The following is a 144,179-nucleotide window of genomic DNA, read 5'->3' as shown; positions in this document are numbered from 1 at the left end:
ATACTTCAGGTCGAACTCCAAGCCTGTGACCATGCCTTTCAGCCGTTTTATGCATCCAGTGGACAGATGCGCCAATCGTCGATGCCACAACTCGTATCTATCTTCCTGGACCAAATTCACTACGGGCTTCTTCTTTTCAGATAACTTGTAGAGACCATCTACTTCACGACCAACAGCAATTACTTCATTTTTAGGATTGAAAACTTTGCATTCCTCCTTCGAGAAAACAACCCGGAAACCTTTCTGGCGCACCTTACTAACGGATATTAGATTTATCGCTAGTTCAGGCGCGCACATCACGTCGCTCATGGTAAAGTCGCAAGTCGCTCCACCGCAATCAGCTTCCAGTTTCGTTGATCCTTTCGCCACAACGGCCGCCTTCGCATTGTTGGCCACGTTGATGTTCTATGTAACTTCTTGTGGATTCTCTAGTACAGCTTTGTTTTGACACAAGTGAGTGGTTGCGCCAGAATCGAAGAACCAATCACTGTCACCTCGCTCAGAAGATCGCACAGCATTGACAGCAAAGAAAGCTGCATTTCCTTTCTGGTTGTTCCGCTTCTCTGTCTTCCTTTCGCATGGCTCTTTCTGGCACTCCGACGCAAAATGTCCCAACTTTTTGCAACGGAAACATTTAACGTTTGAATAGTCTATCTGCTTTCTTGGCGCATTCTGCTTGCTTAAAAATGCACTCTCGTTTTCCAATGATTTGGAACCGCATACCACCTTGACCTGCATGATCTTCGCTTTGACCTTGTCAGCCGTCAGAGCCACATCAGACGACTCAAGACTCAGGATCATTGGATCATACCTTTTAGGCAAACCTTTGAGCAGCCAACTACACAACCAGGTGTCGTCAACCTGGAATCCAACTTCCGCCAACTGGTTACACGTGAGTAAAATCTCGTTGACATACTCCTGGGGGGACTGGCAGATCACATCGTCGTCTCTTTCTGCTCCTACCCGTCGAATGCTCGTCAGCTTCCGTAACAGGCCGATCTTCCTTGTTGAGCCGCTGTCCTCAAACGTGTTTCGCAACGTGTCTCACGCTTCTCTGGCAGATTTAGCATTCTGCACCAAGCCGTATATGCTCCGATCGATGTTTAAGCATATGGTCGCCAGAGCCTGTTCGGAGACTTCCTCGTTCATTTCCGGATCATCTTCATTTCGTTCCTTCACGGCACACCAGGTCCGCTACTTGATGAGCACCATCTTGGTGGAAGACGCCCACGAATTGTAATTTTCGGATCCTCGAAGAACCTCTCTCGCCTGAACCGAAACAACACCTCCAGATGATATAGGTGCATCGATTCTACCAGCTCGCGCTCCAACTCTTCTACCATCGCCACCATTCGGATTGGGCATCTTCAAGAACTTCTTCAAAAATTTCCACGCTTGAAAAATTTTCTCTCACCAAACAAAGTCGTTACTAAGTGACCGTGTCTGGGCCCATAACCTAATGAGAAAAGTAGGTCTAACTCAGGTGAGGTTTGGGTAACGAATGAACAAAGAATGTTTTATTGAATCCATGGCTAACTATGCTTTATATAATTCAATGATTACTATCTAACAGTTACATTTTTTTTTTGCTGTATCCAGATATCGATGGCTGCTTTGCAATTTGTTGGACGCTCTACATCGTTCTGGACAGTTCTACCCCAAAATTATCACTCGAGCCATTGACCCGGCTTGGTAGAAATTTTAATTTGTACAGTGTGTAGATTAGAAATGAACATGAACCAACGAATTAGAGAAAGTTTATCACATGATCAAACCATGACATCAGATACTGAAGATGATTTTGAATTTAAAATCAATACTTCAAATACCTTTGCCTAGCAAATCCGTTAATTCCTTGTCGATCGTCATAAATCTGAATCTTTTACATTACAATTCATTCTACAGATCCCTTTGAGACGCAAAACCGTGAATCATCCCTCACAGCCGAGGAAAAGTTGGTGCTTCACGAAACGCTCGAATACATGAAGAGTTGCCGTGGCAAGGGCTGCTCGTTACCACGCCATCATCAAGCAACGGCTTCTACATCCCTGACGGATAGCTCTATGACGGCAGGTAACGGCCACGGGTTACTGGCAGGCTCTGCTGTTGCTGCCGCTGCTGCTGGAGGACGACAAACCGGTGGTGGTGCTCTAGTGGGACCCGGCGGGAACGGAAATGGCAAAAGGAAACACCACCGGGAACAGGGAAGAGGTGAGGTTCTAATGTGGAGAAGTAAAAATAAAGATTTTTAACGTTTTTTTTGTTATATTTTAGCAGCCGCCGGACATTTTCAAGATTTCGATTTGCAAAATGTCAACGGAACACCCAAAAAGAAAACTAAGTGAGTTGCGAAGCTGCACAGCAAAAAAATTTGGTGATATTACATCAAAATCATGCACATAGTTTGAGTTTCAAAAGGCATCTAATATTACATTTTGTCGATGTACCCAGCTACATACATTTGATGTAAAAATGTTACACTTGGTATTTGTATCACAGTAGCCGAATTCAAGCACGCAAATTGTAGAGCTTCTGCTTCTAATGGTATGGCAAGCCGTCATTTATTTCAATATTTTAGAATCTTCCTGACAATTCAATAATAACGTACGATTTTATTCGTAACAGGGGGCATGGGTCTACCTTACGACTAAGATTTCAAAGATTGAATTAGATAAGAAATTTCAATCACAATTAAAAAGCGAAACGGTTTGAAGCGTGATTTTTTTTTATTTATTAGTCGAGAAGACTGTTTACTCCCTTCAGTGAAAAAATGATTTCACTCATTAATCCTGCCCGTTTCGCTGGAAATATCGGAATCAAGTTGGTGTGAAGTATTATTTGCATTCTGAAAACAGCTTTCCGATCACAGATTTCACGAATCATCGATCCCCGATTTCACAATGGAAGGTTTATTGCATCAGATCCAATCCAGATCCACTTATTGTTGAGGTTCCATACCCTCCAGGTTTGTCCTTTGAATGACCACTGCATGTTCACAAGACTTTCTAAAAAAAATATTTGAAAAAACAATTGAGGGCTTACAAATTTTTGAACAACATACTAACCTTCCGGTTGTTTTGAAATCCGTGAATACTTTTTCATTCAGACGTCTCGAAGTAAATGAACCTTAAAACGAAAAAGAATTGAAAAAAAAACTTAGAGCGATGATTTGCTTAGACTTTTTATTCACATTGATAGCACTTACCGGCAAAACACACATCCTTAAAGTTTACAACCGGTCCCCAACTTTTTAATGCGAGAAATTTCAAAACGTCAATTTAGATAAACATTGACTACTTGATGTAATACTACAGAACAGGTTGTGATATTACACTAAACGACATGTTCGCAGTGTGTACATTGGTTTGATGTAATATAACAACGAATATTACAAATAATACATAGAACGTCTAACATCTCCTCAAATTACATCTGCCGTCGTTACATTATTTTTTGCTGTGTGATTTGAACATTCTTTTAGAAATGTTAACTTTATTTATTAAATTTTCCAGATGGGGAAAACGGAAGCAACAGCTCTGGCTGCAAAATCAACAGCGTGGTAACACCGCGCAGCAGCAACACCAGCAGCAGCAAAACTACCATCAGCAGCCGTTTCGAGCCACTTCCGATGCTGATACGGCAGGGATCCTAAACATCGATCAACAGTTTCCTAGTCAGAGTAATGAATTCGTTTCTGGTGGATCGAACGGTGTCAAGAGAAATCGTACCAGTCGAAGACCGATTTGGAGGAGTACAATCTATACCGCCTAAAAGGTATTCCTGATACCGATCGATTCTGTATCGCACACCCTAGCCAATCAGAATCGCTTTTAGTGGCGACATTTTACCAATTAAAAAAAAATGTTTTCATCACACTTGGTAAAGTTCAGTTAGTTTTATTAAAGTAATGTTAAAATTTTGTACAGTATTCGAGGGCAGTTTTCGGTTTATTTTAATTTTATAATCTGAAAATGACTGATGTAAATGTTCGATTATTTAAATCCTAAGTTTTGTGTAGTTGTTCAATTGAGAGCTAGGTTTTTAATTTAGATCGTTTTTAAACCAATTTTTCCGCCACCCTGTTACTACTACAAATTCTTCCTCAAAGCTTGTCAGAAGCCTATGGAATCTTCCGAAACGTACTAAAAACCAACAATGCAATAAAGTTGTTTGCTATAGAGATTAGGACACTGCCATTCCAAACTTGCTGTAACTGATCGCGAGTAAGCGTAAAACAAACAAGAGTCACACACAAGAGAAAAAAAAAGATGTCGAATAAAATATGGATTTTTCACTCCATCGGAGGCTGTTAAATGCCAAAAATCTTGAGCAAAAAAACCCGCATCAGTGTATCGCTTTTCCCGATTTTTGCAAGTTTATTGCACAAATTTAGCCGTACCCTGTAAACTAAAAAAACATTTACGAACGTTGGAGTTCTAGCAAACCTTTACCCTATGTTTGTGGTAGCCGACGTTAACAACATAACTATTTATTATAATTAAACTTACCAGTTTTAAAAGAGACGTGACTCGTAGATGAACGAGGTACATTTTGAGAGATCTGAAAAACCAAAACACATAACAATGCGACGAAACCATTCTCTACGTTATAGGCTGCGTTTGAGTAGTATTGTTTTGCTCGTCCCAAATAAAAATGAGGGAAAAAAAGTTAGTGAAACACGTGTTTGGTTTAAAACTGAAGTTTGTAATGTGGAAGTGATTTATCCAAGCACAGAAAACCATAACAGAAACGAAAAAAGCGTTTGAAATGTATATTACTACTTTATAATCACAATAATAAGGAATTTTGGTACAGCCCAAAGCATATTATTGAATATGATCATAAAACTGTAGATGAAAAAATTATAATGTTTCTCAGTTTTTATATCCGAAAGCCTTGAAACTGTCCTGTTGCAGAAATTTACTGGTCCTTCTATATAAACAGGGGGAGCCACCACGAGATCCAACGGCCGATATGTCCACTGCAGTTGAACCGTGCAATATCGAGCCCTGTCATGTTGTCAATCAGTGATGTCAACCTTCCAATTTTTTTCTGGATCTTCCAGACTTTTAGACTTTGGTCAGACAATTTTTTAAGTTTCCAGACTTCCAGACTCTTGACATCTCTTCCAGACATTTCCAGACTTTTGAGCTTGGACATGATTTTTTTACAAAATGAGTCAAAATTCTAAATTTTTTGTGAGAAAATGGCTGGAAATGATTCTAACTAGTATTTGAAAAAGGTACACACAAAACTTTCGAGGCCGGAAATTAGCAAAAATTTGCTCAAATTTGACCAGCTAGAAACTTAGCAATCAATTTAGCAAATTTTTCGAACTAAAATTTTAGCAAACGAGAGAAAAATTAAGCCGCCGCAACTTTTGCTCACTATTTAGCAAAACCGGTGGAAAAAAGCCCCGGATCTGAAATTTCAAAATTTATTGTTTTTTCTCTGCAAATTCCGAGGGAATGTTCGATTAATAAATAGAATATACGAATAACTCAACTTTCAATTTATTTTTCACGTTTTTCGGAACATCATTTACCACTTTTCTTTAAATTGCCAAAGGTCGACCCTCATCAATGAATGCACCTGAGTTGTGCCGGATGCAGCGCGTTGACATGCCAGTAGTGGTTCCTCTTTTTTTCGAACTGTTGCAAAAAAAACCGTCGTGTTTGCCGGCAGTTGCAACCTGGTAGGAAAAACAAACAATTTTGAATTTAAAAATCGGAAAATCTGTTCACTCCAAGTTCGGCCCTTACCTGCAGCATTCGGTGTCGATTTGGCCACCGTTTCGCCGTAGAATCAGCCACCAAACGAACCGAAGGCATCGAATTACCGGAACCGCACAGGATCACTTTGGTTTGTTGTTTTCCCCCAACTGGCGCGGCTGCTGTCTGCACACAAAGCGGCTAGAAAACTTTCATTTTACTAAAATCAAGCAAAATGAACTTTCTTTTTGCTAGAATCAAGTAAATTTAGCTTTTTGCTAACTCAACAGTAAAAAATTATTTTTGCTAACGGAAAGTAACAGCAAATTTTTGCTAAGTGGAGCCCCGAAAGTTTTGTGTGTAGATGGATAAAAAACAGAGAATTAAACGTAGATCTTAGTACTGCCTGTAGAGATAGGCGATTAATAATATAGAAAATAAAACTGAAATTAAACATAGCACAATAAGACTATAAAGTAGAAGTCATTCGAAAACCCACTAAAATAACACAGATTTATGGCTATATCTCCTTCGTTTGCTTGAATAACTATGTAAATGTTCGTAATTTACAACCCTGTTAATATGGGATTTAACTAAATGAACAATTCATCACAAAACAAACATTGATCTAAGAAAAGTTTAATTTTGGGTATAAAATTCTTCAAAAGTTGGTTGGTTTCGCAAGAGCTCTGAGATGGTGTTCACTATCACGGACATCTCTTCGATAGTTCATGTCAGAGCACACCTTGGAAGATATTCTTGTGACGGTTGTTTATAACCAGTGATAAATTGATTAAAGATGGAGACGCAGACGAAGGAGGAAGCCCCGGGTCCCTCTGCCAAAAGGGATAATCCAACCACCATCACCACAACCAAGAAGAAGGAAGCGCCGGGTCGAAGCAGCGGTTCGAAAATCGAACCAAAACCGACAGCTTTGAAGACGGTGGTCGCCCGCAAGCTGGTCGAGGTCACCTTATTCGGACACCAGGACGACGCAGAACGTTGCGATAATGGTTCAGCAGTTTGCACTGCTGCCATTAAATCAAACAAAGAGATTTATCTTGAATTGGCTAAGTAATTGTTACTTAAACGAAATCACCAGGTTACGACACTGCCGATAATATCTCAATGGTCTCAGGCATTGATAGTAAACCCAAGTAACCAAAAGTTCCATAAAACAGGCTCTTAAAAGCTTATTCAGCTTCGTTTAACGAATGGATAGCATTCTGCTCAGCCTTAAATTTCTGTTCTTATCGATACTTCTAAAGTCCATAGTTGAATTTGAAGAGAAGGCTATTTAGCCTCCACATGAGACCTCGAATAAAAAAGATTTATGTAAAAAGAATCATACTATTCCTGGATTTAGATTTTATACCTATTTCAGGGTGGCCAGCGATCCGGGAAAAAAACCGGGAATTTAAAATAGCACCAGGAAAACCGGGAAATAAACGGGACTGACATCAAAACCGGGAAAAACCTTATGCAGTGAAAATCATTTTTCTATTTAAATTCTACGTATAGAAAAGGTTGAGGTTAATCAAGAGTAAATTTTTATTAACAATTCTCGCAAAAAGAATATGTTGTTCAGGCTACAAATATTCTAAATGGAAAGAAGTTGCGACTAGTTTATGTTAGTATTTGCATTTTGTCGTAATAAAACTATTTGTTTACATTTTGTTTCATACAACGTAATGAAAGCTTACGCGAGAATTTGACATAGACGTTAATAGTATTTCTTTGATGCAAATATGAAATAGGAAAATTTTATGCGTGTTTTCATTCTTTAATTTTCGCTTCAATGTTAGACCGTAATGTTAGCCAGAACTGTTCGAAATTCTAATTTCAGAATCCAAATTTTGGATTCAGAATTGATATAGAAAAATTTGATTGAAAATTCAGGCTCAGTATAATATTTCAAATTAAGATTCTGAATACAGATTTAATTCAGAACTTAGAATTAGGAGGGTCGAATTTATTTCTATGTGGTAAGACTTTAAACATGCATTCAGAAATGGACTGAAAATGCAGATGAATTTTTAAAAAGATTTTGCTTTTAGTTTGACGTTTCAAGTTTTGAAACTGGATTCAAAATTAAATTTCAAATCTTAAAAATAAAACTAGAGAATTGAATGAAGGCAAAATATCATTTTTTTTGTAGTTAAAATTTAAGCCCCTCAATTTATGCAACATCATTGTCCACCTTTCGATTTTGATTGTTGCTCGGCCTTATCACACGAACTTAGTTTATCAATTAGTTTATCAATTACTAGTATTTGTAAATATTATTAAGGTGTTTTGTATTCTCTATGATCAAGAAAACTATTCTATTCTATTTTATTTATTTATAGAGGATTTTAACCAGCTTGGTCATTCTTCCTCTAAGATCAAGAAATCTCGTTAAAACCGTCAAAATAGAAACTGATCAATGTCACCCCAAAGCGTCAAATTCTGTACAGAGACAAAATCGATTTTTGAGTCAAATTTAAAGTAGTCTAATAAATTTCTGCAACCATGTTTTACATTCTTAGGAGTCCAGTACTGGTTTTAAAAATATGAAACATGCCACATTCCTCTTAACAGAAAATATAATAAAAAATATTGAAAAAAAAATTATAAATCTTACCCCGTTTTACGGTACTTATTTAAGAACAGATATAAAACCAAAACTAAGAAACTTGTAATTTAAATCCATAATTTACTAACCAGTACATAGTATTTCAGATTGATTTCAGAAATAATTATTCAAATAACATTCAAAAATCATACATCCGTATTCAGAATAAAAAAACAAAACAATGGTAATGCTATTTATGCAATCAAAATAAATCTCAACTTCTAAGTTTAAATCTAGGGTTAAAATTCAAAATTTAAACTCTTATTTGAATAGGCAATTGAATTTTGAAACTAATACATATCCACATTTGTGGATCAGAGTTTCAATATCAAGTTGGCATTTCAGAATTTGAGTTCAGCTTTTCGAGTCCGAGTATATACTGATTATACTGATTTATGCACATTTTGAACATTATAACTTTGCAAGTGAAATCAAATAATAGCATTGAAATTTTACCAGGTTTTGTATTAAAATATCATAAACTTCTACATGAGAAATCATCAAAAAGTATCACCTCTATCATTAAATATTCGGCAAAAAATATCATTTTCCAGCCTTTTGATGTTGCAGCTTTTATTTTAAGACATCATTATTGGCTTTTCGAAAATAATGACAATAAATCTCTATTTTTGCGTCCAATTCTAATAAATCTAACATAATTTTTCAAAGAATTCATAAAAATTTTCACCTTAAACTTTATCAATACCCCCCGCAGTTTAAATATGACAAAACAATTGCATTTCAAATATTGTTTAATTATTTTCACGAAAATATCTAACCTTAAATGTCTCGGAAAATATATTTTCCTCAAGATAAATTTAAAGATTTAAGAATCCTTTGAACCCCGAAATTGGTTTATTGACAAATGGAAGTTCCGGTCTGATTAGTTGAAATCTCCCAGAGAATTTGAGACCCAGAAGGTCAATTTAGATTTACCTCAATCTAAGCAATGCGGTATCAAGATTCCAAGATGACGTCCAATAAATTCAAATTATAAAAATTAAGAAGTTTTCCTAAAAACAGTTGTCAAAGTTGGAAAAAAAGGTTGTCAAAGACTAAGAAAAAGCTGACAAGTTTTGTTGAACAAATGGAATCGGACTCGATTATCCGGAGACTCGATTATCCGGAGACTCGATTATCCGGGGTTCGATTATCCGGAATTTAAGACTCGATTATCCGGAGTATTTTTTAAATTTTTATTTTGATTTTTTAAATAATTTAGTACTATAATTCACAAAATAATATTTTTATCAGCTTTGGACGGAGTTAGGGGGGTAAGGGGCTAGTATAGTAGTTGTACTTTATATTAAAACTCGGTTATCCACAGTGTATTGTTCAAGATCAAACTCATTAACTCTATAATACATAATATAAATATGTGGTCAAGGAAGAACGTATCTAGGAACAGGAGAGGTAACAATAAGAGTTGTCAATGTGTTTAACCCTCTAAATGCCATGGTAGCACAAGTGATCCACAACATTTGCGTCTTTATCAAGTTTGTAAATCTACTTTGATTCAGTCAATAATTGTATAAACTTCCTTGTGTATTCATTGTGCTTGTCTATAAGCCTTCTTGAAATTTAGATATAATAACTATTGAAAAACTATCTACCAACTATTGAAACAATCAAAAACTTTTTTCAACGAATTACAACTTTTGAGGCCATGGGGAACAACTTTTGTTCAAGCTCTTTCCTTACAAAAGCTTTTTTGTTGTTCAAATATTTAAAAAAAAATCGTGGGAAGTAACGGGTTAATTATTTATTATCTAGTTTAATTTATTATCGATTGTTTTCGGTTGAATGAGTGGATTTTGAAATGTATTTTAGTTTATTTACAAAGTATGATCAAATGTACAAACGTGACAAAGTAAGAAAAAGAGGGACTTAAGCTAGGGTGTCATTTCACGGAAACACTACTTGCACACAGACGAAATTGCACATGCAGAATGAAATCACCAACTTCAACTGTCAAAACAAGAGTCAGAATGAAGCCCGTCACACAATAGCGCGTGATAGCGTGTTTATCCGTCAAATGACAGGAATTAAGATGGAGCTTGGAGCGTTACATTTTGACGTAGAACTACGCTGGCGTCATATCGATATTGAATAGGACAATCAGGACAAATTTTGTCCCATGTTCTGCTTACTTACGTTATAATGTCAAATGTCAAGCCTTGTTGAAACGCAAAATTTGACCAATCAGATCTGAGAAAAATGTAATAAACAGTTGTAGTTCAACGTCAACCCTGCGGTCGTGGTTTTGTACTCAACCCTTCTGATTTTTAATCACTTCCGAGATGTATCAGGTCAAGGTAAAGTGAAACCAGTAATTGTTTAATATTACATGATTGTTTTTTTTTCTTATCACGACTTTACCCCTTTTTCCTATAAAAATGATTTTTGGCAACGCCACTGCATTTTAGAAAAATAATGCACAAAAAAATTACAATTTAACGTCCTCAGACTAAGAAAAAAAAAATTTTCATGATTCGATTATCCGGAGAATTCGATTATCCGAAGTGAAAAAAAATCGATACTCCGGATAATCGAGTCCGACCTGTACTGGAGTTATTTTCTTACCCTTTTACATTTCAACATTTAAATACTTTATTATCGGTACGAAATCCAACAAATCTCACCGCAATTTATGCAGTTATGAATAACTTTCGAATTACAAAATTGGTTCACTGAAAATTTTTGGTTTTCACACACTTTCACTTACAAATAGCATAAAATGTCTATTTGTTCGGTCAATAAATCTTGTAAAAGGTGTTAAGCACTGTATTTTAAAACCGTAAAAAACATGAAATATCACACCGGGAATTTTAAAATGGAAACCCGCTGGCCACCCTGTTATTTATTCTGATTTAATGTTGCTCTATGAATAAGTTTTATATTTACTTGAAAAATTTGCATGCTTGAAGATTCGAACCTGAACCAACGAGGTGAGAACTGAACACTGCTGTTATTTTAAATCAATATACAGTCCCCCCACAATCATGGGTCACACACAATTATTAGTCACCGATCATTAGAACTGCTGATATCTACTAAACTAAAAGAAATGATTTCATATACCTAATTATTTTTAGTTAATCGACAATATCATCAAAATGCATTAAAAACATTATTTGTGCGTTTGATAACAGTAAAATTGGTGTTTAAAAACTTTTTTATCATAGGTGAACTATAAGCTGTCGAACTATCGCATAAAATTCCAACGTTATAAGGTTGACATCTTAAACCGATAAGCCCCTTATGCGGGTATTTCAAAGATTCCAACCAAATGAATTGGTCCCATTTAAGCACAAAGGACGAGTTTACATTTTCCAAGTGAAACTGAGCGATTGAAATGCGGAAATTTATTAATATTTGGCAAAAGAAATGCGCCCCATAATTTTTACAGAATTCATCAAGTTCCACACAATCATGGGCATGGGTCATATTTTTGCAAGCAAAACAAAACATTTCTTGGTTGCTAGCTCAAATCAATTGCCCCTTGAATGTATACTAGCAAAGAATGCCCCTGAATGTTTGCCAGAAACTTGTTGATTTTCATGTTGATATTCGGGTGTTGCCATGGACTTCTTTGTGACTAATAATTGTGGGCAATTTGACTAAAAATTGTTACAAGCTACAATTTTAACTCATAATTGTGGTTTAGAAAAACGTTGATTATTTCGGTAAATTATGTTATTTTTAACAAAATTGAAAATAAAAACATATTTGGGGCCGTTCACATACCACGTGGACAACTTAGGGGGAGGAGGGGGGTATGGAAATGTCCACGCTTGTCCACGGAGAGGGGGGGTAGGAGTTTTGGTCATGTCCACGTGGACAAATTTACTTTCAAAATATTTTCTAAAGGTGAATTCAGATGTTTACATCAAAATCTTAAAATGGCATACCTTTCCAGTTTAAGTTTAAACAAAAAGTATAGCTACTTAAAAGCAAGTGATAAATATGATAACTAACAAGTTTAAATTTTTATTATATCAGTAAATTCTTATTCGGTTTTACAAAATCAGCCATATTTATAACAAAAAGGCAAAAAGTGGTGTTTTCTAACTGTCAAATTAGGCTGGAACAAATATCAATTTCTTCTTTTGTCACCCCTCCCTTCGAAATTTCCAAAATCCCGAAGGGGAGCATAAATAAAGTTTGAAATATTTTAAGTAAATTTCAAATAAAAATTCAAATATCCGAACGATTACAAGACAAAGAACCAACTTTTGGAAGATGCAAGTTAATTCACGTTTTGTATTCTTGATTTTATTGAATTTTTCGATAAAAAAAAACTTGATTAATAAGTTTTATGCAACAATATAGTATGGAATTTGGTTGCATACAAGCTTTCGTGCAATTTATTCCAATTTATTTGTTTTTCGCATTATTTTTTATTGTCCCCCCACCCCTCCCTCGCGATGTTCCAACTCCGAGTGACAAAAGAAGGATTTGAAATTTGTTCCGGCCTTATAAGTATTTAAAATAAAAACTTTTCCAAATCTGTCCACGTGGACATCCGGGGAGGGGGTAGGGGTTTGCACAATGTCCACGCTTGTCCACGGAGGGGAAGGAGGGGGTCAAAAATCTAATTTTTCTGTCCACGTGGTATCTGAACGGCCCCTGAAATCAAAGAGGAAGTATTGATTGACTGAAATTTATGCAAAGTTTGATATTTGGCTAACTATGTATGTGTATGTATGTGTATGTATAATCCATCCAACGACCCCCTGAGCTGGCAGGTATGTTATGCAAAAGAGCCAATGTTATTCCACTTGATTAACATGGGTTATGGGATTATGATTAGACTTTCACTCTTTTATTTCAGTACACATCCAGATACTTAATAAATTTAAGCGTGCGCTTATATTAAGTTAGTATCCTAATTTGTACAATAAAAGATTGACTCGTATTTATTAAATTTTTTCTTCTTTGTTTTTTATGAATGAATCAGACGTATCTTACCATTGATTTTCTTACTTTTCCTTCTATATAGGATATATATAGGATTTAGGCACTCCTCAAGCGGCTTGACCAATGGAGTGTTAAAGAAATCATGTAAATAGTACACTTATAAATAAATAAACCATTCAATTCAATTCAATTCTTTGTTCCTTTGGCGGCATCCATAAATTACGTAACGCAAAAATTACACTTTTTTGACCCCCTCCCCCCCGTATGTCACAAATTGTAATGATTCGACGTACCCCCCTATGAAAATTACGTAACGCTGATAATTACCCCCCCCCCCCATCTTCTCATGGTTTTGAATACTGAATTTCGAAGGTAAAAAAATATTTCAACATAAATTTTTTAACGTTCTTCAAAACGGAATTAATATATCTATTAATAAATATCTATCCAAATCGCTTCTTAGTGATGATAACTCTCTCATAAAATAAATTGATAGTCTTGTTATGAGTTGCGCTTTGCTTATAAACTGATGATCTACCTTGTTTACTTTAATTTGTTCAAGAAGTCTAACTTGCTATGCGAAATATATTCCACTAAGTATTGTTCGTCGCAAGAATCAAAATTGCATTTTTTTTTGAATAAATTGGGAAAAAATAGTAAAATTTACGTCTTAAGGTTGAATTGAGTTCTAGGGGGTAAATGTACCCAAATGTATATAGGGGTTTTTTTCAACGGTTATTTCACGGATATTTAATACATCTTTCAAGAAATCTTTTTCAGAATCTTTAAAGAGAAAAGATTACAAACCAGTTTAAACCATAATGAAGCTTACAAATTTTAAACTGATTTTGGTTTGCATATCATTCTGCCAAAATTGCATGACATAAAAAAAGCTGCGATTTAACTGAAATTTTTAAGGAAAAAAACGTTACGTAACGATGAGCATACCTCCCCCCTCCCCTATGTCACAATTCGTAACGTTCGAGCTAACCCCCTCCCCCCCTAGGAGCGTTACGTAATTTATGGATGCCCCCTTTGTTATCATGATATTCGGTTAACTAACACCCGAATAAACGAACATTTTGTGGCGGAAGGATATGTTAATTGACTTATAATTGTGGGGGGACTGCAAATAAAATAAACTTGAAAATTTCTTTTCAAAGCAGGCGATGTGAAGAACATTTGCACTTTTTCACCAAAGGATGTATAAATTTTTTTCAAAACAAACTAGAAGGAATTGAAATTCAACGTGAATGATTATATGTTTTAAAATGTTTTTTGGTGATTCATATTTTCTGTTTCCAATTTTAGTTTTAAAAATGGAGAGCGTTTCTATGTGGTTGTACATCAAGGTTTATCCCAATCCAGGCGCGGTCCTATGGGGGGGGTGATCGGGGTGATCACCCCCCCCCCAAGCGGCAAAAAACCGTTATAAAATAACCGTAAATGCTCGAATTTCTATAAAAACTTTGAACTTCCCTTAGTAGATGTGCCTTTGAATTTTCCAAAATTTTTCACTCCGTGGGGGTGTTTAATCAACGAAAAAGTTTGTTTATCACTTAAAGGCTCAAGATTGAAGAAAAGTCGGTTTATCAAACTCAAGCAGCTGTAACTCGCAATGCTCTGGACCGAATTCTACCAATCAACTTCTGTTGAATTACCTTTACCATGCAGTTTCTTTCTTTTTCGGTCAGATAGAACAGAACAAAAAAAAATTACTCGAAAAATACCCTTGGCTTTAAGTGTTAAATTGCCTTATTAGTAAGATCATCTGTATCCGTGGTCCAAACAGCCGGTTTAGACCCAAATTCCGACCCGAGCAACCGCATTTGTGATCCATTATACCAGTTTCAACTCAACTTTTTTTAGAGCTGGTATAAGGATTGATCCAAAACTTTGCTGGTATAAGATTTGGATCCAATTTGACGCAGTTCTAAACCGTTTGACAGTTAATGGAACACGAGTGCAGTTGCCAGTTTTTTCATTGGATCGGATCTAATTTCTTTGGTTCAATTCTTGTATAAATTAGACCCAAGAATAGACCACGAATACAGATGCCCTAAGAAATTTAAATTGTAGTCAACTTCTCCATTGGAGTGATCAGTTTTCCAGTAGGCGCTTAAGAAACGTGTGACTTTAATTGACAGTCTTGGGTACCTTCTAATCTTTCTCTTTGACACCAATATTTCACCAAATAAATTCAATCGTAATATACAACATGTTGATACCGCATGAAATCCATTTTGAAGAATGATTTGGCAACAGAAAGTTCCTCATTAGGATTTTTCTTTGTAGTTCAAAATATCTTAAAAACCTAAGGAATCTGGACAAAATGTTACAATAAAACTTAACTTCAAGAATAAAAAGCTAAGACGAATCTAAAGTTCAAATATTTATAAATTAGAACTTCCAATTCTGTATTTTGTCTTTTATTTACAGTTGGTTTATTGACAATTTTAAATTTTTACAAAGTTATGTCTAACATAGGGTTACCAGATCCCGCAACACCAAAAAGAGTACATCCAGATCATTTACCCGAAAAGTCAGGAGAAACGATATAACAACGGTTTTTGAAGCTTCCAGCCATCAGGTTGATACCAGATTCATTTTTATATCGATCTTTGCTCCCGGATGGTATGCAAAACAGAAGAAAATGATATACACATTCAGTATTATCTGAGGAGGCCCCAACTACCTCGAGTAAGCGGGGTTCAACTGTAATTGGAAACCGAGATATTTCCATTCAATCGAATCCTGTTAATTTGTCGAGGTAATTCCAAAGTAGGATTATTCGAAAATATAGAAGTACACACAAAATTTCTGAGGCCGGAATTTGGCAAAATTTTGCTCAAATTTGACCAGCTAGAAACTTAGCAATCAATTTAGCAATTTTTTTTTACTAAAATTTCAGCAAACGAGAGGAAAAGTTAGCCGCCGCAATTTTTACTCAAATTTTTAGCAAAAACCGGAGAAAAAGATGGCTGGGACCCGTAATTTCATGTTTTGTTATTTTTTCTTTGGAAAATCAGGGGAATATTTGATTATTGAATAGAATACACAAATTACATTCACTTATAATTTAATTTTCACATTTTTTAATTTTTTTTCACACTTTTCGTTAAACGGAAGGTTCGATCCTGGGAACGCACCTACTGGCGAGCAAAATGCCATGCCATCTTCATCAAAGAAAGCACCGGGGTGTTTTCCGGATGCAGCTCGTTGAAATTCCAGTTGTGGTCCTTCTTCATTGCCGGACTGTTGCGGGTTTCGTGTTGCACTTTCAACCTGGTAGGAAAAAAACAAACACACAAATTTCAAATTAAAATATTGGAGAATCAAAACACTTTAAGATTGGACCTTACCTGTAAGCATCCGGTGTCGATTTAGCTACCGTTTCTTCGTGAAGTTGCCCACCAACAAGAACCACCAGCAACGAACATCCGGAACCGCACTTAATCGCGACAGCTTTTTAATTTTCTCCCAACTGGCGCGGCGGCTGGAGTCTGTGAACATAGCGGCTGAAAAACCTTCGTTTTACTAAAATCAAGTAAAATGACCTTTTTCATTACTAAAATCAAGTAAATTTAGCTTTTTGCTAACTCAAAAGTAAAAAAATATTTTTGCTAACGGAAAGTAACAGTGAAATTTTGCTAAGTGGAGCCCCGAAAGTTTTGTGTGTATTTAGGTGTAATGCTGACAAACCACAAAAAAACATTATAAAACAATTCAATTCAAAAAGAGCTTTTTTTTTATTGACGCTTTACTTAACAATCATTATTTGAGATTAGACACGGTGGTAAAGAGTCAAACAAAAAAATATTTGAGATTTGTGCGCATTTTAGCATATTACTTAAATTGTGTATGTATTGACTACTGTTTGCATACTCAAAGGCGCTTATCGAGCTGGCTTTATTACGACTAAAAATGCATGTTAATGAAAACAAGATGTTAAAGTAATTTGTTGTAAGTCGTATTCCTTTCGTTGTTTTAGCATAAGAAATAATCTCATAAAATGGAGGAAATACGTAGATTTTTCAGATCAAATCTCTTTTAACAAAAAAAAAAAGAGTACATTTGATGAAATTTCACAAAAAGAAGAGTACGCCCATTTCTCGACCGAAAAAGAGTACATGTACTCTTAAAAGAGTACGTATGGTAACCCTAGCTAACACATTCCAAATTCCAATGCAGTACACTCAGAGGAAATCTTATTATAAATTTCATAAGATACATCTTATGAACCACTTTTTTGCGTCCAAACTAATTTTTCATAATAGTCTTATGAAATTCTTTCAATTTTCCTACGATGTTCTTATGAAAAATAGAAGAAACGGCATTGTGAAAAAATGATGAACACATTCATTCATAGCATTAGTTTTTTTTCATCATCTAACAGTACGAAGCAATGACCAGTTCACAGTTATTATAGTTTTCCTTCAATGTTAAATGTTATTGTTATCTCCGGAATGGTAAGTTCGATTTGATGTTTTTGGTGTGAACGTTGAATATATTAGTAAACTAAAATACATTATTTGTTTACTTTTCAGCAAGCTGATCGGCAAAAAACGAAAGGTCGAAGATTAAGATGCGGCAAAAAAAACTTTGATGGAGCCGTCTGTTGATGTACTGCTGATGGTGACCATGGAGGATTTAATTTTAAACAAATTTGGCAAACAATAAAGTGAATGTTTTCAGCATGAAATATCGAGAATTTTTCTTATTAGAAAGTGATTTACTTTTTCCATAAGAATCTCTTATGAAAAACAACAACCTCTCATTGAAGTAGGCGTTCATCTTCAGAATTCATTCGCGTCATAAGACAATCTTATGAATTTCATTAATTTTTCTTATGGCGCCACTTTATAAGAGAATCTTATGGCATACATAATAGTATTTTTCTGAGTGTACTATTCTCACTTGCGTTTATAAGGAATTCATAATTAGATTGCAAAATAACAATTGAGTTTTTGAATCACAGTAATGATTCTCTTGCATAAATTCATCTCTCCCTCGATTTTACATCATTCAAATATGAACTATGAAACTTAAAACTAACCTATATTAAGAAATTTCGAAAAAAAAATAGATCCAATTTAATTTAATTTGGTTTGATATCTGTCACATCAAGCATTCTTATAAAGAATGACTAAAAAGATTCAAGAAGATACTACCAAACAGAAACTGAATATGAAAATTTTAAATGTTAACAGTTAGAGTGTAAGTTTTTAAAACCTTTTAAAGATTTCAAAATTCAAGTTTACCCTTCATTTCTTGATTTTTTATTTTTCCTTAAAAATCATTTTAAACAGTTGGAAATAATGAGTACATAAAAAAAAATTGAAATAAAATACGATTTTTCCCTTTTTCCACACATTAATTGTTGCAAATTTGTTACTTTATGGAACGAAGTCCCCTATAAGTTTTAAGAGACAAAAATGAATTTAAACTATTTATAAAAGCTTATTTAGGGATACTGAATGCAAATTTCTATTTTTTCATCTGCTTTGTTTTCCGGTATAACTTTTGAAAATACAATGTTAAAATTCATTGAAAAAATTTGTGCACTTTTAACCAAAAGTGTACAGTATCAAGAGTGTTCCAGTATCTTGGTAACCAGATAGCACCTGTTGATGGTACCAAGAAAAACATCGAAACCCGGATCAGAAAAGACCGATTTGCATTTGCGATTCTCCGGAACATCTGGCGGTCACGCCAGATCTCTCTACGAACAAAAATCTGAAACGTCAAACGTCAAATCCGTATTGCTTCAGGGGCCCGAAACTTGATGTACATATGCGGTAACGACGCGGAAACTACAATTATTTGTAAATCGCTGCCTACGGAATATCATCGGCGCTTGGTGGTCTGGCAACCGGATCTCAAACGTGGAACTTCATCGCCGATGTCATCAAAATGCGCTAAAAATCGAGATTCGGAAACCTAAGTAGAGATGGATTGCTGCTGCGAAGAGATGAGTACGAGATTTGCTGAGAGACGCTTGACTGGAATACAGATGGGCATCGAAGAGGCAGGCCCAAAAGCTCGTGGCGTAGTAGTCTACCCGTTGAAAATACGAAAAGTTCGAGAAATATTGGAGCATTTCTAAAAACACACAAAATATTGCAAATTTTTTAGAACTAACGCTACGAGAACTTATGAGCGTTTGCTTTCCAGATGTCCTACTTTTCGACCTTTTGTCCTATTGTCCAACTTTTGACAGTACTATCAAAATTCATTGGTCAATTGGGGATTGGGGATTGGGGACGTCTTTACGTTCTGGAAGAAAAGCGTCAGGAATGAGCAGTAAATTTATCGTACGCATGATCGACTGTAATTCTGACCTTGGTAAATTTCGGTCACGTGTTGATTTGCTCGACTCCTGTTATGGCAAAAAGCGGGAAATTAACAAAATTAGAAATCCAATAATCTTGAGCACGAGTCTTTGATTAGCTCGGAAAACAACAACAATCAGTAATCCACCATAAGCCTCAGCACCTATGTATGTCAGTAACAGTAATTGGTTGCGGTTGATTCCTTGATCGTCTCCATTCCGTGTCCCATCATTCGTAGAGTATATTTTTTAGATTAAATCGGCATTAGAATAGGACACTATAGCAATGGTCAACGGCTTGGGAACATGGGATGCAAGATGAACAGAAATGTATGATAAACGGTGCCCGTGACACTTGACTCGGAATTGAAATCAATTAACGAGGGAACGATCTAAAGTTCGACGTTTCCCCTTGTTCGGCGAACGGAATGAGAAAGATTGATTAAACCTACTAACATACAGAATTTGATTGTTCTAAGAATTTTATATCCAAATGGAAATAAATCATAGAGAGTTAAATTACTCTATTTTCAAGGTTGCATATTCACAGCAGAACACGCCATACACCCTCATCAGTTTATTGACCGTGGTTTTGCTCTATTAATAGTGACCTTGGGGTTTTCCAGCGTAAAAAGGAAACATTCGACATTATCTAAAGCTCGTGGGACGGACGCACCTCCGGAAATATCGACTGGGCACTGAGCGCTCTGAAATGGAGAAATTAGGAAAAAATCTTCCATTTTCGACTTTCAACAGTCAATCAGCATGCACGCTGGAGGATTAGATGGATATTATTTACCATCAGCAGGTACCGTAAACTGGGGGATCACTTTTTTTTATTCATTTTTGAATATTTTGAAAGAGGTTTCTTTTTCTTAATATCTAAAAGCTTTAAACCCTTACTGAGGTGAGGAGTATTAAACATGATCATTGATTGCAGTAAATTCAATCGACATTGGTGATTATAGTTAAATGTTTGTTACAAAACCAGATCTCGAGTTTCGGGGTAACTTTGATCACCAAGGTTTTTACGTATCTCAACATCTTCAAATTTATTGTTTTGAAGCCATTCAGCACAGAAGTCTCAAAACATCGATAACAGTAATTTATTGTTTGGACGCAATTGAAGGATTCAATTTTTTTTTCAAAAACAAAAATGCTCAAAAGATGGACAATGTTGTTGCATACATTTAGGGGCAAAAATTATAAACATTTCCCAATATTTTTTGGCCTTAAAAACAAGCAAATTTTTTCTGTCATGCAACTCCCTACGTCCTCGTACTGTTCTCATGTTCTTTTTTTTCTTCAAACTGAACCATTTCAAAGGGTTTTTAGCTATTTTTTCTATACGGGCTTTTTCGTGGGAAATGACCGTTTTTTTAATATCCAGAAATTATCATCAAATTACCATAAAAATAACACTTAAACTGAAACTAAAGAAATAAAAAAGTTGAACTTTCGCATAAAACAACCCATTTGCTCCTAAATGCTCAAATTTGATCAGGAAAGATGTGTGTTAGTGAGTCATCAAAAAACCAGATATTTTATGATTTTAAAATTATATTTTGAGTATTGTTAAAAATATCCTAGTAAAAACGAAATTTAGCTCATTTGTAACTCAATTTACAGACTTTCAAACGTAGTCATCAGTTTTCAGATATTTCAACTTTATACATAGAAAATGATGATTATCTGATGAAAATCATGTTGATCAAAGTTACCCCGCTGATCAAAGTTCCCCCAGTTTACGGTACTACATATTTTAGTCTTGACTTGGACTTGAACTTGGACTTGAACTTGGACTTGGACTTGGGACTTGGGACTTGGGACTTGGGACTTGGGACTTGGGACTTGGGACTTGGGACTTGGGACTTGGGACTTGGGACTTGGGACTTGGGACTTGGGACTTGGGACTTGGGACTTGGGACTTGGGACTTGGGACTTGGGACTTGGGACTTGGGACTTGGGACTTGGGACTTGGGACTTGGGACTTGACACTTGGGACTTGGGACTTGGGACTTGGGACTTGGGACTTGGGACTTGGGACTTGGGACTTGGGACTTGGGACTTGGGACTTGGGACTTGGGACTTGGGACTTGGGACTTGGGACTTGGGACTTGGGACTTGGGACTTGGGACTTGGGACTTGGGACTTGGGACTTGGGACTTGGGACTTGGACTTGGACTTGGACTTGGACTTGGGACTTGGGACTTGGGACTTGGGACTTGGGACTTGGGACTTGGGACTTGGGACTTGGGACTTGGGACTTGGGACTTGGGACTTGGGACTTGGGACTTGGGACTTGGGACTTGGGACTTGGGACTTGGGACTTGGGACTTGGGACTTGGGACATGGGACTTGGGACTTGGGACTTGGGACTTGGGACTTGGGACTTGGGACTTGGGACTTGGGACTTGGGACTTGGGACTTGGGACTTGGGACTTGGGACTTGGGACTTGGGACTTGGGACTTGGACTTGGACTTGGACTTGGACTTGGACTTGGACTTGGACTTGGACTTGGACTTGGACTTGGACTTGGACTTGGACTTGGACTTGGACTTGGACTTGGACTTGGACTTGGACTTGGACTTGGACTTGGACTTGGACTTGGACTTGGACTTGGACTTGGACTTGGACTTGGACTTGGACTTGGACTTGGACTTGGACTTGGACTTGGACTTGGACTTGGACTTGGACTTGGACTTGGACTGGGACTTGGACTTGGACTTGGACTTGGACTTGGACTTGGACTTGGACTTGGACTTGGACTTGGACTTGGACTTGGACTTGGACTTGGACTTGGACTTGGACTTGGACTTGGACTTGGACTTGGACTTGGACTTGGACTTGGACTTGGACTTGGACTTGGATTTGGACTTGGACTTGGACTTGGACTTGGACTTGGACTTGGACTTGGACTTGGACTTGGACTTGGACTTGGACTTGGACTTGGACTTGGACTTGGACTTGGACTTGACATGACATGATTTTTTGCATCTAAAAAAATGGAATATTCGGTTACTCTCTGTTATTAAAAACTCGATTAAAAAAAAAAATTTTAGGAATCTATTTTGGGTTGTTTTTGACGATTTTTGCAGCTCCAATGCTCTCCGTGCATTTAAGATTTTTGTTTTCATTTTGCATCGAACCTACCCAGAAGCGTGGGTTTTGGGTATCATATTACATCATTTTCTGGGGCTAGTGTCTACGAATGCTTCCCATTACTTATAGGTTGCTCGTCTAGCTGGCCACACAAATCCTGTTAATGTTTGGCCTCCCCCTTGGGTGGGTTTTAATATGTAAGGAATTTTTGTCACTGTGCAATGCTTCCTGTCTCTGACTCTGGACTGCGGAAGGTCGCGAAGCTAAATCAGTCCAAAGGGACTAAGTCCAAACTACCCTAAGAATGGATACGCAAGGAAGTCCCACAACTATTTGTCGTTTTGTGGCTGGGCTGGACATTCCCCCAGACTTTGGTTGTTTACGAAGGCACGAGAAACTGATGCAATACTGCCACCCTGTTGCTGTCGAATGGGCTGATGTGGCATGCGAGTTATGCTACGTAGATTACCTTCTGCCGGAATTCGGTTTTGGGACTTGGTTAACATAAAACACGTGGTTCGGTTTGGATCTTCAGCACGTGTGGCACATGGAGCTCTTTCTTGGATTAGTTTTTATTTTTGATCATTTTAATTCAATTACTACTTCTTGGTATTCCCAGATTGAGGAGCACGTGTTTCAATCAAAAAGCTTTCAGAGCAAATGTCATTAAAAGTTCCAAGATAACACACACTAGGTAATTAAGAAACAATTGTACAATATCTTTCAATCAACCAAACGATTCAATCCAAAAGCAAAACGAAAAAAGAAATTAGTCAATCATTTGCGGGATGCTAATTACTGGAAGCGCCTGGGAGCTACATAGTTAACTACCCCGCAGAAAAATGTTTGATATTCGTACCCATACTTATTACCCGCTTAGTGAGATGACGGGAGCTGAGAGCCGTTTGACCTTCGTTATCAGCAGTTCAACAGGGGATTGATTCCATGAAAACCGAAAAGTTAATGTTTTGTGAAATTCGAAATTAATGGCTGACCTCCGAATGTGAACCAATTATTGCAATGTTAAGTGGGAGCATGGTTCAAGGCTAGAGTGTATTACTAGAAAATTATTTTATACTAGCTGATCCCATACGAACTCCGTTTCGCTTTCAACTTGGAATATGTCATGAACAGTTTGTATGAAAGCCAATTGCCAAGCATTTTCCAGATGCACTTCTGAATTCATTGTTAAGTAATAATTGCAAAAATATTGGTCGATCACTTTGTCTGTCGTCTGCTACTAAATTTGAAATTAGAAATCCTTTGACCGTGCTTAAAAACCACGTGTATACATTTCGATTCGATCATTGCATAACTATTCAATTATTGCCAAAAAGCTCAACTCCTTTCGGGGGCTCTAATGCAATGTTTGATGACTGACATCGATTGCCCTTCCCTCAAAACTCCCGTGTGCAAATTTTCAAAGCAATCCATTGTATAATAACGTAAATATTGCTAAAAACAGTGAAAAATTAATTAATATGGACGACCTCTTTCGCCGACCCCTGGCAAAACATTTGACATCTGAAATCGGTTGCTCGTCCCTGAAAACTACCGTGTGCAAATTTTCATCTCAATCCGATGTAAAATAACGACGATATTGCAAAAATATTGAAAGGTTTATATGGACGACCCCCTTTGCCGGCCCCTTACACTGAATTTAATACCTGAAATCCATTGCTCATCTCTCAAAACTCTCGTGTACCAATTTTCGCCTGAATCCGATGTATAATAACGACAATATCGCATCAACAGTGAATAGTTTATATGGACGACCCCTTCGGCCGACCCCTGATTTTAGTTTGGATAAGTGAAATCAGTTGTTTGTCGCTAATAACCCCTATGTGCAAATTTTCATCCCAATCCGATGTATAAAAACGTCAATATCACTAAGATATAGAAAAGTTAATATGGACGACCCCTTTAGCCGACCCCTTATACTGAATTTGATACCTCAAATCGATTGCACGTCACTCAAAACTATCGTGTACCAATTTTCATCTGAATACGATGTATAATAACGTCAATATCGCAAAAACAGCGAACAGTTAATATGGACGACCCCTTTGGCTGACCCCCTACACAAAATTTGACACCTGAAATCGATTGCTTGTCTTCCAAAACACTCATGTGCAATTTTTCAACACGATCCGACGAAAAGTAACGTCAATATCGCGAAAACAATATTTGTCTTCTATGGACGACCCCCTTCAGAAGGGGTCATCCGAAAATCTAAAAACATTTTTCATCCTTCCTGGTCCTAATGAGCATCCATGCCAAATTTCAGCTCTCTAGCCCTTAAGACGGCTGAGTCTATAGAGGACAAACAAACAAACAAACAAACAAACAAACATACAGATAATTGCTTTTTATATATATAGATTTCATGAAGTTGATGACTGTTAGAAAATATGACAGTCCCAGACTATTTACATTGTAATCGATGATGAGCCTCTAAATATTTATTGATATTCTCAAATTCTTATTTAATACAAACATTTAGAAAGAAAGAAACAATACACAATTTCACAAGAATCGTGCTAGTTAGTGCAGGGCATTCATCACAGGATGATACTGACAGAGTTTGTAAATAATTTTACAGCAAATAATGACTTATCGTATTCCTTGAATGCTGGAAGTCCATGTGACAATATAAATGATGTCAAAAAAGTGTATTTTTTTAGATTTAGAATTTAATAGACTCTGTTTCATAAATTAAACTCTAATCCTCAAGCAAAGTGCTATGATTTCGCATATATCAATCTCACACGGATAGTAAAAAAAGTTAAATTTACCAAGACGCAGATGTGGTTTTTCCACTTGTCTTTCCCTTTTTTATTCATCTAGCAAAAAGGTAAAATTAACCATTGTTTTCATTCACCTAGCAATAAGGTAAATTTTAAGTTTTAGATGTTCACTGACAAAAGGTAGATGGTATCCTTATTTCTGATTCATGTATAAATATAAACAAAAACAAAATGTATTCAAAATTTTGTATTTTTTTACAGAAACACGGGGACTTTTGGGTCTATGAGCATGTTTTGAGACAAAAATTCAATGTTGGAGCAAGACCAGTGCGACTTCCTTCCTCCACGCTCGTGGTAATCCGGTTTAGCTCCTTCACCGTATAGATACTTCTGCTTCCTTCCGGCCACCTTCTCCGCGTTCTTCCACTCCATCATGGGCGCTGGATCCTGCACATTCATGCCCTTCTCCGCTCGACTCATCCGGTCAGCTGGCGGCTGGAACAATGGAAAACATCTTCAAGCTCACTTCGGCTTTCTGTAACATAAACAAAACATTTTGAATAGAAACTATCACTACTAATCAAAGTTTGAAGTTAGATTTGCGCACGATTGTAAAAATTCTTCCAGGGTGGAAAAACTGTCTAACTTCATTAAACGGCTCCGCGAACAGATGGAGGCACATGCTCTTTTTCTATTCAGCTCAATTCAGGTAAATTTTAATTTGTAACAAGATAGAAGTTACCATTTTTGTATTTTTATTTTTGCTAAGTGAATTGTACCTTTTCAGTCAGCTCTATTCATGTACATTTTACCTCGCTACGAGGTAGGAAGTACTTTTTTGTGTTTACCTTTTTATAGGTGAATCGTACCTTTTTTCGGCTCGATCCAGGTAAACTTTACCTCGCTACGAGGTAAGTTTCATCTCGAAGAAGTAGAAGTTGTCTTCTTGGTTTTCACGATAGTTACCCTTGCTATCTCGGTAAATTTTACCTTCTATTATTTTCCGTGTTGATAAACCCATCCATTTTTTCTAACGGCTAAATTTTTTTTGGAGCCAGGATTTCGTTTTCTTAACCATTTGGTTACAACCAGAGTTGAGAAAATTCGCCCGTCAGAGTTGACTGGACTAGCTATTTTTCTTTAACATCATGGCTCCGTACTCAATTGACGGAACCTTACTACTCACATGGCGGAAAACGTACATATATGACTATAGGCAGACAAGATAGAGAAAGGTTCTCCGACTGATTTAATACGCAAACATTTCCTTCTTTCATACAAATCTTCATACAAAATTGAAACGCGTTGCGCTAATTCAGGATTCAATCAAATTATCTTAAATTGTACACTGATGCTTAGACACCCACAAGACATCGAAAAAACATATGACAGCATAAAGTCATTTTTTTTTTGCAGCGGTCTAATGGGTATACAATAGAATCACCAATAAATGGCTTTTTTTATTCAGACTACTGGGTTTCAATCACAAACAATACGTTTAGGAGACATTTGCTAAGCAGTTTGCGTTGAATCAGCCAGGATCAAAATTTGTTGTACGGTTAGTTGAAACTCTTACACCATATTTTAAAATTTAGTCATATTGCTTCTTGAAGAACAGCTTATCAGAGTTTATAAAAGAGGAGTTTAAAAGTTAGGTTGCTATTACAAGGTCCCAGCTGATAGTTAAAGTTTTATTTTTTTGGGTATAAACTTTAAAGAATTTTTTTTTACGACCAAATGAAAATTTAAAGAAATATTAATTAATGTGTGCTCTAGGTACAATAATCTCGAATCATTTGCGAGAAAATCACATTTCTTTGAAATTGATTAGCGGTTTATAAAGTTTCCCTAGATTGTTTTTTTCCTATTGCGGTAGACCACTTATTCATCTATTTAGGTTCAATTTTAAGTCCTCGAAAGGTGAATAGGCTTTATCAAAACCGTTTCTTGAATTCTTTTTTAATTCCATCTCGCATCGCATTTAGGATACTTTTTGGGTTACTAATGAATGTTGTTGAGAGTCATTTTGAAGTACATTGAATATTGTGTATTTTTCGTTGCCAACTGCAAAATAAGAAAGGCCGATGAAGATATTCTTTCTGAAACAAATAAAATGATTATTTATGTTAATGTTTTTTTAAACATTTATCATAGGAGAAAGGTTTCCTTAATGGGCCTATCGGGTTAAATGCGCTTATGGCCGTTTGACGAAATGTCTGACAAGACAACACATCTAATCAATGCATTTTGAGGGTGATACGCTTTGAACATAAGGCAAGAAATAATTTTATGAATAAACCAACTACAAAAAATTTAAAAATTCATACAAGGTTTTGATACCTTTTGATGTAATGTTTTGACTTTTAAAAATTATACATAAAGAAGCTCAAAACAAAAAGTTGGGTGGTTTTTTTTCTTATTCAAATGAACCTTGAAAGTAAAACAAATTTGTTAAATAGAATAAATATATAACTTTTATCAATAAACCTTCCAGCTCTAGTTAATATCTTAAGAGCAAATTGAAGATCTCAAAACAGATTTGATAAAATTTATCTTAGGAATGAAACTACTCCATATGATGGCAACCCAAAATTTTGTTTATTCCATAAAGTTATAAAAGACATAGATTTTTATAAAACTTCAGCTTTGTCGTATGAAAATTATCAGCTTCTAGCATTTCCAATGAAATTATACGAAAGTATTGCCAAAAAACAGAAATTTTACCTGAAACATAAATAGACGCTTTTAGCCCACACGGTTTGAGGTTCGGTAATTTTGACAACAGTTATAATAAAATCAATATTTTGCTCAAAAACGGAAAGGGATTTCAACAAAAAAAAAATTTCTCCAATGTATAAAAAACAGATGTCTGCTCATGTGTTCATAGTTTTTGTACACATATTCGATGTAATAGGTATTTGATTAAATCAGTATTCTGCTTAATAGCCGCATATAGCCTGCTCCTCCCCTAGTTTTGAAGATCATCGTTTCGCTAATATATCTACTTAACTACACCCACAAATCACATTTTATCAAATAGTGAACTTACTTAGAGATGGAATTATCGGTATAAGATTCTATGCCAGACCGGCGTTAGCAAGCTTTCTAATATTTTGAATTTTGATTAAATTTTCATAAACGTCGCTGGTAAACTGGGAACAAAACACACACTAGTACTTCACTTTTCTTTGTCGGAAGTCTTTCCGGACTTCCGAAGTAAAATTTAGTGCTGGCGCGTTAATATGTATGAGAGAAACCAAATAAAAAATATCCCATATCCTATCACAAGACAAAGCAGGATGGAAACAATCAGCCAGCAAGGATATTGTCGAATAATGTACCGAACGCTATGTAGGTATGTATCTAAACAGGCATTAAAAAAAGTACTTTGTTTCCAACTGACGGCAAAAATACACCAGCCAAGATGTGCCGTGCGTGTGTAAACCGGCCGGCAATAGAAAACAGTTTCTAGGTTCCCATTTCACCCCCTTTCCCTCTCATTCTCATCTTTACCCCATCAATCAGTAATCGGCGGTGGCAGAAAGACTATGAAAATGAACTTGCGTTTGCTAACCGACTCAGATGATGTAATGGTAATTGGACTGGCAAGCCGGGATGAGATGTTACAGTGAGTTCGATTCTCACTACATTTGTTATTTTAGATGAATTATCGAATAAGATGAAAATATCACAGAATGTTTTTCTTGTTTCGCTTGAATGTAGTGGTCATGCATCATTTTGCTTGGGACTTGAGAGTTTAAATGTTTATGCCAGTAGTGCTTCCCTAATCATATCATCTTTGGTACAGTCTGTTTTCAGCGCATTTTCGGCACAGAGATTTGCTAAAAAGGCATTGGATTTTTGCAACCTCTTTTTTGGGTGTAAAAGAAGAATAAAATTTACTTTCTAATGAATATACTTTGATGGCAAAAACCATACGTTAATGTACCCAAGATCCAGTTAATGGTTGAATTTACGTGTTGACAGAATCTGAGAAAAATAAGGTTCTCGAAAAGTTTAAACAACACCTAAATTTTATAAATTCTGTGTTTCTTGTTTTAATCACGCTAGAAGGTTGAAAATCATCAAGAAACGCAATCATCATCGAGACTAACAACAGCTGATAGTCTGCGTCCATCTTCACCACATCATGTTTCGCATGAATGTTTCAAAAACAGAAGCGTCGTTGTCATGCATGATTGTTTATATGATTTGGTTGAAGAAGGAAAATTTGACTGCTTCGATTTTTTTTTTGGCTCTGAATGTATAAAACATGGCTCAGTGAAAATGAGTGATTTTTTTAACATTGCTTGAAAATAGAATGGAATATGAATTTGAAAACAATTGTGTTAGTCAGTACTTTTACCGACAAAATTGACTTCTTTAAACTTCAATTTTTTAAGTAATTGAGCAAGATTTTTCACTGTCGTAAGAAGCAGGCATGTTAAAATTGCGAGTCTACATACTCGCACATTGCCATATTTGCAAATCGATTCTATTTCGTTAAAATCAAACTGCAATAATGCTATCGGTATGTTCAACTCGGAAAGCATCAGTAAAGCGGGCTATAGACTACACAAATGGCTTGTGCAAATTCGACTATTCCACGACGATTGTTTGATTCTGTGCTCGCCCACACACAATACAAACATATTTCACGCAAACACAAACGACGATTGCTGGCCAAAACAGCAACAGCAACAATTAAAAAGCACCTCCACCCCAGATGGGGCTGATTAAATGGTCTGAAGTTCGTACAAACAGCACCATGCACTATGCCACAAAGGGTTGTTTGTACAAAAAATTTGGATCCTGAGCGATTTTACTCAAACCGTTTGCGCACTCATTCAAGCAGCGCCGATGCAAATCGTATTCACAGCGACAATATTTCATCGAATATCATCGCATTTGTACAAATGTGGTGTAGTCTATGTACCGTTTAGTGAGCTTCGGATAAACGCAGTCGAGTTTACTGCAAGCATAGGAAACATCAGCAAAACGAACGGACAGTTTTGCGAATTCAAAATTCAAACTCGTGTTCCTGCGGCAGCTGAACACATCAATCGGACAATGCATCGGGGCGTGGCTTAAAGTGGTAGGCATCAAGGTTGCCGAAAAAAATTCTGTGTTTTTGAGAGAAAAAAAATGACTTTTTGTGATTTTACTCAAAATTTCTGTGATAGTTTTCTATGAGGCTTTTTCTTTTATTTCCATTGAAATTCATGAAAAATTGTTTCTTTTTTACATTGTAGTTGGGGAAAATCAATCAACATTAGAAATCTTATCATACCTTTCAAAAAAAAGTAAAAAATATAAATTTTATATTAGTCAAAAAAAAAATTATAATTTTGAAAATCCATTCAAAATTTCTGAATATCTGTAAATATTTCGAAATTCTGTGCTCTGTGATAACAATTTGCTAAAAGATCTAGGAAATAACAGATTTTTTCTGCGATTTCGGCAACCTTGCCCTGAATGCAGGATTGTTTTCTTCGTTTTGTGCGCATTGGCGTAATGATTGGAACGAAAATCAAATCAATCTGCACATAACGCGTTAAACACACAATAATCAGCAGAATCATTTTTTCTGAAGCGAGTTTTCGCATGTCTGGTTAGAAGTTGATTTATTTGACTTCAGGTTATTCGTCAAATCCCGTGAATTTTCAAATAACTAACCAACAGATAACTACGGACAATAGTTTGTGTTGCGCGCAATTAGCAACACTGGTCTTTGCTATAAACTCAGCGATCTCCAAACTGCCACCGTGACCGATAAAAATTAAGTCTCTCGTGTCGATCATTACTCATCATATTTAGAAGCAGGATTTCTACACGTTGTGTAAAACACTTAAAAGTAATTTGTAAAATATATATTCCATTTCCACTTGCCAACTAATGAATTTATAGTTTTAGAGAAATTTGCTTACTAATATTGTATTCTGTTCGTGAATTAAATAAAATCAGAAAGGATATTATGTAAGTTAGAATCGAAATATTCAGATAACCTATATTTATAACAATAAAAAATAATTACAGCTTTGAGCTTAATTCTACCGGAAAAAACGGAGTAATTTGCTGAAGGATTCCGAAACTGATCTCACGAACAGAAACTCAAAGATATTTAGTCGCCGATCCCATAATGAATCCCAAATCGGATGCTGTGCTGACTCGGTCTAAAACAAAAGCTGTTCAGGAAGCTAACCTCCGAAGTGATGTGAGTTTAGCAGATCCGTCAACTTTACGTGAGGAACCTTTTGAACCCAGCTTCATTGAACTCGACCGAGGTGGTGAACATGATTGCGTCGCTTGTGACCGTCGGAATGATGCGGAAAAATATATGATCCAGTGTTTGGACTGTACGCGTTGGGAGCACTTTACGTGTGCCAAAGTCACGACCGCTAATGCAAACACAGTAGTTCATCGTTGTGTTATGTGTCTCCCTCGAATACCCGCCAAGCCGCTTAGCTCTATAACCAAACAATCGACGGCCAGTAGCGCCCGGCGTAAACGTATTGCTAGGGATCTCGAGAAGCTCGAGGAAGAGCATAAACTCCAGGAGCAAGATGCTCAAGAACGGTTGAAGAGAGACAAGGAATACATGGACCGAAAATATGAGCTACTAAAACAAAAGGATGAAGAAGATGATCGAAGTTCCCATCGTAGTCATCAGTCGAATCCAAGTAGAGTCGCAGAATGGGTCGATTCCCAAATTGATTCGGCTGGGGCATATGGCAATGAAGAAGTGATCGGAAGTGACAACAAACGCGCTGAAATATCTCCCCTATGCTCCGGTTTGACATCTACTCCGCTGGATATTAAAATGTACAGAGATAACAAACGACTTGACTGCAGTTCATTGCAGAGAACTACAGGGAGTATATCAATTGTCGAGCAGGTTGACAACAAATCAGATAGAACCACGGAAACCCCAGTTCATCCTTCCTTGTTCATTCCACCGGTAAATATTCAACCATATGTCTCGCTTTTGAAAGATGCCGCCCGAGATGGATTTAGACCTACCGGTACTATACCTAAAGTAACCCGGCCAACATTCGACCAATGGCGTACTGAAACTGAAGGTCTACGTAAAATCCACAATCTCGAAGAGCTTCATAAGGAGGAAAATAATGTACGTCGGAAACGAGAAATCGAGTTAGCAAAAGAGATTAAACGGATGGAAGAAGTTGTGTTGGAAGATAGGCGCCAAATGCAGTTAGTAGAATCCAGTCTACGCGAACAACTTGATATGTACAAGCGTGAACGAGAGGTACATTATCTTCAGCAACAATCAGCAGTCAGACAACGGGAGGAGGAACAGCAACGATTTCATTTGATGGAGATGCAGCTAAGGAGCCAGTTGAACGATGCACTCAAGCATCGCCTTATAGAAACACAGGATGGGATTCCCCAGAAATGTAATGGAAGTTCCAACGGAGAGTATGCAGCAGGTAACCCAAAAAACCCCGTACACGTTCAACCACCGGTAAGTTCTGATAAACCAAACGCCTTTGAACCAATTAATTATGAACCATCCACTTTATATAATGATCCAATGCCTTACACTCCCGTGGGTGGTCGTTCTGAAAACTTTATACCTGCTTCTCCCCACCCATCGTCTCTTGGTATGCCCAACTGTAGTCCACCAATGCCTCTGTTTACACCGATTCCTCCCGTTGCCCCCTGGAGCTACCACAACGTCTACAACAATACTCAGCCGTCCCAGTTTGCCACAACCACTCATCAGCTTGTTGCTCGCCAAGCCGTTACGAAAGAACTGCCCATATTCTCCGGAGACCCTACGGACTGGCCGGCATTCATCAGCAGTTATCGTAACTCGACAGATCTTTGTGGGTACTCAGACTCTGAGAACCTGCTTAGATTGCAACGATGTTTACAAGGACAGGCGAAAGAAGCAGTGAGCAGTTTTCTTCTCCACCCATCAACTGTACCCAAAGTTATAACAACTTTAGAAACGCTGTTCGGTCGCCCGGAACAAATAGTTCATCAAATGGTCAAGAAGGTGAGATCGACTCCCGCTCCCAAAGATGATCGTTTTGATTCTCTCGTCCACTTTGGGCTAGTAGTTCAAAATATGTGTAGCCACTTACAAGCAGTCGGATTAGCGCAACATCTCTCGGACCCAACACTTCTCAATGAACTCGTCGAAAAGTTACCACCAACTGTAAAATTTAATTGGGGACTCTACCTGGAGCAAATTCCCTGCCCAGACTTGAGTGTCTTTGCCCAATACATGGAACGAGTTGTCAAAGCAGCCAGTCGCGTTACCCTCAATAATGGTACTACGAGCAGGATTTCCAAGGACGAACGATCGAGAAAGGAGAAGGGGTTCATTAATACACATTCCATAACTCTTGAGACACCAGAAGATACGACCGAGGTTGATGACTACCCAACAAACACATCGAATGTGAAAAATGCTGTAGTATGTGTTGCTTGTAATGACACTAATCATCACATTACGAACTGCTCTGTATTCAAAGAGTTTACTTTAGATGATCGGTGGAACCTAGTAAAAAGAGATAAACTATGCCGAAACTGTTTGAGTCAACATCGCCGCTGGCCATGTAGAGGAAGAACATGTGGAATTAACAATTGCCAAAAACGCCATCATCGACTTTTGCATTTCGAGCCGCAGGTGAACCAATCAACTGCCAGTGTCAACGTACATCGGGAAATATCCTCTTCTACGCTTTTTCGAATGCTTCCAGTGTTGCTAATTGGGCCTAAGGCAAAAGTCGAGACTTATGCCTTTCTTGACGACGGTTCGTCAGTCACTCTTCTGGAACGTGCAATTGCTGATAAGATTGGAGCTGAAGGTCCTTCAACGTCCTTGTGTATTCAATGGACAGGCGGGGTGAATAAAACAATATCAGACACTAAAATTTTGGAGCTACAAATATCTGGAATTGATGCTGAAAAATGTCTACCAGTTTCGGAAGTATACACCGTCGACTCTTTAGGATTGCCCGAACAAAACTTAGATTTCAATAAATTGAAAAATCGTTTCGAACACTTGGATGGTATCCCAGTAAAAAGTTTTAAATCTGCTGTCCCAGGAATCCTAATAGGTCTTAGCAACGCTCATCTACTTACTACATTCAAGAAGCGAGAAGGTCGAGTAAACGAACCTATAGCTTCTAAAACGCGAATCGGATGGTCAGTCTACGGTCGCTTACCAGGGGGAGCCAGCCAGCAACCACATCGACAAATGCACATATGTGGACAGCCACACCATGATGATTTGCACGAACTAGTTATAGGTTTTTTCGATATTGACAGTCTTGGAATCGCTTTGGCACCGACAGTACAAAGTTTTGATGACGAAAGGGCCTACAGAATTTTGAGGGAAACCACAAGAAGAACAACTAGCGGGAGATTCGAAGTAGGCCTCCTATGGCGATTCGATTATATCGAGCTGCCCGATAGCAAACCAATGGCAGAGAAACGCCTCAAGTGTCTGGAAACCCGTTTAAAGAAGAACCCAGATCTATATGACAAAGTTCGACAGCAAATAAAAGACTACCAACTTAAAGGTTATGCCCACAAAGCCACCAAGGAAGAGCTGGAGAAATTCGACTTGCGACGGACATGGTTCTGCCCCCTTGGAGTTGTTATAAATGAGCGGAAACCTGGTAAAATTCGCCTCATTTGGGACGCAGCCGCAAGAGTCGAAGGCGTGTCCCTTAATTCTGTTCTTATGAAAGGTCCGGATTTAATATCTTCTCTTTTAAGCATTCTCTTCCAATATCGAGAACGTAAGGTTGCCATCTCAGCGGATATCAAAGAGATGTTCCACCAGATACTCATTCGCGAACAAGACCGTAGTGCGCAACTTTTCCTATGGAGAGACTCCCCCGAACACCCGCTTGATATTATGGTGACTGATGTAGCTATTTTCGGAGCCACTTGTTCGCCAGTGCAATCGCAGTTCGTCAAAAATCTGAACGCGACTGAATACTCGTCCAGATTCCCTAAGGCTTGCAATGATATAATGCATTTGCATTACATGGACGATTACCTTAGAAGCGCAGACACAGTAGATGAAGCAATCGAGTTGGCTCTTCAAGTAACCAAGGTTCACGAAAAAGGAGGCTTTCAAATTGTGAATTGGCTATCAAATGAGTCCATGGTGCTAGATGCCATAGGACAAGCCGATCCAACTGCTGTTAAAAACTTGCAACTCGATAAAACGAACCGAGCAGAACGATTATTGGGAATCCTTTGGCACCCAAAGGAAGACGTCTTTACCTTTTCGCTAAATTTACGCGAGGATGTGGCTAAGATTCTTGTTGATGATAAAATCCCTACGAAACGGGAACTGCTTAAAGTGGTCATGAGTATCTACGACCCACTTGGTTTAATATCTCTGTTTGTAGTCCAGGGGAAAATTATCGTTCAAGATGTATGGCGTTCTAAAATCGACTGGGACGAAGAAATTTCAACGGAGATGACCGCGCGCTGGAAAGTATGGTTGAATACACTGCAGCAAATAAAGGAGTTTCAGATCCCGCGATGTTATTTTCCTAACTATAACGAGAAAAGCTATGATAACTTACAGCTCCACATATTCACAGACGCAAGCGAACAAGCTTGCGCGGCTGTTGCGTACTTTCGCATCGTCGAAAAGGGAAATGTTCGTTGCGCATTGGTTACCTCGAAAACAAAGGTGGCTCCTCTTCAATTCCTGTTAATACCGCGCTTAGAACTTCTTGCAGCAGTTTTGGGAGTGCGTTTGAAGAAAATCGTAGAACAAGAGCATACTTTGGTTATCAAGCGCACGGTTCTATGGAGTGATTCTACAACTGTTCTAGCCTGGATTCGATCCGATACGCGACGCTATACACAATACGTAGGTCATCGGGTCAATGAAATCCTCCATTCTTCGCAGATTCAACAATGGAGATGGGTACCAACTAGTTTGAATGTAGCGGATGAAGCTACTAAATGGGGCAAAGGTCTTTCGATTCAACCAGATAGTCGATGGCTAAAAGCACCCGAGTTTTTGTATGACAATGAAGAAGAATGGCCTCATGATCACCCTATTTCCGCTCAAGAAACGAACGAAGAACTGCGACCTGCCATGATATGTGTACACGTGGCTGTCGAACCTTTAATCGATGTAACACGTTTTTCGAAGTGGGAACGCTTGTTAAGGTGCGTTGGATACGTGTTTCTTTTCATTGAGAAACGTCTCCGGAAACCAGGTGAAGTGACCGCGGTAAGATTATCCCGAGAACACCTTAGAAGAGCTGAAAATGTTCTTTGGAGAATGGCACAGCATGGTCCTTTTTTTGATGAGCTAAGTATTTTGAAGCATAATTCCAAATTAAATTGTACGACGAAGCGTAAACTGCAAAAATCCAGTCCTTTAGTACATGTGAATCCTTTTATTGACGAGAATGATGTGATCCGAATGAGTGGTAGACTTGAGGCAGCAGAGTGGCTCTCGTATGATGCGAGAAACCCTGTGATACTCCCAAGAGATAGTAGGATAACTTACTTAATATTGGACTGGTACCATCGACAACATCGTCATGCTAACAATGAGACTGTAGTCAATGAAGTGCGCCAAAGATTTTATGTGGCAAGACTAAGAGTTCAAATACAGACCCTCTCGAGAAAAACATGCATGTGGTGTAAGGTTTACAAAGCTCGTCCGGTCGCTCCTCAGATGGCCCCTCTGCCTAAAGTTCGAGTAACTCCAAACGTTCGCCCATTTTCATTCACTGGTATCGACTACTTTGGGCCGTACTATATAAAAATTGGCAGGGCTGTTGCCAAACGATGGGTTGTCCTTTTCACCTGCCTCACCGTAAGGGCCATTCACCTAGAGATCGCTGCCTCTCTCTCGACTGACTCCTGCAAAAAGGCTATCCGACGTTTCATCGCACGTAGAGGCGCTCCAGAAGAAATTTACACGGATCATGGAACGAACTTCAAAGGAGCTAGCCGCGAACTTAAAGCAGAACTTTCTAAGTTAAATGGTGAGTTGGGAACTTCATTCACTGATGCAGTGACTCAATGGTATTTTAACCCCCCAGCAGCACCTCACATGGGTGGTTGCTGGGAGAGAATGGTCAGATCTGTTAAGACGGCTCTTGAGACCATCCCAATTGCTGACAAATTAGACGAGGAATCGTTGGCGACTGTTCTTGCAGAAGCAGAACATATGATAAATTCGCGACCACTCACTTTCATTCCATTAAGATCCACCGAAGAAGAATCATTAACGCCAAATCATTTTTTGATGCTAAGTTCGAAAGGGGTGCATCAAGGCACAAAGATAACAAATCCGGGTAATTCACTCAGAACCAGTTGGGAATATATTCAAAGGGTCCTACAAGAATTTTGGAGACGATGGGTGGTTGCTTATCTTCCTACAATTGCAAGACGAACTAAATGGTTCGATGATATTCGTCCTATACAAAACGGTGAACTTGTGATCATTGTGGATGAGCGTATTCGAAACCGGTGGTTGAGGGGGCGTGTATTGAAAACATATCCGGGTAAAGATGGTGTAACAAGACGTGCAGATGTGCAAACAGCGGATGGTATCTTCAGCAGACCAGTCACCAAATTAGCGCTTCTGGACGTAGGAACCGAGCATGACGCCGAACCGGAAATTCTAGCGACATGAGGGGGAGGATGTTGCGCGCAATTAGCAACACTGGTCTTTGCTATAAACTCAGCGATCTCCAAACTGCCACCGTGGCCGATAAAAATTAAGTCTCTCGTGTCGATCATTACTCATCATATTTAGAAGCAGGATTTCTACACGTTGTGTAAAACACTTAAAAGTAATCTGTAAAATATATATTCCATTTCCACTTGCCAACTAATGAATTTATAGTTTTAGAGAAATTTGCTTACTAATATTGTATTCTGTTCGTGAATTAAATAAAATCAGAAAGGATATTATGTAAGTTAGAATCGAAATATTCAGATAACCTATATTTATAACAATAAAAAATAATTACAGCTTTGAGCTTAATTCTACCGGAAAAAACGGAGTAATTTGCTGAAGGATTCCGAAACTGATCTCACGAACAGTTTGCATAACGGAAGTTCTAAATGATGAGTGTTGCAAATAAGAACATTCCAATTAATCTCATTAGCGTTTCTTTATTGAAATGGTTGGATTTTAAAGATTCTTTGTCGTTTTTGACTTTCACACTAAGTTTTAAAATGATATTTTGTAAATAAAATGACAGAAAAGACAGAAAAAAATACAGAAGATAAAAACAAAAAAAGTGTAAAAAGACAAAAATGACAAATTTTACAAAACAATAAACAAAATAAATAAAATAAAGAATGTTTAATGTGGCTTAAAAATTATACAAAACAATAAAATTGTCGAAAATTGACGAAAAATTACACTTGACACTATGTCAACTATTTATTTTTAGTCAGAGGTAAAAAAATTTTTTAAAAAATCTTTCGTTTTTGCCAACATAAAGTGTCCAGGCATGTTGCTAAAATCATTCATTTCTGTTGGTATTGGTCAATTCTTATACTTATATTTTTTGACTTTGTAGCAGTTTTATGTTATTCTGATAAGTTTTGTAAGCCATTTTTTTTGTTTTAAAAAAAATAATTTAAAACAAAAATAAAATGCTCATACCAGAATATTTTTTTAAAAACGTTCTTCAAATAACGAATTGTACTAAACAAGTCATAATTCAATTAATTCTTCTAGGCAACACTAGCGCCATCACAACGCTTTTTGAATGTCCTAACGTGCGACCACATTCTCACTTTAAAACAAATCTCTCGTCCGTGATCTGTGCTTTGCTACAGCGATGACAAACCTAACCGGCAAACTACGGCACAGCCAATAAAGATGACATGCATTTATGATTCGCACATGACGCGCCGCGCGTTGTAGGTATGTCGCGGTATGTCCAACTGAAAATAAATGTTAAAAAAAAAACAAAAAAAAAAAACACTCAACACATCCAACAGCTAGCCGGTCATCTCCGCACCGACATTCAACAAAGCTAGTAAAACCGACTGATTGTTTGATGGTGGTGTTAAATATATTTAAAAATAAAACCAGTACAACTTCCGAAAATCCAAACCGGCACATCGTGTGTTGTTGTAAAGCCTGTTCAACAGGCAATTGCAATTGGTTTCAATCGATTTCGATTGGTAAATGGATGTTCACTCAGCCAATGTTTTGGTCGAAACTAATCCAATTGACGTTCAATGAAGCCAATCGAAATCGATCGAAACCAGTCAAAACCGATCAAGCTAGGAAGCAGGATTCGTTTCGATCGATTTCCATCGCACTAACACATATGTATTTGTTTGCTGTCAAAAACAGCAGATTGGGTTTGTTGTGAAAAAATTATTAGAAGAAATGAAAGCGGTGTCATTCGGTGCGGTGTTTCCTGTCGTGTGCTGAGTCGGTGGTGCAGTGCTAGTCGTGCGGAGTCAGTGGTGCTGATCGGTGGTGCTATGTCAGCCATGCTGGATCGGTGGTGTTGTGCCAGTCATTCTGAGTCGGTATGGCTGTGCCAGGTATTCTGGATTGGTGATGCTGTGCTAGACGCGCTGGTCTGGTGGTGTCAGACATGCTGGGTCTGTGGGGCTGTGCCAGGTATCCTGAGTCGGTGGTGCTGTGCTAGTCGTGCTGGTCCGTGGTGCTCAAAGAGATGTCGGTCAATGTGGCGACGCTGTTCTGTGCTGTTCTGTTAGGACTCCATTTTCACAATACATCTGTCTGTCGGTCTTGGATTATTATAATAATCAAATAGGAAGTGACCAACTATGTGACTACTATGTAAATAAATAGGAAGTGAAATTTGGTCTATGTTGTGAAATACGATAAAATGTCAAATAAAATATAAAATTTATCGATCCTCTGTATTTTATTTCATAATATCATGATTGTATGTTTTAAAAATAATAATTATTTTCCTATAGCAGCAATTTTTCGCTTTTGTGCTTTTCTTTTCCCTCAAAATTGCTCATTATTCTAAACAAACTCCTTTTTAGTATTCTAATATAGTTCGAATCGAACAACAAACTTTTTTATCTGAAATTTTTCGGACAGCTTGTATACGGGAAAGAATTGCTATTGAGATATGGCCAAAATGATGGATTCATTACAATTTGCCTTGAGTAAACCGCCTTTTCGAATTCTGAACGAAGCTGATAAAGAAAATTACATCTGAAAACACTGCGCCAGTGCGTTAGTATTAGTGAATGGCTGTTCAATCAACAGCCTAATAGAAATCGATCGAAGTCAATTGGAAAAACAGCTGATCAACTGTCAATTCATTTCAATTGATTTCGATTGGGTTTCGTTGAACACACCTGTATTGTATGGTATTTAGACGTAGAACATCCTCGCGGTAACACAACACAATTCACAACGAATCATTCATAGTTGAGGCGTCGCGACGGTCCGCAATCAGTCAGTCAGTTTGAGAAGGAACGCCGCCGCGAGCAGATGTGCGCGCAAAAAGTTGGAAACCTTTGTCGACGTCCTTTTTCGTACAGGTCCAATATCTAAGGATTATAAATACAGGAACAGAACTGCCAGATTGCGCTCAATTGGGGAGTGTTTTTTTTCTGAAGAAGGGTTTTGCAAAATAAAAACAGCTCCATTGTGATCCAGCATATTCGAGCATACGTTTTTATGCGTAATTGAAAACTAGGGAACGGGAAGAGCGTGGCGCCTAGGTCTGGCCATCATTAGAAACGCGAAATTGTCGTCGCGCGGAAGGAAAAAGAATTGCGCATATCGTCCGGCCCGCCAGAATCGAATCGGCGTAACATCAAAGACGTAGCGAAATTGCGTGCAATGTTGATTGTTGATTTTTGTGACGAAAATTGCGTCAAGTGGTTGGGGAAAATTGTGTGTAATTTCTCACAACCGTAAAGTTTCAATAAACCCTCTAGCTCAAGATTAAAAGCACGGGACGCGTGAACAATAATAATGTGGAGAGATTGGAGCAATTTGTAGAGCGTGTCACTTGCATCGGGAGATTCCTTGGCCTGTTGCTTGCTACTACTGCTCCTAGGCGAAGAAAAAATGGTGCCAATTCAGACGTTGCCAGTCTAGAACGAACTCAACACCCGGAAGATTCAGTGAGGAGAACATTGTTTACTCATAAACGGGTGAAATTTGGTGAGTACATATTCTTTACAGTTAGGGGGAGAAATGAAAAAAAGTGCGATATGCACATAAAAATGTGCGAAAATCACATGCTTTTGTGTTGACCTACCCAAAACTTCTAGTTCTTATCGTTTACTAACCACAGCTTCGAACAAAAGTAGAGTTATCAAATTCTACAGATATATTTTTTTTCTAAAGGTGACACCAACATGTTGCAACAAATATTACATCACCTGCCAAAGATATAAAAAAAAACAATAGATAACCGCCGAAAAAAAAATCATTACATGTGTTATCCGCAAATTGTACTTGCGGAGATACGTTATCTGCGGGAAACAAGAAACAGAAGGTGAAAATTAAATTATTGTAGTATCATCATAGGGCATGTTTTTTATGGTGTTTTAATTTTTTATCAAGAATAAATAATTAAGAGCTATTTAAATAAGTCCAAATCTAAAAATAGGTTTTAAAAGTGGTTTTCGTTTTTGAAAAAATATTGGGCTAAAATCTGTAAAAAATATTTGGAGTTATGAACGGTAAACAACAAGTTCGGTAGCAATTTTTCGTACTTGTTATATGAGTCACTTCAGTTAAACCAAAGAAGAAATACGTGATTTCATCTTCTTCTTTTTCTTCTAACATCAACGTGACTAAAACGTGTATGCATCCTTGAAAATTAGAAACTTATTTTTCTTTTGAACATAGTATTTAACACATAGAACATGCATTTCAGATACTACTACGGCCAGGCCAACCATGTGATGAAATCCACAAAAGATATCGGAACAAGGGAGGAATGAAGAGTGGATTTTCCTCCCAAACGCTTCACATGGTTATGTCTCGCGTGAGCTTTCATTATTTCAAACATCTTAAGAATTCACAGAAAACTGCTGCAAAAGCTATCAAAACAACTTTAAAATTTTTATTTCGCATATAGAATATGCTGTCCAGGCTACAAACATTATAAATGGAAAAAAGCTGCCATTAGTTTATGCCAGTTTTTGTGTTTTTTTTTGTAATGAAACTGTTTGCTTACATTTTGTTTCATACTGAAAGCTTACGCCAGATATAGAGATTTGTTATAAAGAGGAAAGATTTAGTTGATTATGGATTTGTTTAAACAATGCTCACATTACTTAGTATTTTTCAAAGCATTTAAATATCTTAAAATTAATTTTTTTAACAAATGCATTTACTTAAGGTTCGGAGATGGTAAGATGAAGCGAATCCATCGTGCAAACGAACTCGAAAACAACAAAATGTTCAAAATTTGAATATACCTACATTTTGAATCTTAAACAATTTACAGAATCACGAATCTTACACATTTTCAATTTGGTTTATAATTTAAAAATAGATCATTTTATATTGTTCTATATATTAATCGCAGCGCACTAAATTGGACTGCGCACTCATGACTGCGACATTTGAGCGAACTTGTACATTTGTGCGACCTGTCAAATCAGTGTAAAATCTGTCGGAGTTCTACACGCTAACCTCTTTTCAGTCAACCTTTGTATGGATAACTGCGACTGCAAAACATTGCACGAAATCCAATTTTCAATGAAAGAGATAATATATATATATATATATATATATATATATATATATATATATATATATATATATATATATATATATATATATATATATATATATATATATATATATATATATATATATATATATATATATATATATATATATATATATATATATATATATATATATATATATATATATATATATATATATATATATATATATATATATATATATATATATATATATATATATATATATATATATATATATATCATCTTGCTAAGCAGATGGTATAAAAGATTCTAAATTGCCCAATAAGTGAGGTACCTTATCCGGTTTAACTGTTTTACTAAAAGTATTTGAAAACCAGTACAATGAAGCCTCGATATTGCACCAGCGATATAATCCCTAGACTAGCTGCTCTCCGGGAAATAGATGACTTTTCTTTCTTGATGCCACTCCCTGTAATCTGTTTTTTTTGTACCCGTTTTATAGCCATTTTCGAAAAAAATTTAGATAAGTACAGCAAAACTTTTCAGCAATAAAAAAAAAATTCTCCCGTCACTTTCGAGCACAGCCTACCAAGTCACCAGAAGGTGTGAAACGAGAGCTCTTTTCAAGATTATCAAAAAGCACTTGATATTATCCGAGAAACTCATTTCTGTTTCCAAGCCTATTAGTTAAGGACAGTTTGTTGGTAACAGCATTATATTTATGAGGAACATTTTGGAAGTCCTGATTTGATTTGAAATCACAATTTCATTTTATTCGATGGAATTTTTACCCTGATTTAGCTATTTTTTGTTAAGAATGATACACAATGTTTTTGTTGAAATTGATTATTTTTGAAAGTGTAAATTATGTTCGCATTGACATTTTCAGAGATTCTAAAACAAAAGTCGTAAACATTTACTCAATGAAGTTCCTGAAAACCAGTGGAAGGGTGCTGAAATGATTTGTTACCTAACTCACTTTAACTTGGGAAAACCAAGAAAAAAAAATTTTTTTTGCTATTATATTATTTATTAGGAATTTATTTAATTATCGCTGTTTGATACTCAAATTACGTTTAATTTTTTTTGGATATTATCGTTCCTGAATTTCCTTTCTTATGCCTAGATGAAACAAATATATTTCTCTAATCATTTTATAAATTGAGTTTAAAGGCATTTTTAACTAGCGAAAGAAGACTTTCAAACTAATTTTTTTTAACAAATTGAAAAAAAAACTAGGGTTGGGAAAAACGGAATCATCGATAAAATTGTTTCATTGAATTAGCTTAGTAAACGTTGTAGAATTTGTATTTGAATAAGATGAGATTTTTATTTTTACAACAACAAATAATAGAAGTTTTTTTTACCGGTGAAAATGTTTTTTAACCCTTTTAAGGCCGGAACAAATTTTGGATAACCATCTTTTGCTACTTAGAGTTGAGTCGTCACGAGAAGGGGATGTTAAAAAATTATTTTAATTTTCAATAAATAAGAACAAATTGGAGGAAAGCTTGTGTGCAACATTGCTCAAAATTGAAATAACGAGTTATTTAGAATCGAAAACTTAATATTCTACAGTTTAATTCTCATACTTTTCACTGTTTGGATTTTCGAATAGTTAAACAAATGTTTAAATTAAAACCATAAATCCTTGAGCTTTATTTATTTCCCTCCTCGGGTTTTTCTAAAACCTGTTACAAAAGAAGAATTTGATATTTGGCCTTATACCGAAGATTTACATTTTACATCGTTGTTTGAACCAACTGTTGTTTAAATTTTGTCAATATCCGCTCTCCTTTTGTTTTCACAAGCTGTAAAAAAAACCCCAGCATATTGACTGATTTGAGTTGGTTATTTTCGCCAATGTATGATCATTTTACTCGATGGTATTTACCTTCTAGTGGAAGGCAATATACTTAGTACATAAATTTTATTTCTTTCTAAAGCGACGAAAACTACACCAATTGGGCGCTATCCGACACCTTATTCGTACCAACCGATAGAATGCAAGAGAGCGCGAGATTTTGCTCTCAAAGCCTTCAAATCGTTGCCAGCGGCAATATTTTTCAGTTCTCTCATTGGTCAATATTACTCAATTCCCATCTGGTTTTTAGCCATCTGGATACACCTTTGATTGCAAAGAGAACATGACGATAATCTTCTCAACTGAAACCCGTGCGGGAGCAAAATCGTTTGAAAATTCACAAACATGGCGAATTTTCTATCACATTCGATTTAAACTGACTCCAGACGACATTTTATACGATATTTCCACTATGCACTCGGAATTGCGATTCGCAACACCATTGTAAACGATTTAAATTATCATTTCTGATACGATTTCATATTTACTGGGATTGAGAAACATGGTAAAGAAGCCAACACCATGGAATACTCGAATAAATTTAGTCAAAATAGCACAAAGGTAACAATCCATGTTGTGCAAAATGTAACAAATATTGCGTAATAGCTGAACCGGTGGGCTATACTACCCCTTCCATGGACAAAATAAAGTTCGTTAAAATTATTATAACAAAAATAAACTTACTTTAAAATTAAATTTCAACATTATTCAAAAGCGAACAATTTTCCATGGCATCTAGGCTTCTAAATTGTTTTGAGTCTAAACGTAACTTGAAGGTTTGTAGGTTGAAGGAGCACTCTTTAGAAAAATTTAGGAGGGATCTTCAATACAATAAATAAACCCTTTAAATTAAAAACAAATCGCCCCATTTTGATGCGGGATGAGTATTTTAATACAGGCAAATTTGTACTATATGAAACTATATAAAACACTGTTGTTGTTGTATTGTTATTTTAAGAGGTCTTGAAAACACCTAATTTCACATCAATCGGTACATTAGTTTTTGAAAATTTGTTCGAATCGTGTCAAATTTTGATTAATTTTGTATGGGAGCCCCCTCTCTTTTAATTTGGACAGGTTTGAAAGTATTATAGAAACCCTTCTCGGTCTTGAAAACAATTTTACATCTTATTGCACGTGGATCCGAAGTTTCCGAAAATTGTTCGAATTGTGTCATATTTTTAATCATTTTGTATGAAAACCCTCCCTCTTTTAAATCGGAGCGGTTGAAACTATTTTTAAGACCATCTCCGACCCAAGAGTTTTTGGGTTATTAAATATATATTAATATATTAAATATATATTAATATATTAAATTTCACATAGATCGGTTCAGTAGTCTTAGAGTCTATAGGGAACAGACAGACAGACAAACATTCATTTATATATATGTATATAGATAGATTTGATCTCAAATCTTAAAAATTAACATATACAGGCCTCTTTCGTTTTTGGCGACACGCTCGAGAATTTTGTGTTGCGATAATCAAACCGTTGCAAAACCGAACGGTTTTTTCATCAACTTTCTTATCTAATAATAAAAATAAACCATTTTTTTACAATTTCTTTATTTTAAACGGCTCATACCCTAAGGCTTTACGGAGCCATAATCGATTTGGGTTGTTTACAAATGTTGGCTTAACTTAACACTTTGTGAGTGAAAAAAGGAAAATAGAAAGGGAAATATGAAAAGAATAAAAAATAACGTCTCGGTGGTCGAGTGGTTAGCGTGGTAGGACGGTAATCGCTAGACCACTGATGGCATGGGTTCGATTCCCATCTCGGTACTGGGTGTTAAATGTTAATCTTAAGTTGTCCACGTCATTTATTCAGTCTGTAAAGCCTAAATCGGCTAAGACGGTGTATGTCTTTTTAATTATAGACAAGGATCGATAGCCTTTAGAAAAAGGTAGATTTCGAACATGTAGTCTAAATCTAGCACAGCTAATACATCTCTGACTGGAACATAAGGTGGTTTCCCTCGGGCCCGAAGGGAGTCTATTAAATTCGTTCTGGCGACAAAATGGACATCACACGACTAAACAATATGTTCGATGTCATGGTAACCGTGGCCGCAACTACACAAATTGCTGCCAGCAATGTCAAAACGATAGAGTACCGCATCTATGGAATAATGATTGGACATGAGATGGGAAAATATACGAATAAAATCCCGACTCAGGTCCAATCTATTAAACCAGGGTTTTAGGCTTACCTTTGGGATAAAAAAAAACCATTGTTATTACTATTAATTCAATTTTTCATAGTTTTTTGAAAATTTTTAGTCATTATTTGTTGTTTTTCTTTATCATGTTTTAGACACATTTAGAACTTTTTTTTTTGTTATGTTCAAAATGTTTGTTTTTTTTAATCATATTTGTTATTTTTGTCATTTCTATTCTTTTGTTTGTATTTGTTTTTGAGTACTATGAAATTTATGTTTATGTTTTTCGTCATTTTTGGAGTGCCTAATGCAGCGTTCCGAATATCACTCATTTTCAATGAATGTTTCCGATTGCACTTCGCAACTGAACGTACAACGGTCGGGTTTCGTTATTGATTGCTATTGGACCTACCCGATCATCGATCGTTCAATTCATCGCTAAAATACAGATCACCTCGTACGATGCTTGCTGTCAAAACAGTGCAGCACCATCATCAAATTGGAATCCCACCAATGCGCAATGCATATGGCGAATCTTGTTGGTCTTCGATCAGGAGTGAATGGATCAGGCAGTGAGTGAGTGATACATGAAGCCGATCATTAGCGTATTTTTTTTTGTTTGATTTGATATATAGCAAATTAATAAATTTATTTATTGTTATAACGTTTTTTAACATCAGTATGATCAAAATCAAATTGAAGTTGTGTTTGTGAGGGAAAGATGTTCACTTTCGCCATGTTTTTCAAATTTTACAAGTTCTCTTATTAAACTGTCGTCCGTCACGTTGAAACTACTAAGAATTTTTGGTGTCCCGCACAACTGTTTGATTTTTCTCGTCCTGCAAAAAATAATTTTGAATTTCATATAATTCAGGCAGATACTGAGTGAGCTACATTCAGAATGGATCAGTTTGTATCTTACTCATCTCCGATATGCGATGTTTGCTAAACCGATGATTCTGAATGATGCGACTCGGTTTGCATAGCTGATAGGAGCGCTGATCGAGATTGCATACCAGCCAGGCGAAGCAGTTGCGAGAGGCGCTATCCCATTATACAATCTGAATGTTTCCAACAGGAAACGCATCCTGAGTGTTTGTTTTGATTGATTTTCGGAAGACTGGCGTAATGTATTTCTAAAAAAAAATATTATTGTTGTTATATTTTATCAACTTTCAAGAACGTAGAACCGTATTTTTGGTGTTTGTCTCAATTATATTAACTCCGTTACAGCGAAAACTATATGGTAATGTCGTTCCAAAAAACCGTTGTGCCAAAATCGAACGGGGTCTGTAATTTGATTTTGTTTACTTACAATCGGATCGTATCACTTAAGATTTGAATACTTATATGAAGCTTATTATCAAAACTTTCTTAGATATTCAAAAACTAACGTTTAAATTTAAAAATAATTTAGTAAGCGGTATTACTATAAAAATGGCTACAAACAGATGATATAGTTTCTGTAGATGTGTTTTTTGAGAGAGTTTAAGTATTAATGTTTTAATTATTTAATCTCTAATATTATTATTATTATTTTTATTAAAGACATTTTACCATTTACATGGCATTCGTGTCTGTTACTATAACAACAAAAACATCTACAGCTTATCCGTCAGATTACAGAGTTTTATGAATTTTACAACGTTGGTTTCTTTGCTTGTACAATTCGATAAAATATCATAGATTGAACCTTCCATATCACAGGCTCGTCGGGCTTGATCAAATCCTCTGCAGTCAACCAGAATATGTTGGACAGTTATTCTTACTCCACAAAAAGAGCATTCAGGAGGTATAGATCGTTCCAAGAGAAAGCTGTGTGTTAAACGAGTGTGTCCGATACGTAACCTAGTTAACAGACGCTGTTCAGATGCGCATTTCCTGTCGGTGTAAGCACATATAAATCTCTAATATGAATAAAAAAAATCGATATGCAATAAACTTAAGTAAACAGCGACAATCAAAATAAGATTACTAATAAAATAGCTTAGCTTAGCTTAGCTTGGTTGACTACTCATATCCACCTTAAATCATTGAACTTGAAATGCTGTGTAGATATGATCATTCATCAAAAATATACAAAAAAAATGAAACTTCTGATAACATATTTATCTAGTTCTTTACTCAACTTACGCATTTCAAATTCCATGATCGCTGGCGTGGCTAAGCAGAACAAGTTCTACCTCGCCAATGGTTGCTACTCCGTGATTAATCGAGGCCATCAATTTTGCACAAAGTCCAAAAGAATGGTGCTTGGGATTAGCAGTACATTCTCAATGTACAAAACTCATGCTCTCCTATTCTATAAATGATTAATAACGGCGCCGGCCACGTCCTAGTAGTCAATGGGGAAAAAGGAAGGAATGTTAGTATGATACTCTTTAGGTTCAACTAGCAACCTCATGCTCCTGCATACTCCAAAAATAGTTTTGAAATAGTCAGAACCAGAGATAAGTTAGTATCACAAACTATGGAAACCGTCTATACGTCTGCGAATCCATACTCAAGCATCAAAGGAAGGGGTTGTGTTAGTTAATGAAAGGTAGAGATCAGGATCCATTTTGGTGAATGGTGCGATCGAGTTTTCCTACACCTCCTATGCTCCTAGATATTTCCTAAGGAATCTCCTATTTCTATCTTTGAGGCAGTGATAAGAAATTTAATAGTAAATGAAAAAATATTCTAAAATTTTCTAAGCTAACTTGTTTTCCTAGCTGTTATTCCTGCTACATTAATGTATTTTCAAAAACGACTTTTCAGGGTAAAAATACTTCTATCAAACTTCAAAGAATATTTATAAGGAGACATAAAGAAAACTAAAGTTTTGTTAATGAATGAAGTGATCCTCTATTTTTGTTTATTTTACTTTATCAATTTGTTATGTGAATTGTGATGATTGAATAAGATCGTTTTTGGAAACCCATCAACATAAATCAACTCTTTGCCTCACAATTATGTTAACGGTTATTTTAGTTCCTTAATTAAGGTCGATACTGTTGTTTCTGTTAAATGATTCCCTTGTTGATAAATTTGCTATATTTATTTTATCTTTGTATGACAAGAATGCCTACCAAAAATTGGATTGCAAAACGTTTCTATTCGACAACATACATGCCAAAAAAACTGGTCGAAAAATTTTTAGTTGAATGTTTTTTTATTTCTATCACTAAAAAGGGGTTGTCAGTTCTTTTATTTAAAAACTAACTCAACTCATTCAAAAAAAATATTTAAAAAAAAACCGTTATCCGGAAATGGAGAAAAATCTGGGATCAAAAACGGTAGCATTCTTGTTGTGATCTATTTTGGGCGTTAAACTTGAATCTTTATCTTCATTAGCAATGATTTTTTTCAATTTTCCACTTTTTGTAAATTTGTAATAGCAAAAGTCTCGCCCGACATCTTCGAGAACTGTTTATATTTTTTAAACAAAAAAGTGTAAAAGAACCGTTTTCAAAACTAGTCGTGTGTCATCGGTTGAAAACATAAAAAAATCCAAAGATTTAAAAATAAAAAATCAATCTTAAATAAAAAATATTCGGAGATTTTAAAAATTTCTTGTTTGTTTTAAATTTAAAAAAAATATTTGTTTTCAACCACACCGAATATTTATGTACAAACAAAGGAAGCTTGCCAAGACGTGGCAAATTTTCATTTTTCCCAAACCCTTAAAGATTAAAGTTAAAAAAAGAAACTTAATAAATAATAAAATAAACATAAGAAGGATACTTATCTTGTAGGCTTCAGAATAGCATCCATTCGTCATAACTTGGTTGCAAAAAAAAATTATCCTTACAACTCATCAGCGAACGAGTGAGACGGTCAACAAAACCACATGAACGCCGGTCATCGTTAGCGCGAATGAAGCGAAAATCGAAAAAAAAACACCCACGCATAGTTGAACAGAAACTTTCACTAGAGTAAACAAGTTTTAACTTTAAAAATCAGACACCGGGGGACTTATCACACAAAATATTACTATGTTTCGGTCACAAATTGTAAATTACACAAACTAATCACATTTTTAACGAAAACGATCCAGAATTTCTTTAAAAGCAAGGAATTAACGCGGACACGTAAACAAACCTGACTCAACTGACACCGAAACTCTCGAAGTCCTCCCAGAAATATCAATTGCATATATTTTCTAAACTTTAAAATATATCGATCGGAACAGAAGCCCCGGAATAGTTGAAATTAACAGTAATTTTTCATTCGCGAGAAAACAAACGGGAGAAACGCGACGGCGGCAAAAAACACACCCGTTCTTGAGCACGGCTTGCTGCGATCTCCAAAATAAGATTACTAATAAAATAATTCATTTAATCATGTTCATTGACACGTGCGGCGAGATGAAAATGCTAGGTAGAATTTTGTAAAGGAATGAAGAATAGGCGGATAGGCAAGCATCAGATGAGCTTTGTAGGATGAAGTTTGGATAGGTGTTGAAACTGTAAGTCTAGGGCTTTTTTTATTGGAAAGCATGAAAGTGTGGTGGTACGCCTTTTCCGTACAACAGACTACTCTGTATAGGAAGCGTGATCGACTTTTGATCAACACATTCCTAACCACAGCAGGCCAGTTGGATTGTGTATTGTGAATACGCAATCGGGCCGATTGCGTATTCACAATACACAATCTTTTGTGAATCTTTTGTGAATTTTTCAGCGAAAAAAAAATTGGGTTCTAGAGGATTAACAAAAACTGAAAAATTCTCATTTTATTTTTTAAATTGCTTATAATTTTTTCTGTTTTTTTATTCGATTTCTGTGATGTCCTCGGCATTTTTTTTAATTGCACGATCTACTGATCTTTTAAATGAATCAGGTGTATACACGAAGTATTTTTTTAAATATTTTTAATCTCCCTTCTATGTGAATCAATCATTTATTTTTAAATAGAATATGAAAGATCTTGGCTGATATGAATAAAGCTCTAGTCATTGCTTCTGCTATTTTCGAGCAGTTTTGTGAGTCAAATACTTCGAATGGCATGCATATTTTTAATCCGGAGCTGGTTGAAAGTATATGTTGTACTCTGCTTTTTCATATCTAGTTGAGCAAATGCTTTCAAATTTTGCCATTCTAAAGTTCGAGCTCAAAGACATCAAGATTATATCGTTTACCGTTTAGCCGCTATTAATTTGATAGCTTTGCGCCGGGAACAACGCGAAAGTTCAACTTTTCTCAAACGGATTCCATTCATTCAAAATCGAAATGACTGAATTTGCATTGAAGCTCACAGTCATGTCCTCGAAGTGACTGTGACGAACGAATGGGAAGATGAGCGAAAGAAAATTGTAAACGCTGTCAGTCAGAGAGAGCTTTTTGAGTGAGAGAAGGCAATAAAGGAAACGAAAACGGAAGACTCTGAATGGAGAGAAATTTCACATTCACGCAAGGCTGTCGACAGTTTTAAGCTCTGGTAAAGACCTTACTGAAGTGAATAAAACCTGTGTTGAATTACTTCGTTTTCAATAGAAATAATGCAATCAAAATAAACCTTATATAATACACTTAAACTTTTCTTTAATATGACTTTTGCCATGAGCTATGAACTCAAATTACAAACAATTAATTGACCAATCGAAGAAATTGTCCACTTTAAAAGAAGAAAATTCTCATGTCAAGAGTAGTCGATTGAGCTTGCCTTAGCTTGTCTCAAAAAACGCCTGATTTACGAGCAAGAGCTGTGTTTCTTATGAGTTTATTAATTTGATTTTTAAACTGTTCTTGAAATAAAATGTTGGCAGCATGTCTATTAAAATTTAGAACCTAAGATAAGAACTCAACGTTTAATATCTAAGGTCATTCTGATGATTTTTAATAATGAATCATCTTAGAACAAAATTTGACTCGTTTTTCAATATTGAGTATTTCAATTATTTTCCAAAGTGTCATAATACTTTAAGAAGGGAGACTTATTTACAGCTTTACTTTTGTATCTTTGAAATGGCTAAGTAAGCTTAAAAAAGCCCGTTTATGGAATTTTTGGTTACCTATCTTAGGATCATGAATTTGTCGAGAAATTTTTTGCATTGGTGCAAACTGTTTCAAATGATGGCAAACTTTGACGAAATGTTCCCGTACAAACTTATCATATTCGGAACAGTTCGTACAATTACAGTTAGTACAAGTTTTTTTTTATCCTTATTTCGATTATAAAGTATGAAACCTTATCAGAAGGTAGGCATTCGAGCTTAAGAATTAATCTATTCTTGAAGTCAAATATTCTATGAAACACATCCAATAATAACTTGAATTAATCACATCTGGAAAAAACCTTTTTGTGAGCAAGAAAAACTCTGAACCAATTCGAAAACGTATATTTTTCTCAAGTAACGTTCAAATCTAACTTTTTTCTTTACCAATCAAATCGAATGATTCCCCGGTTCAATAAACAAAGAATCGGAACGGCGCGGCGCTGTTATCAGTTGATTTTCTTCGAGAGATAGGCTGTTATCAGCATTTTCATCGTTTAAAACAGTAGAATTATACAATGTCTGGACTAAAGTTGTAGACTAAGCGCGCCACTCACTATTGCTTACTGAAGCATGTGGTTGTTATTCCATAGGACTTTTATTTTTACTATGGAACAGAGCGGGAAGTTATGCAGTTGTTGTGGTCGATCCATCGATCATCTGTCAAAATACGAGGAACTAAACTGCTACTTCATTTTAAATTTCATTTTCAAGGAAGTGCCATCACTGTCAAGGATTGTTTTGGCTTTTTTATACGAGGAAAAATGGAACAAAATGATCAGTGCTGCTCTAGATTTAGAGACTTACTTACCTACTCATTTTTGATCAGATGGGTCAAGTTTTGATAACAGTTTATACCCTTACACTTTTGTTTACGATTTATTAACGTTGGACATTACTGCGGAACTCCAGAATAAGCTATCCTAAAACATGAATCCATAGTGTTGTTTTATTGAAAAAAGTTTAAAAAGTTCTGACCGGTACCTTACTTGAATCAAATCAATCAACTTCGAACGTACTCAGTAACAACAGTCATCAAGAGAAAAAAACTTTGTAATCAGAGTATAGTAAATGCTCTCATTAACAGGGCAAAACTGTTTCGAATAGATCGTTAAATTATTTGCATTCTAAATTATGTGAATATCTAATAATGGTTAATTCATAAAGCATATGATTTACTGCACTGCAGCCATACGGATTAACTACATTGTTTTAAAGCTTAGTTACTCATTTGAACACAATTATTGCTACCAAGTGGCATAACGATGTTCGATACAATAACATGCATTTTTTCCTTTTTTCTATTTTCAATGTATTAAAATGCATCAACAACTTTTTTCCTTATGTGATGAAAATTCCACGTTAGTTCATCAAATAAGAAGAGAACCTTGTCGATACTAAATAATTTCAACTAATAACTGATCAAATATGAATTATAACTCAAAGATTCAATATTCCTGCGAATATTTAAACCAGCAGCTTCACAAAATCAAGTTCTGTGACTTGCTTAATAGCTCCCCAATATCATCCCGAGGAATTGTTCGAGAAAACATTGTATCACTTCGCTTATATAAATCAGCTGGGCTTACAGCAGCATTTTTTTTTTATGAGAATCATTTAAGATAAGGTTTGCTACTTGCGTGCACCTCGGTTGACGCTTGGACAGCTGCATCAACACAGTTGATTATCGCTGTTAGGAAGAGATTTGTTAGCCCAAAAAAAAGTTAGTCTACAATTATTTTCTGAAACCAAATAATAAAAAAACGGACCGTTTACCATTCCATCTTATCGCTGACAACCGAAATATATACCTATTATTCAAAAAATAAAACAAGTTTACGACCATGGTTGGATTCCATTGAATTCTATGCAAATGAAATCTGTTTTTTTTTTGTCTAATAAAAATACCATTGATAGGCTAAAATTTTGATTGAAAAGAAGAGGCGTTGAGCTTTTCAGATGAAGCTGTCTGTTGTCTGAGTATGACAGAAATAAAATATTTGCACTGTCAAGGCTGAATTATTATTATTGACTTTTGAATACTTTCACGTGCAATCACTAGTTGTATTTGGTGTACTTTTTACAAAAACAACGAAAAAGAATTTGTGAGTTTAAAAATTAAACAAAAATGACAAAAATGACAAAAATGATAAAAATGACAAAAATGACAAAAATGACAAAAATGACAAAAATGACAAAAATGATAAAAATGACAAAAATGACAAAAATGACAAAAATGACAAAAATGACAAAAATGACAAAAATGACAAAAATGACAAAAATGACAAAAATGACAAAAATGACAAAAATGACAAAAATGACAAAAATGACAAAAATGACAAAAATGACAAAAATGACAAAAATGACAAAAATGACAAAAATGACAAAAATGACAAAAATGACAAAAATGACAAAAATGACAAAAATGACAAAAATGACAAAAATGACAAAAATGACAAAAATGACAAAAATGACAAAAATGACAAAAATGACAAAAATGACAAAAATGACAAAAATGACAAAAATGACAAAAATGACAAAAATGACAAAAATGACAAAAATGACAAAAATGACAAAAATGACAAAAATGACAAAAATGACAAAAATGACAAAAATGACAAAAATGACAAAAATGACAAAAATGACAAAAATGACAAAAATGACAAAAATGACAAAAATGACAAAAATGACAAAAATGACAAAAATGACAAAAATGACAAAAATGACAAAAATGACAAAAATGACAAAAATGACAAAAATGACAAAAATGACAAAAATGACAAAAATGACAAAAATGACAAAAATGACAAAAATGACAAAAATGACAAAAATGACAAAAATGACAAAAATGACAAAAATGACAAAAATGACAAAAATGACAAAAATGACAAAAATGACAAAAATGACAAAAATGACAAAAATGACAAAAATGACAAAAATGACAAAAATGACAAAAATGACAAAAATGACAAAAATGACAAAAATGACAAAAATGACAAAAATGACAAAAATGACAAAAATGACAAAAATGACAAAAATGACAAAAATGACAAAAATGACAAAAATGACAAAAATGACAAAAATGACAAAAAAGACAAAAATGACAAAAATGACAAAAATGACAAAAATGACAAAAATGACAAAAATGACAAAAATGACAAAAATGACAAAAATGACAAAAATGACAAAAATGACAAAAATGACAAAAATGACAAAAATGACAAAAATGACAAAAATGACAAAAATGACAAAAATGACAAAAATGACAAAAATGACAAAAATGACAAAAATGACAAAAATGACAAAAATGACAAAAATGACAAAAATGACAAAAATGACAAAAATGACAAAAATGACAAAAATGACAAAAATGACAAAAATGACAAAAATGACAAAAATGACAAAAATGACAAAAATGACAAAAATGACAAAAATGACAAAAATGACAAAAATGACAAAAATGACAAAAATGACAAAAATGACAAAAATGACAAAAATGACAAAAATGACAAAAATGACAAAAATGACAAAAATGACAAAAATGACAAAAATGACAAAAATGACAAAAATGACAAAAATGACAAAAATGACAAAAATGACAAAAATGACAAAAATGACAAAAATGACAAAAATGACAAAAATGACAAAAATGACAAAAATGACAAAAATGACAAAAATGACAAAAATGACAAAAATGACAAAAATGACAAAAATGACAAAAATGACAAAAATGACAAAAATGACAAAAATGACAAAAATGACAAAAATGACAAAAATGACAAAAATGACAAAAATGACAAAAATGACAAAAATGACAAAAATGACAAAAATGACAAAAATGACAAAAATGACAAAAATGACAAAAATGACAAAAATGACAAAAATGACAAAAATGACAAAAATGTCAAAAATGACAAAAATGACAAAAATGACAAAAATGACAAAAATGACAAAAATGACAAAAATGACAAAAATGACAAAAATGACAAAAATGACAAAAATGACAAAAATGACAAAAATGACAAAAATGACAAAAATGACAAAAATGACAAAAATGACAAAAATGACAAAAATGACAAAAATGACAAAAATGACAAAAATGACAAAAATGACAAAAATGACAAAAATGACAAAAATGACAAAAATGACAAAAATGACAAAAATGACAAAAATGACAAAAATGACAAAAATGACAAAAATGACAAAAATGACAAAGATGACAAAAATGACAAAAATGACAAAAATGACAAAAATGACAAAAATGACAAAAATGACAAAAATGACAAAAATGACAAAAATGACAAAAATGACAAAAATGACAAAAATGACAAAAATGACAAAAATGACAAAAATGACAAAAATGACAAAAATGACAAAAATGACAAAAATGACAAAAATGACAAAAATGACAAAAATGACAAAAATGACAAAAATGACAAAAATGACAAAAATGACAAAAATGACAAAAATTACACAAATTTCAAGAATTACAAAAATAAAAAAAAAATGAAAATTTTAAGAGTCTTACTTAACGTTCCCAGCAATATGATTATTCTAGTATCAATTTATTTCTCGGAGGATGAAGTTAAAGTTGCTAAAGCAAAGCTTAAATCGATACCCTATGGATGCCACAGTTAGTAATCTTCAGCCTGTCTATTCGAACTTAAAAAATTCCAAGTGCTTGGAAAAAGTCGTTGAGGCAACAAGCACAACATATTGAGCTATAGAGAAATCACCTCACTATGTGCCTGTTCGAAAGTACTAGAAATTTTGGTGTCACAAAGACTCTTCATTATAGACTCCCTTCGGGCCCGAGGAAAACCACCCAACGTTCCGTTGAGGGATGTGCTAGCTATGTTTGACTTGGACTACATGATCGAAATATACCTTTCCCTTAAAGCTATCGGTCTTCGCCTTTATTTTTTTACATCCCTTTCTATCTTTCTTCTTCTCTAAAACAAAAGTGTAAAGCTGAACAAATAAATTGTAAAAAATCGAGTTTGGCTCCTTAAAACCCTAAGGTATGAGCCGTTTCAAATAAAGAATTTACAAAAATAAGATGTTTCAACGCTGTAAAGTCTTAAATACATTTCGGTTGATCAACACGGATTTATTCTGGGTGTTCGATAAACACGAACATTTTGGTGTTTACTTCATTCTGTCTCCGCACTATGGAAAAAGGGGGTCAAGTTGATATAGTGTATACTGATCTCGAAGCCACCATCGATTGAATTGCCCACCGTTTGCTCCTAGCAAAACTTCAATATCTTGGGCTTGATGAAGGCCTCGGTATTCGGTTCGAATCATTCCTGATAAACCGTTCTGTTCGGCAGAGAAATGATTAGTCTTTCGTGTTCCAGAATAACTCCGGAGTGCCCCAAGCAGGGGCGGTCCTAGAGTTGGCTCTTGGGGGGGGTGATTTTCAATATTTTCAAAAATCAGTCAATAAGAAGGATCGTAAATATCTGGCGGAAAAATTACAACTTTAAGAATCCTTTAAAGAATTTTCCGATATAAATGTCATTCACAAATGAAAATTCCGTAGCAGGAAATGTAAAAAAATCTTCAAGTTATCCACAATATTTTTACTGGGCATCTTCATATCGGCGTAAGACCCTCGCCAAAATTTTAATGCTTCTCATTTTGCAACAATTCCAAAACAATTATTTGAGAAAAGTGTTCGTTAATAATGGCTCTGAATTAAAAACTGAATATTTAATTTTTTCTGCAGTATTTTGCTGAATCGTTGTTCGAAAGTATCGAATTATTATTAATTCTTGTTCCAATTTTTCAATTTTTAAATATAAATTTAACTCTATATAAGATCATCAAAATCATATTCTTAGATATGAAGCTTTTGCAACTTCATTTTCATTTGTATTTTTTTTCTTGAAATTTAAGCTCTCATTGAATTTTAATTTTATTTTAACTGAATCCAAAAAAAAAAAGTAACTAATTTGCAACGAAGCCGTGTTGGACAAAAATTATGAAAATGTCTTCCGAATGTTCAACTTGAGCGATTGCCTTGTTTCCGAGAAAATAGTCGGAGATGACGGAATAGTTTTATCTCACCTGGGAAAAATTAAAACATAGGCAAGTTTTTGGAGCCTAAGTTTTAAAAACTGATTTTGGAAATAAATTTCTGATTCGATTTTTTATCGGATTTTATCCATCACCTCTGTTTCAGAAGATGTAATTTCAGTATTTTCAGAAAATTGAATAAATATCATTAGAGATGTACCGAATAGTGCGAACGGCCGAATACCGACTATTAGCCCTTTTCAAGAATTCGGTGAAACGAATATTCTTAAAATAAATAGCATGAACATAGCAAATATCGTAAATAGGTAAGCTTAAAATGTGTTCAAAAGTACCATCTGCATCACCAAATATTCTACGAAAAATACAATTGTGAATAATATTTTTAAAGTGATAATAGAATTGATGAAAATAAATTTTACTCACATACATACGCAGGTAACGCGAGCCTCTTGCTGATTTGGAGCAAAAGTACTATTCAAAACAGGTGAAAAACACTATTTTTTCGAGCTTTATATAGAATTTGGAGCATAATCGATATCAATTTTCAACCAATAATCTTAGTTTCATATTTTCAATTCAATTTTTCATTATCATAAAATCCCCATAATTGAAATATATTTTTAAAATTTTAATCATAATTTAGCCTCAGAACAATTTTATCGTAAAAAATTCTTACTTAATTAACTTAATTTCGAAAGTTATAAATTAAAGAATGGATTTTTTTTCTATAAAAACCATTGATCAATATTAAAACTGTTTGAATTAGATAACGGCTCAAAATGTATGACGCCCTTTGAGCCAGAGGAGTATAAATGCATAAAAGCTGATGAAAGACGTAAAATATCACAGTAAACGAGCCTTCGGAAGAAAATTAAATGATAAATTAAAAATAAAAATATTTCGAGAAAACACATTTTAAATTTGATGTGTTTGGCCATTTTCCATATATTTATCTAAAAGTTGTATTTCTTTTTCAATCGTAAAAGTGTGTAAATTAAAATTCCAAAAATCAAAAAAATTACCAAATTATGAAGAATTGTTTTATATCAATAAATCAAAATCGATCATTTTTACAACGTCTAGGCGAATACAAGCAATTTTTATCAAAAAACTTTCCAAAATAAAATTTAAATTGTCAAGTCAGTTTAGGTGTCTTTAATTCAGAAAAAAATGGACTTTGGAGATGCATTCTGTAAAAATCGGATCTTGCAATGAAAAATAAACCAAGAAATGGAAATTTAGTATGAATTCTAAAAAGGATCGAGATATGTTGATCCATCAAACATGGAGCCAACCCGATCTGCAATAACTTGTAAGATAACAAAGTTATGGTCGAAACAAGTTTGCAGGTATTTTTTGAACATACCGACTATTTGGTGAACATTATCAAAAAATGATCAAACTATTGCCAAAGTTTTAACAAAGTTAGTCTGAAAAACATTTTCACTAAATATCCAAAAAGCGAAAACAACTCATGAGCATTAAATAAAACTTCAAATTAAATTAGCAATACGTTGTTTGATGACAGAGATACGCACGAAATTAAACTGCATGTTTCGTATGATTCTAATTTTTATGCCGATACACCATATTGAGGGGTGAGCCCAAATTGTTGATCGATAACTTAAGTAGCTATTTTATCTGTTTAAAGCACTATGCAAATTTTTAGCACAAAGTTTTAAAAAATGTGTTTTGAGATTTAAGAAAAAAGACTCAGATCCAACTCGAATTTTTAAATTCGGTCCACCCAACCCTGAGCTGATCGGGTTTAAATGTAAAGTGCGATTTTTTGTAAAATTTTCCAACTTTAAGTCAAGTGTAAGTCATATTAAGTTAACATATACATTTTGTCAATAACATACGAAGAAGGTTTTGCTCATCGACTTTAGAATGAGATCAAATGAAATGGAATATGTAATAAGATGACTGAGATATGGCCAAACAAATTAGCTTTTTTTGAGGGGGTGATCCCAAACTTATGGCCGGCAGCGTATATGGTCAGCAAATTCGAATTCAACGCTGTAAGTACTTCAACAAAAGTTATTTGGTGAAATTCGGTCCAGGGAATTGCAAGTTACAGCTTTTTTAGTTTGACGGACCGAATTTTTTTTTCAGTTTTAAGCTATTAAGTGATTAATAAATTCTTTTATTAAACAAACCCCCCACGGAGTGGAAAAATTTTACAATTCGAAAGTACACCTACTAGGATAAGTTCTTAGTTTTTATATGAAATCCAGCGTTTGCGAGTACTTCGTAACGGTTTTTTGCCGCTTGGGGGGGGTGATCACCCCGATCACCCCCCCATAGGACCGCGCCTGGCCCCAAGGAAGCAATATCGGACCGCTCATGTTCTGTATTTCAACGACATCTCTTCATCGGGCTGCAGAATGCTTTACGCCATGGGTGGCCAAAATTTTCAACAGGCGGGCCATACCATCATTTTTTTTTTATATTCCGAGCAAAAATGTCAAATATTTAGGGTCAAAATTCCAGTACATTAAATTTTTTTCAAGATCTTACAATTATTCAAAATATAAAAATCCTGATTTTTTACTGTTGTATCATGTTGAGTTGTCTGGCTTTTCCTTAAAAAAATAAGGACAAAGAAAATTATGTGATGACTGATGATATTATCGACTGCGTGCGTTCTGAAAAAAAGATCAACTCACTTCTAACATGAGCGTACTGCTTCACAAATGCCCATTTCAGATGTCGCTACTTATTCGACAGCGCTGCGCAAAAAATAAAAGATCGTTATTCATTTGCAAACCAAGTTTTTCAGAAATTCATTTTAAAATAATAATTCAAAAGTTAACCAGACCTCCATCATTGATAGGTTCAAAACTGAACTAACTTCAACAATTCAAAATGCAATTTCAAATGAAATGCATACTATCAATTGGATTTTCAAACAGTGATCGCGGCTATAGAAACATCCCAATAATTCTCGCCTCCAAAATTGTACACTATCCAAACAGATTTTAAAAATTTGAAGTAGGAAATGAAATTCCAATATAAGAGGTGTTTGACCTAAAAAACGCAATCTTTTTTTCCAGCACAGGTGAAAAGCTGGAAAATCAGTTGGACAAAGTAAGTAAAAATGTGATCTCTAAAAATGCCATGATTCTTGGATCGAAGCAATCCTTTTTTGCGTTGTGACGTATTTTTTTTTTCAAGCTGATGAAAAAGTTCCGAAAAATTAGATATTTGAGAAGTAAATAGTGGATTTTTATCGTATTTGAATCTTCGAATCCCGGGAGCGGAAAATCATGCAGTTCTGGTTACCGATAGCAGAGCGGATAGTTTTGGCGTCGCAGCGTCTAGCATGTCATCAAGCCTCGCTCAAGCTCAGCTGGCTTCACACGAAATTTGGATGATATGATGATGATATGAAATTGAGGAAAAAATCATATAAGCACAGAAAATGATTTGGATGGACCAAAAATTGGAAAGACTACGAAACAGGTTAACGATTCCAGAGCGGAATGTTGAAGCATGGTAGCATCGTTTACAACATAAGGTCCCCCGTAAATTGGTGAGCTCTTTCCATTTTTATTTATCTTTGTGTTCGTCACATTTCGAAAAAAATTTCACATAAATCCTACCTGCCAAGTAGGATTTCCTATAAAGGGGCCGTTCACTAATTACGTAAGCACGATTTTGGAAATTTTCAACCCTCCCTCCCCTCCTGGTATGACAAAGTAAGATTTTTCAAACCCCCCCCCCCCCTTGTAAGATCTTACGTTTTTTATTCTTTGAGAAATTGACACGTTTTTTTTTTCAAAAATAGCTTGAAAATGTTAAAAATGTGACATACATGCTTCAAAGCAAAGCACTTTTTAAGTAAAATTAAAAAAAAACTGTATTTGATAAGCACAATCTGTGCAAAACAACAGATGAAATATCATGAACGATTGAAGAAAACATCATAGTTACAATAATTTTCAAAAAAAATTCACAATCGAATAAACAATATAAAATCTAAATTCCGATTTAAAAAAGAGAGATTTGGTTAGCAAAAGGTACCATAAAATTTTGTTATGTTTTTTAACCTGAAAATCATGAAAATCTTAAAAAAAAAATCATTCTATACTAGAATTGGGACAAAATTTTTGAACGACAATCACGTTGTCAACTAACCTTAAAGCTCAGACTCATTCAACGGTAAGCGATAAAGTTTTAAGGATTTTTTTGGTAAATCGTTTGTAAAATATACAGTTGGTAAGTTTCTATCACAGAAAAGACTATCTAGAAATTCATTATTTAAAGCACCTTATATTGATTTTTAAAGATTATTCTGGATGAAGTCATTTTCAAAATATGATGGATTCAAATCGTGGTGTCACAACGCGCCATTTTCTTTTTTGGTTCTATAAATTTCTCAATTAAAAAGATTGTTATGATGGAACGCGAAAAGCGACGATCTTTTTTAATAATGTGATTTAGTGTTTTTGATAGCATGTTAGTTTGCATTGGTTCTCTATAAGTTTTATAGAATCTGCAATTTTTTTTATTCATTCAAAGACATTAAAACATAACATCAAAATTAACCAACAAATAGGTAGTGAGTAAAAAAAACCTGAGCAATATGGTTTCGCTTGGCTGTGGCTGTGATAAATTTTTAATGTAACATTTCTTACGTAAGATTTTTGGAAACCCCCCCTACCCCCCTAGTAAGAGATCGTAAGCAAATGTGAACCCCCTCCCCCCCCCCCCCTATGTGCTTACGTAATTAGTGAACAGCCCCAAACTTAAATAGCCCTCCCTAAACCTATCTGAAACAGCATCCCTATTTGTAGGGTCGCATGAGTTCTCTTGCACCTGAAAAGTTCATTTTGCTGTTCAGATTATCCTCATATGATTACATTGACTTGTCACGGTGTGCATAATGGTACCACACTGATTCTCAATAGCAATACTTGAAATGAGTATTGAATCCAGATACTCATTTTGGCATCTAGTGTTGAGCTTGATTGTTAGTTGTACCTCGTGTATCAGCCAATTCAAGATGTGTGTAGTCACCCAATGCTATGCTATGCTATGCTATGCTAAAAATGCCATGATTCTAGTAGTCCGATTTGTCATGAATGAAAATACGATTAATGTCGTTTGTAAAATCGTTTAAAACTTGGTACTTACCAACTATTAAAACTAGACTAGAAAACTAAGTCTAATGTTAAAAACAGATCAGAACCTCTCCGTTCAAAACTCAACACCTTCGCCTTAGCGTGAAAAGGTTTGAATAAATATACACATTTTTAGAAACATTTGGTCTAGTTTTCTCTATCTTTTATAATGGATACCACAGATATGGTCAATTTCAAGCAATTTAAATATGATGCTAACTCATAACTTTTTCGATATCTTCTGAAGTTTCGTAGAACTTAGTTTTATTGATCGATACTTATGTTATGATAACATCTTTGTTTCATTTTGTTTCTAAAAATTATCAAATTTTTGAAGATGATGAAAATTTTGAGAGAAACATGAGAATCAATGAAAGGAAAATCAAAAACCGTAAATATCATGAATTTTTCGAAAAAAGTACAACGGTTCTCCCGTCGCTGAATCTTTCAAAAAAAATCATGATATACACGGCTTATGTTCATCTATTCATTGATTCTCATGTATCCTTAATCTGTTCATCTTATCGAAAAATTGATTTTTTTTAGAAATTTTGAGAGAGGTTTTTAATTTTTTTTTTCAATTTTCACCAGTTTAAAAATCATGGTTTGAATAAAAAATTTCAAAAAATTATCAAAGAATTACGGCACATTTTTAACATGTAGGTATGCCTATTATGGAATAATTGTTTTAACAGAAGAATAATAAAATGGAATTTAAATGGGTTCGAACTTTTGCGAAAGTATTATCGACAACTTGGACAACTTTATTATCTGACGGGATTGTGACGAGCTTCATAAATTTTCCATAGGATTACAAAATTTGTGTATTTATGAAGCTTTAAAATACCAGCTTTTTTGCAGATTTAATTTTTTTTTCTCAGGTATTTGACATAATATTTTTTCGCCAAAAAAAAAATGAAATCCACATTACTTTGTGATTTTTCAATGGATATGATAACATGGCACATAAAAACGCAGTTAATTTTTATAGCTTTTCAAAATTCAAATAAAATATTTAAAAAAAAAAGTTAGTTGTGGAAAACCATAAATAAGCTACAAAAACTATTAAATAATCCAAAAATTAAAAAAAAAAATTAAAATTGGTGAACATCTGGAAACACCCTGCGCAAATTGTCATACAATGTATCTATTTCCCATGATATTTACAATAAATATTTCGTTGATTTCAATGGAAGCTGACTAATGAAATCAACGGAAGCTGGCTCCGATCTAAAATGCCCAAAATATTTGCTTTGACAAATAACTTGTTTAATTAGTAAATTAATTTGTTTTGATTTCGTACTAAATTTTACTAAGTTTTTTATTAAATATCATATTGCTCTCTCCATTAAGTCTTTACAAACCAATCAAACTAATGTCATCTTAAAGCATCTATTTTGGAGTCTTCATTGCTTTAAGAATAATGGTAAGTGGTGATAAAATAAGAAAAAATCATCACAATACACACCTGTTATTCGAAAGTACAGTTCATGTATCAATATTAGAATATTAACAAATATACAGGTTTTTCAGAATTTTAATTCGAATTCTCGAATGATAACAGAGGTACAGATTTTGTTAAACTTCATCTCCAAATGGTACAGAAACCAAAATAAACTCAACTCTTAAATAAAACTAAGACCACATTTAACATTTTGGAAATGTTAAAAATGTCAAAAAGACAGTCGCGGGCCACAAAAAGAAAACCGCGGGCCATGGTTTGGCCACTCCTGCTTTAAACTCTCTTTGAAGGTCTTTACCGTTGATATGCTGTTTTGTTAAATTCCAAATTCTAATTCTGGAGTTGAAAAATCACGAAGGAAATGGGGGGACGGGGCTTTACATACATAATAAAAAATAATCCAAATCTACAATAAATTGTAAAACTAAAACAAAAGCTTGCGTGCAATAAAGTTGTATACAATAACATTGCACAAAATAAAAAAAAATAATTTAAGACTTAAAATTAAAAAAAAATCGAACACAAATAGTGATATGATTCCTATCTTCTACAGTTTGATTTTCGCTCTTCTAATTGTTTGATTTTTCGAAGAATTTATCAAATTTTTCAATAAGCTATCTCAAACTTTATTTTGTTCCTCCTTCGGGATTTGCCTTATAGAGGTTTGGCTTTATGTAAAGTGCCTGGCGATGTCTCCCACCTATAGAGTTTTCACGCTTATTCAGTTCTCTAAACTGTAACAACGATAGGATTTTGTAGAAAGGGTTATAAGAGTAGGGTAACGGACTTATTTTGGACCGGATACATATTTTGGACCACCTTGCAGCTTTTTTCCAATCTTTCTCTCATATATCATGTGAATCATGAAAATTTTGAACAAATATAGTTAAAGCTACTTCTTTTGATTCTAATCATATCCAATATTCCATTAAAATAAGCTGATAAGAGATAGACAATTGAAAATAAAGTTTTGATTTTTCACAGTTGGGCCAAACCAAGCCAATTTCAGGAGGAAGTGCCATTATTGGACTCAACTTTCAAGAAGTTTTCCGCCTAGGTGTGATAAATTTAACAACTACAAACATGTTCACAACTATGATAAAACACTTGAAAACTAGTTTGCAAGTTCGCAGAATCAAAAAAACTTGTTTTAATCGCAATTCGAGCCATGTCGAAAATAGATCCTACTTATTTCCTTAGGGACTTATTTTGGACCACCCAACATAACCTGCGTATTAAACTTGCTGTTAAATGTTCATTAACGCAATAAAACGTTGTACGACGATATGAAAACTATTATGCACACTATTTCAATCGCTTTTTATAAAAAAATGGAATTTTCGTATTATTTATTTTATTGAAACAACTCGCTAAAGCCCAATACCGCCCTCAGACCGGGTTCATTTCAATTGAATTATAATCAAGCCATTTATTGTTTTAATTCATCAGTGTTTTAACTTACTTTTTGTGCATTATGCTTTGAACCAAGTTAATCTTACAATCTACATTAATGGCAACTGTTTGATAAGCAGTTGTCAAAACTACAGCTTAAACAAAAACATGAAAAACTGGACATGCACCAATTTTTTATTAAGTTATTGTTTGTTATGTGTCATGAAATTTTTTTGACACTTTGGTCTAAAACTTACAAACATACAGGGTTGATATTCGAGAATATAGTTGATTAGGTAGATAGACGAAATATAAACCCCGTTTAAGAGAAGGGTTGGGAAAAAACCGACGACAAATCGGCAAATATGTAACTGAGTTTAAAATTTGTAACAGTTGAAATATCTCAGTTAATATTAGACTAATTTATATAATATATTCAACTATAGCTATGAGATAGTCTTAACGTGATTGAAAACTTAGGAAAAATAATTGTTGAAATGTGTAAAAATTACAAGCGAAAAAGTACTAAAACTCAAGCTTTTCTGCCCCTGTGGTTATGCAATTATTGAAAAAGAAAACTGTTGATTAATTTACTCCAAGGATAATTTATTTCGTAGCACAAAAGTTGTTTCAAAGATAAAACTGAACTTTTGCGAATTTTTCAGCGAAAAGAAAACTGGCTTTTAGATGGTTACAAATATCGCATAATTCTCGCACATTTGAATCTTTTTGGAATCTACGAATTCTACAGAACTGAATCGAAATCAAATCCACTAAGGTTTTGGAAGTCAAAATGCATCAATTTGATGTTGTCAGACTTTCTTAACTTATCATTGGGTCGTCTGAAGATGATTTGCGTTTAAAAAATTGATCCTAAAAATAAGCCAACTGACCAGTATTTAACACTGCAGAACAAATTTCGTCGGGATTGCAGTGTGCTGACGGAATTTTCAAAACATTTCAATACACTATATAATGGAAAACTTATTCTGTTTTTACTCAATTCTTATCGAAAATGACTGTTTTAAAGCATAATTAGTTGTAGAAAAAACAGATGGTTTTAGTAGGAAATATTCAACATACAAGTGTACTCAAATAGAGGCTGGGTAGAAATTGAAGAAAGTTAGTTCAGGGATAAATTAACATGAACAAACAAAACTTGACTACAAGAATAAGAAAGGAAAAGATAAACTGAATTATTGGCATAGTTGCGCATCAATCGCTGTCGTAAATATAGCAAAATTTAGAAAAAAAACTTATTTAGTTTAAGGGTGGTCCAAAATAGGTCTAAAGGGTGGTCCGAAATAGAAACTTGGTGGTCCAAAATACCGACCAGAGCAATGTTCCAAGAAACGAGTTTTTAGGCTTATATCTTGTTACATTGCAACAAACGACGATATGTTTCGATAGAAAAAGCCTTGATCTTCGTAATGAACGGATAAAGTAGTCAAAAATTGTAACATGTACTTTTTTATTTCAAAAAATAGCATAGCCACTTCCCAAAGCGGTCCAAAATTGGTCCGTTACCCTATTGTATAAACCCTAATTAACCCTCCAAAGCTGTTCGCCAAATATCCGTTTCGGGGAAATTTGACTTGCAGCTTGTTTTCATTCCCGTGGCCGTAAAAGTTGACCGATTTTTATTATATTAGATTCAATGTGTAGGTAATTTATTCTAGTTTTTCAATATTAGTAAATTTATTCAGCCAAGTTGTCTGTAGTTTGTTCCGAATGAAAAAAGTCCCAAAAAAATTGAAGTTTCAAATTGCTTATAATTTCTGACAGAATTCCAGAATTTGAGTGCTTCTTTAATTTTTGGAATTGTAAAGAATATATCTATCCGATAATTTAAAAATATGTAGGGGTCTGATGAACATTTTGACCTCTATCCGGGATTTTCCGGTAGATAAACAAATCTTACTCGAAACAAAGACTTCCATTTTTTTTGCTTCGTTGTATCTCATTTCTCAAAGAACCGATTTTCTGAACTCAAATTTCAGTTTTTTTTCGTAAATGAGTATCATTTTTTTAGAACATACTTGATCTCTAAAAAATCTCATTTGTTCAGCAACGGCTTTGGATAATTAAATAAGAGCTGTCCGTTCTTGATTTGGACGGCTCGCGGAAAAGTTATTTTTCTTTGATTTTCCATGTGTAAAACGAAAGTTTCAGAACTACTCCATGATACAGTAGCGCTACAGAAATACTAAAGCGTTAGAAAGCTAGAAACACAAAATCAATGAAAACGCATGGTGACACAGGATTTATCAAAATATGTTAGAAAAAAATAACATCGTGCAGCACCATCAACGAACTACCATGCATTAGTCCCGGTAATCGATTAGGAGTATGAAAACCGACACATAGCTCGGCTTATCTGGTGTTTAGTTTAGTTTTTTATTCTCTTTTTCGGTCATTATCTTTGGTTCTGGTGTTCGAAAAATATCAGTAATAAAAATGTTGATGTTGTATGTAGCTACATTACTCTTGCTTCGATAGACAGTCAGTAGGAATTTCTTTCGTAACTGAGACCCGAACTCGAAGCGATTAAATCAGAAAACCAATCAGTGACTCTATCAGGATGTTCCATAAAAAGTGGTGGATTAAAAGATGATATGGGAAGTGAACCAGCTTCATTATTATAGCTCGTTTCTGTCTTCAAAAAATTGAAATTCCGTCTCCTCAACAACAAACGTAAGGATCATGAAGATTCTCGCTTGTTTCACACGATAGCTATTGAGGAGGTATCATATCGAGCCTTACATGGAGTCGTAATGATAATCTTTAGAATCTTTTTGCCACCATTGAAGCATAAGTCAAACCTCTGTTATCCTACGATAATAAGGAATCAGTTCGGACAATTGAAATCCAAGAAGAATTGTAATAAAATATAACTCTTTACTGCGCAAATTGCCGGGTTCTCTCCTACATTCCTGCTGTAGGCACAAGTACAACACAGAAAAAGAAAAACAGAAAAAAATACCCAAAACAACAGAAATGACTCGGCGAATTTTGCTACCCGGCATCCAACAATCGAAGTCTAGGCGACTAACAAGATATCGTACGTTGAAGTGAGCTACACCTACTCAGTCTAGTAGCTAGAACTACTACATTTCGACTGTGTCTTCTTGACGATATCTACTTCAATTGGGAAAATTGAATTAGTCGTTGCGCCGCGGCTGCTAGCAGCCAGTAGGTATACGCTATAGTCTGCATAGCTAATTGTTGTCTGGTGCTGAGTTCAAATCATTGATACGCCGGAATGATTTGTTAAAAATAGTGCTCTACGAGAGCACTTGCCTGGCGGATAAATAGGCTGATTCGATGAGTGAAGGAAAATAGATCACTACTACTTAGTTGTGATTAAGGCGGTTAAAGCGATGTAATTTTTTTATGAATTCAATAGATGTTTGAAACTCAACTAAAGTTAAGTAACAATTAAAAGAAACTTCCAGAGTGCAACGACAGGATGAGCAACAATTGTTGACTAAAATTCTCAAGTATTGTATCACTTGTTACAAGTAGGTACCCGTATCTTATCAGTTTTGAGGTGAGGACATATTGTGGTAGCTAATCGACTAATCGGTTGTGAACGAAGTCGCGAAAAATGTGCAACAGCTGAGCGGGCGAGAATAAAAAAAACTGTAACTCACCATTATGGTTGAACACCTGGCGGCCGGCATAAAGTTCTCCTCCGCACTCGCTGACTGGCATCAATCAAAGCGATAAAAGTTTATTTGCTCGGTGATTATAGGGTATTTTTGTTTCTTTTGTTTTCGGGAGCTTTGGGCTTGCACGAATTTACTTTCGTTACACTTTTTGTAAAAAAAAATATTTTGGATTTTTTAAATATTGAATTGTTAATTTCGATTTTTTTTATATTATGTACCTGTCTTTTAATTTAATGCATTATAAAAAAATTGCTTTAAGCTCTAGAAATCTGGCCAAAAAAGAATTGAAACAAGAAAATTGGAATTAAAACGTAAAATATATTGAAATTATATCTCTAATAGTGTCACTATAATATAAGTTAAAGGGGTCCCTTAGAATAAGAATTGCAGAATTTTGTCCACGTTTTTTATAGGCTGGGCAAATCAGTACAACTATTTTCAAAACTTACACTGCTAAAAATCTGAATCCTTAACAACACTGAAATTGAAAACCTTTAAAATTACATGACATACAATGCGATTTATTAATGTAAATTTACAGACTAAAAAAATTGAATCAAGAACAGCCCGGAATTCTAATGACACGATTATTAACTGACAAAGAACACAATTATTTGATATACCTAAATTTACATCACATATGATGGAATTTTCAATGCGAATTATATAGGTATCACACGACTTAAAAACATTACATGTTTTCAAATTTTACTCGTCTTAAGAAGTTTACAGACGTGTAATATCCATATGTGATGCTTCTTTCTCATTACGTCATATATGATTAAATTTTACAAACATTTCTGGTCACATAAAATTCTTAACAGCACTGAATTAGAAATTTCGGAAAATTACACTACACGGAGTTTATAACGCCATGGAGTTTAATTAATATTACATTACACTTAACGCGATAATGTCATGTAAAAATAAAAACTGTTAAAAATAGGAACACACATATGCAAACAAAGTGTTCAGTCAAGTCGTGAACCAAAGTTATTTTTTGAAACAGTTAGCTTCTCAGTCCATCGATGTCGTTGGTTCCGGATATCTCTGAAAAGTAGCGGCAGCGGAAATGGTTCTGAAAGCGGCCCCACCCCACGCTAGAAAGTGAAAGTGTCTTATAAAATAATTAATATGTAAGACAAAAATTTTGTATGTAGATTAATAAAATAAATGAAATTAATTATTAAAAGATTGTTTTTCTAATAAAAAAAAAGAAAAAAAAACCATTGAATCGTTTCAATAAAAAAGTAAACAAATAAAATTTCAATAGGATATTTCTCTTAAATGGCTTTAAAAGTTACATCACAAATTTCGAACAATTCAAATTGAAATCATCAGTGATTATTAGAAAGAAAGATAAATCTATAACAAAGTAACCAACACCAAACACCTCAAATTTTCAAAATTGAATTGTTTTCTTTTAAGGAAGATTATACACGATTGAGGGCTGAACGTGTTCTCCATCAATGAATGGAACAAACTTAAACAACACTCTTCAAAAAGTGAACTAGATATAAGCTTACAATTTGGCTCCTTAAAGCCTAAAGGTATGAGCCGTTTCAAATAAATTTTTATTTGCATGTATAGATTGTTAAGCATGTTCAAAGGCCGAAAATTTATTGATTCACAAAACAAGGTTAAAACTTTCTAAAAAAAACTGGAAAATTGCAAATCACATAACTAAGTTCATATAGAATTTACGGCAAATAATAAATAATATAGTAATCTTATGATTATTAATGAAAAAATTTGAAATAAATTTGTAAGAACAAATTCTATATTATTCTTGGTATCTCCCATCAGCCGGCGCACACTTTTTTCAGTCATGATGTTGATCAGTTTTTCCAACTCATACTTCTTCTAATCTGTATTGTAGGTGGCTGCATCCTTCTCATTTAATTTATATTACTTTTTGGTCCAATACTTCTCTTCTAAAAAAAAACTGAGTGCAATTTAATGGATACAATATTTTTAGAAATTGCCAAAACTGCTGGAAAAATCTGACAATAGCGAAGTAAAACCATCATGAGATTAAACTTTAAGTTTTATCGGTTAGTATGGATCGTAGGTTTCGAAGGGTACAAACAAGATGATTTTTTTTCGGCTTTTAAAAACAGCGAAAACCAAAGTTTTCGTTTTGAAATTTTTTGTTTTTTTCCACAGGAGCAGAATTTTAGCAAATCATTTTATTTTTTACAAAACAACCAGCAAATAATTGTTGTTTGAGGTTAGGTTTGAATGACTCATAACTAGGCAACACTTTCAGCTAATTGCTGAATTTTTTTTCACATTTCAGCGACCTACACTTAATTTTTCGTTTATTAAAACTTAAAAATTTTAGTACACAGCAAAAAGTTTCTAAAAATATACGCAATCTAAAACGTACGGCATCTATTTTTTCGCTAGTGTAATTTAAAAAAGATGTAATTTCAAACTATTTTTGGTCTATTTTTCCTCGCTTTAAAATAAAAAGTGTAAAATTAAATTCGATGCAATAAAATTACACTGCATGATCTAGAAAGCAACTTTGGGAGATAATTTTACATAAAAAAAGATGTAGTTTATGACAGACCCATTGTTTACCTTTCATTGACGGCTTATGTTTATGTGTTTTCACTCGAGATGATGATAGTAAAAGGTGAAAGCCCATGTCGTAAGACCGCAGAGGTTCCAACTTCAAGGCTCCAGGTAGGCTGAAGGTAAATGAAATGAAATGCAGAATAAAAACTAAATAGTTCGAAATGAACAATTTTTCTTCTTTTTTTACAGTGACGCGGATCCGGATTGGCCGGAACAGAAATCCGACAGTGGTGATATTGACCAGGGTAGAAATCTTCTTCAACGTTTGCTGCAACTTCCAGCGCTGCCCATTATGTGTGAATTTTTTTTTTACTGTAAGTGCTTGGTTTGAAAATAAATGTCTAATAAAATAATCATTGCATTTATGTATTTTTCATAAAGGCTTTTAATATTTGAAACCTGAATATTTACTAAAAAATGCGAATATCCAGAATAAATTCTTAAATTTTACATCGCAGTGTATTTTTACACGACAATAATCCGTTCCATTTTCGTGCATCGCTTTCGGTCTAAATTTACACGCCGTGATAGAATTTTAGATCAAAAACGATGTTCCGTTTCCGTGCATCGTTTCCGATCTAAAATTACACGAATTATTTTTGCTGTGTTTGAGACTTGACTTCCCTGATGACCCTTAACCGTAATTGCCGATCATGTGCTTGCACTCTTGCATCGTAAATATCTCAAATACGCATGAACAAAATAGGTTAGATAGTACTCTTCACAGGCAGCAAAATTTTTAATGTCCGATTACTAGTAAATGATCTATCAGCAAAAGAAAGTGTCTCATTTCTAATAGAACTAAGCTTTATACTTTTATGCAATTATTTGATTTTTTAAAGATGCCATTTTATTAAAAATTAAAAGAAAATAAAGAATTCAGAATTTCAATGTTTCAAGAAAATAAAAAAATTGTAACCATTTGCTAGTGTTAAATGAACCCATACAAGGGCAAAAAAGTGTCAGTTTTTCAAAAAAAAAAGTTTCCTCTAGATTTCATTACGTAGCTCAATATTCTGAAATGAATAGTGGATATATGGCCGAAAAATTCAATTTGAACATTTTAAGTTGGAGTAGTTACAAAGTTTTTTTCCACCTTGGATTTTAATTTTAAAAGTGTTTAAGACATTGTTTTTTTTCTTTTAAAAGCTCAAAATTGATTTTTTTATGATTTTATGACTCATAGGTCTGTATAAATATCATTAAATCATATTTTTCTATGATAATTGGTAGGAACGAATTTTGACGAACATGAGATCAGATCTATTTCTGGAAACTAAGTGCATTCAAATAGCATTGGCAATCATTTTCTTGAATCAGACACTGTACTGTTTTGCATCACGTTTTGAATCAGACACTGTTTTGCATCACGCGTTCGTTAATTGAAGTAATAGCTATTTTCATTAAAAAAGCCGTGCATTAAAAAGGTGGATATCTCGATTAATAATGTTGCTTTGCTACAAGTTAATAGTTTTCCGAACGTTGATCAGTAATTCGTGTTCTTGTTGAATATTTATTAGCTTCTTTCGATTGAAAAGTTCTCCATATCTGTAGGTGTTTCCAAAAAGTGAAATTACTAACAAACCATGTTTATAAAGTGCAGGATACTTCTCTTCGTTCAAATACAAGGTGCGCAATCGGAATTTAACCGATATGAAAGTCGAATTACTTCGTGTTTTTTCAGTCGATTTCGAAACGTCATTTAGTGCCTTTTTAGCTATGAGTCGATACAAATCAAAAGAACGTGCTGAAATTCTAGTGCTTTACATCGAAAACGATCGCTCAGTTGTGAAAACTGTGCTTGCTTACCGTTCAAATCATTGTCTCAAAAAATGGAGAGTTGAACTGTCCTCAACACTTTTTTCTGTGAACATAAGTACACACTACGAAAAAAATCAGTAAAATCACATCACATGTGATGTAAATAAAAAGAAGCATCATATATGACGGAATTTTCAGTGCTAGTTGGAAATTACACGCCAGTGAAATTTTGCAACGTGTAAAATAAAAATGATGTTAAATTTTGCAACGCGTAAAATAAACATGATGTAAATTATAATCTCACTGAATATTGAAAGAGAAACTTTCCAATTGGAATTTATTTTGTTTTATTTTTTGTTTATATGATTCAACAATGGAATTTTCTCATCTCTTCATAAAAATTTAACCTTTTTATAACTAATTTAATTTATTTTACTTAGCGACAAACATTTTTTAGCACACATTTTTTTATTAGGATTCACTTCACCCTTTTACTTTATTCCCCGGATCCTAAGTTGATTAATGTGGAGCCGCTTCCGGAACCGCATCCCTGCTTCACGAAGATCTCCGGGAACCTCACTCGTGGGAAAACTGCTTAAACTTTGGTGCATGACTTGACTTGACACTTTATTTACATGTGTCTATGGCCCTGTTCTTGACAGTTCATAATTTTACATGACATTATCATGTTCAGTGTTTGTAATATCGATTAAACACAAATCCAATGTCGTCATCACATTCCATGACGTGTAATTTTAAGAAATTTCTTATTCAGTGTTGTTAAGAATTGTGTATGACCAAAAATATTTGTATAATTACATCACATATGATGTAACGAAAAAGAAGCAACACATATGATGGAATTTTCAGAGCGAGTTGAATATTACACGTCTATGAATTTCAACAGACTTGTAAAATTTGGAAGACATGTAAATATTTAAGACGTGTAATATTTAATTCGCACTGAAAATTCCGTCATTTGTGATGCTTCTTTTTATTTACATCATATGTGATGGAAATTTACATCAAATAATCGCATTCCGTGTCATGTAATATTCATGTCCTTCGAATTCAGTGCTATTATGGATTCAACTTTTTTCAATCTGTAAATTTACATCAACAAATCGCGTTCGACGTCATGTAATATTAAAGGTTTTTCAATTTCAGTGTTGTTAAGGATTCAGATTTTTTTGCTGTGTAAAGTAAACGCCAGCACACCGAATTTCAAGCTAGTCTACGATCTGAAATAACTACTATAAAGCCCGAAATTCTGGCCAGTGTTATGCAAAATGCCTGCGAAAGAGCTGCTTTTTTATTATCAATGGGGGGTGGTTTGGAATAAATGGCATAAAATATCCTGACCAAAGCTTGTTTATTTTTGGAAAACGACTGAAAATTTGAGGAGTGTTTTTGACCTTGAGATCGGATACACCCAAATGGCTCACTCTTTTTGTTTTATAAAACTCTTTCAGAGAAACCTGATAAAATTTTCCGTCAATCCTGTAAAACGCAACCCCCAAGTAAAGTTTTCTTGGTCCTTGGTTTCTTGGGCTATGAACTTTATGAAGAATTTTCAAAAAAAATTCATCATCTTTAAAGTTTTTCGTAGAACTAAAGTTGAAATTTGAAAAAAAGCTTAGCTTTTAGGGGGTTAAGTGGGTGTCATAGCACATTTCACAGTATTCCATTAGTAATGATCCTTTCACAAAGCTTACGTTAACGGAAAAAGCTATTGCCAAAGGCGATAATTTCCAAAATCTTGAAATCCAATATCAATTTAACGTATTTATCATTTTGGTTATGTCTGACTTTTGTGTCAAGAGCGTTTAAGAGCGAAATTTGGAAAAAGATTCGAAGAATCTTTTTAAAAAATTGCGATTTAATAAGGAGTTTGCAAATATTTTGACCTTGCTCTATTTTGTAAGTATAATTCTTATTTCATAACATTGAAGCTGATCAAAGCTTCGCGGGACACAAATAAGCGTTCGAGGGCCCGAGGAGTCCCACGGGCCATGATTTGGCCACCCATTATCTAGATTGAGCTCAACATTTAGATTTTTTTTATCAAGAAATGCATAATACATAAGCCAACAATCCAAATGGAAATTCGGGTAAAAATAGTTTCATATATGAAAACATTATGCTCGATTAGCCTTCAATTCGAAACAGATTTTGGGATTTGAAGATTTAATTGTTTCCATATATCGTCATTCTAAATTAGATGATATAATTAATAAATGCGTTTGATATTTTCATTGAGGATTTTGGTTCTAGTATATTAGAAGAGTAGGGGTTATGTGAAAGCTATCAGTATTGAACTATAAACAATAATTTCCTGAGCATTTTTGTCATACAAATTTAAAAAACAATCGATTGCGAACATCCATTTCATGGTTTTTGTGATTTTTACAGCTTTCCGTTTTACTGGAATTTTGCAGTCGACGCTTTATTGTAAATTAGATCATGAATAGGGGACATCAAGTTCTAGGTCAGGCAAATAGACTTATATTACTTTTCGACAAAAAAATGAGCACTTTCTGAAAAAATTGTAATCGGTTATGATAAAAATTCGTGCTGGAAGCAAACAAAATCAACAAAGCTTTCATAGATGAGGCATGCTCAATTTGGTGAAACCTGTAAACTTATCCGATGCAAAACTCTCTCAATGACATAAAAAAAATTTTAAGAATGGTCATTCTAATGAAACAAAATTTGATGCCTGCTCACTGATCGGTGATTTAATCAGATCAATTTGACATTTGAGCACCTTTTTTTGTTTTTTTTCTTCTGTTTTCCACCCCTGGATCAAGTTAAGTTTTAAAAAAATTGTGCATCATACGTCTGTCTGATGCCCATATTTATTGCAAGTATGAACAAATTTTACTAACAAAACTTCGTAGAAAAAATAATTTCACATGTTGGTGTTATTACCAATTCGATACAAAAAAAAACAAACTACGAAAGCTAATGTTGGAGATGGGGGGATGGACAAGTAAAGATAATAGTAATGCCTAGGTTGAAGTAAGTTAATTTATAGGTTCTAAACGAACACGTAAATGCTTCTAAAACAGTCGCAAGCTGAATGGGGGTGACTGAGAAAAAATCATCCGAATGTGTTATTTCGGCTTGTGACAGATGATTCACGCTGCATATGGTTAAATGATGATTGCACTGCACCATTTGCGTCTGAAGCTGTTGGAATTTTTGTATTTCAAAATTACCAAAGGCGGAACGTGTAACATATTTGTGATAACCAAAAACTAGAGAAAGCATCCAAAGCAAAGGACAAACCTACCACAAGAAACGGTAGAACATAGACCCAAAGCCCGAAAAAAGAAGGTACTATCTCTAGCTAGTGAGCTTATCTGCAAATAGAGAAATTATTCACTCTCGTTGCCGAAACCGACGTCCGACCCCGGCCCAATTAGTCACAAATACAACACAACAAGTGGTAAAAAAAGAGGTGATAATACTCTTCTACATCCAGTCCATGGGAAGAAGGAAGTGATAAGATAATTCCTGGCAGCAGTTTCTCACCACCGAACCGATCGAAGGCATTCCGCAGGAGTGTTGCCCCGAAAGAAGTGCTACTCCGATGGGATTGTCCGATTATCGTGCTGGTGACACTTCAGTCAGTCTCCATTGGACTCTCGGTCTCAGTCCGGGTTTTGAACCGATGCCGGTGTGCAACATTGTCCGAGACGCGCGCGACGAAATTAACTACGGTTTGAGTGATGTAAGGGTTGTTCTGTTCTGTCTGATCAATTGACGCTTCAAATAGGGGTGGTGGTCAAATGAAATAGTTCTAACCTAGCTAACTAGAGCAAGAATTGCCGTTGCATTGCCAATATCGGTCGGAATCGGTGAGTGTGAATAGTTCCAGTTATAGGTCACATTTGACCTGTAGATTGTTGACGTTTGATCGAGATTCGAGATCATACCGGGTGGTGTGGTGATGTTTTGTTTTTGTTGTGATCTTACCGTGGACAAAGACCTACATATGGAGATAGGTATCTTTTGTCGGTGAAGATCGTTGCAGATCGGTGTTTGTCATCACTGATCTTTGTGTCATTGCATCGAAGAAAGTGACCGTGAGAGATCTTTCGCCCCCTTTAGTGAACTACAAAGCCGCAATTTGTCCAGTGAGTGACAATTCAACCAATACTATATAGTGCATCTTCACGCGCGCCGCCGTGATTTCCTTATTCCGAGAGACGATTGTTGGATCATCTACATGGATCAGTGGTCGGCAACCTTTTGAGTCTGAAGAGCCTAAAATTACAGTTTTCAAAATAACAAGGTTTGAAAGAGTCACATTATCATATAATCGTTTAAAATAAAAGCATTTTCCTAACCAAAATTTTTTAAAGCTGTTAAGTTTTTTTTTGCAGTAAATTCAAAGCTTTTTTTTTTATCTTTGTTAGAGAGTTTTTCAGCCTTTGGCTGGTTCGTCTCTACACGTTCAAAATTATACAGTGAGCGAAATAAGAATAGTAGCAATATGTGTTTTGCTTGGTAAAATATGAATGATTAAAAATCACGAAAATTTTCTTCTACAGTTTGTTCTCAATTGTTTAACGGATAAATCAAGCATAAGTTTCCTTTTTTTTTGGACGTAGCAATTGGCGTTGAGGACCAAAAACGTGAAGGGTGCGAAATAAGAATAGTTCCACTTGAGTTTTTCAACTAAAACAAGATTATTTTCAAAAATTTACTGTGTTAGGGATGAATCATCCAAAAGGATGAAAATCCCAGAAAAAAAAATTTACTGTGTAAAAGTGAATAATAATGCTTCTACAAATAATTTGAATACATAACTGCATTTTTAAGAATTTTCTAGAATTCTAAAGGTTTTCAAAAGTATTTAAAGATAGTTTTAAGAGATGCTCATCTAGCGTTAAGGAATTTGATATTTGAGCTGTAATTTTTTACCAAACTTCTTACTTTCTTTATTAAAATTACGTGAAATGATGAAAAAATCATTCGGGATTTATTTTGAATCTGAAAAAAAAACAGGTTCTAAATCAAAAACTTATAATTTTTTTTTAGTAAACCACACTTTTCCAGTTTCAAGTCGTAGATGGCAGCACTATCTTGCAGTTAAAACCAAATTAAGTCTCAATATTGATTTTCCAGGTTTGTTTAGGCCCATATTCCTTAATTTTAAGGTATTTTCCCATCACAGTTTTGTGGAAGTTCACGCTGCAGAAAGCTTTTCCGGATTTGCAAAAGAATCACCAGCACAAAAATGTACAACCGCCAAATTCCTGCTCATCTCAACTTCCGATTCAATTACAAATCATACCAATAATACCGCTAGCCGTCTGGTCCATCAAGCTCCATCAGAAAGTACAACAATAGTTTTATTATAGGTCCAAGAAATCCACTTTTAGTGACCTTAATGCAATTCTATTTTTTTTTTATTTAGTGATCTTAGAATTTCCAAAGCGTTCACACGGTATTACCATGTATTTATTTCTTGACCAAAATCATCCAGCATACCCTAATTTTTCCCGGATATTCGAAAATGGGCATACATTTGGTTAAATTGCAAGATAGTGCTGCCATCTATGACTGAAAACTAAAGAAATAGTGTATGACTATTAAAAAACATTAGTGTTTTTGAATTAAAACCTGTTTTTTGGATTCAAATTCAGCCTCAAATCTATGTTTCATCATGTTGCATTATACTTATGAATGTTTATGAAAAAATCAAGCAGTTTGATAAAGTTTTATAGCTCAAATATCAAATTCCTTAACGCTAGAGGAGTATCTCTCAAACCCCCCTTTTTATACCTTTGAAAACCTTTGAAATTCTGGAAAACGCCTAAAAATGCAGTTATCTATTAAAATAATTCGTAGAAGCATTATTATTCACTTTTACACAGTAAACTTTTAAAAATAATCTTGTTTTCGTTGAAAAACTCAAGTGGTACTAATCCACACCCCTTTTTCGCATTTTTGGTCCTCAACGCCAATTGCTACGTCCCAAAAAAGGAAACTTATGCTTGATTTATACATTAAGCAAATCAGAACAAACCGTAAAAGAAAATTTTCGTGATTTTCAATCATTCATTTCTTAACAAGCAAAACACATAGTGGTACTATTCTTGTTTCACTCACTGTTTTTCTGGATTTTCAACTATTTTGATGAGTGAAATCTATTGTTTGCCCCTAATAACTCCTATGTGCCAATTTTCATCCCAATCCAATGTATAAAAACGTCATTATCACTAAGATATTGAAAAGTTGATATGGACGACCCCTTTTGCCGGCCCCTTACACAAAATTTTATACCTCAAATCGATTGCACGTCACTCAAAACTATTGTGTACCAAGTTTCATCTGGATACGATGTATAATTACGTCAATATCGCAAAAACAGCGAACAGTTAATATGGACGACCCCTTTGGATGACCCCTTACACAAAAGTCGACACCTGAAATCAATTGCTCGTCTTTCGAAACACTCATGTGCAAATTTTCAACACAATCCGACGAAAAATGACGTCAATATCGGGAAAACAATATTTGTCTTGTATGGACGACCCCCTTCAGAAGGGGTCAAACAAAAATCTGAAAACATTTTTCATCTTTCCTAGTCCTAATGAGCATCCATGCCAAATTTCAGCTCTCTAGCTCTTAAGACGGCTGAGTCTATAGAGGACAAACAAACAAACAAACAAACATACAGAAATTGCTTTTTATATATATATAGATATCACAAGTTCGATGAATTCAAGAAAACTATTTCATACAGTCACGAAAAAAAAACTATTTTCTCAATATTGCACAATTTTGCTTTCATTTTATCCAACTATGGTTTGACTTAGAGTACGTTTCTGATTGAAACGGATAGTTGTTTTTGAAACTGTATGCAATAGTAAAAAAAACATGTATAACACTTTTGAATTACAACCTGTATCAGCTGTTGAAAAAAAAAAACAAATACTAACATCTCTCCAGCTTTAACATATTATTAGCATATTCCAGAAATCAGAAGAAATTTTTGAAGTCGAAAATAAATCATCTCCTTGATTTAAGCCCTTTGCAAAATATGATATTCAAGTTTAATATTGATTTCTCAGAAATAATGCCCTCAAGCGTGTTTTCAGAGTTTTAGTTTTGTGAAAAATTTGTGATTTTGTGCATCTTAAAAAGCATTTGACAGCTTAAATATTGACATTCTTTTGTCAAAATTAAACAGTTATGGAATAAGAGAAATAGCTAACAGTATCCTTCGCAGTTATCTTGAAGGGCGTAAGCAGTATGTTGTTATTGAAAATACAAAGAGAGGTAAGAAATATTTATACCAGTGTACCATAAGGTTGCCAGAATTTTTTCAGCAAGTATCCGGCCCGGACAATCCGGGCAATTTTCTTTAAAAAATCTAGCAAAATCTGGGTATTTCTTTTTTGACCATAAATCCGGGCAATATCCGGGCAAATTTTGTAAAAACCCAGATTTACTCAACAAAAATCAAGATAAAAGAATTGAAAAAAAAATATTTTTTTGATCAAAATTCAAAAACAAATTTGAAATCGTATTTAGGTCATCGAAAAATCCTTTCATGTTTATTTTTGCAAAAATTTCCTCAATTTTTTTTGTTTTGGTGGCTAAATAAAAAAAAAATACAACACAATTTGATATTTTTTATGTTTTATTTGCCAAATAAAGTTAAAAAAAATCCGGGCAAAATTCGGACATTATTCAATGAAATCCGGGCAACCGGGCCGGGCCGGACTGTTCTAAAACTTTGAATCAAATATCCAGGCAAACTCGGGTAAAACCGGGTAATCTTAGTGTACCACAAGGAAGCAATATTGGTCCTTTACTTTTTCTATTAAATGTATATGATTTATGTAATTTAATTTACCATTACAGAGTACACCACGCTTGTTTACTGACGATACAGAAATTTTTTACACAGTGGTATCACCAAATGTGATTATTCAAAATATCGAAAATGACCTGATCTAAATACATTATTTCAAACTTACTTTCACTCAACTATAGAATAAACAATTACAAGTTGTTTCATTCTACGCGTTCAGATACCGCCAACCACTGATCCAGCTATGGATGGAGCTGCTATTAAAAAAGAAAATTGTTTCAAATATTTCGGAATCTACTAAGATAAAACCCGCTCGTGGAATCGTCACATCGAACATTTAGAGAAAAAAATCTTTGCGTCAAAATAGTCAAAATTGTCATTATTTACCAAACTGTCAGAATTCTATTAAATGTCTAAATTGTCAAAATTGTCAAAATTGTCAAAATTGTCAATATTGTAAAAATTGTAAAAATTGTAAAAATTGTCAAAATTGTCAAAATTGTCAAAATTGTCAAAATTGCCAAAATTGCCAAAATTGTCAAAATTGTCAAAATTGTCAAAATTGTCAAAATTGTCAAAATTGTCAAAATTGTCAAAATTGTCAAAATTGTCAAAATTGTCAAAATTGTCAAAATTGTCAAAATTGTCAAAATTGTCAAAATTGTCAAAATTGTCAAAATTGTCAAAATTGTCAAAATTGTCAAAATTGTCAAAATTGTCAAAATTGTCAAAATTGTCAAAATTGTCAAAATTGTCAAAATTGTCAAAATTGTCAAAATTGTCAAAATTGTCAAAATTGTCAAAATTGTCAAAATTGTCAAAATTGTCAAAATTGTCAAAATTGTCAAAATTGTCAAAATTGTAAAAATTGTCAAAATTGTCAAAATTGTCAAAATTGTCAAAATTGTCAAAATTACCAAAATTACCAAAATTGTCAAAATTGTCAAAATTGTCAAAATTGTCAAAATTGTCAAAATTGTCAAAATTGTCAAAATTGTCAAAATTGTCAAAATTGTCAAAATTGTCAAAATTGTCAAAATTGTCAAAATTGTCAAAATTGTCAAAATTGTCAAAATTGTAAAAATTGTCAAAATTGTCAAAATTGTCAAAATTGTCAAAATTGTCAAAATTGTCAAAATTGTCAAAATTGTCAAAATTGTCAAAATTGTCAAAATTGTCAAAATTGTCAAAATTGTCAAAATTGTCAAAATTGTCAAAATTGTCAAAATTGTCAAAATTGTCAAAATTGTCAAAATTGTCAAAATTGTCAAAATTGTCAAAATTGTCAAAATTGTCAAAATTGTCAAAATTGTCAAAATTGTCAAAATTGTCAAAATTGTCAAAATTGTCAAAATTGTCAAAATTGTCAAAATTGTCAAAATTGTCAAAATTGTCAAAATTGTCAAAATTGTCAAAATTGTCAAAATTGTCAAAATTGTCAAAATTGTCAAAATTGTCAAAATTGTCAAAATTGTCAAAATTGTCAAAATTGTCAAAATTGTCAAAATTGTCAAAATTGTCAAAATTGTCAAAATTGTCAAAATTGTCAAAATTGTCAAAATTGTCAAAATTGTCAAAATTGTCAAAATTGTCAAAATTGTCAAAATTGTCAAAATTGTCAAAATTGTCAAAATTGTCAAAATTGTCAAAATTGTCAAAATTGTCAAAATTGTCAAAATTGTCAAAATTGTCAAAATTGTCAAAATTGTCAAAATTGTCAAAATTGTCAAAATTGTCAAAATTGTCAAAATTGTCAAAATTGTCAAAATTGTCAAAATTGTCAAAATTGTCAAAATTGTCAAAATTGTCAAAATTGTCAAAATTGTCAAAATTGTCAAAATTGTCAAAATTGTCAAAATTGTCAAAATTGTCAAAATTGTCAAAATTGTCAAAATTGTCAAAATTGTCAAAATTGTCAAAATTGTCAAAATTGTCAAAATTGTCAAAATTGTCAAAATTGTCAAAATTGTCAAAATTGTCAAAATTGTCAAAATTGTCAAAATTGTCAAAATTGTCAAAATTGTCAAAATTGTCAAAATTGTCAAAATTGTCAAAATTGTCAAAATTGTCAAAATTGTCAAAATTGTCAAAATTGTCAAAATTGTCAAAATTGTCAAAATTGTCAAAATTGTCAAAATTGTCAAAATTGTCAAAATTGTCAAAATTGTCAAAATTGTCAAAATTGTCAAAATTGTCAAAATTGTCAAAATTGTAAAAATTGTAAAAATTGTCAAAATTGTCAAAATTGTCAAAATTGTCAAAATTGTCAAAATTGTCAAAATTGTCAAAATTGTCAAAATTGTCAAAAATTGTCAAAATTGTCAAAATTGTCAAAATTGTCAAAATTGTCAAAATTGTCAAAATTGTCAAAATTGTCAAAATTGTCAAAATTGTCAAAATTGTCAAAATTGTCAAAATTGTCAAAATTGTCAAAATTGTCAAAATTGTCAAAATTGTCAAAATTGTCAAAATTGTCAAAATTGTCAAAATTGTCAAAATTGTCAAAATTGTCAAAATTATCAAAATTGTCAAAATTGTCAAAATTGTCAAAATTGTCAAAATTGTCAAAATTGTCAAAATTGTCAAAATTGTCAAAATTGTCAAAATTGTCAAAATTGTCAAAATTGTCAAAATTGTCAAAATTGTCAAAATTGTCAAAATTGTCAAAATTGTCAAAATTGTCAAAATTGTCAAAATTGTCAAAATTGTCAAAATTGTCAAAATTGTCAAAATTGTCAAAATTGTCAAAATTGTCAAAATTGTCAAAATTGTCAAAATTGTCAAAATTGTCAAAATCGTCAAAATTGTCAAAATTGTCAAAATTGTCAAAATTGTCAAAATTGTCAAAATTGTCAAAATTGTCAAAATTGTCAAAATTGTCAAAATTGTCAAAATTGTCAAAATTGTCAAAATTGTCAAAATTGTCAAAATTGTCAAAATTGTCAAAATTGTCAAAATTGTCAAAATTGTCAAAATTGTCAAAATTGTCAAAATTGTCAAAATTGTCAAAATTGTCAAAATTGTCAAAATTGTCAAAATTGTCAAAATTGTCAAAATTGTCAAAATTGTCAAAATTGTCAAAATTGTCAAAATTGTCAAAATTGTCAAAATTGTCAAAATTGTCAAAATTGTCAAAATTGTCAAAATTGTCAAAATTGTCAAAATTGTCAAAATTGTCAAAATTGTCAAAATTGTCAAAATTGTCAAAATTGTCAAAATTGTCAAAATTGTCAAAATTGTCAAAATTGTCAAAATTGTCAAAATTGTCAAAATTGTCAAAATTGTCAAAATTGTCAAAATTGTCAAAATTGTCAAAATTGTCAAAATTGTCAAAATTGTCAAAATTGTCAAAATTGTCAAAATTGTCAAAATTGTCAAAATTGTCAAAATTGTCAAAATTGTCAAAATTGTCAAAATTGTCAAAATTGTCAAAATTGTCAAAATTGTCAAAATTGTCAAAATTGTCAAAATTGTCAAAATTGTCAAAATTGTCAAAATTGTCAAAATTGTCAAAATTGTCAAAATTGTCAAAATTGTCAAAATTGTCAAAATTGTCAAAATTGTCAAAATTGTCAAAATTGTCAAAATTGTCAAAATTGTCAAAATTGTCAAAATTGTCAAAATTGTCAAAATTGTCAAAATTGTCAAAATTGTCAAAATTGTCAAAATTGTCAAAATTGTCGAAATTGTCAAAATTGTCAAAATTGTCAAAATTGTCAAAATTGTCAAAATTGTCAAAATTGTCAAAATTGTCAAAATTGTCAAAATTGTCAAAATTGTCAAAATTGTCAAAATTGTCAAAATTGTCAAAATTGTCAAAATTGTCAAAATTGTCAAAATTGTCAAAATTGTCAAAATTGTCAAACTTGTCAAAATTGTCAAAATTGTCAAAATTGTCAAAATTGTCAAAATTGTCAAAATTGTCAAAATTGTCAAAATTGTCAAAATTGTCGAAATTGTCGAAATTGTCGAAATTGTCAAAATTGTCAAAATTGTCAAAATTGTCAAAATTGTCAAAATTGTCAAAATTGTCAAAATTGTCAAAATTGTCAAAATTGTCAAAATTGTCAAAATTGTCAAAATTGTCAAAATTGTCAAAATTGTCAAAATTGTCAAAATTGTCAAAATTGTCAAAATTGTCAAAATTGTCAAAATTGTCAAAATTGTCAAAATTGTCAAAATTGTCAAAATTGTCAAAATTGTCAAAATTGTCAAAATTGTCAAAATTGTCAAAATTGTCAAAATTGTCAAAATTGTCAAAATTGTCAAAATTGTCAAAATTGTCAAAATTGTCAAAATTGTCAAAATTGTCAAAATTGTCAAAATTGTCAAAATTGTCAAAATTGTCAAAATTGTCAAAATTGTCAAAATTGTCAAAATTGTCAAAATTGTCAAAATTGTCAAAATTGTCAAAAATTGACAAATTTATAAGGAACATTTAAGCTGAATAGCGGTTCACTAATTGTCATTTGGACTTTCAACCGCCTGTTTTCAAGTTTTTGAAATTCACACAGAGTTCATAGTTCTTTTCACTGTAGCCATAAACGAACTTAGAAAGTGGCTCGCGAGTCGCATGTTGCTGACCGTTGATTTGCATACATAGCTACAGACAGAGCTCAGCCAAATGCTGCATCAGCTGTGATGTCGTCGCGAAGCCTTAATTGACCAATTGATATAAATGTTTTAATTCAATTCTGAAGGAACCATTCGCAGATGCTGCCGACCGACCTTTGAAGCGTGAATGTGTCCAGTTGTGTGACAATAACACAAAACCCATCTGTGGCAAGTGGATACACTTCACCGGAATTGAATTTTCTCCTTTTTATAGTCCCGTAAAATACCGTTTTCAAGTGCCATTGAGATAGGTTATGGGAGAATGTTCAACTTTGATTATGATCTTATTAATGTAAAGAATGCACCATTCAAAAACTCTAACAATCCCCATTTCCTTTCGAATTTCAGATCTCAAAATCTCTCCCATTCGCCGAGACGCCCACCAAAAGCCCGCCAACCAAATAAGGATTAAGCTATTCGCAATTTGAATAGCACACTACAAGCCGTGAATGATAATCTGTTAGCACCTGTGGCAGCTTAGTTCGATAAGATTAGCTTTACACCTACACCTACCACCTAAACTTTACTTAACCCAAGGTGCTCAGCCTAGCCAAAATGCATTTCAAAGACGTTTGCAACAAACGGTGCAGCCTCGCTTCCGGCGGGGTTATCCTTATCGCCCTGGGGATTTTCTTCACCTTCTGCTTCCAGGGTGTTTTTCGGGATATCCTTTATGAGGTGAGTAAATTTTTGGTTAAAAGCGTGGAAAAAACAACATTTGCCATTCTTTGACACGATCGAACAAACACATGGCGACCGTCATTGAAAAAAAAGTGAAAAAATCAGCTAGGTTGGGAAAAATCCTGTAATGTAAAGCTTAATTCCACAATATAGAAATACAGTAGTTCTTCAATTTTATCACTATCCGATTTTACCACTACTCGCCAAATTCACGTTTATTGTTTCGATTTTATCACTTTTTTCCAAAAAATAGTGGTTCAGTTTATGAAATTCTTTGGCTTCATAAAATGCATTCAAAAGTAAATTTTTTGTCATTTTTGTCATTTTTGTCATTTTTGTCATTTTTGTCATTTTTGTCATTTTTGTCATTTTTGTCATTTTTGTCATTTTTGTCATTTTTGTCATTTTTGTCATTTTTGTCATTTTTGTCATTTTTGTCATTTTTGTCATTTTTGTCATTTTTGTCATTTTTGTCATTTTTGTCATTTTTGTCATTTTTGTCATTTTTGTCATTTTTGTCATTTTTGTCATTTTTGTCATTTTTGTCATTTTTGTCATTTTTGTCATTTTTGTCATTTTTGTCATTTTTGTCATTTTTGTAATTTTTTGTAATTTTTGTAATTTTTGTAATTTTTGTAATTTTTGTAATTTTTGTAATTTTTGTAATTTTTGTAATTTTTGTAATTTATGTAATTTTTGTAATTTTTGTAATTTTTGTAATTTTTGTAATTTTTGTAATTTTTGTAATTTTTGTAATTTTTGTAATTTTTGTAATTTTTGTAATTTTTGTAATTTTTGTAATTTTTGTAATTTTTGTAATTTTTGTAATTTTTGTAATTTTTGTAATTTTTGTAATTTTCTGTCATTTTCTGTCATTTTCTGTCATTTTCTGTCATTTTCTGTCATTTTCTGTCATTTTCTGTCATTTTCTGTCATTTTTGTCATTTTTGTCATTTTTGTCATTTTTGTCATTTTTGTCATTTTTGTCATTTTTGTCATTTTTGTAATTTTTGTAATTTTTGTAATTTTTGTAATTTTTGTAATTTTTGTAATTTTTGTAATTTTTGTAATTTTTGTAATTTTTGTAATTTTTGTAATTTTTGTAATTTTTGTAATTTTTGTAATTTTTGTAATTTTTGTAATTTTTGTAATTTTTGTAATTTTTGTAATTTTTGTAATTTTTGTCATTTTCTGTCATTTTCTGTCATTTTCTGTCATTTTCTGTCATTTTCTGTCATTTTCTGTCATTTTCTGTCATATTCTGTCATTTTCTGTCATTTTCTGTCATTTTCTGTCATTTTCTGTCATTTTCTGTAATTTTCTGTCATTTTTGTCATTTTTGTCATTTTTGTCATTTTTGTCATTTTTGTCATTTTTGTCATCTTTGTCATTTTTGTCATTTTTGTCATTTTTGTCATTTTTGTCATTTTTGTCATTTTTGTCATTTTTGTCATTTTTGTCATTTTTGTCATTTTTGTCATTTTTGTCATTTTTGTCATTTTTGTCATTTTTGTCATTTTTGTCATTTTTGTCATTTTTGTCATTTTTGTCATTTTTGTCATTTTTGTCATTTTTGTCATTTTTGTCATTTTTGTCATTTTTGTCATTTTTGTCATTTTTGTCATTTTTGTCATTTTTGTCATTTTTGTCATTTTTGTCATTTTTGTCATTTTTGTCATTTTTGTCATTTTTGTCATTTTTGTCATTTTTGTCATTTTTGTCATTTTTGTCATTTTTGTCATTTTTGTCATTTTTGTCATTTTTGTCATTTTTGTCATTTTTGTCATTTTTGTCATTTTTGTCATTTTTGTCATTTTTGTCATTTTTGTTTGTCATTTTTGTCATTTTTGTCATTTTTGTCATTTTTGTCATTTTTGTCATTTTTGTCATTTTTGTCATTTTTGTCATTTTTGTTTGTCATTTTTGTCATTTTTGTCATTTTTGTCATTTTTGTCATTTTTGTCATTTTTGTCATTTTTGTCATTTTTGTCATTTTTGTCATTTTTGTCATTTTTGTCATTTTTGTCATTTTTGTCATTTTTGTCATTTTTGTCATTTTTGTCATTTTTGTCATTTTTGTCATTTTTGTCATTTTTGTCATTTTTGTCATTTTTGTCATTTTTGTCATTTTTGTCATTTTTGTCATTTTTGTCATTTTTGTCATTTTTGTCATTTTTGTCATTTTTGTCATTTTTGTCATTTTTGTCATTTTTGTCATTTTTGTCATTTTTGTCATTTTTGTCATTTTTGTCATTTTTGTCATTTTTGTCATTTTTGTCTTTTTTGTCATTTTTGTCATTTTTGTCATTTTTGTCATTTTTGTCATTTTTGTCATTTTTGTCATTTTTGTCATTTTTGTCATTTTTGTCATTTTTGTCATTTTTGTCATTTTTGTCATTTTTGTCATTTTTGTCATTTTTGTCATTTTTGTCATTTTTGTCATTTTTGTCATTTTTGTCATTTTTGTCATTTTTGTCATTTTTGTCATTTTTGTCATTTATGTCATTTATGTCATTTTTGTCATTTTTGTCATTTTTGTCATTTTTGTCATTTTTGTCATTTTTGTCATTTTTGTCATTTTTGTCATTTTTGTCATTTTTGTCATTTTTGTCATTTTTGTCATTTTTGTCATTTTTGTCATTTTTGTCATTTTTGTCATTTTTGTCATTTTTGTCATTTTTGTCATTTTTGTCATTTTTGTCATTTTTGTCATTTTTGTCATTTTTGTCATTTTTGTCATTTTTGTCATTTTTGTCATTTTTGTCATTTTTGTCATTCTTGTCATTTTTGTCATTTTTGTCATTTTTGTCATTTTTGTCATTTTTGTCATTTTTGTCATTTTTGTCATTTTTGTCATTTGGGGATTTTTTTTTATTATCTGACGGGTTTGCGCCGGGGGTCTTCAGATTTTCCCCAAAATTGAAAATTTGGTTCATTTTTGCGACTTAAAAACACATGTATTTTTTCAGATTTCTAACATTTTTATTTTTTGAGTTAGCTTCGGTTAGATTTTTTTGTAAATAAAAAATAACCATTTTTCAAAGCTACATAACTCTGTTGTTTCTCAACGGAAATTATAAAATAGCACATCAAAATGCATTGAAATTTTATCAGCTTTCCAAATAGAATAGTTGAAAAAAATTAAATAATGACCTTCAACATGAAAAGTTGTAAATAAACTTTAAATGGCGTCTAAAAGTACCGTCTGCACCACCGAATATTTTGCAAAAAATAACATTGTATAGCTCGATTCATGATGCAATTTTCATCTGAAGACACCAAAGTGGGCCATTAACACCTTGAAGAGTTATGAAAGAAATAATGACAATAAATCTCTTTTTTTGCATCGAAAACAAACAATGGTCGAACAACTGCACTCACATATGGAGATAGCAAGCACTTCTAACAACATGGAAACAAAAGAACTTACCAAAGCAGGTAAAAAACACTATTTTTTCGTCCATTTCAGACTGCCCCTACTCGCATAACAGTCCCATATGAATTTTCGTCATTTTAGGTCAACATAAGGCTTCTAAATAAATGGCTAAAAATAGAGGTTTTATTTTAGAAATTTCGAAAAAAAATTTCAATTCGTGGCTGTCTTATATGAAATATACCTGAATAACAGTCCCATATGTACTACGGATTTGGTTACTTTTCAATGTTTCTTTCGGCGAAATAGTCTTTGGTTTATTGCTTTGAATCATTTAAACATTTTTTAACTCACTTAATGTCGAATGATGCACACTAGTTTTCGAAGGCAGGTCTGACTTTCTTTGGAATGACTTCCTGAGCGAAAAACTATCGGATGCAATCAAAAATCGTAAAAAGATTCAACTTACAATGTGGAATTCATGATATTTTTTTGCATAAGTATGTTTCTTTTTCTGACAATTGCATTTAAAAGTTCAAAAATGATCAAATTTAAGTCTTAGAAAGAAGCTTGGTGAGAAAAATATATTTTGTATGGGACTGTTATGCTAGTAGATTCGAAAAAGTTTTCAAATATGGTCGATTAACAGTCCCATAATGAATAAAAATTGTGCTCTCGACCTTACCAATAACCCAATTTCGAAAATTTCAGGCCTAACGATTTATTATGACAACCTAGAAACGATTTTCGTCTATGCTGAAAGTGGTGGTCACAATTTAAAAATATATTCCAAAACAGAAAAAGCTGATTGTCTCGCTTGCTTATTTTTGTATATGGGACTGTTATGAAAGAAGGGGCGGTAGATTGTTGCAGCTTAACTGACTTCATGTTATATCCAAAAATCTAATAACGTATTCGTTTATACCCAGTTTTGCACCAGGTCACAACAAGTTATGCACATTTTACTGTCATGTTTAGAAGTTTATGCGCTTAGTTTCGCATCCGTATTTCCCCGGATTTGATTTAAAATGGACGGTGGAACACTGAAGATTCGTGTGTGAGCGATCGAGGTAGCCAAACACTGGCGACGAATTATGTTCTTCCTAGTATGGTAAACCTCAAAACTGGGCGAATGTAGAAAACGAATACGGTATAAGTATCATATTTTCGTCATTTTACAGCCTGGGCTGGCCATACTGAGCTCTTCGATTATTACTACAACATTTGTGCCACTTTCTCATACTTTTTTGATCAATGGGAAAGGATTTTGGTGTCCAGTGCTTAGCTCCCGATATAAAAACTATGTAAAGCACGTCTATATTTCATTTTTTTAAATCACGTTTTTGTGATCCCAAACACAGGGACTGAACCTTCTACTATTGGCATTGATTATGCTTCACAATGATCTTTGATCGAAAAATTAATAAGTTATATAGTATATGACCAGGTTGTAAAAGCAACATTCCCATTATTAGTTATATCACTTAAACAATGCGATACTCATAATTTTGGTTAAAATTTAAAGTCAGTTTTGCTGCAAACACTCTACAAAGCACGAAAAAGTAGTGTTTTTTACCTGCTTTGGTAAGTTCTTTTGTTTCCATGTTGTTGGAAGTGCTTGCTATCTCCATATGTGAGTGCAGCTGTTCGACCATTGTTTGTTTTCGATGCAAAAAAAAAAGATTTATTGTCATTATTTCTTTCATAACTCTTCAAGGTGTTAATGGCCCACTTTGGTGTCTTCAGATGAAAATTGCATCATGAATCGAGCTATACAATGTTATTTTTTGCAAAATATTCGGTGGTGCAGACGGTACTTTTAGACGCCATTTAAAGTTTATTTACAACTTTTCATGTTGAAGGTCATTATTTAATTTTTTTCAACTATTCTATTTGGAAAGCTGATAAAATTTCAATGCATTTTGATGTGCTATTTTATAATTTCCGTTGAGAAACAACAGAGTTATGTAGCTTTGAAAAAGGGTTATTTTTTATTTACAAAAAAATCTAACCGAAGCTAACTCAAAAAATAAAAATGTTAGAAATCTGAAAAAATACATGTGTTTTTAAGTCGCAAAAATGAACCAAATTTTCAATTTTGGGGAAAATCTGAAGACCCCCGGCGCAAATTGTCAGATAATAAAAAAAAATCCCCATTTTTGTCATTTTTGTCATTTTTGTCATTTTTGTCATTTTTTACATTTTTTCATTTTTGTCATTTTTGTCATTTTTTTTTCATTTTTGTCATTTTTGTCATTTTTTTCATTTTTGTCATTTTTGTCATTTTTGTCATTTTTGTCATTTTTGTCATTTTTGTCATTTTTGTCATTTTTGTCATTTTTGTCATTTTTGTCATTTTTGTCATTTTTGTCATTTTTGTCATTTTTGTCATTTTTGTCATTTTTGTCATTTTTGTCATTTTTGTCATTTTTGTCATTTTTGTCATTTTTGTCATTTTTGTCAGTTTTGTCATTTTTGTCATTTTTGTCATTTTAGTCATTTTTGTCATCTTTGTCATTTTTGTCATTTTTGTCATTTTTGTCATTTTTGTCATTTTTGTCATTTTTGTCATTTTTGTCATTTTTGTCATTTTTGTCATTTTTGTCATTTTTGTCATTTTTGTCATTTTTGTCATTTTTGTCATTTTTGTCATTTTTGTCATTTTTGTCATTTTTGTCATTTTTGTCATTTTTGTCATTTTTGTCATTTTTGTCATTTTTGTCATTTTTGTCATTTTTGTCATTTTTGTCATTTTTGTCATTTTTGTCATTTTTGTCATTTTTGTCATTTTTGTCATTTTTGTCATTTTTGTCATTTTTGTCATTTTTGTCATTTTTGTCATTTTTGTCATTTTTGTCATTTTTGTCATTTTTGTCATTTTTGTCATTTTTGTCATTTTTGTCATTTTTGTCATTTTTGTCATTTTTGTCATTTTTGTCATTTTTGTCATTTTTGTCATTTTTGTCATTTTTGTCATTTTTGTCATTTTTGTCATTTTTGTCATTTTTGTCATTTTTGTTTGTCATTTTTGTCATTTTTGTCATTTTTGTCATTTTTGTCATTTTTGTCATTTTTGTCATTTTTGTTTGTCATTTTTGTCATTTTTGTCATTTTTGTCATTTTTGTCATTTTTGTCATTTTTGTCATTTTTGTCATTTTTGTCATTTTTGTCATTTTTGTCATTTTTGTCATTTTTGTCATTTTTGTCATTTTTGTCATTTTTGTCATTTTTGTCATTTTTGTCATTTTTGTCAGTTTTGTAATTTTTTTTTAAATTTTTTTTTGTATTAAGGACCTTTTTGACATTCGGTCCCTTTGAAATTTTTGTCAGTTTTGTAATTTTTGTCATTTTTGTTTTTTTTTTTTTGAGATTTTTTCTTTCTGGTAATATTAAATCAAATCGCATTTTTGTTTTTTTGGGTGATTTTTACATTTTGATAATATATATATCAAATCTCAAATAAATAAATCGAGTATAGGAGTTCAAATGAAATACATACTTCTGATTTCATGGTTTTTGTTTTAAGAATATTCGATTAATTTTCATCATAAAATGATTTCAGCGTCGATTAAAATTAGTTAACTAAAGAATATTCATAAAACGCCATATAAAATACCGAACTGTAAAAATCTTACTCTCCCACCAGGAAATGAAACTCCGTCCAACGTCCCGGGGGTACGACGCCTGGGTGACGCCGCCGTTCCCGCTCTCAATGGATGTGTACTTCTTCAACTGGACCAATCCGGAAGATCTGACGAATCACAGTACCAAACCGATCCTGGAGGAGTTGGGCCCCTACCGATTCACGGAACGGCCCGAAAAGGTGGACATCGTGTGGCACGATCACAACGCCACAGTTAGTTACCGGAAGAAGAGTTTGTACCATTTCGACGAGGAGGGGAGCAACGGAACCCTGGACGATATGATAAGCAGTATTAACGTGGTTGCGCTGGTAAGTTGAAATTTTAACTTGTTGGTTCTCGAAATTTCAGCAGTTTATTTAATTGCTTTCGAGTGACTAATACAGAGTACTGTCTACGTCAAGAAACCATTCGTCACCAATCAATTAATACCTGGGTTTGGTGGGAAAATAAACGAAAATGAGACAGCAAGATAGATCCCAGTTTATTTTTCTGGGTTTGTTTTTTTTTGCTTAAAGAAGGAATGAATACCTAATCTACCAATTAAAACCAAATACTGGATAAGATACTCTTGAAAGTTAGGACGCGTAGTAAATTTTACCGCTCCACCTCAATCGATGATTAAGACTTTTGAAGTTCAAGGTCAGCCCAATCTTGAAGATTTACAACACTGTGTCAATAGAAAATTTAAAACTGAAAATTGCAATTCATTCCTTCATTCAAACGATTCTTGTACTTCTTCTTGGTAAGAATTGCCGGCAAACAGGTTCGTGAGAGTGGGAAGAAAAATAAAAATAATCACTGTTCCAGATCGACGGCTCTGTTGTACGAAATTTACGTCACAAATTAGAAGTTAATTCATTTTTTACCTGATTGGCACGAACTTTAGAATGGGCGCTCGTGTGGTCGACACAATAAAACTGGTGGGATCCAGTTTTGTTGTTAAAATCATTACTTCAAAGACTCATAAAATTTTAACGTTCTCTTCTTGAGCGTACACAACAGATTAAAAGTTAATTGATTGAGACTCAGATATTCAACAAACCGAAATGGTGTTTAGAGATAATGTTTGGGATCAATAAATAAAATAAACTAGCTGACCCGGTAAACTTCGTTTTACCTTCTAAAGTATAAATCGTAATAAATGTTTAATTTCATCTACACGTCCTTAACTGCATTGTGCTCGCCAATAGATTCTTATGGAAATCGTAACAAATAAAGTTTAATTTGTATTGGGACCCCCTATCATCAAAAGTGAGATCCTTGAAACTATTATACAAACCATCTCTGACCCAAAAAACCCTCGGATACCAAATTTCACTTCATTCCGACCGACCATTCATACGTGATGTTATTACAAAGAAAACGCCTCCATTTTTATATATAAGAAGATGTGAAGAAGAGATAACTTTGTATGGGGACCCCCCTTTCATAAAAAGTGAGATTCTTGAAAGTATTATACAAACCATCTCTGACCCAAAAAACCCTCGGATACCAAATTTCACTTCATTCCGACCGATCATTCATACGTGATGTTATTACAAAGAAAACGCCTCCATTTTTATATATAAGATGTGAAGAGATAATTTTGTATGGGGACCCCCCTTTCATAAAAAGTGAGATTCTTGAAAGTATTATACAAACCATCTCTGACCCAAAAAACCCTCAGATACCAAATTTCACTTCATTCCGACCGACCATTCATACGTGATGTTATCACAAAGAAAACGCCTCCATTTTTATATATAAGATCAAGTAATGCATCTGTTCTCGTAATGTGGGAGGTGTACTGCATCGTTCCTTCCAAGGTAGACGACGAAGGACTTATCTAAGGAATCTTTTCTGAATTCGTTCGATGCGCTCTGAGTGCAAGGCATAATACGGCACCCACACTTAAACTCCAGGATACTTCTTAGATCAGCGGTCGGGGAACCGGGGTAAATTACCCCAAATGGGGTAAAAGTGAAATTCTGGGGGTAACAGTGAATATTTTGTGAATTAAATGTGTATATTTCCATTTTGCAATTTTATGAATTTGTTGGTTTTATTTCGAAAGTAAAGAATTTAGCGGCATATGCAGAAGTGAATATTTCCCCCTGAGGCATTCAAATAACACGCTTTGGGAGCTCGCTCAGTGTTTACGGATACGTTTTTTTGCTCTTCGGCATGGCGTAATATCAACTTAACCTTCCCATGCCGTTCGCAAAATATCCGTTTCGGGGAAATTTTAGTTGTAGTTTGATTTCGTTCTCCTGACTGTAAATGTTAACCGATTTTGATGATATTATATTCATTGTGTAGGTAATTTGTTCTTATTACTCAAAATTTTAAAATAAAGTCGATATGTATTACCAAGTTATCGGAAACTGGTTTAGAAAGTAAAAAGTCCGAAAAATCAATTTTATTTTTAAAATGCTCATAACTTTTGACAGCTTTTCTGTATTTAAGTGTTTCATTGATGTTTGAAATCGTCAAGAATCCATCTATCCGACAATGTATAGATATGTTGGGGTCCAATGAAAGTTTTGACCGCTATCTCAGATCTTCCGGTAGAAAAAAATCTTACTTTAAAAAAACGATATCCAATTTTTGCTTTGCTTAGCTGTATTTCATTTCCCAATGAACCGATTTTCAAAACTCAAATTTCAATTTTTTGACGTTAATTTGATCATTATTTTCATAGAACATACTTGGTCTGTCAAAATTCCTAGTTCTTCAGTATATTGGAATGATGATAAAGAGATTCTAAATGTGCGCTTCGGGTCATATTGACCCGAACGGCATGGGAAGGTTAAATAAAAATGTTTAGGGGTAATGATTCAAGAAGTTCCCCGACCCCTGTCTTAGATAGATGTCACGAAGTTTTGCGTACTACGCTTCATTAAACCCAGCATAGAGTGCGCTTTCTTTGTTGCAAATGAGATATGCTTGTCGACCTACTTACTTACGTAATGCTCCCGCGCCCATCCTCCGGTGCATAGGGCCGTGGTAAAAGACCTTCACGATCCGGAGCCGCCTCTTCACTTGTTCGCAGTCAAGACTCTCGTCGACAGTTCGTATTTCGGCGGCTAGGCTTCGCCGTCACGAGTTTCTGGGCCTACCTCTTCTTCGATGCCCATCTGGATTCCAGTCAAGCGCTTCTCTGCAAATCTCGTTTTCATCGCTTCGCAGCGTGTGCCCAATCCATCTCCACTTACTTTCCCGAATCTCGATTTCTAGCGCTTTTTGATGACACCGGCGATGTAGTTTCTCATTTGAGATCCAATAGCCAAGCCACCAAGCGCCTCGTTACCGCATATGCGCATCAAGTTTCGCACCCGTACAGCGATACGGATTTGACGTTTGAGTTAAAGATTCGAATTTTCGTTCGTAGAGATATCTGACGTGAGCGCCAGATGTTCCGGAGACTCGCAAATGCAAATCGGGATTTTCTGATCCGGGTTTCGGTGTCTTTCTTGGTACCACCATCAGGCTGGAAGCACTACACTTTCTCAACCTGATGCCCAGTTACCATGAAACTGGAGGGATTTTCTGTGTTGATCTTCATCGACTTGGTCTTTCCGACATTGTTGTGTTTGGACAAGCAAAACAATATCGTCAGCTAGGTCAAGGTCGTTCGGTTGCTCCATTGTTGAAGGATTCCACAGCAATCCTCGGTTCGGTGCACAGTCGATCAATCCAATCAAAATCTCATCCATTACGATGAGAAAGAGTAGCGGTGATCAGATTCATCCCTGTCTCACTCCAGCAGTTACCTGGATTGGATTGCACAAGACACCGTCGTACAAGACCTTGCACGAAAATGCCTCGTACTGTGCTTCGATGAGAGGAACTAGTTTCTCTGGGACTCCTCGTCGCCTTAGAGCCGCCCAGATGTTTTCATGGTGAAGTCGGTCGAATGCTTTTTCGAAATCAACGATCACCAGCAGAAGAGAATCCTGGAATTCGTTGATTTTTTCCAGTATTATTCGTAACGTTGGGATGTGATCCACACATGTTCGTCGATTGTTAGTTTGATGTCTAGTTGGAGTCAAAAGTCGTTAATTGAGGACATTCTGGTGAGAGTTGTCGAGCTAATTTTATATTCAAATGCTTCTTGTGCAGCATTTATCCATATTGACATCCATATCATCACGGTGACACCACTGACTAAACTGACTGGACACTCGATTTCGATTTATTGGTTGCTCGAAAATTTACGAGCTATATAGATACCAAAGTGCGCTTCGATCGATATTGAAGCCTAGTTGGAAAACTACACCAGACTGCCGTAAACGGAGTGGAAACAGTAAGTGTGTTCCACAAGGGTCGATACTTGGCCTGGTATTGTGGAACATCGTCTACGACGAAATGCTGATACTGCGTCTCCCATCGGAAGTGAGACTTGTGGGATTCGCCGACGACGTGGTTCTCCTGGTCTCGAGCCCATCAACAGAGGAAGTCCAGCTACTCGCCACAGTAGCGATCGAGCAGGCGCAAAGTTAGATGTGCTCCAAGATCTTGTGTCTGGCTCACCCCAAGGCCAAGACGGTGCTGATCACAAACCTGATATCAGCACAAACAAAGACGATTGTAGCTGGACCGATCCAATCGGATCGAATCCAAGCATGTGATCAAATACTTGGGGGTGATGATCGATGTAGGCTGAGTTTCACGTCGACTATGGCTACAAAAGAGCGGCAATGGCGACAGCAGCCGTCTCGGGGGCTATTTCGAACAACTCAGCGATCCGCTGCAGCAGAAGGAGCGTTCTGGCGAGAGTGATCTCGTCCATTCTGCGGTGCGGAGCGGCCTGAAAGGCAGCCGTGAGCAGGCAGTGTTATCTGCAGAAGCTCTGCAGCGGTTGATGAACCTGCGGGTTATCAGCGCATACCGAACAGTGTCCTCGGTAGCAGTTGATGTTGTAGCGGGGGTCTTGCCCATCTTGGTCTTGTTAGAGGAAGATATCTTCTACGACGAGCACAGGCACATGCCAGAGAGACCTCGATGTCCAACTGACTGCACCAGTGGGACAGCTCGGAACGCGACCGATGGACCCATCGCTTGATCCCTAACGTCGGATTTTGGATTAATAGGAGACAAAGAGAGGTGGATTTCTGCATGAGGCGATTCAGACTGGTAACGGATGCTTCACGTACCACCATCGCTTTGGACATGTGGCCTCACCACTCTTGCCAAACCTACGGAAACAGTTGAGACACCAGAGCATGTAGTGTTCAACCTGTGGTTCAACTGTCCGAGGTTCGAATGGGTACGATGCCTGTGGGCCCGACAAGACATCCGATAACATCGTCCGGAGGATGTGTGAGGATGCCAATGTCTGGTGCGTGGTCAGCGATGGGTTCACGGGTCCGCGACCGGTGTCGGGTAACTCCTTCGCCGGAGAGCATCTGAGTAGAGTGCGTCGGAAGCTGGCAGTAAAGCATACAAAGATAAGACTTTACCTTTTGCGAATGCCGAGCTGCTTGGTACTTCGCGTACGTGTGTAGGTAGAATACCTCCAACACTACCGTTGCGGAGTATCCAAGTAGAACGTGCTCCTTAGGACGGAAGCTGAGGGGATAAGACAATAATTTCTCCGCAGTCGACCTCGTTGGGAGAAAAGTATTCACGAACCGGAATGTTCTCGGATAGAGTGACTTCACGTCGTGGGCGGCTGAGTCACTCGAGTCGGTATAGGATGACGTCTTCGCAGGGAATCATCCGAGAAGTTCTGTAAAGCCCCGGGCGTTTGCTGTGACAGGCGCGTCTCCAGGATAAGCTGCTCTCGATCGGCACACGGACGGGTAAAGAGGAGAGAGCCTCGAGCCAAACCAAGCGGAAGAGGCTGAGCGCACGATAGGCGTGGTAACAAAGCGAGACTCGAGTTACGAGTAAAGGCCGAACCTCAAGACATCGGACGAGAAGTCCTTAGTCTTGAATCCTTATTATGATTTTTAGGGTTAGGTATATATTTAGTTAGGGTATATATTCTGGAGTTCTGACTTGAAACCGAGTAAGCCGGCGAGCGCAGAAGCGCGGACTTGCTCTCCCATCACGGGTATAGCCTTAGTTTCAGATCCACATGGAAATTATGGCCAGATGGCCCCTGGTGAACATTATCGTAGGGGTATAGATATAGTATATAGAGTCGATCAATTGCACCCAAGCACCAAAAGTAGAATACTGGGCAGATGCGGTTGCTCGCTGTGCTTTGGAATGCAATCCGTAAAAAGGATTCACCACCTGGGTGATCAACTAGTAGAAAAAAGATTACGCCGCCACGAGCTTCTGGGCCTGCCTCTTCTTCGATGCCCATCTTCATTCCAGTCAAGCGCTTCTCTACAATTCTCGTTCTCATCTCCTCCTACAATCTATCTTCACTGAATCTCGATTCCTAGCGCCATTTGATGACACCTGCAATGAAGTTTTACGTTTGAGATCCAGGTAAAAGAATTAAAACTCTCCCTTAACTAGAACTCTATGTTGTGATTTTAAATAAGTTTTTTCATCATGAAATTAAGTAAGATTTTAAACTTTAAACTTCAATGTTCTCTCCTTTCTGCTCTCATTCCAGTCGGCAGCGGCCAAAGCGCGCCATTCGAGCTACATCCTGCAGAAGGGCATCTCCATGGGCCTGGGCCTGTACGAGCACCAGGTGCACGTGGTCAAAACGGCCGCCGAGCTCCTCTTCGACGGGTACGAGGACGACATGGTCCTGATGGCGAAGCAGTTCTACAACGCAGACGAGGTTCCCTTCGATCGGGTCGGGTGGTTCTATACGGTTGGTATTTAGAGCCACTTTTTTTCTATGGAAAATAGACGAATTTATTTGTTTTATTTTACAGAGAAACAACTCAGCAGATCTGATTGGACACTATAACGTTCACACCGGGGTGGATGACATCTTCAAGATAGGTTCTATGGCGGAATGGAATTACAAACCTCGTACGGATTTCTTTGCCAACGAGTGTGGTATGCTGAATGGATCAGCTGGGGAGTTTTATCCGCCAAATCTGAGCAAAGATGTGCCCATTCAACTATTTACGCCGGACATGTGCCGCAGTTTGCCACTGGACTTTGAATCGGAAGAAGAAGTTCACGGAATCAAGGCTTTTAAATATGCCGGAGGTCCACGAACGGTGGACAATGGAACACAGTTTCCGGAAACGATTTGCTTCAGTGAGGGTGAAATCGTTCCATCTGGGGTGCTGAATATATCTTCCTGTCGGTTCGGTTCTCCTGTTTTCATGTCGTTCCCGCATTTCTACGGAGCGGATGAGTTCTATCTCAATCAGGTTGAGGGACTGAATCCCGATAAAAGTAAACATCAGTTCTACATGACAATGGAACCGGTGAGTGTTTTTTTTATGTTTTCTCATGTTGTATTTTTTAGAACAAAAATCAACTTTGCATCTTTGAAAATTTGGCATATTATTGAAGAGACTCTCGCCTATTAATGAAAATTCTATCAACGAAACATTTTTTTAAATTGTGATTTTTTCTAAAAAAATTTTGCGGACTTCTTTTGTTTTTCATTTCAAATTTTCGCTAATAATACAGTAGTTTTTTGTCTCATATATATTTAAGTATCTCAGCTGCGTTATGATATCGTTGATGTAGTTTTCTTCGTTTTTTGTGCTTGGTTTTTCTGGAGAATATGAACAAAAAAATTATCAACACAAATTATATGAAGGCCTTTTGTGCCAAAGAGGTAAAGTTGTTTGAGAGCCAAATTAGAGAAAATACGCTGTCATGAGAGAATGACGAGTTAAGTTAAGGAAGCCATTTGCCAGCTGAATAGCTGTCGAGTGGGAAGGATGGCATCGCAGCTGAACTCGTCAAAATGGGCCCGCAAAAGTTGCTGATTGCCTACACCGGTTGATGGTTCGGATCTAGGACACAGTACAGCTACCGAAGGATTGGAAGAAGGGGGTAATATGCCCCATCTACAAGAAGGGTGACAGATTGGACTGAGAGTACAACCGCGCGATCACTGTCCTCCTCCAAAAATGAACACCAAGTCCCTAAGCATCATCTATTCATCGACTTCAAAGCCGCATACGACACGATCGGCCGTGACGAGCTATGGAAAATCATGAACGAGGATGGTTTTTTCGGGAAGCTGACCAGATTGATCAAGGCGACGATGGATAGAACGCAGTGCTGTGTGTGCAGGCCGGTTTAGCCTTCCGTAGTGAAACTACCGGATCACTTGACTGTGTCTGGCCGGGACAACTACGCGCTGTCGTGCTTATCACGCTCACCCGCTCGCACTCGCTGACTGACTGGCTAACTCGCGTACACGCTCGTGTGAGGTGACCAAGTGTCGGTTAAATCCATACACACATCCCCTTCCTATCCCAAGCTAAATATTAAAAAAAAAAACCCTGATAGCCAAAATATTTGTCATTTGATATGCAGCAAGCTTGACCATAAAAGGATCTCGAAGCACAAGAAAATTTTGCAAGTACAATCTAAGATCACACGCCAATAGGATCATAATGATCTTGAACCTTGTCGCCCGATAATTGTTTACAGTTTTGCTTGATTGTCTTTTGTTTAGTTATAATAAATACAACATCAATCAACAAATATTTGAAAGCTTTTGTTGCTACCGTGGCATATTTTTCTTATGCAATTTATTTTTAATAAAATACACCGTTCCAGGAAATTTTGAAATCGTTTCTCGTGCCCTGTTACAATTTTCTATGCAAAGTACAGTTACTCGCTCTCAAAGCATATTGTATTTATCAATTCAAATATCAGTAAGTTAATTTTTTAAATATATTTACTACAAGTTGTCCTTTTATCCCCTTCTTTTGTATACAAATAAAATGTTTCGCATTTTTTTCATTTCAAGAGACATTCTAACTCGCTTTCCAATTTCAAGCTGTTCATGCTTTTAGAGTATAGGCCAAGCCCATTCATGTTTCTGCGGTTAGCGGTTTCTTCTATTCTTTTTAAGTTAAAAAATGTTTGAAGTGTTCTCTCAAATCGTTAAATTGGTTCAAATCCTATTAAATTCACAATGTTGCAGCTTTACTTTCACATCTGTTTCATCGTGATCTTTCAATATCTCTTTGAAAGCTGTCCTTTGAATCTACTTCTCTACAATAAATTACACTGACTTTCAAAAGTAACTTCTTTCAAGCAGTCCTCACATCACTCTTGAGTTTTCAATCTATATAAACTCAATGATGTTTTTTTTTTTAAATTAATATTGAGCTTTCCTCTCAACCTGCTTGATAAGCGTCATCTCAACTACCTTTTTCGGTTTTTTCATTTATTTCAAGCAGTCCTCTCAGCTCGCTTATTGGTGTTTTTTTCAATTTCTATCAAGCTGTCCTCTCAACCCGCTGTTTTTTTTCCTAATTTCTATCAAGCTGTCCCTCAACCCGCTTGATAACCAAGCTGTCCTCTCAACTCGCGATTAGTGTTATTCAATTTCTATTAAGCTGTCCTCTCGACTCGCTTGTTGGTGTTTTTTTCCAATTTCTATCAAGCTGTCCTCTCAACCCGCTTGATCACCAAACTGTCCTCTCAACTCGCTTATTGGTGTTATTCAATTTCTATCAAGCTGTCCTCTCAACCCGCTTGATCACCAAGCTGTCCTCTCAATTCGCTTATTGGTGTTATTCAATTTCTATCAAGCTGTCCTCTCAACCCGCTTGATCACCAAGCTGTCCTCTCAACTCGCTTATTGGTGTTATTCAATTTCTATCAAGCTGTCCTCTCAACCCGCTTGATCACCAAGCTATCCTCTCAACTCGCTTATTGGTGTTATTCAATTTCTATCAAGCTGTCCTCTCAACCCGCTTGATCACCAAGCTGTCCTCTCAATTCGCTTATTGGTGTTATTCAATTTCTATCAAGCTGTCCTCTCAACCCGCTTGATCACCAAGCTGTCCTCTCAACTCGCTTATTGGTGTTATTCAATTTCTATCAAGCTGTCCTCTCAACCCGCTTGATCACCAAGCTATCCTCTCAACTCGCTTATTGGTGTTATTCAATTTCTATCAAGCTGTCCTCTCAACCCGCTTGATCACCAAGCTGTCCTCTCAACTCGCTTATTGGTGTTATTCAATTTCTATCAAGCTGTCCTATCAACCCGTTTGATCACCAAGCTGTCCTCTCAACTCGCTTATTGGTGTTATTCAATTTCTATCAAGCTGTCCTCTCAACCCGCTTGATCACCAAGCTGTCCTCTCAACTCGCTCATTGGTGTTATTCAATTTCTATCAAGCTGTCCTCTCAACTCGCTTGATCACCAAGCTGTCCTCTCAACTCGCTTGAATATAATTTTATATCACCAAACAGTCTTCCGAACTCGCTAGCTGGTGGTTTCATTTTTAAGAATTTACCAGTTTTTCATTTATTTTTCTTTATATTTTCTTTTCTGAACAGCATTTCACCACATTTGAAATTAAGTCTGTTTCACTTTTGAACTTTAATTATAATTCAATTATATTAAAACTACTTATTTTTTTTCCAACTATGGGTAGAACTTTCTAAGCGTGTGTAACTTTGACGATGTTTGTTTTTATTCGGCTCGATATTTTTTTTTCCAAACTTTGCAACGAAACACAATTTGATTGGCATATACCTACCACGGTCGCCAAATGTGCAGGCCGGTTTAGCCTTCCGTAGTGAAACTACCGGATCACTTGACTGCCCGCTCGCACTCGCTGACTGACTGGCTAACTCGCGTACACGCTCGTGTGAGGTGACCAAGTGTCGGTTAAATCCATACACACACTGTGTACGGATTTCGTTGGTTCATCCTGCATGATGTTCAACGTGGGGCTAGGTGTTATTCAACGAGAGGTGGGCGAAATGCAAGGCACGATTTTCAACAGATCCAGTCAACTTATACTACCGCAACTCAAACGCGAAGCAGGAAGGATTGGGTTGATGATTAATACGTCCAAGACGAAGTACATGCTGGCCTGCGGATCCGAGACCGACTGAACCCGCTTGTCTAGTAATAACAAGGTCACGATCGACGGTGACGAGGTGAAGATAGTAGAAGACTTTGTCTATCTCGGCTCACTGATGACCGCAGACAATAACACCAGCCGTGACATTCGACGGCGAATGATCAGCGGAAGTCGTGCCTACTACTATGGACTCCACAAGCAACAGCGGTCGAGAAGACTTAGCCCTCGCACTAAGTGCAACTTGTACACGACGCTCATTAGACCGTTTGTCTTGTACGGGCACGAGACGTGGATATTGCTCGATGAGGACCTGCGCACACCCGCAGTATTCGAGCGACGAATGTGAAGAACCATCTCTGGCGGAGTGAGAAGGCGAAGGATGAACCATGAGCTCGTATGATTCTACGGCGACCCAGAATTCAGAAAGTGGTGATTTTTGCTGTCTTTTCAATCGATCACTGAAAGAAAGAGTATTTCCAAGCATCTGGCGAATTGCAGCCATCACTCCATTCTACCAATCGGGAAATACACACTGCATCGAAAAGTACCGATCAATTTCGCCACTGAGTTCGATTTCTAAAATATTTTAAGTTCTTATACATGGACGACTGAACGCTGATGCCAAACCTTTGATCTTCGATTCTCAGAATGGTTTCGTTAAAAAAAGGTCAACTGTCACCAATTTAATGTGTTACGTGAGCTCGATAAGTAACAATTTGGAGAAAGGCTGTCAAGTTGATTCTATTTACATCGACCTTGCGAAGGCGTTTGACCGTGTTCCGCACAAGATACTAATACCAAAGATGGATCAACTTGGCTTTCCAACCTGGTTGCCCGAGTGGATTTCGTCGTACCTATCACATCGCCACGCTTACACGAAACTAAAAAAATACATGCTCGAAGACATTTGTCACCCTGTCAGAAGTTTCTCAGGGAAGTCACCTCTAGGACCGCTGCTTTTTATCATTTTCGTGAATGACTTGAGTGCCACGATTCAATGTGATACACTCCTGTTCGCCAACGATCTGAAGCTTTTCAGAAAGGCCGTCAGTAAAGTCGATTGCCTTGCCTTGGAAACCAATATTGATAGACTTGATAACTGGTGTCACTTTATCGGAATGCTGGCAAACACTAAAATTTTAAGGTTGTCCATTTTTTTCCGTGCACGTAGTGTTCTCATTTTTGAATTCCAATTTGCAGAGAGAGCTTAGAGTGTCTATTCTGGACTTAGGTGTAAAAATTGATAACAGGATAACATTTGCCCGGCACATTGCGTATACCGCAGCTAAAGGATCCGCAACTCTCGGATTTCTGCGTCGAAACACATGCGATTTTGATGACATTTACGTTCTGAAAGCCGTCTACTGCTCTTCGGTACGTAGCATCTTGCAGTATGCTGCACAGGTGTGGGCACCCAATCAGAGGGCACAATGCTACCGCCTCGAACATGTTCAGCGTAGTTTTATTAGGTACGCTCTACGTCGTCTCCCTTGGAATAAACCGCTTCGGCTTCCTCCATATGAGCAAAGATGTGCCTTGATAAACCTAGCCACCTAACGCATTGACTCAGCATACATTCTACAACGGGTTAGTTTCTCTGGATACCTTACCACCGTAATACTTATGGAAGAAACCATCCGATTGATAAACGTTGTGAACGTTTCAATTTAGTGTACCATCTGTTCCATTTTAGCATATGTAAGTAAGCGAAGTTTTAAATTAGTTTTAAACAGATTCTCTTAGTTTTTAAGATATTAGTCTGCAGGATAATTTAAACAATGAAAAATTAATAAACATGTTGTTAAAATGCCGGACGACTGTCCTATAAAACAGATGTCCGCAGGGGCGCAACGAGTAAGGTGTTTAGAGCCACCTACCCTTCACTGTGGTTTAAATGTTCCCGGTCCATAAAAAGGGGGATCTGAAAAATATCAACAACTATAGAGGAATCTCCACTTCATGTGCAATCTCCAAACTGTTCAAATTAGTCGACATGCATCCGATTTTCTCGTATTGTAAACAAAATTTTTCAATCGATCAGCACGGATTTATACCCAAACGCTCCACGCCAACCAACCTGTTGACCTTCACCTCCTATGTGCACGAAAGTTTTGCTGCTAAGTCTGAAACGGACGCCATTTATACCAATTTGTCAGCAGCATAAGATAAGGTGAACAACGATATTGCCATTGGTAAGTCTGGACGCTTAGGATTCTGTGGAGATTACTTGGCTGGTTACGCAGTTACTTAACTGGATGTAAATTGACAGTTAGCAAAGGATACTCTCTCAAGCCTGTTATCTGCTTCCTCCGGAATGCCCAAAGGTAGTAACCTAGGACCGATTATTTTCTTAATCGCCTCGAAACTTTGTTATGCTGATGATCTTAAATTGTTCAACACCATAAACGGTCCGGACGACAGTGATTTACTTCACAGCCAATTCAATCTATTTGCACAGTGGTGCGACATCAACTGCCTGCCTCTGAATCGCAGTAAATGTTCTGTCATCAGTTTCTCACGAAGACGGCAGGCTTTTTGTGCGTAGTATTACTCAGGAGATGAGTCCATTGCGCGGGTAGACCACATCAATGATCTGGGCGTAATACTTGACCATAAGCTGGAGTTCAAAACACATATGAACTACGTCGTCGACAAAGCTTCTAGAAGCAGGCTTCTGCGATTCTCTTGATTTTTGCTCACTTTTTCTCATCTCCTTGTCAAACGCCTGGGAGAAACATGCTTTCTCGCACTTTAAACGATCAAGCAACCCACATTTTGTTGGAGATATTTCAATCACGCAGTCACCCAATCTCATTTTCGCAGGGAGAAATGTTCGTTAGCTTCTCAGTAACTGGCTGAGAAATAAACGACCGAGCAAAGTTGTAAATGCTAAAAGGCTGAAAATAATGTGAAACAAATGTGTAAATCTTTAATTACCTCTTTGTTTACAAAATCAGATATAAAAGCATGCCAGAATTATTAAACGTCCCCAACAATAAAGCAGGTTGACAAATTCTGAGGCCAATATTCCATAATTCCACGTAGAAAGAGGACGGTCAAATCACATATTAAAGCTGTCCACGTGATTTAGTGAAACGACCAAATTTCATGTGTAATTTTTTTGTTTTGTTTTCAGAGCCACACACCAACAATGCTCTGTCAGTAGAAGAGTGATCATTCGTTTGAGAAAAAAATTCTCCCTGCTCTCTCAGCAGCGGAGGATGAAATGCTCATTAAAAATAAGCTCACAATTATTCGGAGCGAAAAAGTTCACTGTCTCCTTTTGTTCAAGATGAGCAAAATGAAGCCTGTCTAGAAGTCTTGGATTTTTATTTCGAGTGGCCAAGGACTTCAAGGACGTGTACTGTCTGAAGAGCCTGTTTTGCAGCATAGTTAGATCCATCCTCGAATACGCATCAGCTGTCTGGTGTCCCTACTACCAGAACGGTACCGAGCGGCTCGAGGCTATCCAGCGACGCTTTTTGCGTTACGCCCTAAGTTTTGCCGCCGATCTACTGACATCGTGAATCGATTGAGGTTACTGGAAGCTATTCCTCTTAGTGAGAGTCCCCATGGTCTGAAAAACCAGGACCTTCAACTGTATGTTCCCATTCGATTGAACACCTACGGGACCAAGAGTGCTTTCATCAGTGGTAAGAAAACTCAATGTTGAATCTCAATACATTTAAGCTCTAAAATTTGAAGTTCTATTTTTTTGTTTTAAAATCGTTATTAAATGGAATTTTTATTTCAAAACGAGTGCTTTGTTTGAAAGTTATTCTCGAGCAACCCTCCCGACCGATTTTTTCATGAATAGTACATTAGAAAAATAAAGATTCTCTTCTATAAAGTGGCAAAATTTCAGAGATCCATTTTTTTCTTTTTTGAAGTTAAAAATATACATCATCAACCAAAACTTAAGTTTTATAATAATTTTTCCGTATTTTCTTATTCTAGACTACAGGAATTCCGCTGGATGTAGCAGCAAGATTTCAGCTCAACTTATTAATTGAGCCGCAACCTAATGTAGCGTAAGTTCTATCAAACTTATCTCTGGGAATCATACTGAACTGAAATTCTACTGTTTCAGATTGTTTTCAAATGTGAAAAAGGTATTCCTGCCGGTGTTGTGGTTCGAGCAGCACGTGGTCATGCAGCCTGAATTCGCGGGCGAAATCGGCCAGGCCCTAAGCATACCGGCCACGGCTCGGGTCATCGGGATAGTGCTGCTAGTAATCGGTACCCTGCTCCTAGCTTGGCTTCCCCTGGAAAGCTACATTTGGCGACGGCGGCGAGACATCGTCAACGATATCAACGCCGACAAAACGCTGCTGAAGCAAAACCTTGCCAAAACGGCAATCCTCATACCGGAAAAGGAGATGAAAGAAATTCATCATCATAATCATCGGAGTGACAAAGGGAAGATCGTCGAGGCGCATCCGCTGATCGAAAGCAAATCGGTCCGGCTAGTGGAGGAAAATGGAACCACCAAGACGTGAGAGTCCTCCTGCATAGAGGACAGAGCCGAGCAATTTTCGACAGGTCGATGGGCTAGAACCACTTCCATCCTATATGTATGTGTGCTGAAAACCAAAAAGACTTCCTCTTACGATTTTAAGAGCAACTTTCGTGTCCAGAGCTTTAAATCGTGAAGGACAAATCAGTTCTCTGAATTTAGTTACTAGCAATTTAGTGCGTTAAGTCTTTGTCCAGAAAATTGGCGTCCCATTGCAGCGTTCAAACGACTTAAAGTTGATCGCAATTCAGGTTAGCAGAGTATTCTGGTATGGGAAATCGTTAACAGATTGTTGACGAAAAAGTTCCACAAGAAATATTTTGTTAAAAAATATATCCAACTACATACATTGTTAAGTTGAAGGTAAAATTTAAAAAAAAATCTATTTCGTTCGCCTTATTTTTATCGTGATAGTCGATTCAAACTGGCAGCTTAGGAACGCTATACTTCTGTGAAATAAAAACTTACTTATTCGTTGAAAAATACTTCCAAGGATCAGACACAAACGATAGATTTCATACTAACTCTCTCAGATGCTGACAATACCTAAATATAATAAGAGTTCCACTTTCAAGGAACGATCAATGCGAATCGTTCTTGTAACAAACTTTTTTTTTAAATAAATTTTTGTGTCATATCAGCAGCGTACGTAATAAAGTTGTAAAGCAGAAGAAAAAAACAATTCTAAAATAAAACATTCAAGTGAGAGATCAGTGCCAGTTAATGCGAAGAAAGACATTCTTCAGAATATTAAAAAAGTTAAAAAAGAAATATCTTTGATTCCAAAGACAAGATAAAAATGTAAAGCAATACTGTGGTATCTACAAATTTACTAAGAAGAAAAACGTTTATCACATACACTACACATGCCTTTATACATTTGTAAATCAGATCGAGAAGATATTGCGGTTGCGATATAAAAAAAAACTTAGTCCTAAAGAAGATTTCCATTAGCGTATTAGTCAGTCTTACTACATTATAAACACACGGTGAACAAATCAACATTACATTAGCATAGCAGTTTGGGTTTAAGTATAGATAATGTGTGAGGACTTGTTGACTTGTGTTGTGACGATGGATGTAACACGGAAGCATTGTTGAATTTATCCAATTTATCTGAATAAAAATCGATTCGAACGTATTATTTTAAAATAAACAGTCAAGTTTTTTTTTTCTTTTTATTTCAAATCTGCCAAAATTTAATTATTGTCTTCGAATATTCCCGGATATAAAGTCGTTTATGCATGAAGGTAATAAAAGTGGGCTTAGACGACCTCCTTTGGGGAACCTCAAAAACAACAGTTAAGTTAGAATATTCGGTATGAACCTGTCTAACAATGCAATTCGACCTCAAAAATATGTGTCGAGCCATTTAACCAGCTAAATTGGGAATCTCATTCTGTCCAGTTTGTTGATCATGAGCTTTTGAAGAAGCCGAATCATGAGCTATTGCATTGAAAAAATCTTTTGGTTGCATAAATAAAGGCGACATTCGTACTATAGCTTAGCTTTATTTATTATTAAGTTTTATTAGTGACACTTTACCATCTTCGTGGCATTCGTGTCATGTAAAATGCAATTTACAGAGCTTTATAAAGATTACACTCTTTTAGAAATTTTATCAGCGATTTTTCACGTGACTCATCATTTTTTAAGATTTCAAAAACACTTCCCCTAATGTTGTTTTTCTCACGAGCTTCTTTATATCCATGACAGTTGGTCAGAATGTGCTGCACAGTAGTTTTTACGCCGCAGAATTGACATATAGGCGGAGAACTTTTATCGAACAGGTATGCATGGGTCAGTCTTGTATGGCCTATCCTCAATCTTGTAATGACACGTTGGTCCGAGGGACATTTCCGGTCTATGTATTTTGATGGTGAATATTTGTTTTGCCTTAGGAATGATTGATTTGAACGTCACTTGTTTTCCCATGTCCACCACATGTTGGTTTTGATGGTGCGTATAGCGTCTTGCGCAGGTATTCTGGAACTAGCTGGAGGTGTACTGTTGCGTGCAATATTGGCACATTCATCCACTGAACAAAATCCGGCTATAAGGTTTATTGGGAATTCTAGTGTTTTCGCACTAAAGGAAAATCCAATACTTTTTATCACAAGACAAATGATTTATTTTATCAGAATTTTCAATGAATGATATAGATAGGAAAATTATTACGATTTATTATTTAAACTAGTGTAATGAATGGTTCCATCATTGAAATCAAATATGCCTGTAATTTAATTTCTATTTCTCATCTTATTTATCCAAATAAACAAATTTAACCAAAATTATATGATTCAGACATTTATTATAACAAATCAAGATATTAAAAAAGTTACACTGCACTGAACTTCAAACACTTGTTCTGAATGGTGGGACGCAGTTTCATGCCTGATGCATGTTTATCCTGGCTGGTACATAGATCCAGATTCAGCGGATTGGGTGCTATTGTTCGGGTGGATTTATGTTTCCTGAAAAAAAAAAATCCGCATTAAGTTTCAAACGAATTATGTTTTAAAAAATGAATTAGGTACCTGTGCATGGCGAAGAATGGAACCGTGCGCATTCTCGCTAAAGTTCGAATCTGTTTTCCTCCGCTGCTGTCCCTTATTTTACCTTGTTTTACCTGTTAGAATAGATATTGAAATATAAACACCAAGTAGTTCAGCCATTCCACTTTTCTAACTTACGTTCGTAAATGTTTGCTTATATCACAGCGATGAAAAGTTATCTTTGCTGCCACTCAGCTGGTAAAATCCTCCGGCGAATAATTACTACTGGCACAAAACACGAACAATCGTTTTTCTGGGTTTATGTTTCCCAAACAAATTAACAGAGATTGATGCGGATCACGACTCAGGCACGCCAACGTGTGTTCTAACTTCAGAATGATGAAATGTATAGGAAATTCATATATGTTTTATTAGGTATAACGAGCTTCTAAAATTCATTGGATTTTTCTATATTTCGTAATGGACTTATCGTTAGCTTCTATCACACACTGAATGATAAGATTTATTAGATTGACCCTATAAATTTCATAGCCCAATTTGGTTTAATAATTAATGGATTGTCCTTTGCATTTCACCAATTGAGTGAGGCAGATACAATTTATTGGATTTTCCTATATTTTTTAAAGGATAATTTAATAGCTAAAATTTGACTGTGATTAATAAGATTTATTAAAACGACCCTATAAATTTAATCACCCAATTTGGTTCAGTGTCGGCTTCCTCGTTTCCGGATATTCCGGCGTGTCCTGGTACCCAAGTGAACGTTATATTGAGGTTCCGAATGTGGTTTTCTAAAGACTGAATCCAAGGATGTTGTGAAATTCCGTTGAGGAGTGCATCTAAACAGCTGGCTGAGTCTGCTAAAATGAGCGTGGGTTCATTTCTATTGACTTCTTGAGCAGCGATATTTAGCGCAAATGCTTCTGCTGAAAAGATGCTGCATTCAGCTGGTAAATTGTGGCTAATCTTTCTGGGTGGTATATATACACCAGCTCCGGTTTTGTTGTGGCTTTTAGAGCCGTCTGTATATATCTGCTTGTGTGTGGAATATTTCCTGGATATAAGTTCGTGAAACTTAGGACGAACGACCCGCTTACTACTGCCTGCTTTAATGGAGTTTCTGAGTGTGTTATCGATGTTTGGTGGGTTGTCATTCCACGCACGATCTGTGAGTCTTGAGAGTGGACAAATACTAGGAACCGTGGTGTTTGTGGTTGTCTAAAATACATTTTTGGATCTTTCAATTAATAGCAGGCATTGGTCGATGTTTTTCTCCGCAATTCGAATACCTAACTGTGCTAATCTTTGAACAACTAAAAGCCGAAAAGGCAGACAGCCTGACTCAGCTAGTAAAGATTCCACGGGACTTGTACGGAAGGCTCAACTTCGAGCTTAGCTTTATACTTTTTTCTAGTTGTAGGTACTGAGAAAAAATAGAAAAAATTTAAAAAAAAAACAAATGTAATGTAATTTTAATTAGTTGGCATAATGTAGGCAAAATAGAAATTCTGAAATACTAAGGGCCTTATTTCAATATCATCGATATATTCAACGCCTAAACTTATGCAACTCTTAGATTAACCTACATAATCAACGACAAGATAAAGTTTTCTTTTATGATAGAATGAGCGAGAAACTACGGTTTTTAGTGAATCAAATAAATATTTTATTAAAAACTGGAAGATTTGATAATATAAAACTTTTTTTGAAATTATTTTAAACTGAATTTAATTTTTTATTCACGTTTAGTGTCACCCTAGCTCCGAAATGCTGGGTAAATAAATGTTTGAATTTAGTAACGCCTCGTAACGCTGCATTTGAAAATTACACCGCTCGTGTTGTTTTTGTTCAAATGTCGGAGCACGTGCGGAATAAAAACAAAAATTATTCCGGTTTTTCGTATCGGTCTCGGGGATTAAGTTTGAATATATTGAGTGAAGTGTGAAATTATCTTCCAAAATGCCTCTGCACCGGTTGTTCGTGGGTAACATCCCGGCCGGAACCAACGAACAGGATTTGCGGCAAGAGTTCGGTTCATACGGCCCGGTGCGAGCCATCGATCTCAAAAGCAAAGCGAACCCGCTAGATGCATCGGCACCGGTGGACACGTTTGCTTTCGTAAACATTGAACTGGATGAGCGAACCCTGCGTCAGTGTTTGACCGAGTTCCGACAGCAACAATACCGGGGCGTCTATCTTAACGTCAGCAAAGCCAGGGAATCCTTCCTGGATCGGTTAAAGCGGGAACGGGAAGAAGCCGAACAGGCCAAACAGAATGCCGTGGCATTGGATCCTTACAGGTGATTAGATTATTTATGACGTTTGAATTCAGTAGTTTTAAATCATTGTAAATTTCAGAAAATCGGTACCCGAAAAGGAAGAAGCTCCTCAGGAACTTCCGGCCCTGCCAACGATTGCCAAGGAAGTGGCATCATCGAGCTCCGAATCCAGTTCGGAGAGTGAAGATGAAGAACCTGCTCCGGTAAGGAAACCGTCGATAGATCCGAACAGGCGTCAACAGCCCAATAAGACGGAAGATGATCAGCTGGTTCGCAAATGGAACCAGGAAACCTACATCGAACATGGGAAACTTAGAATCGTACCCATCACTGGGCAGGTGGCAGAGGTGATCGATCAAAGTAAAAATCGTAGGAAGGTTCCCACTAACCGTGATCCAGACTCCAAAGGGCAGCAGGCTGACGAAAAGCGGAAGCAAGGTTTGAGCAAGATAACGGATGCTTACGAGCAGCAGAAGTTGGCCATAAAAGCCGCACTGACCGGAGATATGACCGGGAAACGAAATAAGATAGTTTTCGATGATGGTGAGGAAGACGACGGTCAACCTGGAAAGAAGTCGAAACTGGCACTTTTCGAGGACGGCGAGGAAGATGATGGGTTCAGGGCAAATTTCGGACTCCGGAGGCAACTTGCTGAAAATAGTAAGTGATTTCCAAGTTCATCTAAGTTAAATCAAAACTAATTTTTCTGTCATTTATCTTTTAGCTGTCAAAGGTCAACGTTTATTCGAGATGCAAACGCAATTCAATGGCGATTCTCGGTTCAAGCTGGACGAAAGGTTCCTCGACGACGACAGCGAAATTGCTGGGCGCCGGAAGAAGAAAGCCTTGGAGAAAACGAACTCCCAACAACAGCCACAGCTGGGTAAAGCACAAAACCAGGAACGCAAAAAGCAGCTGGAAATTTTGTCCAAAGTAATGGGCAAAGAAATTCAAGATCGATCCCAATTCAAAACGGGCTCGACGGATGCTGGTGGTCCCAAAACAATGCAACGCTTTGATCCGTCCGCAACTGTCAAGGGCAATGCAGAGCGAAAGGTTGAGAAACCGGAGAAGAAAAAGCTAACGGAAGAACAAATCCTGGAAGCTAAACGAGCGGTGCGGGCTGAGGAAGAATTCCAGGTTACAGAAGATAAGTTCTATCAAGTTTCGGAAGGCTTGAATAGTGCCATCGGTAGCAGTGGAACGGGATTCAGTTTGTTGGCTATGTTTGGAGCATCCAGCAAAAAGAGCGATGACGATGACTTTGAAGAAAATGAAGATGACGATGAACCGAATGAAGATGATAACAAATTAAGCTTCGATGATTACGACATTTCTGAGGCGGAAGCTGTGCAAAATGTCCCGGAGGAAGAACCAGAAATAGCGCCTGAAGAAACCCAAATTACAGAAAACGCTGAAGCAAAGAAAAAGAAAAAGAAAGCCGGATACCTCTCGAGGCAGGGTATTTGGAAAGAAACCCTTTTCTTCCTGCCAAACGACGCCCGTCTGGAAGAAGGTAGGAAGTTTTTCACCGAATTTGTCAACCCTCAATCAACGGCTGTTGATGTTAAGGCAGATCGGGACGAGAAGGTGAAGGACATTCGGAAGATTTTCAAGAAAAGACGAATGCGCGAAACGAAAATAGTCAACCAGATGAGGGCTAAGCGTGGTTTGAAGTTGGTTAAGGGAAAACGAAAATAAAATTTGTTTTTATTGACACTTAGTATAAAGTGCTTCTAATGTAGAGAAAGCCTCCCAACTGGATTAGGATTTGGGGAGATCCACACTTAAATCGGCAAGCACGTAGGCAGTTGCTGCCCATAGAGCGGTGCACTTGTCGAGGCTCTTTGGATCTTCCACCAGCATACTGTCACCTTCCGAATGGTGGTACCTGTGAAAAGAAAAGAGAGTTGTGTTCATCACCCATATTATTCTGAATTTTTGTATATTTAATTTATTTCTCATGTATTTTTCAAGCTGATTTATGGCTCTTGTTAGTGTTTAGATTCAGTGTATTAGAAATTCTATCCGAGTTCACATCAAAAATAGGTAGCAAAACAACTTGAAACTTTTCAAAAAGTCGTTGATACGTTGATAAAGTTAAAAATTTGTGATACTTGAGCTATCACGAAGATCAACAGGGAGGTGTGTTGCTCTTTCTGGAGAGCGAAGAGAAAAGTAATTTTGTAAGCGAAAAGCAAGATCATCTGTTATATAAACAAATGCTCCCTTATCCCAAAATTGGTCTTCGGGGCTAGGAACCGTAGATTCACAAAATAAGGTAAGAATCGATAATAAAAACGAATGAAGATTGGCTATGGTAAACAAAATCACTAAATCATTGTACATATTTACAGAATTTGTTGGAGACAATCTAACTAAACAAAGGGGCTTATTCTGCGAGGCGAATGACGTGAAGTGACTACGATTTTTAGAGTCACCGTATTCTAGCAGGCGAATGCCGTGACTTGAATGAACTTTAGGTGACTCGAATGAACTTTTTTTGACTGTCACCGTATTCCCAGAGGCGAATGGCGTGACTCAAGTCGGTGGCAAGTGACTTTTGCAGTCGTAACCTATTTCGCAAGTGACTCGGTAGGAAATAAGGAGAAAGCAGCTGAATTCCATAAAAAAATCGATAGTGGTTTTTTATTTTGACAAAATAACAATGAAAAAGGACCAAATTTGAAAACTAATCATAGAGGGAAGCAATAAAAGCAGTTTTTTAAATTCTATGATTTCATTTTTGTATTCTTGGGTAAATGTTTTTAGAAATAAATACTCAAAATTGAACTCTTCGTTTGAAATACAGAAAGGTCTTCAAGAGGGTCGTGCAGAATTATAGATTTCAATTTTATTCAAATTATTCCTTTAATTTTATTGTTTTATTTCTCCCTAGTAGAATGATTTTTAGAGCCATTATTAAAGGGAGCATGCACACACATAGGAAAGAGATTTCGGATATAATTTTACAAAATTATATTTTTTTAAATACTTTATTAATATAAATTTAACGAACTTACATTTGCTTGCTGTTCTTCATTTTCCACAAAGCATTTCCTTGTTGGCTTCTCCACTGTGTTTCTCGATACCAGCAAGATTCGAGTCGGGAGAGTTCGATGCGGCCTGGAGTGCTGACAAAAGCACCTGTTCATGTTATTCCGGTGGTCCGGGGTGCCACTTGGTCTGAGGAAGACCACACTGTTGCGCTCGCTGACCAAACGACCAAACCGCGCTGACGATCACCTTCTAGCCTGTTGAAAGTTCCTACTTGGAATCCAGTCGCATCTAATGAAGTAGAATCAACTAAATTATAGTTTCGTCCGTCCTTACAGTAGTTGATGGAAACTTACCTTTTTCTATTTGGCTAGAATGTTTTTTTTTCCGATGTACTCCGGTGCTGGCTCCGGAGGCAGGAGTCAAATTGGTGGTCATATTTCCCGTACGGCTCCAGGAACTCGACGCGAAAACGCGAATAGATTTGAAGCGCTAATTTGAATGTTATTGTTTGTTTTGTTCTTCCTCTTGTTTTCCTTACGTTTGATTCATCGAAAATGAATACAGCGGTAAATACCAATGCAATGTAATGGGAGGTGAAGCATATATTTTTTGTTAAAAATTAGTTTGAACCTAAACATACAAAAAATCAACTTTTTTGCTGATAAGAGTGTTATAGCTCATTGTAAACACAAAATAAAATATTCAGCATAAAATTTACACTTAAAATTTTAAAACTAGTGTGAAAAATTTTGCATGAAAATAATTTGATTTACATCACCTTAGAATGTACGTAAGTTGGGCGAAAGTCATTTCGAATGAACTTCAACGAACTGTCAATCCATAAAAATTACTTGTTTTTTTAGGTAAGACATTTTCGGTTTTGCATATGTATTAGTACATGGATTGAAAAATTAATAACTTTAAAAAAATATTAGTATGTATATATAACTATGTTCATATATGTTCAATTCTTTATTCAGTCAGTTTGTAATTTAAATCCAAACTACAGGTAGAAATAATTCAAAGAAAAACATATTCCTGGCATTACTCAAATATTTAAATAAAAATTTGAGATTGTTTCAAAGCTTATGATAAACATATCTTGGTTTCTGAATTTTAGATCATTTAGATTGCAACTGCCATAGGGTTTATCAGGCACAATTTTTTTATCAATGATGACATCCGATCAATATATGAAATAGTTTTTTTTAATGTTCAACTAAAATCGTTTAATAATTGGTGACACATGTTTTTTTTTTAATTCGAGAACATATTTGAATTATAGCAATGATTAAGTATGCTACGTTTGCATTATAGAACTTTGAAAAAAAGGAGCTAAAAAATTGAAAATTAACTTACATTTTCCATAAATAATCAAAATTGACGATATCAACTGAAAACAACTAGAATTGGAAAAAAAAGTTGCGAATTATTGAAAAATGAATCCTTTTTATAACTTTAAAATGACATTTGAATTATTTTTCATTTGATTAATTAAATTAAATTTAATTTAATTAAATCAAGGAATATGACTAATATGGGGTATATATTATGAGGAACTTTGAAACCTGAAACTGAAAAATTATATGAAAAAAAAATCTGAAATTCTAGTTTGAAATAGTAGTGCAGAAATCATAAAATTTAGTTTGATGATGCAAATCGATTCCGCATAAACTTATCTTAATCTAATGTTAATTTAAGGATTTTTAAAGAATTTTTTAAATCATACATTTTTTATTGACCGGAAAAAAAACTTTCCGAAAAATAAACGGAAAACGAACAAAACGAAATCTTTGAAGCGCGTATTTTATTTTATAACTTAACCCCTTTGCCAGAGGGCCTCTGGTTTCATGTGCCTAAGATGTAATCTGAAGTCTGTAAATCTGAATTATGTGTCTAGTTCAGATGTATAGATATATCTGAATCCTAATTTGCAATATGAATCTGAAATATTGTTATATAAAACTGTCTCAGTTTTGAATTACAATGAACGTTAATCGCGAAACTTTAAATTGATCCGAAAATGTTAAATTTTGATTCGCGTCTGAGATCTGAATCTGATCTTCAAATTGGAAATTATGTAGCTATTTAAATTTGGATTTAAATTGAATTGAATACTAAATGCAGAAAATTAATACGGAATTCAGAAGAAAAATTTTGATCTAGATTTCCAATATGAACTTTCGATCTTAATCTTAGATTTTATTACGTATAAAAATGTAAATCCCAATCTTCAACCTGAACTAGAACAATAGACCATTTGAATTCCACTGAGCATATTAAAAAAAACTTATATAGAATTAATTCCTACTTTGGGTCAGACGCTGGATGCATAACAAATGCATAAAATCAGTATCAATTTTAAAATACTTCAGGATAGTGACGTCATCCAAGAAATTGAATATCACACTACCTGCTTTGAATGTTCCTTACATGTTTGACAGTTCGCATGGTGAACCCGATGAAACTGGTTCATTGCCTCTGGAACGTCAAAATGAACATCAAGCCACCGAGGCAATGAACTAGTCACCGTGAGTGAGTCGCCTCTCGGAATACCCCGACTATAGTCACGTGACTACGACTAATGTGACTCCGAGTCACTTCATTCGCGTCGCAGAATAAGGCCCAAAATGTAGTAGAATTGATGAGAACATTCTGAGAACAGCACCTGAAACTTCTGATATGCTGTGACGCCAGCACACATCAACATAAAATAAAAAAAAGAGGTAAGTCATTTTTATTCTTTTTTTTTTCTCAAGACTACATTAAAAATTGTAATGCGAGAAAGAAATCTACTTTCATAACTCCTAGCCAACCCCCTGGCAACTTGACAGTTTGGTCGAGTTTCGTGTGTCTGTTTCAAAATCGCAGATGTCGCATGTGTGCCGCTTGTTTACATACTTTCCGAGTCATGCATATGGAAAGGGCACACTATTAAATGTAGTGAGAATCAGGCAAATTCATAACTTTTGAATGAATAAAAAAAAGTTTTAACCAAAATTGTTAATCTTGTTCAATATTCTACCGATTTATATATTGTGTAGGAACAGTTTTTCTATAAAATGGCAAAAGTTCTGCGATAATGTGATTGTTTTGTTATTTAAAATGCTCATATGCATCGCACTTTAGGGAAATCTCTTAATGTTTGATAGGGTTGTGTTGTATTTTACATTTATTGTGCTTGAGTGTCTTCAACAGTTTCGGTGGAAGGTAAACTTGTCCCAAAAAACTACTGGATATCAGTAATTTATTTAAAGCAGTCCAGAACTTTTATACCTTATGTAGGACACACAAATTAACGCTCTACTCGTTTTCTTAGACTAAACTTTTGAAAACAGATTCACTTCACATAAAACATAGAAAAAAGTTCTAATTTCAAAACTTTTTTTTAGTTATTGAACCAGTAACAGAAAACATATTTCAATATGGGTCCTTTCGACATGTTGAGTAGCTCGATTTTCGATTTGACAGAACCAGAGAACCAGAAAAAACTGGCACACGCGATTTGTATGGGAAACGTCAAGTTGCCAGGGGGTTGCTCCTAGCAGACATGGAGTTAATGAGCTTATTCTATGCACACCATTCTAGTTTAAAAAAAAGCACTTGTAAGTATCTGATGAGAATATTCGGTTTCAACCCTAGATTTGGAATCTTAATTTATTTTGGGAACTTGTTCTCGTATTAACTGAAATTTTAAGAATGCAAAGAAGGAATATCAGATACACCAAGGATTTTTCTACACTGATATATACGAACCGCGTAAAAAAATCTTGTTGACTCCCGAAAACCATGTAAAAACGGTGCTGATTCCCGAAAATCGTATAAAAAAGACCATTCAAATTCTTTAGCTATAAAACTTGAAACAATAGGACATGTAACTTGACACTTAAGACCATTGACCTGAGACTTGAGACATCAGACTTGAGACATGAGATCTGAGATCTGAGACCTGCGAACTCGTACCTGAGACTTGAGATCTGTCAATTAAGGCAGGAGACCTGAGACCTGCGACGTAGGACTTGAGACCTGAGATCTGAGGCTTTCGACATGAAGCCTGAGACCTGAGACATGAGATCTGAGACATAAAACATTAGACATGAGACCTGAGACATGAGATATGAGGCCTGAGATCTGAACCTTGTCTCATGTTTTATGTTTCATGTCTTAGGTCTCAGGTTACATGTCTCATGTCTCAGGTATCAGGTTTCATGTCGCATTTCTCAAGTCGTATGTCTCTTGTTTTATGTTTCAGGTGTCTAATGTGACAGGTCTCTGGTCTCAGGTCTCAGATCTCATGTCTTAGGTCTCAAGTCTTTTTTCTCAGGTCACAGGTCTAAAGTCTCATGTCTCATGTTTCAGAACTCAAGTCTCATGTGTATTGTCTCATGTCTTAGGTCTCAGGTGATGTGTCGCAGGTCTCGTGTCTCAGATCTCAGATGTCATGTCTCAGGTCTCAGGTCACAGGTCTCATGCCTCAGGTCTCATGTCTCACGTTCTTATTCTTAGAACCAAGGTATTCCCAACTTCAAAAATTTCTAAGTGTTTCCCGTCCAAAAGGACTATTTTCTGTCAAAAACCGTGTTAATTCGCAAAAATCGTGTACAAAAACCGTGTTAATTCCTGAAAACCCTGTAAAAAAACCTTGGTGTATTTATGTACATTCTCTTCAATGGTAAGGTCTCTCTTAAAGCTTGAGTAAGTGACAAACTAGGGAAGCCTGAAAACTCGAAACTAGAGAATTGAAAGAAGAACGAACAAACTAATTTAAATATTAGGCTCGTGAAAATATTAATTCCAATTGCCTAAAAAAAAGTTAATATATGATAATGAGACTCAAATGAATTTTTAAATGAGGAAAAAAAAATTAACAGTAACGAAAAAAAAACTCTTACCAAAAATATTTTTCATTGGCATTGTTCAGAAAAGCTCCTGGAACGCCATTGTCCAAAAATCGTAGGCCCATTTCGATTGACCCCATAGCATTAACGTAAGTAGCATTTAGAGGAGTCATCAGTCTGAAAAAAACTAACCTATTTTAATCAATCCATTTCAAGTCTGCCAACACTTACTTTGCCACTTGTTGAAAAATGCAGCTTGCCTCCTGATTGCCCACAAAGTCGAATCCCCTTGGATCGAAAGTGCCCGTATCGGATTCCAAAAATATGTTAAACTCTTCAATGGAATGACTTTCGAAATATTGCTGTTCACCCTCCAAGCCTTGTTCCTCTGCCGTATATAAAAGAGCGCGAATAGTCCGCTTCGGTTGCAAATCCATCGCCTTCAAAAATGTCAATGCTTTCCACGCTATCATAATTCCGCCACCATCGTCCATAGATCCCACTCCAACGTCCCAACTGTCCAGGTGTCCGGTAACGACGACAACCGAGTTATTGCGCTGCATCCATCCCTGCAATTCACCAACGGTGTTTCGGGACATGCTCGGCTCTGAATTATAATCTTCCATCACAAGGTGAACCTTCATCGTGACATTTTTCCGATGAATTCTCAAGAGCATTTCAGCATCTTCAACCGTAATACAGGCAGTTGGAATCGGGAAAACATCTTTTTCATACACTTGGGATCCGGTATGAGGGGATCCAATAGAGAAGGGAGTTGCTGACCGGATCAACGTAGCCACAGCTCCTTTCCTAGAAGCGGCAGAGGCACCTGCAGATCTATAACGGCCAGCCGAAGCGTAACCGTCCCATTTGGGAGCGAACACCACAATTCTTCCCTGCACTTCCGTCTCATCTAGTTGTTCTAGTTCGGTAAAACTTTCCACCACAACCAACTCAGCCAGGATTCCACTCTGAGTAGTTCCAACTGATGATCCTAGCCCCAGGAGTGGCAAATTCTTCTCGAAAGGTTTTAACAACTGAGCTCGTTCATACCCCCGAACCCAACGGGGAACCAAAGCTGGCTCCCCGTGAACATTATCCAGACCGTCGCTGTGCATCTCTCCCAAAACGTAATCGATAGCATCTTCAAGCTGTTGTGTTCCACTCATCCGAGGCCCAAATCGATCGGTCAGCTCTGCCAGCGCTTCCCAAGTCTGGCCGGAAAAACGACCGTTAACAATTTCCTGTACGATATGGTCGACAATTGGCTGATAGCTGTGGATTTCTTGAATGAAATCTTCAGGTAGATCACATGGTGCGGTTTCTGAAGCGGAAAGAACGATCAAAGACAAGAATACTACAAGCGGTAGCTTCGTCATGATGTCCCGATGAGAAATGAATATACCTACTTAGAAAAAGTGATTGACACCTTGCTATCGGTTGTTGGAAGAAAAATTTAAAGAACTCCTCCCTTTATCTTAATCCTTCAGTCGTTATCTTGTACAACATTGTTCGGGCAGACAGGTCAAGATGTTTTGCAGGGGAAATCGTTGCAATGGTGATTTTCCGTTTTTTTTTTATCTTGTGATGTAATCGGGGGGAAAGGTATTTTGAATAAGAATTTCAAATATGAAAACAAAAAAAAAATCTTTTTTATTTTGAAGGTGAAAAACATGAGATATCAAAGAAAGGACATAAGCTCAAAATATGAATTTTTTGAAAAAGATACAACGGCTCACCGACAGGACTTGAATCCGAAATTTTCGCTTCAGTACAACGTCGCGTTAGCCAATTACACCACGGTAAACGTGACGAAATAGGCTCCAGAAGGCGTACGCGTCGAGCTCCATCGGTCGACTGCTGGATCTTCTATCGATACACTCCATGTTTATCATGAATATGTATGCACCCATAGAAGAGGTTGCAATATCCATTGCCAATTTAGCAAATCTCTGTGCCGAAAGTGCGCTCAAAAGTTTACTATGCCAAAGATGATATGTTTGAAAACTGTGTTTTGCTTAGAGCACCTGTATTCGTGGTCCAAACAGCCGGTTTAGACCCAAATTCCGACCCGAGCAACCGCACTGGTGATCCATTGTACCAGTTTCAACTTCAACTCAACTTTTTTTTAGATCTGGTATAAGGATTGATCCAAAACTGATGAGATTTGGATCCAATTTGACGCAGTTCTAAACCGTTTGACAGTTAATGGAACACGAGTGCAGTTGCCAGTTTTTTCATAGGATCGGATCTAATTTCTTTGGTGCAATTCTTGTATAAGTTAGACCCAAGAATAGACCACGAATACAGATGCTCTGCCTGCCTTACATACCCACGCACAGCAGCTAAAGCTGGGCAGCTTGGCCGGTAGTTGTTCGCCGGTGAATTGAATTAAGGCAATGTTTTTTTTTTGCTTTTGCTACATACACAAGCACAAGCTGAATGGTTCCAACTACTCGGTATGGAAATTCAAGGGTGAAATGCTCCTGACTCGTGATTACATGTGGAAGTACATTGAGGATGAAGCTCCGGCGTCGATGACGGATGTATGGAAGGGAGGAGATCGCAAAGCGAGAGTGACAATTGCGCTACTGATTGAGGATCAGCAACATGCCCTGATACGCAATTCGAAGACCGCCGGGAAGCTTGGGACAATCTCAAGAAGCACCACGAAAAAATGTCTCTCTGCTCGAAGGTTGCGGTATAGAGTTGTTTTTATCATTTCTCACGCACACTAACTGGCATCCCACTGGCGTGAACGGACGAGAACGGGACAATTAACCTCCAAAAATTTCAGTGCAAAAATCGAGCAGGCGGCTGACAACCGACAAACACGTTCGTTTTTTAGGTTAATGTTCCCAAAATGAAAAATTGTCAGTGAAAAGCCCTGAATAATGACACGAACTGGAAAAGCTGTTTGTGGAGCTGTCGTGTTCTGGACTTGATCTCGGCAAGCCACTGATGGTCGCGCTGGTCTTTAGGAGCCTCCCTAATTCCTTCGACACGCTCACGACGGCACTAGAGAGCCGTTTCGACGAAGAGCTGAAACTGGAGCTGGCAAAGAGTAAGCTGTTTGACGAAGTGGCAAAACGAGAACGCGGACCGTCGGATGCAGCGCTGAAGGCAAGTTTCACCGGAAAAAAGAAATTTCTGATGTGCCATTTCTGCAAGAAAAGTGACCATAAACAAAAGGAATGTCGAATATACGTGAAGCAAATGGAACCGGAAAAAGGTCGATCGCCAAAGGCAAAAGCTGCCCGTAGTGGAGAGGAATCCGTAACACTCGCTCTGATGGGTAGTAGGCAAACTCATGTTGGTGACCTGGATTGTGGACTCAGGAGCGTCCCGGCACATGTGCGGCGAACGAGAATTTTTCAACAAGGTCGTCGAAAGCCACGTGAAAACGATCAGCCTGGCGGATGGAAAAATCGCAAAGGTTGAAGGTGTTGGCGATGGTCGATTGTTGAGTTAGCATGGCGATTGAAAAACTAGGAAGATCACCCTTGGAAACGTTCTGTTTGTGCCTAGCTTGGAAATGAATCTGCTGTCTTTACCAATGCTGGTCGAAAAAGGTGCAGAAGTACTATTCAACAAGGGAGGATGCTAGATTTCCAAGGAGCATCGACCGCAGTCAAGACTGGCGGACTCTAAGGTGAAAACATAGCAGGAAGTGGTCATGGCAGCAAAAGATCATTATAACGGTGACTGCCAGCATGTGTGGCATCGGCGCTTTGGGCATCGTGACCTCAATGCGGTCGGTGAGATGATGCAGAAAAATCTGGTGGTCGGACTGAAGATGTACGATTGCGGAGTACGAGAGGGGTGCGACTGCTGTCAGAAGGCGAAAATGAGCCAGAAGCCGTTTCCAAATTCGGTGGAAAGAAAATCTAGTGCTATTCTCGATCTCGTGCACACCGACGTTCGCGGCCCTGTGGATAAGATTATGGAATACGTTGCCATGATTGAAAACGAAATTAGGTCCGGAGCCGAAAGTACACAGAAATTTTTTTTTACCAATACGGGTCACTGAAACTGCAACCTTTAAAATAAATCAACCTGTAATTAACAAAACCTGTAATTTTAAATTGTTGCTAACGATCTCTTACTAGGGGGGTAGGAGGGGTATCCAAAAATCTTACATAAGAAACATTGATAATTCGTCACAGCCATACGAAACCATATTACTCAGGTTTTATTTTTATTTCTCACTACCTATTTGTTGGTAATTTTTGATGTTATGTTATCAATCTTTTAGGATCTGTTTTAATTATTAAAAAAAAGTTGCTAATTCTTAAAAATTTATATAGAACCAATTCAAACCAACATGTCACCAGAAACACTGATTCACATTATTTAAAAAGATCGTCGCTATTCGCTTTTCATCGTAACAATCTTTTAAATTGAGAAATTTATAGAAACAAAAAGCGAAACGGTGCGTTCTGACACCACGATTTGAAAATATTTTATTTCGAAAATGACTTCGTCAAGTAGAAGTCTTTAAAATGCGATATGGTGGCTTTTAGATAATAACTTTCTAGACAGTTTTTTCAGTGCCTCTACCAACTCTAAATTTTACAAACTATTTACCAAAAAAAAATTGTAAACCTTTATCGCTAAGCGCTGAAGTGAATCTCAGCTTTTAGGTTAATTAACAACATAATTGTCTTTAAACATTTTCGCACCAATTCTAGTAGCATAGATCAATATTTTTTTTTTTAGATTTTTATGATTTTTAGTTAAAAAAATTTTTTTTAACTAACTTGTTCTCTTACATGTTTTGAAATCGGAATTTTGATTTTATATTGTTTATTCGATTGTGGAAATTCATTGAAGATTATTGTAACCCTGAACATGCTATGTCCTTGAAACTTAATGTTTTCTATAATCGTTTAAGACATTTCTTCTGTTGTTTTGTATAAATTATGCATTTCAAATGCAGTTATTAAGTTTTACTTAAAAATTGCTCTGCTTTGAAGCATGGTTGAAACATTTTCAATATTTTCGAGCTGGTTTATGAAAAAACGTGTCAATTTCTTATAGAATTAAAAACGTAAGATCTTACTAGGGGGGGAAGGGGGGTTTCGAAAAATCTTACTTTTTCTTACCAGGGGGGAGGGAGCTTTGAAAACTTCCATAATCGTGCTTACGTAATTAGTGAACGGCCCCTTACTCATCGGACCAAAAACATTATAAAGCTTATCGTTTCCTTGGTCAAGAAACACGAACGGTCATCATCAGCCGCGATGCCAACTTCGTTGAGGAGGAGCGCCTGACAGAAAGGAACCTTATACAGTCGGTGGGCAGCCAAAACGAGAAAAATGTTGTAGAATACGAGTATTCCGTGAAACCGGTCGAAAATGAAGCTCCGTTGGATATCAACAAGGGAGAACCGCTGGACGAGTCGGACATTGATGATGATCAACCGGACGACGATGATTTCTACTGCAACACCGCAACTGACTCTACGCTAATCGAAGCTGACATCAATTCAGTTCCTGAAAATCCCAGAAGGTCGACTCACAAAACTAAAGATGTGCCACCAGCTCGCTATTCTCGAGCTGTTGGCATGGCATTGGTTGCAACTGCTGAGCCACGAAAATATGAGGAATCAAAAACCGGACTTAAAAGCGTGTACTGGACGGCAACGTTTGACGAGGAATAAGGCAAGGTTAGTTGCCCAAGGATACTCCCAAAAGTACGGTGAAGATTTTGACGAAGTCTTTGCGCCGGTGCCTAAGCAAGTCACTTTGCGTGTACTGTTGACGGCGGCAGCTGAACGACATCTCTTCGTCAAGCTTGTGGACATCAAAACTGCCTATTTGTACGGTACGCTAGATGAAGAAATGTTCATGAAGCAGCCTCCCGGTTACGAGACAGGCAACCCAGCCAGTGAGTGTTGTCTCAAGCGGAGTATGTACGGGCTCAAACAAACCGCCCGAGACTGGAACAAAACAATCGACGCTGTGTTCAAGCAAGTTGGATTCGTTCAGTCGTCCGCAGTTGGGTGCCTTTACGTTCGGACGAAACAGGGACGACCATCATTCATCCTCATGTATGTGGACGATATTCTTGAGGCCTGTTCGAGCAAGTCCGAATTCGCAGAAATAGTTGCTCATCTTCAACGATGCTTCAAGCTGATGGTGTTGGGAGTCGTCAAGCACTCGTCGGAATCAAGGTAACTAAGTATCTTAAAGGATATCTCCATAATCAGCAGGCCTATTTCGAAAAGTTGGCTGCGAAATTCAGTCAGGCGGATTCCAAAGCTTCGAAAATTCGAGGACTCAGCTGTACTGCCGAACAGCGACCAGAAGATCCGTCAGTCAACCACGCGCCAAGGACTGGACCGAGGCCAAGAGAGTTTTGAAGTACCTGTTTCAAACTCGAAGTTACCAGCTGAAGTTAGGAGTGACAGATAAAGGCCTGGAAGTTAACTGCGACGCTGACTGGGCTGGAGATACTCGGGGCCGGAAATCAACTTCAGGGTTTCTGATTTTTCTCGGCGGTGGAGTTGTTAGTTTGGAATCGTGTGAAACAATCTTGTGTGGCGCTGTGTTCCACAGAATCAGAATTCATCGCTCTGGCCGAAGCGTGTCAGGAAATTTAGTGAATCACGAATCACTTGAAGGATTTCCAGACGGAAGTGGATCTGCCGATCCGCATACGGCAGGATAACCAAAGCTGTATCCGTTAAGTGGAGAACGAAAAGGTGTACCAACGATCAAAGCATGTGGATTTAGAATACTGCTTCATCAAGGACCTGCAGAGCAAGAATATCATCAGTTTGCTGTATTGCCCAACGGAAGACATGCTGGCAGATATGATGAGGATGACGAAACCGTCTAGCATGAAATTGGGAAAACTACGACAGGAGCAGTAGCTATCGATGTCGAGGAGGAGTGTTAGTAGTTACGAATCGAAGAAACCTAGTTATAGAAGAAATAAAATTTAGTCTTAAGTTAACAGCCAATCAGTTCAGTTGAACTTTACTCCGAATCCGCAATAGTGAAAACATTTTTATTTTGTTTCTTTCAGTACGCAATGCGGTTGCGCTGGAAGGTTAATTCCGGCGGTCGCCAATCGAATCATCCCCGGTCGCGTTCTGTTCTTATGCCAATGACGCTATGATATTGACTACTCACGATTGGCAGATTTCGAAGTTTTTTGCTGATTTAGGTCAAAATCAAAATTTTGATTTTTTCGATTTTCGGGTAAAAAATCAAAATTTTGATCGCTTTGAGGCACCCTTAAATCAAATCCAATTAAGCTGTAATTTGGCATAGGTCAATTTTTTTTGGGCCTATGTTCAAATCTATATAAAGTGTTTTATGCTATCTATATAGTGATGATGTTTTTTCAAGGACAATTTTTTTGCACGTTCACCTTCACGGGAGATGCGAAATGTTTAAAACCAGTTTTAGCAAATACATAGGTAAATATCGTCTGTTTATCCAGCCAAATAGTGAAACCATTCCAACAGACGCCACAACAGCTGAGAAAGTCGAAAATTTTATTCTGCGGCACGCATTCTGTGCCGATCAGTTTATCAGTCAGATCTGTACAATCGCCGCGCCGGTTAATCAAACAAGCATTGTTCTGTGAATTTTATATCCCAACTATGTACCTATGTATACACCATTTGCTTCTAGTCGAAGCGTTTTAATTATTTTATCCATTTTTATAACTTGATTTATCATAGTTTATTCATAACAAAAAATTGGGATGGAAGTTGCAGTAAAAAAGGTATAGTCATTGCCATTCCAACCAATCAATTTCATCTCATCACTATAAACAATGATTTTCTGATTAGGAAAAACTGAGGAAGAGATGCATTTTCACTTTATTACTCAAAAAATAAAGCTGGTACATAAAGTGGTTGCTTGCAGGCAGTTCATATTTATGTAACGGAACCTCAAGAAACTGACCATTGCAGAGAGTTGTTAACGGGCACGTATCACCGTGCATGCATCTAATCGCTCAATTCAAAGTGTAGCAGGGATTTACCTTTGATTGATAACTGTGTTCAGATAGAGACGCTCCGCACAAAGAATGTCTGGTATCTGTTTGAATGTTAATAAAATCCATGCTTCCAGTTCGATTCGATTCAGTTGGGGGCGCACGATGGAGCATACGTTACTTATTTTCGCGTTGCTGCTGATCGGTGGTCAGGTCACTTTTGGTAGGGTGCCTGCAGATCAGCATCATAAGGATGGTTGCAAATTGGACCGGAAGTTGATCCAAGAAATACACAGTTATCGACCGGTTGTGAATCGAATCTATGAAGAAATTGTGAATGGACGTTTTGCCGGTAAAGTATGGGACGATTTGGAGGATTTGAGCCTAACTTTTGGCGCTCGTTTAAGTGGATCTCCTCAACTGGAGAAAGCCATCGATTATGTGATGGAAGAAATGAAGCATGATGGCCTGGAGAATGTTCACGCTGAGGATGCTCCGGTTCCTCACTGGGTTCGAGGAGAAGAAAGTGCTACTCTGGTGGAACCTTTCCCCAAAAAATTACCGATGTTAGCTTTGGGTGAATCTGTTGGAACTCCTGAGGGAGGTATCACTGCCGAAGTTGTGGTCGTTAGATCATTTGAAGAACTTGATGCAATGGATTCTACCGAAGTTGAGGGAAAAATCCTCGTATTTGCACCGGAGTGGGTCAGCTATGGGGCCACCGTTCAGTACCGTGGCAGAGGACCAGCTGAGGCTGCGAAAAAGGGCGCCATCGCTTGTTTGATTCGATCGATGGGACCGATGTCGATTGGATCTCCTCATACCGGTGGAGTGAATTACGAAAAAGGCGTTAAGAAAATCCCTGCCGCCAGTATCACCGTTGAAGACGCTGAAATGCTGCTGAGGTTGAAGCAACGTAACTCCAAAATCACAGTTCATTTAGAGATGGGCTGCCAAAACTTTGGACTAATCACTTCGAGGAATACTATTGGGGAATTGCAAGGCACAGTTCATAAGAACAACTCAGTTATCGTGTTGACTGGTCATCTGGATTCCTGGGACGTAGGCCTAGGAGCAATGGATGACGGTGGCGGTGTGATGATTTCCTGGAAGGCATTGACCTTCCTCAAAGCCATGGGACTGAGACCGAGGCGCACAATGCGAGCTGTTCTGTTCACGGCCGAAGAACAGGGATACTGGGGAGAGCGCCAGTACTTTGAGGATCACCGAGAACACGCGGAAGAGGAGTTCGATTTTATTCTGGAATCCGATGCGGGAACGTTCGACCCCAAGGGGTATCAGTTTTCAGGCAATGAGGAAGCAGCTTGCATTTTTACCGAAATTGCAAAGTAAGTAAAGTGTCCTTTTTTGTAATTTATAATGTGTTTTAATGTTAAAATATGTGAATATTTTAGACTGGTGGAGCCTTACAACATGAACTATTTGACCACCTCGCTACCTGCTGGGTCCGGAATTCGTTTCAGCAATAAAGGATTCCCCTACGCCTCTTTTATCACTGAGAATGATAAATACTTCTGGTATGTTGGTGGATGTTTTTTTTGAAAAAAAATCAAGTTTTGTTTTTTTGTAATTTAAGGTTCCATCATTCCGAAGGCGATAGTATGATGGTGGTGGATCCAAAGAGCTTGGATAAATGTACGGCAGTGTATGCAGCCACCGCTTACGTGCTAGCCGATTTAAGCGTCTCGCTCCCGAAAACGGTTAATTTGAACTGAAAGCGCACGCGTACTGGTCAATTGTTAAGTTTCTCAAAAGACTTGTAAATATGTTACCAATAAATTCAATCTCATAGAAAATGCGGTTTTACATTCAAAATTGGAAGAGCTCAACAGAAAACCTTACTCATAAGTTCAGCTATCTGAAGATAGATTAGTTCAGATCAAATAAGAAGAAAACTTCTGTTTCCATTCGAAAACATCATGTTCATTGTTCTGTTGTTTTATTGTAATTTTGATTGATTTTTCTTTGCTTACTCGTCGTAAAAAAAAAACAAACTAATGGATAAACCTTGGTTCTTCAACTTCGGCTGGTTATTAACAAGTGCAATCTTAGTCAATTGTTACACTTTTGAAATTTTTGTCATTTGTTTGATGAGCTGTTATTGGTCTTCAGAGCTCATCGATACATAAATTTCTTTTCTGAAGCATTTTCTAGAGTCAGGACGAAGAAGTGAAATTTCGTGAGTCACGTCACTCGAGTCGCAGAATAAGCCCCATTTAAATTGAATTTTCATTTCAATTTTTTTTTCTTTTTAAACTAGTTTTAGGACCCTCCTATTGAAAAATGAATGAACCACCCTAGTGAAAATTTATGTTAAGATTTAGATTATTATTATAATTTATTAGAGACCTTTTAACCACCCGGGTCATTCGGGTCTGTTTAAGATTTAGATGCCTTATGAAAATTCAAATAGTTAATACGTCGTTTGCAGCGATTAACGGTTAATTTCATAAGGCAACTCTAAAACATTCCATAAAAGCCACCGATTTCCGAAAAACGGCTCAGCCCCGCAAAGCCAATGTTTGATCAAACTTTTTTCTTTTGAGATAACACCAGATCTCAGCGTTTTATGTATTTTTAATTTTTTTTGACATCTTAATTTAATTTTGATTTTCTCGATATCCATTGTTCTCCTTAGGGGTTTTAAGGTAAAAAAATCGAAACTTTGAGGCACTCCCAAATCAAGTGTCATTGAGCTAAAGTGTTCCACAGGTCAGTTTTTTTGGGCCAACCAGCAAAAAGTAGGAATATGGACTGTTTGCTTTAAAAAATCGACACGCCCGACATGTAAGAAAACAGATAGCTAAAGTTTGCAAGCATAAAATTTTAGAGAAATGTTTTTTGTCATCAAATTTTTCTAATCAAGCAAAAACTCAAAGTATGTTTCTACATCGAAAATTATCAATCTATCTTTTTCATCTCTATAACTAATCACAATCAACCAAGAGCGTTCAACGTTCGGCCGTAGACTTATCGGTTTCCCCTTTATCGTCACCATTCTCAGTGGACTGTTTCGATTCAGCAGCATCCTTTTCCTGTCCCTTTAACATGGACTTATCGCTCCACATCTTCCGGACAGCACTCCGCATGGCCGATATGAACTTGATCAACGAAGTTTCCTCTTGTTTCACGTACAAGGCATGGGCCAGGAAGGGAACCTTCCTCAAACTACGTCCACTCAGTCCGACACTCATCTGTGCCAACATCTTGAGATTATTAATGGCAATCGTTTCTTTATGGGGTGCTATCTGAAGGAAATCAGGTAACGATACGGTTTCATTGATAATCCCAACTTGAGATAGATCTTCCAGAGTTGAACGGTATATTTCATAAATAGCTCCCGCAGTTGGATTACCGATGTATTGGACTATATCAGCTCGATCTAGAAATGCTAAATCGATGCTACCGGTCAGATTGGACGTGGCAAAAACGAACACATTCGGGTACTTCCTTATTCTATCTAACTGGGTAAGAACCGCGTTGACAACCCTTATACTATCACTCGGTTCGTTGTTGGAAATGGAATCTCGTGCGAAAGCGATGGATTCAACTTCATCCACCAGAACACAAACCAATGACTTTCTGTCCTGGCAGAGCTCATGAATCTGGCCAAACACTTTCTGAACCAGTTTTCCACTTTCGGAGAACCACTTCGAGAACAAACTGTGGCTGTTGATTTCAATCAGATGAGAGTGTGTGTAATGTTCCGTCATACGGATGGCCAATTTTTGAGCTAAGGCTTTGCACAGGCTAGTTTTGCCTGTACCTGGAGGACCATGCAATAGGACCAGCCTGTTGCAGGAGATCAAATTCGAGTTAACTCCCTTCCTAGAGAACATCATTGTGGTATAAACGAAGCTAAGCAAATCTTCCTTCAATCCATCCTCAAAGATTAAACTGCTCCAAAGCCCGTGGAATTCTCGAGCGGGCAACATCCAATGATTGGCTATCTGGATCTCCTCGCCGTCCTGTTGGAGCGTTTCCTCTTCCTCGAGACTCTCGTGTAGGGTGTAGGTGTAGGCCCGTAGATCGGTGCGAGGCGTAAATTCGTTCAATTCGCTGCATACCATCACGTCGACCACACTCGGACACTTGACTTCGAAAACGTGATCCTTGGCTAGTTTGACATTCTCCGTAAGATACAGTTGGATAGCTTGCATCAGCTCCGATTGGGTCACGCTACTTTTGAACCTGTTAAGGGAAGTTGTAAGTTATCGTCAAAAAATTAAATAAATAAAAAGACTTACTGTTTCGAACAGGCAATTTCCAGTTCAATCGAATTTGAGCTATCCATTATTGAAGAATGACTTTCAATTTAACACGGAGACAATATAGAAAACAACTAATTACAGGACGGACTTTCAACAAATTGACATACGATAGTTATGGCGGTTAGGAATAATGGGAATTATCGGAACGGAATAATCAACGAGATTTGTGTTACACCGATGATTTTAATTCAGTTCATTTACACCGTCCAGTCTAGACACACACCTATGATATTTGAAGCGTAGCGCAGCGTTACAAGAAGACTACAACGCCGTTACTATTTTAGCGGCACCGTTTTAGCAGGCACAAAAACCTATTTTGAAGGTGCGGAAATTCGCTAACATAACGCATACGACACACTGAAAACAAATTTCGCATTTTCCAAGTTTAGTGAATAAAACATTCAATAAGGGAAAAATTGTAATAAAAACTTAAATTTATTCTATATATCTATTTTTTAACAAGCAATGAAAAAACGGGTCACTCACCTATGATCAAATGATTTCTAAATGCATCTTTTTCTAGAATTTGGTCAAATTTATTTAAAACTGAATTTTCTGTATTTATTTATCATAACAATTGTTTGCCAGAAAACTAGTTTCTACATTAAAATTAATTTTAAATATTCTTTTTTTATTTGAACGACTTTAACTTAAGTCATAGTATTTTTTCTTTTTTTATTGAATTATTTTGTTCAAGTGCGATTTGGATCATGTAGATGCATCTTGAATTTTTGGGCTTTTTCGGCTATTGCGTCAAAATTTAATTACCTGGTGATAAACCATTTGGTTTAAAATCCTGATACAAATAAAAAAATAAAATAAAAATTGTCAAAATTGTAAACTAATGATGGAATTTTAAGAGTTTTTCCCTGATATCATAAAGTTGCATTATGACCGAAAATTGTGAACTTGAAACTATCGTAAACTGAGGGAACTTTTAACACTTGTTTTTTTCCTTTTTTTTTTTAAAATATATTGGATTGAGTTTTTTGCAGCTCTTCTGGTAGGTTAAAACATTTACTGTAAGAACCAGTTTTATAATACATATTATCTAGAAAACCTAGTATTAAAAGCATATCTCAAAGACATTCGATAACGATTATTAGATTGTTAAAAAAAACTAAACTGACACTACAGTTGGTTAGTTCTAAAGCACATTTTGTATCAATATGACATGTTCCAAATGTTAAAGAATCAGAAACTATGAAAACTGATGTAAATTTATTGATCCTGAATTTATACTATTTTTGTATTTCCAAGATGTGCCATACTGAACAGATCTATTTAGGCGATTAAGAATTATAAAAATGATTTCATCACTTCACTTACAACAAAATGTGGTTAGCAAGCATGTGGATTAGTGACACATTTTGTACTATAGTAGTGCAATGAATGATTTAACAGATTCCCCAATAATTCTTGGGAACAAATTTTGAGACAAATTCTAAGATCTGAAACTAACATTAGATAATAAGTGCCAGAACAAAAATTCCTTGCGAGTCAGTAGTATCACTGTACAACGTTTTATTTACCGAATGTTCGGTAATTTTTATCAGAATGAGCGATAACTTTTATTGAAATTCGGTAACTATAATAATATATAGTAACTGAATATAATAATAAAATAACTGAATATTTTAAATAATTTTAATTTTTATCAAATAAACTGTGCACGTTACTGTCGAATCCGCCGGTAATTTTAATCTTCATAAAGTACACTGCTTCAGATACCAAGCATCAGTTCTTTCCAATGGCCGCGAAACAACTGGCTCTTTTTTGCACACTCTGAAATTTCATGCACGTTTTCTGTGTACACGATAAATATGCAAACCCCATTAGATGTTATATTATTAACTGTTTGATCATAAATGTGATTTCTTTCATCGCTAAATTTTTCAATTATTTCATTTTTCCTTTTTTCTCTTTTATTTCATCTATCCTCTACATTCATCTCCTCCTCTACTCTCTACCAGACAGCAAGATTCCTTTTGTTGAAATACAACTGAACAAACTTCCATTCCTTGATAATAAATTGCAATTAAATAATTTTGAAAAAAAACTGTCTTATTATCTTCAACTATTCGGAATATTAATAAAAACAATGTATAAGTAAATTCTGAAGTCAGATTCAAAATCTCAAGTATGTTTAAGTATCTTAGCTTGTATACCAACTTCATATTTATAAAAACCATTATTTGCTTCATTGTTTGCTTATTAAGACCTTTTTTTGTCTTGTCTCCTTTTTCAGACATTTCTTATTTTTATTTGTTCTGCCATTGCGTTTAATTATTTTTCCGTTCATTTTGTTTTCCTTCTCTACAACTTTACATTTTTTTAGGCCTTTGAAATTTTTTTCGTTTTTCAGCTTTGCATCAGTGCTTTGATTTTTTTTCACAATCTATTTTTTTTTCTTTTAAGTGAAATATTATTGTCCTAAAAAGTCACAGAAACTAATGTTGAATATTTCTTTTTCTTTCTACACCTTTTTATTGAATGATTGCTTCTACATCCAAATCATGCAATTTTTTTTTCATCCATCTCAATGTTTTCAAAAATTTTGTATTGCCTACGAGAAATCTATACATATGTGCACTTTACCTCTAAAATTTTAATTTTATCTCTTACTTCTTAATTTTGCAAATTTTCTTTTATTGTCTAGTTTCTTTTTTCATACATTTTCTTTTTTTTTTTTTGTTCTGCCAGTGCATCCAATTTCTTTTCCGTTCTTTCTGTTTTCCTTCTCTACTACTTTTAATTTTTTCAGTCATTTTATTTTTTTTTCGCTTTTTTTAGTATTGTATCAATGCTTTGATATTTTTCACAACCTTTTTTTGCCTTTCTAACAGAAAGGTTTGGTTATCGGTCGATTTGAGAGATCATTAATTATGGGTCTTAGACATACCTTTATAGGTACCTATCGACTCAGCTCGACGAGTTCTGTTGATGTCCGTGGATTTGTATGTGCCATTTTAAAAATGTCTAGAACGTTTTTGCGAAACTGGGCTGCACAATTAAAATGATTTTAGTCTCAAAAGAATGCATTTTTTTTTCTACACAACCCTTTCAAAAACGGGAAAAAAACAAAATAGTTGAAACCGTTTTCTTTACCAAATACATATCATACTTATTATGGCATAAAAAAAAGTTGCTAGTGGCGCCTCGAAGCAGCAGCACCAGCAATCATTTATAAATTGAAGATAATCAAAATAAAAAAATAATATTTTTATTAACTCGAGAATTGAACCAAAACCCTTCAGATCCCAAGTTGCAAGCGCTATCCAATAAACCATCGGCACGCTTGATTGAAAGCGGCTCAAACTCAAATAGGTAAAAGGCATTACTAAGACGCACCGTGGTCTGGGCAGTTTCTCAGTCTGCTGGGGCAAATACGGCAACAGTGTTTATATCTTACACTTCTTGCTTTTCAATGCAGCAAATGGCGGATGGGCGTTTCCTTCAGAGTCCGCCATGCCTATAGACATTATAATTTCATTTATGAAATTATAGTGTCTAAAGCCATGCCGGGTGTCAACAAAATGCAGAGCCGTACAGGAAACTGCGTTGGGGGGGAATTTATATGAAGATCTTATGACCCTCGTTTTTTTTACTCGTGTTGAAGAATGAATTTATGTTTTTTTTTTCATTTCTACATACTCATACATAATTTAGATTCAATTTCAGATGCAGAATTCAGATTCAGTTTTCAAATTCAGGATACAGGTTTAGGAATCAGAATTCAGGATTCAAAATTCAGAATTCAAAATTCAGATTCAGAACTCATATTCAGATTCAGAATTTAGATTCAGAATTCAGATTCAGAATTCAGATTAAGAATTCAGATTCAGAATTCAGATTCAGAATTCAGATTCAGAATTCAGATTCAGAATTCAGATTCAGAATTCAGATTCAGAATTCAGATTCAGAATTCAGATTCAGAATTCAGATTCAGAATTCAGATTCAGAATTCAGATTCAGAATTCAGATTCAGAATTCAGATTCAGAATTCAGATTCAGAATTCAGATTCAGAATTCAGATTCAGAATTCAGATTCAGAATTCAGATTCAGAATTCAGATTCAGAATTCAGATTCAGAATTCAGATTCAGAATTCAGATTCAGAATTCAGATTCAGAATTCAGATTCAGATTCAGAATTCAGATTCAGAATTCAGATTCAGAATTCAGATTCAGAATTCAGATTCAGAATTCAGATTCAGAATTCAGATTCAGAATTCAGATTCAGAATTCAGATTCAGAATTCAGATTCAGAATTCAGATTCAGAATTCAGATTCAGAATTCAGATTCAGAATTCAGATTCAGAATTCAGATTCAGAATTCAGATTCAGAATTCAGATTCAGAATTCAGATTCAGAATTCAGAATCAGAATTCAGATTCAGAATTCAGATTCAGAATTCAGATTCAGAATTCAGAATCAGAATTCAGATTCAGAATTCAGATTCAGAATTTTTGTAAATTTATTTTCGGCATATCGGTGAAAAATTTAGATTCATGGAGAAAGAATATCAGAATTAAAAATTGATGAAGCTGGATGTTGCGAGGTAAAGTATGGTGTACGTTAATAAATTTTCCTTGCAAAAATGTTCTTTCGCTCTTTTCATCATCCGTAAAATTTCTCCTCACTTTATCAATTTTCAATTCTGGAATTGTTTCTCCAAGAATACCAATTTGCACAGTTTTTGATAAATTTGCGATGACTTAAAGATCATTACGCATGAAAACACGATTTTGTTTTGTGAAAACTTTTTTTCACAATTTTTCTGAAATTAAGTTTGCTGCATACTTTTAGGGGTAAAACCATACTATTAAAAGTTGTAAAATCCGAAATCATAAAAAAAAATTTGGATGAAAGAAATTTCAATGTTGAAAACCGTGTGATGCAAAACAATCAAAATGAGATTTACAAGATTAAGAATTCAGATTCAGAATTCAGATTCAGAATTCAGATTCAGAATTCAGATTCAGAATTCAGATTCAGAATTCAGATTCAGAATTCAGATTCAGAATTCAGATTCAGAATTCAGATTCAGAATTCAGATTCAGAATTCAGATTCAGAATTCAGATTCAGAATTCAGATTCAGAATTCAGATTCAGAATTCAGATTCAGAATTCAGATTCAGAATTCAGATTCAGAATTCAGATTCAGAATTCAGATTCAGAATTCAGATCCAGAATTCAGATTCAGAATTCATATTCAGAATTCAGATTCAGAATTCAGATTCAGAATTCCGATTCAGAATTCAGATTCAGAATTCAGATTCAGAATTCAGATTCAGAATTCAGATTCAGAATTCAGATTCAGAATTCAGATTCAGAATTCAGATTCAGAATTCAGATTCAGAATTCAGATTCAGAATTCAGATTCAGAATTCAGATTCAGAATTTAGATTCAGAATTCAGATTCAGAATTCAGATTCAGAATTCAGATTCAGAATTCAGATTCAGAATTCAGATTCAGAATTCAGATTCAGAATTAAGATTCAGAATTCAGATTCAGAATTCAGAATTCAGATTCAGAATTCAGATTCAGAATTCAGATTCAGAACTCAGATTCAGAATTCAGATTCAGAATTCAGATTCAGAATTCAGATTCAGAATTCAGATTCAGAATTCAGATTCAGAATACAGATTTAGAATTCAAATTCAGAGTTCAGATTCAGAATTCAGATTGAGAATTCAGATTTAGAATTCTGATTAAGAATTTGGATTAAAGATCAACCTGGAATTTGAAATTGGAACTTATATTCAAATATTAGACTAAGTGTTGTAACTCAAAATTCAAACTTTAGAATCAGAATAAGATTTCAGATTTAGTTTACAGAATGAGATTAATCATTTAATAGTCATATTACTTTCCCCTCCTTTTGTGGGAATTTTTCCTCTATGCATGGTTGAGCTCTAAAAAAGGTATCATGCTAGGGCACGCGTCACGGCTATCCATCAATATTGTAGTTGGTTTTACTTATTCAGTAAAAAAAAAGCATAAAAAAACAGTAAGATTCGAACCGTGACCAGCAACGTGAAAGTTCTGGTTGCTACCACGGCACCATTTCAGCGTGTTATAAATCTTGGAAATTCTACTGTTTAAATACCATTCTTTCCATACATAAAATGAGCTCCTTACATACCAGTTCGCTTTTCCCCAAAAAAACGTATCAGGCATCATTTTTTTATATTGAGATTGGAATTTTTCGTGTTTGAATATCTGAAATCATACTTATATGATTCAGAGGGAAGGAATCTATCATGTATATTCTATATTATTTTATATATTTCCAAATATAATTTAAACTCTGTTAGAAAGGCTCCAATCCACTGTTAAGTGTATTAAATCGGGTTTTTTCTTTTAATTTCACTTATTATATTGTCCTAAATAAAGACACTGGAACTAATGTTGAATATTTCTTTTTTTTTCACTTTTTTTTTAAATGATCGCTTCTACTTCCAAATCATGCAATTTTTAAAACTTAACATTATGTTTCCTTTAAACATATTCAGCCTTGCTTCTGCATCAATCTTTTTGTTTTTTCATCCATTTTTCACGATTTTTATTGCCTAAGAGAGCTCTGCCCTTTCAGCAGTGCTCTGTCTTAACATTTGAACTCTGCCCTTGCGTCAGGGTTCCTTCTTTGTGGAAAACCATCAAACAACATTCCTTCTTCAAAACACAGCTCTACCCATGCGTCAGAGCTGCACCTTTCATCCTTTTACTGTTACTCATCAAAAATCTTTCGGTTTTATTTTATTTATTTTATACTAGAGCTCTGCCCTTGCGTCAGAGTCCGTTTTCACAATGTACATCCCTAGAGCTCTGCCCTTGCGTCAGTGCTCTGCCTCGCCGTTGGCGCTCTGCCCTTGCGTCAGAGCCTCTTCTTATCGGCTAACCATTCATCAACTTATTTTCCATACTCCAAACCAGAGCTCTGCCCTTGCGTCAGGGCTCTGTCCCATCCCCTTTAGGCAAAACAGCTTCACTTTCAGCAAAGGATGAACAACTTAGTTTTCACTTGTTTCACATTTCTACCACGCATGCACTTCACTGTATTATTTATTTTATTTAAGAACACTCACAAATTTTAATTTTTATTCTGCTCCTTTAACTTACTTACCTGGCGGAGGGAGGCTCGACTGCGCCATTGTCGAATCCGCCGGTAATTTTAATCTTCATAAAGTACACTGCTTCAGATACCAAGCATCAGTTCTTTCCAATGGTCGCGAAACAACTGGCTCTTCTTTGCACACTCTGAAATTTTATGCACGTTTTCTGTGTACACGATAAATATGCAAACCCCATTAGATGTTATATTATTAACTGTTTGATCATAAATGTGATTTCTTTCATCGCTAAATTTTTCAATTATTTCATTTTTCCTTTTTTCTCTTTTATTTCATCTATCCTCTACAGTTACGTCAATAACGCTTTGATAAAATAAATTACCGAATACGTTATTTCGCGGCTTGTGTAATCTGTATTTGAAAATAACAATCCCTTCAAACCCTTGACATATTTAAAAAAAAAAAAACATTTGACGTACCCTGCATTAAACAAAAACGTGATCTACCGCGGACTTCCAGCCTTGGGCTATGACAATTCAGACGCTGGACGATTCAGCTTCTGGACCACCGTGGTGCGTGCGTGATCGACATTCACCTAAATCAGTTCGCGCCTTTCATTGTTAAGCGGAGGTGTCAAAAGTTGAACTCGGATGAAGATGATGATCAACCAAAATTTATTGCATCCCAAGCGGACTCACAAGGGGTAATTTTATTACCCCTTTGAGAGAATTACTGCTTCAGCTTCAACCAACCCCCCCGTCTACATTTAAACTACACACGCGACAATCTCCTAAATCGCTCATTGTACTGCTAAAGATGTTGTTAAATCATGAACTCGCACCCGAACCGAGAATGAACTGCATCTCCATGCTAAAGAAAGACATCTAGAAATTTATGGGGCATCCATTTGGGAGATGCTGTGCAGGAGATAAAGCGGGGTGACTTCAGTAACAATGCACATGCTGTGGCATGTAATAGAAGACTAGCCGTGGTTATAATAACCCATTCGTGAAGTCATGGAACGACATGTTTGTTATAATGGGACCTCAAACCAATTCAATGGGCAGTTTGTTATGTTTAGGATTTTTTCACGCTTTCGGGGTTACCTCGATTTATTGAGTTGGCCAATCGATTAAGAATGACTAGAGTTTCGCTTAAGCCTAGTCCACACTAGCCGACGAATGATCGATTTTCGTTGCTTATACGGAGTTTTGTTGTGGGGATTTTTTTTAATTATCTGACGGGTTTGCGCCGGGGGTCTTCAGATTTTCCCCAAAATTGAAAATTTGGTTCATTTTTGCGACTTAAAAACACATGTATTTTTTCAGATTTCTAACATTTTTATTTTTTTAGTTAGCTTCGGTTAGATTTTTTTGTAAATAAAAAATAACCATTTTTCAATCCTACATAACTCTGTTGTTTCTCAACGGAAATTATAAAATAGCACATCAAAATGCATTGAAATTTTATCAGCTTTCCAAATAAAATAGTTGAAAA

General features: G+C 35.5%; 7 protein-coding genes and 2 long non-coding RNA genes across 13 annotated transcripts in view; 5 read left to right on the top strand and 4 right to left on the bottom strand.

Moving 5' to 3' along the window:
- The window catches only part of LOC129753868 (extracellular sulfatase SULF-1 homolog), a gene marked incomplete at its 5' end in the record, with an annotated part of 21,051 nt that extends 18,657 nt beyond the window's left edge, over positions 1–2,394 (top strand). The window contains 2 exons of the mRNA XM_055749718.1: positions 1,906–2,211; positions 2,275–2,394. Of these exons, the coding sequence (XP_055605693.1) occupies positions 1,906–2,211; positions 2,275–2,345 (377 nt within the window). The remainder of the gene's footprint in view (positions 1–1,905; positions 2,212–2,274) is intronic.
- A 402-nt stretch (positions 2,395–2,796) lies between these two features.
- Positions 2,797–3,266, bottom strand: LOC129754745 (uncharacterized). Its single transcript, XR_008739079.1, has 3 exons — positions 3,206–3,266; positions 3,066–3,126; positions 2,797–3,005 (listed from the first exon to the last, which is right to left on the bottom strand). It is a non-coding gene; the product is annotated as an uncharacterized LOC129754745 (long non-coding RNA).
- A 28,299-nt stretch (positions 3,267–31,565) lies between these two features.
- Positions 31,566–38,084, top strand: LOC129753867 (uncharacterized). The gene has a single exon (XM_055749717.1). It carries the CDS (start codon positions 31,566–31,568, stop codon positions 38,082–38,084), a length of 6,519 nt encoding a protein of 2,172 aa, XP_055605692.1.
- Positions 38,085–40,866: 2,782 nt separating this feature from the next.
- LOC129751418 (protein peste-like) lies at positions 40,867–111,885 on the top strand. Of its 4 annotated transcripts, none has more exons than XM_055746909.1 (7): positions 40,867–41,582; positions 87,947–88,276; positions 95,300–95,605; positions 101,851–102,057; positions 102,122–102,628; positions 110,171–110,244; positions 110,304–111,885. In XM_055746909.1, the coding sequence occupies exons 2-7, from the start codon at positions 88,154–88,156 to the stop codon at positions 110,710–110,712; spliced, it is 1,626 nt and encodes a 541-aa protein (XP_055602884.1). In that variant the 5' UTR covers positions 40,867–41,582; positions 87,947–88,153; the 3' UTR covers positions 110,713–111,885. The 4 variants fall into 4 exon arrangements, with proteins under 4 accessions (XP_055602884.1, XP_055602885.1, XP_055602887.1 ...); XM_055746910.1 differs by lacking the exon at positions 40,867–41,582 and adding an exon at positions 78,881–79,013; XM_055746912.1 differs by lacking the exon at positions 40,867–41,582 and adding an exon at positions 79,091–79,292.
- Positions 111,886–112,891: 1,006 nt separating this feature from the next.
- On the bottom strand, positions 112,892–113,687 carry LOC129751423 (uncharacterized). Its single transcript, XR_008738703.1, has 3 exons — positions 113,423–113,687; positions 113,267–113,358; positions 112,892–113,203 (listed from the first exon to the last, which is right to left on the bottom strand). It is a non-coding gene; the product is annotated as an uncharacterized LOC129751423 (long non-coding RNA).
- Positions 113,688–115,100: 1,413 nt separating this feature from the next.
- On the top strand, positions 115,101–117,416 carry LOC129751417 (nucleolar protein 8-like). Its single transcript, XM_055746908.1, has 3 exons — positions 115,101–115,545; positions 115,604–116,184; positions 116,249–117,416. The coding sequence occupies exons 1-3, from the start codon at positions 115,205–115,207 to the stop codon at positions 117,223–117,225; spliced, it is 1,899 nt and encodes a 632-aa protein (XP_055602883.1). The 5' UTR covers positions 115,101–115,204; the 3' UTR covers positions 117,226–117,416.
- On the bottom strand, positions 117,181–124,743 carry LOC129751421 (carboxypeptidase Q-like). Of its 2 annotated transcripts, XM_055746914.1 has the most exons (3): positions 123,594–124,743; positions 123,417–123,539; positions 117,183–117,415 (listed from the first exon to the last, which is right to left on the bottom strand). In XM_055746914.1, the coding sequence occupies exons 1-3, from the start codon at positions 124,739–124,741 to the stop codon at positions 117,289–117,291; spliced, it is 1,398 nt and encodes a 465-aa protein (XP_055602889.1). In that variant the 5' UTR covers positions 124,742–124,743; the 3' UTR covers positions 117,183–117,288. The 2 variants fall into 2 exon arrangements, with proteins under 2 accessions (XP_055602890.1, XP_055602889.1); XM_055746915.1 differs by lacking the exon at positions 123,417–123,539 and having other exon boundaries at positions 117,181–117,415.
- A 6,637-nt stretch (positions 124,744–131,380) lies between these two features.
- On the top strand, positions 131,381–133,104 carry LOC129751420 (carboxypeptidase Q-like). The gene is made up of 3 exons (XM_055746913.1): positions 131,381–132,664; positions 132,731–132,853; positions 132,913–133,104. The coding sequence occupies exons 1-3, from the start codon at positions 131,409–131,411 to the stop codon at positions 133,049–133,051; spliced, it is 1,518 nt and encodes a 505-aa protein (XP_055602888.1). The 5' UTR covers positions 131,381–131,408; the 3' UTR covers positions 133,052–133,104.
- An 877-nt stretch (positions 133,105–133,981) lies between these two features.
- Positions 133,982–135,827, bottom strand: LOC129751422 (pachytene checkpoint protein 2 homolog). Its single transcript, XM_055746916.1, has 2 exons — positions 135,584–135,827; positions 133,982–135,527 (listed from the first exon to the last, which is right to left on the bottom strand). Exons 1-2 carry the CDS (start codon positions 135,628–135,630, stop codon positions 134,288–134,290), a joined length of 1,287 nt encoding a protein of 428 aa, XP_055602891.1. The 5' UTR covers positions 135,631–135,827; the 3' UTR covers positions 133,982–134,287.
- Between the last annotated feature and the right edge of the window lie 8,352 nt (positions 135,828–144,179).

The sequence above is a fragment of the Uranotaenia lowii genome, chromosome 3 (genome assembly GCF_029784155.1).
Source record: "Uranotaenia lowii strain MFRU-FL chromosome 3, ASM2978415v1, whole genome shotgun sequence".
Lineage (NCBI taxonomy): Eukaryota > Metazoa > Arthropoda > Insecta > Diptera > Culicidae > Uranotaenia > Uranotaenia lowii.
Note: the sequence above shows the minus strand (reverse complement) of the source record. Positions and strands in the feature narration are given on the sequence as shown.

Bases quoted from the DNA above. Each gene is read 5' to 3' on its own strand.
- LOC129753867 (XM_055749717.1), top strand. From the start codon at position 31,566: ATGAATCCCAAATCGGATGCTGTGCTGACTCGGTCTAAAACAAAAGCT.
- LOC129751417 (XM_055746908.1), top strand. From the start codon at position 115,205: ATGCCTCTGCACCGGTTGTTCGTGGGTAACATCCCGGCCGGAACCAAC. The intron at 115,546-115,603 runs GTGATTAGATTA...TGTAAATTTCAG, and splicing joins GTGGCATTGGATCCTTACAG to AAAATCGGTACCCGAAAAGG. The intron at 116,185-116,248 runs GTAAGTGATTTC...TTTATCTTTTAG, and splicing joins GAGGCAACTTGCTGAAAATA to CTGTCAAAGGTCAACGTTTA.
- LOC129751421 (XM_055746914.1), bottom strand. From the start codon at position 124,741: ATGACGAAGCTACCGCTTGTAGTATTCTTGTCTTTGATCGTTCTTTCC. The intron at 123,540-123,593 runs GTAAGTGTTGGC...AGTTTTTTTCAG, and splicing joins ATTTTTCAACAAGTGGCAAA to ACTGATGACTCCTCTAAATG. The intron at 117,416-123,416 runs GTAAGAGTTTTT...TTCTTTTCACAG, and splicing joins GCCAATGAAAAATATTTTTG to GTACCACCATTCGGAAGGTG.
- LOC129751420 (XM_055746913.1), top strand. From the start codon at position 131,409: ATGTCTGGTATCTGTTTGAATGTTAATAAAATCCATGCTTCCAGTTCG. The intron at 132,665-132,730 runs GTAAGTAAAGTG...TGAATATTTTAG, and splicing joins ATTTTTACCGAAATTGCAAA to ACTGGTGGAGCCTTACAACA. The intron at 132,854-132,912 runs GTATGTTGGTGG...TTGTAATTTAAG, and splicing joins GAGAATGATAAATACTTCTG to GTTCCATCATTCCGAAGGCG.
- LOC129751418 (XM_055746909.1), top strand. From the start codon at position 88,154: ATGCATTTCAAAGACGTTTGCAACAAACGGTGCAGCCTCGCTTCCGGC. The intron at 88,277-95,299 runs GTGAGTAAATTT...CTCTCCCACCAG, and splicing joins TTCGGGATATCCTTTATGAG to GAAATGAAACTCCGTCCAAC. The intron at 102,058-102,121 runs GTTGGTATTTAG...TTTATTTTACAG, and splicing joins GGGTCGGGTGGTTCTATACG to AGAAACAACTCAGCAGATCT.
- LOC129751422 (XM_055746916.1), bottom strand. From the start codon at position 135,630: ATGGATAGCTCAAATTCGATTGAACTGGAAATTGCCTGTTCGAAACA. The intron at 135,528-135,583 runs GTAAGTCTTTTT...TTCCCTTAACAG, and splicing joins GAAATTGCCTGTTCGAAACA to GTTCAAAAGTAGCGTGACCC.